The sequence below is a fragment of the Periophthalmus magnuspinnatus genome, chromosome 5 (genome assembly GCF_009829125.3).
Source record: "Periophthalmus magnuspinnatus isolate fPerMag1 chromosome 5, fPerMag1.2.pri, whole genome shotgun sequence".
Lineage (NCBI taxonomy): Eukaryota > Metazoa > Chordata > Actinopteri > Gobiiformes > Gobiidae > Periophthalmus > Periophthalmus magnuspinnatus.
In genome coordinates this window covers 7,148,812-7,292,990 of record NC_047130.1, presented here as the reverse complement: position 1 = coordinate 7,292,990, position 144,179 = coordinate 7,148,812, and the positions used below count along the sequence as shown (strand labels likewise).

The following is a 144,179-nucleotide window of genomic DNA, read 5'->3' as shown; positions in this document are numbered from 1 at the left end:
TTAGCTATCATCACTCTGTAGTGTGATGCTCTGAATATGGAACAGACCATGAATGTATAATCAGACACACAGATATATGCAGTATGCAGTAGGTATAAACGACTAAAGAAAACATGTAAGCTGTTTGGCGTTGGTGCTGTACGTAAAGGAAGTAAAATTGGATTGTATATCAGTGAGAGATGTTTGTTTCTTCTTTAAACAGCTTATATTACACAAAACTGTCTCTTTTGAGGTTTAAGCTGTGTTATAATGCTGTTACCTCTTCAAAAACGTACCTGGAGTTGTGTTTTGTTTCATTCACACATGTTTATTATTAGTCTGTCTAGCTTAAAACGCTGCGTTCCACCTTGTGATGTCATGAAGTGGTAGTTTTCAAATTAACAGCTACCTTTAACCTTAATTCAATAGATATAGGCAATTCCTGGGCTGAAACTATTCAGTTGATTCTAGTGAACGTGTGTGGAGTTTTAAAACACAGTGATGCACTTCCTGTATTACCGCATGACATCACAAGGTGGAACAGAGTGTTTTCTGTTTGAGAGAATAACTCAGTCTAAATATGCAGGGTTTGTGTGTTAAACATGTGTGAACAGAAAAAAAACAAAACTCCAGGTCTGTTTTTGATGAGGAAACAACATTATAACATAGATCAGAAATGAATGTAATATGGGCCCTTTAAAAGTAGTATTTGTAGGATTGTGTAGGACTCGACTCATAGCAAGAAAGTCCCAGGTTTGATTCCCAAGCAGAGTGTGGTGTTTGCATGTTCTTCTTGTGTCTGGGTTAGTTTATTCGGGTTAGAACAGTTTTTCCCTGTCAATCCAAATGACCATACTGGGAATACCGCTGGGAATATCAGGTGACACAGTGGGACAGTACTGACTTTAGAGCATACTGTTGTTGTGTCCTTTGACAAGACAGTTCACACTCCTTTTTTAAGAATCTGGTGAATGAGTGATGGTGTGATGAGTGAGGGCCCAATGACGCAAATTGGCAGTCACTTCTCTACCCCAGGGCAGCTGTGACTATAATGTGTAGTGAATAAACAATGCAAGTATTCAAATCAAATGCTTTATTTTTGTGATGTAAAAGTTGTGTAATATATGTTTTCCTCATGCTCAATTCAGTCAGACTTTGGGTTGCCGGATCCTATGACTAAAACTATTTTGCGATAAATCCAGTTTATTTCTCTGCTATAATTTGTCCTGTTGTGATTCTAAACCAGAAGGAGCCCATGTTACAGCTGTTTCCTTAAAAACATGCAGAAATGTGATCCTCTTACTTTCTAAATTCCACTATTCTTTCTTGTCTGTGACTTTATATCACATTTGTCATTTTGCAGAATGAAGCTCTGTTAATTTGTGTTCTTTAAAAAATCCTCCCTCTTCATTCATATTATAATCCCCAGTGTATCTCTCTACAGTAGCCGCACTCTTTATGTACTTGTTGGGGTTAATTATGAAGTATTAACCCCGGCCTGGCTGTCTTGTTCACTTGGCTGGGTGCCTGTGTTTTGGGATGGTTCTTGGAGAGAGGCCTTAAGCGTTCCTGGCAGGTGCTCTCCCCCCATGTCTGTGTGAATGAAATATGAGCTGCAGTGTCAACTCAGCTTGTCACACACTAGCATGGATGAATTAATGATAACAGTGTAGAGATGCGTTTCAGTGGGTTTGCTCCTCCTCTCTGGTGGAGGCTGGGATGCATGTTTTAGACCATATTGTTTGCCATGTGTTACTGATAAACAGGAGAAATGGAATAGTAGTTGGCATGGAAATAGTAGAATTAGGGCTAGGCAAAAAAAAAAAAAAAAAAAAGGATTAAATTGATTACTGGAATTTGAAGTTCAATCAGTATATTTGGAAGAAAATATGATTGATTTGTTTTTATTTTCCCCACTTTCTTTCATTGGAAATTGCATTGAAAATGCCAGAAAGGCTGGTCACTGCAGTCACAGGGATCTATGTTTTAGACGTGATGACCTCTCTCTCTCACAGAGAAGAGAGAAACAAAGGAGTTTAGCACCAGGCCAGAGCTGACTGCTCTGAAATCAGTGACGTCAAATGAAATGTTGTGAAAGTGCAAATCACGTCTTCTCCCCCACATCAGCTCCATGTTTAATTCAGCTACAAACACTGTTAGGATTAGTTTGTTTGATCTCATTGATAAAATGGAGATGAGTTAAATATCACATCTCAGCATAATGTACAAGTATCACCAGACGCTTTAAAGGTGCTACTATTTACTCACACTACGACTTCAGTTTAAACAATTATATGTATTTGTTTTGACAATATTAAAATGAAATAAAGAAATAGAATTTTTGGAGAAAAAATAAATCAACTATTTTATTTTAAGCAAAATGAGCCAGTCCTAATAAGAATGATCATATCAAGTTGTGTGTTTCTGAAAGATGAAACAGAATGGAAGAAGTGGAGGAAAAAGTGAAATACAACATAAAACTGTGTCAATGAGTAACTGACATCAAATCTACATGCTAAGGATTTTAGACATGTTAAAGCCATAGTATGTAACTTATTTAGCAAAAAAAAAAGCATTTTTTTGTTGTTTTTTTTTCATTTTTTATTTCTCTGAAAAACATAGAAAACCATGTGCCCTTAGTGAGCTTGAATCTCCACAAACCTGACTCTTGTTTGGCTTGCTTGTTTCTATGGCGATGTTGTTGCTATAGTCTTCCAGACTTTGGCATAAAACTTACCTGTTCTGTTCTGAAGTATGTTTTTTTTTTTTTTACATCCATGGAATCAGACGTGTCTCCTCCAAAAAGTTGCATACTGCATTTTAAAGAAAAAATAAAAACAAAAAATAAATGAACACATTCATACATATATAAATTAATAATAAAAAAAAATACTTTAAAGTTAAGTGGTTAAAAACATTGCAAAAAATCTAGCTTCTAGCAAAATTGTAAGAACAAAGTAGCTTCAAAAATCAAATGCAAAATTAGTACTCATTAACCCAATTTTCTATGGTTTAAAATTCCTCTATATAAACATGCTTTTCTGTGCATCCTATAGTAATAAAGTATATAAACAATAAACACACCTAAAATACATTATATAACCAGGCTGTGGTCTATAGTGATGAGTGGTTAGATTTGCCAACAGCATCTACATTGTTTTTTACATTTTGTGAAGTTTGGAGGCTGATTTTAATTGCACTGAAACTCACTCACGTTTACCTCCAGCTGCCTCCGTTTCAGAATTTAGAAATTTATAATATTTTCTGTTTACAAATGTTTTAAGGCTTTTTTTTTTTTTTTCTACAAACTGTTGTAATTAACGTGTTTGGCTTTTCCAATATGGACTTTAAATTCGTCTGCACAGATTTCTTCCTCTAGGCCTAAACACGTTTGTTGAGATGAAGAAAAGCTATTTCTCTACCCAAAGACCTTATTTGAAGTTTTTTTTTTTCTTTTTTTAGGGATTAGCGTGTCTGCACAGAAATGATGGAAACGTCTCCCTTTACTACCACAGTGGGCCGATGGGGCGCACTTGTGTTCGGCATGGCTGATTCAAACCTATGATGTCCACTGATCATTGTTAAGCTCAAATCACTATGTATTTGATGTCCGCGGTAGATCTGTAGAACGGAGACAACGCTCTTATTTTTTCTTTAGAGGGAAAAAGTGATTATTTATTTTGAAATTGTCCCTTGCAGGCTAATGTAGCATTCTCGCCGCTCCCACTCCCATAAATGAACCATCACAGCTATAAATCAGAACACAAACAGCGACTTTGTTCCAGAGATTTATGTAACACATTCATGTTTTCCACTTCTTCATTTTAGTACTCCACTGGTAAAGCCTAGCTAATAAAAGGTCCTATTAATATTTCCTGTTGCCTAGCGACGGCAGGCAGCAAGTAATAGCATTCAGTGGAAAAATAGATGACCGATAAGGAAAAATTCAATTCTTTTCTCATCTCCTGGGAGAAAGGGCCTTATTTCGCGGGCAATGTGATATGAAACAGTAGTTGTGTATTAAGAAATATCTTTAAATAAATGTGGTTTATTTTCACATTTTAGCCTTAAGAATATTTTTGATTGCAGATTAGCAGAGCAGTGCATCGTTCCTCCGCTGTGATAAAGTCAATTAGTCTATTAGTCTGGCTAATGAGCGGATAAGGTGCTAGCTACATCAGCGTCTTATGAATCACATTATGGTAAAGAGGTGGTGATGCTAGCTAAGCTTTGATGAGACAGAGTACATGTATTAGCTTGATCATGTAGGTAAAAAAATTATAACAAACATAAATCCTTGCATTATTGTGTCCACTGTAAACCTCAATATTGATCTAAAACAACTTGACAATTGAACAAGCTCCATTGACTTTGTGCTAACGCTACTTACGTCAAGCAGCAGATTTAAAGCAACACTGCGTAAATTTAAAGGTGGCACGACATCTGCATGATTCCATGGAAATAGAAGGTTAAAGCCACACTTTGAAATATTGATTGACAAGTTTTATGCCATACTGTGGGATATTATAGCCAAAGGAACAACATTTCCATGGAGACAAATGAGTGGAGATCCTACCCCAGGCCAGGTAAGAGTCAGGTTTGTGGAGATTCAAGCCTGCAAGACTATGTTTTAGTCGTATTTTAGTCAATCTTTCATTAATTCAATTCATTTCACCCGAGAGTAGTTCAATGTAGAGACTGTTTTTGCGATCAAGATGTTTCAGTTTCCATCCAGAAGCCATTTTCAATTTGATGGTAGTGACTTGAAGCCAGGGAATTTATTCTACTTTGAGTCCGTCCCCAAAGGGAGGAGTTTTTTGCCTTTTATTTTAGTTTGTTCTTTGGCTAAAATATTACACGGTGGGGCTTTAAATTTATTTATATATTTTTTGTGACATTTTAACCTTTGTTTGTGACAGAGAGTCCCATTTTTTCTAAGAATCACAAGTATACAGAGAGGATGTAGGACAGGTCAGAGCAAACTTTTTGACACACGGGCCGCAGTGTGTTCTAAAAAAAAGGGCCGTGTGTGGCCCCTGGGCCGTAGTTTGCCCATGTGTGATGTAGGATGAAGGATTGTAAGGTTACTCAAACATGCATGAATCAATGAAAATACAACTCTAACCAAGCTAACGATGAAGCTAAACCAAGATAACATGGTCAAAACCTCACAGAAGTCCATTTTACTGAAGACGTCTCGCTAACCTGTTATGTACACAGAATAAGCACAGTTTTAATAACGTCTTATCAGGCTTATCACAGGTAACACAAGAGCTTCCCTACAAAGGCACACTACAATTTAGATAATTCATCACCTTTCTTTTCATAAACAGGCCTCATGTTGTTGTCATGGACCCGAGCTGCCGATTCGATCAGCTGCGAGGAGCTAAAGCTAACGAAACAAAGGGAGATGGCAGTGCAGCGATAGCCCGTGTTATGAAGGCGATACATAGATAAGGGATTTCATATTACACTTAGCCGCGGGCCCCTGCTGCGACTTATCAAGCCATGAAATCGTGTCCGTATTGCACTGTAGCCTATCTGCGAGCTCATCGGCTTATACGCGCTTTGCCACAGGGAGGAGGAGGGTGTGTGGTGGTTGGGGGTGGTAGTGGTGGTGGTGGTGGGGGGAGGCGGGTGGGCTGGTTGAGGGGTGTGAGGGGGCAAGCAAGGGACCGGACCCCCCGCCGGGATGTGGTTTAACAAAAGTCCAATCTGCTCGCGTGCACAAGAAGAGCCAGCACCTTTGAACTGACAAACTGCCGAGCTAATTCAGGAGACTGGGGCAGAAATAGGAAACTCCAGGCGGTATGGTGTGGATCTGATTTTATGTTTATGGATTTTTTTCTGGTTAAAGGATATAAAGTTAAAGAAGTTAACTTGTTAAACTGGATAAAGAAGTCTGTGTAGTTTATGTCAAGGATAAAAAAGTGTAAGTAGAAGACAAAAGATAATTCAGGATATTTGATCTGTCAGAATGCCACTTTCTTTTTTTTTTTAGCAAACATGTGAGCAGATAGAAATAATTACATTGTGCAAAAATATACTTTGAGGTGAAGTTCCAGTGTGCCAAAAAGTGGAGAGAGGGGAGAATGTAGGGGTAAAGTATAGGAAATGAATGGGAAGCACTTTAATTTTACTTAAATGTACCAACTCGATGTAGATACAAAAACGCACAGATACTCACAAACATAAAAATAAGGCTGTCCAAGTTAACTCAAGTTATTAACCAAATCAAATTAAAACATCAATCATGAATTAATAAATAAAATAAAAAGTGTGATTTATATGTTACATTTATAATTACTTTAAAGTCACTGTGCAATGTTTTGATTCACGATTACAGATTTCAAAAGTGCTTAATCTGATTATTTGTTCTGAATTAATTTACAGCACTAATAAAATATGTGGAAGATATGCTAATTATCCAGCTACTCATAAACATAGAGTCAGCTCAGATCTGGAGAACGATTCACAGCTATAAAAGATAGGTCAAAATACATACAAACTTTTTCCTATAGGGAGAATAAACCTTATCTTTAGCGTATTAGCTTAGCGTAGTTGTCACAATATTAAAATTTCAAACTGGATTTTTACTAAGAAATTCACTCAATACTCGATACCGATTACAATACAACAACAAAGATAATTACTTAAGTTTTTTATTAATTGAATGTAATTTTCATACACAGATAAAAGTACTTTCTTTACCTTAGCATGACGTCTTATGTTAATTCAGATATAGCTCAAATGTACACTAAAACTGTTCAGGAAAACGCAAATTCTGTCCTGTTAATGTTATGTTTTGCAGTATCGATAGTTTTGATATTAGTTTTAGCATCGATTAGTATCTGATTTTCTTTTGACAACTATACTTTTTATTTTTAGGTGTTTTATAGAACCATTTATGGATCATAATGTCCAAGTTATCTGTTAAAAAGTAATTTTCTAAAACATTAACGTCCAAGTGTTTGATCTACATAATGTCTAGTTATAATGTGACAGTCCGGAGCAGGGGCTGCGCCAGGGGGAATGGCCAATGCACCCCCATAGCTCCCCCCAGATTTTTGCCACGTTTCCATTGCATATTTGAACTAAAAATGTTCAAATGTGCTCTAAATGAGACTGGAATAAAAAAAATTCCATACTATGTTTTATAAATCACTACAGGGGACCCCCATTGAAGAATTTACCACCCCAATAGCCCCTCCAAGCAAAAAAGACTGGTCCTAAGCCTGGATAAATCAAAGCGTACATCTAGAAGGGCTTGCAACATAGTATATACTATAATTCGAAAGTTATGAAATAAAATTAGAACAAAAATGTTATTCACTTTTTGTAATAAAATCAACAATCCAATCCAACTTTATTTCTAATGCACTTTAAAAACAACAGAGTTGACCAGAGTGCAGTACACAACAGACATTTTAAAAACACAGATAAATGACAAACATACAAATAAATAACTACAAACTATACACTATAAAAGTCAACATATCACTGAAAAGCTAAAGAAAAAAGTGCGTTTTAAGAGCTGATTTAAAAGTAGAGAGTGACTCAGCCTGTCTAATGTGCAGGGGCAACGCGTTCCACAGTTTGGGACCAGCCACAGAGAAGCCACGGTCTCCTCGAAGTTTCCTCCTCATTTTGAGGAGCACCAACAGTGAAAGATCTGCAGACCTGAGTGAGCGAGCAGGAGCATAGGGATGAAGCAGGTCGGACAGATATTGTGGAGTGAGGCATTTAAAGACAAACAGAAGGATTTTAAAATCAATTCGATGAGAGACAGGGAGCCAATGTAGGGACACCAAAACAGGAGTAATGTGTTCCCGTTTTTTTGTACCGCTGCGTTTTGAACAAATGTACAGTACATCTCAAACAAACTGACTCTGTTTTCACACCCACAGGAAACACATTCACTTCTTTGCAATAATCACAACAGGTGCGATGTACACATTGTGCTAATGAATCTAAATTTGAGGTGTTACATAATCAGCAGGGGTAGAATTGATTCTAGTTCAAACTTGATTCTGGTAATGCTATTTGCACCTGTCATCTTTGCACCACCATATGACCCCCACCCTCGATCCCATACACGCATTCTTCAGATCTCTCCATTAGCAGTGCTGGATGAAGTACTCAGTTTTGTTACTTAAGTAAAAGTACAGATACAGAGGTAAAAAGTTACTAAATTGTAAGTATCTCATGAAAAAATCTACTTAAGTAAAAGTACCTGTTTAAAAATGTACTTAAAGAGTAAAAAGTAAAAGTATTTCACACAAGTGTTGTTAATTTTTTAAAGTGTTACATGTAGTGATGTAGATAATAAGAAATGATACAGATTTTGGTCAGCAGTAACTATATAAATCAATTTCTTAATTTTTCTTATGAATTTTGTATTTATTATTATTGTTTGTTCAAAGCCAAAGCTTGAACTCCAAAATTTTTGTCAGGACATTTTCACGAATATGGTAGAGAAGTATAGAGTACAGATATCTGCTCTCAAATGTAGTGAAGTAAAAGTAAAAAATATCCACTGTAAAATGTACTTACAGATACCTGAAATTTCTACTGAAGTGCAGTACTTTTACTTCATTACTTAGTGCTGTCACGATACAAAAATTTCAAACTTGAAGTAATAGACTCAATGCTCAAGACCAATTCCTCTTTATTTTGACAATACGTTTTTCAACATTAAATGGTAGTACTTTTCTATTCTTATATCTTCTATTCTATTCTTATATCTGTGTATCATTCATCCAGGTAGGTTCCATAGTTGTACAAAATCATCCTAAAGCTATTCAGAAAAGATTCATTTCTGTCCTGTGGATGTGACTTTTTTTAGTATCAATACCTGCTCAAATGAGTATCTAGTTTCGATGCTAGTTTTGGTATTGATTGGTACCTGATTTTCAATACTTTGACAACCCTAATGTACACACATCACCTCCATATGACCCCCACCCTAGCAACCATACATACAGCCGTCAGATATCTCAATGTTGTTTTCATTCTTTCCAGTTCATTTTTGTCAATGCGTAAAAAGCTAACACACACACACGCACACACACCCCTACACACACACATACACACACACACACGTACACACACACAGATGTCAGCAAGCTCATTAGCTGGAGCATAGAAGCCTTGGCTCGCTGTCAAGAGTCCCGACCGTCTCTACATGTCATGTCAAAGCAAGACTCTCTGATGCCGCTTTGTGAGGTGAGAGAGGGGAGAGACAGAAAATGAATAAAAAGATAGAAGAACAAGGGAGGGATAGATGGAGGGAAAGAAGCGGAGAGAAAACAAAAGCTAAGGAGGTTCTGACATTATGGGTAATGAGCAGCGAGGAGACAGTTGCCTGAGGGGGACATCATGACATCACTATCTGCAAATCAAAAGATGTGGTTGTTGTCAGAGAAGAGTTTAGTGTCGAGGCTTGGTACTGTACTTTGAAAAAACACAGACAGTTACAATGAAGTATAAGTACTATGAGGGAGTATTTGATGGGTATTGATGATGATAATGACATTGTTTTAAAACTTGAAGCTGTACTTTTAGAGAGAAATTGAATGGTGAAAAAACATTCCCTGGAGCAAACCCTATAGTCCGTTATTATAGTTTGTGTTTAAAATTTTAGATGAGTTCAAGTTGTTGAATATTAATAATAACCATTAAAAACACATTCATATTTTGTCAGATTAATTTGATTCCAGGAAAGAGCTGTAAACACAATTTTCATCTTTAAAAAAATTGTTGTAATGTCATATAGACCCAGACTATTGGTTGAAGAATTAAAGAAACTAGCTATGTCCAAATGTCCACCCTAGTCCCTCACTACATTGGGGTGCTGTGAAAAAAAGTCTAAAGGCTAATAACTTGATTTCTATAATAAAATATGATAATAAATCCATTTTATTTTTTTAAATAAAAATGATCAGATTTGACTGGCACTCAAGTATTTATGAAGTAACCATACAACCATACAAATTTTTGTCAAGCTGGATCTCACGTAAATAAATTATTCTTTTTTTAATCTGAGATGTGGAAATTATCACTCTTTTAACAACTCCAGTGGAAAGTGGCTAAGGAAAGTGGCTAACGCTAACAACTTTACACTTTAATGGTTTATTTAAGTGTGTGAGTGTTTTGTTCATAGTTAAGAATCAAAAGTGTGATAAACCAGCGCTTTTGTCTGCTTTCATTCAGTCGTATTGTGTCCAGTTAAAGACCTGTAGCCGCGCTGTTGTTTTTTCTGACTCTTGCAATGCATTATGGTCTATATTGACCAGTCTAGTGACCACTGGTGCCCACTACTTTTCAAGGGGCATTGTTGGAAATTTTGAGTGCACTACTTTTTCATCAACTGGACATTGGATCACCACAAAAAATGAGTGTATTTTGGGTGTCAGAACTTGTAAAAAATTGTCTATAACTTCACCATTTTATAATTAATGAATAAATAATAAAAGAAAATAGAGTTTATCTTATAAAAAAAGTGGCAGTTGTAGGTGAACACAAAAGATAGCCATGTTTTATAAAAAAAACAAAACAAAACAACAACAAAAAACAATATAAAATGGCCAGAAAAGTTGGCACAGACATTTTTGGCTTTGAGAAGAGTACAGTAGCTATTTCAGGTGTTGGAATAAAGTCTTTTTCACTTCAAACTTTTTTTTCCTAATTGCGTTCTTAAGTTGCTAGTTTCCGCGCTGTTGCTGTGTTTCTGCCAAAATCGTCACTTGATCACAGTTCAGCGCTGGAGCAGATACACAACTTTATGTCTTTTTCTGACGAGCTTGTAATTGCGGTGATGCGCGGTGACCTTGCGGTGTCTTGTTTTGGCAACTCCACGCCAATTACAGAGCTAATAAAGCAGTTTTATGGAGCGCTGGGTACAGTTGGTGAGTGGGAACAAATGCTGATTATTTACAAAGACTTAGGCAAAGTGTAAGTGAGCTTTTAGCTGGTTTTGCAGGTGTGATATTACGGGAAAGAGAAATAATTGGTTTGTATTTAAAGAAATTGAAATTGTGCGGGTCATTCATTAAGTTCTGTATGATTTCCATTGACCATGTTGGTGTATATAATCAAAACACAAAGATGCTATTGTGTTTGTGTTTCCCTCGTTTAGACTTCTACAAACTTAACTGACCCATGAAGGAAATTAGTTGGACACAGAAGTAATACTAAAGTAGTATTTTTAATGCAAAATTTTCCGGTGTGCTGAGAACATTCCCTGTTCTCTGTGACATAAAAGTATTGCTCATTAATGTGGCAGCACCGTACATTGTTGTATGTCCTGTTAATGCATTATTGACTTATCATTCAGTAGATGAAGGCTGGAACAGTACATTTTGGGGCTCAATATTTATTGTGAGTACTTTTTCTTTGCAAAAGTGGGGAGATTTGGGATGTTTTTGTTGTAATACAATAGGATTTGAGCTGTGGAGAGGTGAATAAGTCCCTTTTATAGCTAATTATTGGTACATTCTGCTGTTTATTTGTCGCAGCTTATGTCTTTTAATGAAACAGTCTATTTAAAAATGGTTCACTGGGATTATCTTGCATTATTTAAATCTTAATTAGCCGCATTTTATCACAAACCTATAAGAGAGCTGTGTAGTCATGTTTGGTGTAGCTGTCTCTTTGTATTTAAATGTTGATATAAAGCTTTGTGTGTATTTTCTAGGCAGTAGATTGACCAAAAACTAAATATCGGTATGGGTAAGATTGAAGACCGATAGCCCATGTGCTAAAAAGACCTAATATCGGCTCTTTTAACTATTATTGTTTATTGCAATATTTCTCTGCAGCTATATATCATGCATCATAATTTGATATCGTAGTTGCTGTTAGATAAGAAATGTCGCCAGTAAAGCTGATGCGCTGTTAGCATCCTAGTCATTGTTCACATTACCATGACTGTGAGCGAAGAGCCTAGAAAAGCTTTTACAAACTCATCGCAGTGAATAATTAGAATTGCGTTAATAAAGTGAGGAATACCTTTGGACCGCTGCAAATCATTTAAAATGTGTTCAGATCAGTCCGCAATCCCTTTTCATTTCGATAAGAGCTTTGTTAATAAAATCTACCCAGCCTCTTTAAACAGCCTCTCGCCTTCCATCAGATTGAAGTCACAGCAAGACAACCCAGCATTCTGCCTGCATTTTCATTCTTAACCAGCGTTTAATTCATAAATCCACAGCGTTAATAACTGTCTCGCAAATGACCCTCTTGGGCATCTGTACGCCGCACTGATAGACAGAAGAGACAGCTAAAGGGGGATGAAATGAAGGAGGAGAGAACACAGTAGTTAGCGCTGTGCCCGGAGGCTGAATGAGAAGTGGCCCCGCTCCCTCCTCCAGGCGTGTTTACTTCAGACAGATCAGTCGGCAACGCTCGCCTAATTAAAGCTGTCACGACCGGGCGCCCGCGGGGATAATGTTCTATTATTATAGTCATTTGTTTCAATTAAACGCCGGCTGATTTTACAATAGCGGCCGCGGACCTGTGTGAATAAGCCATCACTCCAAACAAGATGGCTACAGTCGGGAATGGAAGTGTGTGGATTTTAGCCTATTCAAACGGCGCAGGCTTACAGGGAACACATGCTGGGCCTATTATAATGGATTAGCAGGTAAAAGCACCAGGCGATGTGACCTTAGAGGAGAGCTGAGTGACATAGAGCAGATATTATAAGGCGGAAATGAGCGTATTGAAATAGTTTTGCGAGCGCTGCAGGGGTTTGTGTTGTGATGTAAGGGGAATGTATGTGTTGTTGTGCCATATTTTATACACTGTGGACTTGGAGGTATTCTGATTCTTCTGATCTTACAACTAGTGTGGCCTGCTAAATTTGTTAAATATAGACGACAGGCGTTATTGACCACCAATAGACCGCTCAATAAAATGGGTTAACATTAAAATAAAGGTGAATTTCATGTCCCTGACCCTTCCTTCAATGCTAGTGCGAATCCCATCTCCAGATTTTGAGCTAGGCTTGGTCAGGACTTCCTTAGCTGCAAGATTTTTTACCAGTTTTGCTTGTTTTGTGTCTGCACAGAAAAGCGCAGGCAGCCTGAGAATCAAATCTGAACCCTTCTTGCTGTGAGGCGAGACAGCTTGCCATTTGTGCCACTTGGAACTAAAAATATAGATAGGTAATTCTAAACAATGTATTACTAGATGGGGACTTTTCGCACATCATCACCAATAAGCTTTTGTTAAATTACCCCCCTGAATTTACATCCCATCAACATGCGTAACAATTTTTACACCGAGTTCCATCTGGAGACTGTATGAAGAAGTTGACGAAGGGAGTGTGACGTCACCAATAGCGTTCGGCTCCAGTCAAATTAAGCTCATTGAAGCTAATTTGTCTCTTATTAATGTTCATACCTTGATTATGGACACAGTAGCAAAATAAAAATACCAGGATTCTGTAGAGCGGGTTAATACAAACACTTTAAGACCAAAATGACGAGCCTGACAGCAGTAGTTACGGAGAGAGGGGTGATAGTTTCCTAATTTAAAGTGAATTGGAGCCACAAGCGCACCCATGATTGCTTTCGCTTTTGATTATGGCGGCTATCAGGTCAGCTACGTCCATTTATATATACAGTCTATGTAACTAAGCAAATAGGTTGTGGTTGCTGCAGTTGGTCAGGTCTAGGTTCAGCAAGAGTCTGTGCTCAAAGAATGAGGTCAGCTGACACCTGAATATACTGAATGACCAGGTTATTCCGTCAATGGATTTTTTCTTCCTTGATGGCACGGGCATATTACAAGACGACAATGCCAGGATTCATCGGGCTCAAATTGTGAAAGAGTGATTCAGGAGCATGAGACATCATTTTCACACATGGATTGTCCACCACAGAGTCCAGACCTTAACCCCATTGAGAATCTTTGGGATGTGCTGGAGAAGGCTTTGTGTCAGACTCGACCATCATCAATGCAAGATCTTGGTGAAAAATTAATGCAACACTGGATGGAAATAAATCTTGTGACATTGCACAGCTTATCGAAACAATGCCACAGTGAATGTGTGCTGTAATCAAAGCTAAAGGCGGAACAACGAAATATTAGAGTGGGTGACCTTTTTTTTTGGTGGTGACTTCTTTTTTTGGCCAGGCAATGCATTTTAAGTTTGCTTTACACTGCCTACTACTGTAAACCCACCTGTAAGTGTACAACTATTAGCGTTGAGAATTTATTTGGAATTTGAGCTAATGCACTGAAATAGAATTCTTGACCAGGGGTAGACTTTTTATTGCAGCACCTTGGATTGCAATCGTAAATGTAATTGTGGGCCAGTCGTGAAGGACTCTGGCTGTGGATCTCCTTGTGGTTAGATAGCACTCTCATCTTTACTGGTGTTCAAATCCCCTTAGCTAAATCAAACGGTGCGGGCGATTGGTCCGTCCTGTGAAGCCATTTTGGAGGTAAGGTCAGGAGGGGGGCCAGCGGAACAATGGCTCTGTGATATTCCATCTGGCTCACAATGTGCTGCCCATAATTGGAAAGCCTTTGTTATTTGACTCCCCATTTGACTATGATGTACAAGATGTGAATGCAGACCGGACAGCCAGAACATTGCAGGGGGAATCACATTCAGATTCCCAGGGAAAAAAAAGGAAAAAAAAGTTTACATTTTTCCTGTGTGCTGTCCAATCTGGTGGGTAAATCTGTGGTCTTGATAGTTTATATTTTGACATTTTCCAACTTCAATTAGAGTTAATGCATAAAATTACCCCAAAAACTACTATTCATATATGGCCAAAAGTCATAACCAGTTCAGTGACTTTAATCGTGCAATTCGACAACTTACACTGGGACTTTATCCACATTTGTTGTTTTTTTGGTTCTTTTTTTCAATTTTTCTAATTTGGAATGTAAAATAAAATATATATTAGTTGTCATGTTACATTTTCTTCTTTTAAATGCTTAAATTATGCTATTACTGTGACCACTAATCACTGGATGTAGGTCTTGTGCATCTTTCACATGGACACGTAAGTAGTTTATAAAGTAGAAATAATGCATTATATATGGCCTGTGACTTTTTTTTTCTTTTCTGTAAGCAGTAAAATCATTAATAATTAACACTTATTTTCAAACCATGAAAGGATGAGGTATTTAAATATATCAAACTCCTTCCTTTGCCACATTAGTATTCACATGCAGGATTTTTGGGGCCCATGCACAGCTTTTCAAATTGGGTCATATAAGGCTCTTTCTTAAAAGTTTGCGATCAACAAAAGATGCAGGCAGGTTTAGATGCAGTTTTTTTTTTTTCTTTTACAGTGCACTATTGTGTAGAAAAATCATAGACTGTATAAAGAAGTGGACTAAGTGAGTGTGACGTCACCCGTAGCGTTCGGCTCCAGTCAAATGAAGCTCATCGAGGCTAACTGTTATAGGGGCGAATTTGGAGAGTATCACGAGTATCATAGCAACCAAACAGCCAATCCGGAGCAAAGCTGTTGAAGGTAACGCCCCTTCCTGTCCACACTGCTGGTTTAGCAGGGAGCAGGTACTTAACAACGCCGTCAATCAAAGCTGTTGCTAACACTAGCGAGAGTGACATCGGGGAAAGAAGGTGCCTGATTTGTCTGTTATTAATGTTCATATGTTGATTTACGGACACAAGAGCAAAATAAAAACACCAGGATCACGTAGAGCGGGTTAATACGAACATTTTAAGTTTAAATGACGAGGCTCACTGCAACAGTTACCGAGAGAGAGGAACAATTTTTCAATGTAAAGTGAATTGGAGCCAGAGTCGATGTAGCCGGAAGCACGTCCACGCTCACTTTCTATTTGGAACGCAACAGCTAGCATGCTAGCTATGTCCATTTATATATACAGTCTATTAGAAAAACAATATTTACTCATTTATAAGAGGTAAGTTTGGTAATTCAGCTTTAGGGGGTTTCACAAAAGCCTCATAAATATGCTGTTTTATGATTAATACATTCTCTTCAAATGCAAGAATACAATCATTGAGAAAATAAATGGCATGCTGGGTCATTTATTTTACCCGCACTTTGTATAATAGTGTTTGGCTTGCTGTCCTCTTTCCTGTATTTGCAAAGGACTCTACTCTCCTGGGGCTGTATAACAAACAAGTAAATTGCCAGAGGTTAAGCACAGCTCTGACAATCCTCCAGGGAACTCTACATCCAACTTTATAAATAATCTAAATAAATACATATAGGCCACGGCTTTGATATGCTCTCAGCAAAACAACACCCAAACTGTCAGAATGAGGATACACAAAGTTTTTAAGTAGTTTATCATAGTGTTTAGTGAAGTGCAATAACTCTTAAATATGAGTAATATTTCTATGCAAAAGCCCACAGGGATAATTTTACAAACAAAACAAGACAAATGGAAATCATTAGTATTGTTTTGTATGATACGCAATGCAGTGAGGTCAGAAAAGTGTGTTACTCCAGACAGGAATGATAAAACATGTAAACAATGCTCGTTATAGGGGAGCAGAGATACACAGTGATGTTTGCATGTTGCTAATCCCAGTTACATATAATCAAATCCAAATAAAGCTAACATATATGGAATTATTGTATTAGTTTATTTCAAATGGACTTTTTTATAGCTCCCAGGACATGGCAGTAAGTTTTTAGTGAACCTGAAACTTCATATTTCTAAATTGGTGTGATTGTAACGGCACTTTTACATCGGCAGTAATATCCCATAACTAGAATAATAGGATCACCCCATAATTAGCTCTAATCCAGCCATCCATTTTTATTCTAAGCAGGGACTTCCAGACTTCTCTCACCCCAGACACTTCCTCCAGCTCCTACAGTGGGACCCCAAGGGAAAAAAAAGTGGATTTGTTAGAACTGTTGGATTTAGAATTGTAAAATAACTCTATAACTATACATAACTACACTTTTTTTTTCTTTCTTTCTTTTTTTTCATTTTTGTCCTTTTTGGCATATAAACATTCATAAAGACTGCAAAAGAAAATTGAATAACATTTTCTTTAGGCACGGAGCCCACCTGGACGACTGAGGGATTACACAGACGTTCAGAAAGGAATCTGATTAATTAGATGGAGCTGTTTACATAGCACTTCTATAATCTGATAACTAGAAATCAGATAATGCGTTTTACACAAGAGACCTTCAGTTGTTATGTCTCTTTGCCTCTGTTAATCAGTCTATTTCTTCAATTTTATTTGCATCCATTAATGAAGAGACACGTTATGTTATTACTTTAGCAATTGCAGTGGTGGAACATCACAAAGTAAAAATAATAAAGTACTGTACATAAGTAAAAATGTTAAATATCTGTACTTTCCTTTAGTACATCTTAAAGTGGATAGTTTTTACTTTTAACTTCACTACATTTGAGAGCAAGTATCTGTACTTGCTTCTCTGCTACATTGTGAACAGGACTGAAATGTAAAAGTATTTTTTTATTTCTGTTTGAGAGCTGCCGAAAAGGTTTATTTTTAATACATTTGTAATTAGATTCTCCATGTCCGGAGATCCGGTCGTCGAGGTCCCCGCCTTCGACTGCCGCCCGGATCTCTTCGAGGCCATGGTTTTCAACCGGAAAAAGGTGGTTTGCTCTCTCCGGGTGGGCGGTGAGTCTCTGCCTCAAGTGGAGGAGTTCAAGTATCTCTGGGTCTTGTTCATGAGTGAGGGAAGGATGGAGTGTGAGATTGACAGGCGGATCGGTGCAGCGTCTGCAGTGATGCGGTCGCTGTATCGGTCCGTTGTGGTAAAGAAGGAGCTGAGTCTAAAGGCAAAGCTCTCGATTTACCGGTCAATCTACGTCCCTACCCTCACCTATGGTCATGAGCTCTGGGTAATGACCGAAAGGACAAGATCGCGGATACAAGAGGCTGAAATGGGCTTCCTCCGCAGAGTGGCCGGGCGCACCCTTAGGGATAGGGTGAGGAGCTCGGTCACACGGGAGGAGCTCGGAGTAGAGCCGCTGCTACATGTCAAGAGGAACCAGTTGAGGTGGCTCGGGCATCTGCTCAGGATGCCTCCTGGACGCCTCCCTAGGGAGGTGTTCTGGGCATGTCCCACCGGGAGAAGGCCCCGGGGAAGACCTGGTACACGCTGGAGGGACTATGTCTCTCAGCTGGCCTGGGAACACCTTGGGGTCCCACCAGAGGAGCTGGAGGACGTGTCCGGGGTGAGGGAAGTCTGGGAGTCCCTGCTTAGACTGCTGCCCACGCGACCCAGCCCCGGATAAACGGAAGAAAATGGATGGATGTAATTAGATTAAATTAGATTACTGCAAAAAAAGGCCAACTGATTCAATTGTTTCCACAGAAATTCAGCACAAATCTTTATCAAAATCACTACATTTGAAACGTCATAAGACCTCAATATCTGCACAAATACTACTTTTAAAAAATTTTAAACGGGTATTATTTACTTTAATACTAAGTTGATTTTTTCTTGTGATATGTTTACTTTTTACTTTTTTTTTTTACTTTTTTTTTTTTTGCTCTGGTATCTGTACTTTTACTTAAGTAAAAAAACAGTACTTCTAACACTACTGACCAATTGCAATGTACTGAGGCTTGTTTTGAACATCGATACCACAAATGCTGATCATGACATACCACAAAAAACCCGATCGCTCTTTCATTTTAACCCTTCGCTCAATTCATTCATTTCATTTTGTCGTATAATTTCATGTTAATCTCTGCGCTCCTCATTGACTTGTTAGTCCTGTGACGGCTGCTTGTGGAGTGCTCAGTGGTGCAGTCTTGCCTCTTGAGGACAGACTTGCAGACATTACAATTAAGAATTAGCATACTGTACCTATGGCAACAGACAACCTTTGTCACAATCTTTCATAATATTTGTACAGGCAGCACAATCGCTTTGTTTAACTCTGATGTGCAGACGATGCCGCTAATGGTTTCTTCTAAATGGCACACTGATTACTATATTATTTTTATTTAACTATCAAGTTGCAGATGCTCTATAACTTTTATGTGTTTCTGTCTATTCGTGTCATAAATTGCGTTGTTAATATTCAGATATGAAGTAGTTTGAGGCTGTACATATATTTTAAACGTGCTGAAGTTAAGTCGATATAGAGTTTAATCCTGGTTTAGACTTTAAAATAGTATAAAATAGTCTGTAGTTCTGTATTGGTACTTTGATACTTTGCAGTGACATCATGTGGGTTATTTACTTATTGATTGTCTGAAAACTCAAGACATCATATGAAATTAACTTAAGCAAAGCATTTTCAGGAGCCTGTGATCAATATAAGAGAAAAAAAGAAGGGACTGTTGGCTAATGCTACCTAGCTTGTGACTGTAATGTTATTTGAGCGGGACTTGTGAAGTGAAAGTAAACACCTAAACTTTGCCCATAACCGATATGCTACTGGTATCGGATATTGGCGCCCATTCTGAAAAACTTCCTGGATTGGATATCGGCTTCCACATATTGGTTTCATCGATATCCCGGTTTGACTTGTACAGTGATGTAATGTTATAAGACTGTTTACTGGTCGTATAGTCAAGGCAAGGCAAGTTTATTTGTATAGCACAATTTGTACACAAATTCAAAGTGCTTTACAGAATAAGAAAGACATTAAAATCACACAAATCAAAACATAAATAATCACAAATAATCATCATAAAATTAACATTAAAAGAGAAGAGTGCAGAATAAAACCTTTCAGGTTCACCATTTTGAGCCTGGATTTAAACATTGCCAAAGTAGAGGCCTGTTTCACATCTTGACTGAAACGCCGATTCCCCATGTTTAGTCCTGACTCCGGGCACCAGCAGGAGGCCGGTCTCTGAAGTCCTCAGAGTGTGAGATGGTTCATGTGGCACTAACATGTGGGAGATGTACTTTAGTGCTCGGCCATGGAGAGACTTGTTCACAAGCAGAGCTGCTTTAAAGTCTATTCTCTGAGCCACAGGAGCCAGTGCAGAGACCTGAGCACAGGACTTATGTGTGAAGTACTTCCTGGTTCGGCCCAAAAACGCTCATATAAGTTGTTCTGGAATTACTTGACGGATATGTAACAGCTACATGACACATTTAGATAAGTTCTTTTTTATTTTTTTGTTTAAGGAAATAAATTCTGTTTTTAATCTCAGCACTGGTATAGGTTGATTTCAGGTACCAGAAGACGCTTAAAGCTCTAACTAAATGAAAAAGCTGGATTGGTGCATCCCTCATTTCAAATAGAACTGCTAAACTGGGGAGTGCCTGTGGATTAAAGAAAAGAGTGAGGGGAGATGAGGGGCAGAGTCTGGAGAAATAAAGAACAGCGTGATTGGTCTAACAGGTATCCACGCCTCAAACTCCGCCCCTGCCGCCAGGTGTTTATAATCAGAAACACCTGACAGTCCTGCATGATGTCACTTAGTACTTAGCCATTGCAATCGCCAATGGAGGCAGCACCTAATCAATTTTTGACCGTCTTTGACCAGAAAGCTGCAAATTTACCTTGTGCACACAGAAATTGCCCAAAAGGAACAGTAGGTAATGTGCTTAAAACACTGTGTAAGTTGATTTAGTGTTTAGTTCCACTTTAAACAGTACAAAATCACCTCATTTGTTTTAGTTTCAGCTAAATCAATTCTCCGATTGTGGTAAAACAAAACTCAGATTAAGCTCAAACTTGAGTAACAGAGCTTCAGACAGAGCAGTTAGCTCTAGTTAGCTTCACCCCCACACAGAGAACATTGAGGACATCAGCTGCAAAGTATCGGATAGTGAATTTGTTGTTGTTTGTTGAACCAGTGGAGAGCCAGAGCACTGTGATATTTCAGTTTTCAAAGTCTGCCTTGAGTAAAACTGTATTTGTCAGCCCTTTGCCAAAGCATGCTTCATCATATTACATTTTTTTCATAACTCATTATATAAGCCTTACATAACTATATTTTTACCCGCCCTAACATCACATAATTGTATTCAAACTGCATGAAACAGAACTGACAGGGACCAATCAAAACACAAGGCCGGTTACATCTGAAAGCTATGACATAATGGGCAAAACCAGTGACTAACGCTTTAAACTCATTTCAGATCAACTTCCATAACAAATGAGTATTATTGTATTCTTTGCCGTCTATGTAATTACAGTATTTCTTTGTTATTATACCAGTATTTCACCGTCATGACTCATATGTCAACAAGAACCACCCCGTGACCTTCCTTATTCTGAAAAATCTCCACAAAATGCTTCCAAAATTGCTCTTCGCCTCAAATGTATTCTTGAATTTGTTGGATTTGCAGTGCGATGACGCCAGCGGGCCCATGAAACATCTTATATTAAACATGGTGTGGAGCAGATTAAAGGGTGACATTATTGCCGAGAGACGGTTGCTATGACGACATGCCTGCTACAGCTATGATAGGCCATTCACGTTTGATTAATTACTTTTTCAATGCATCTTGGTTTGAGGACCCTTAAAGAGCAAGCGCCTATGAAAAATGGAAAATTAATGGATTTCTATTTCTTTCGTTCTCCCTCTTTTCTTTCTTTCTCTCGCTCACTCTCTTTTCATTTCTTTCTTTCTCTCAGTCTGCCTCTCTCTCTGACTGTCTCTCTCTTTCTCTCTGTTTCTTTTTTCTCCCCACTCTCTTTCTGTCTCTCACTCTTCCTCTCTCTCTTCCTCTCTCTTAAATCTTTCTCTATCTCATTTTTTTCTTTCTCTCAATTATCTCTTTCTCTCTCTTCTCTATTTCTCTCTCCCTCTTTTCTCTTTCTCCCACTCTTTCTTTTTTCTTTCTTTCTCTCATTTTTTTTCTCTCTGTCTCTCTCTCCCTTTCTCTTTCTTTTCTCTTTCCTCCCTCTTTCTTTTTATTTCATTCTTTTAAAAAATCTTTCTTTCTCTCTCATTCTCTTTCTCAATTGCTCTCCAAATCTTTCTATTTGAAAATCTTTCCTTCTCTCAATTTTTCTCTCCCTCTCTTTGTCTCTATTTTTCTCTCTTTCTCCCTCCCTCTTTCTGTCTCTTGAAATTTTTTTCTCTCTCATTCTCTTTCTCATTCACTCTCAATTTCTTCCTCTTTAAAAAATCTTTCTTTCCCTCAATTTTTCTCTCTCTCCCTCTTTGTCTCTATCTATTTTCTCTCTCTCTTTCTCCATCCCTCCCTTTTTCTTTCTATTTCTTTCTCTTTAAAAATCTTTCTCTCTTTCTTATTCTCTTTCTCATTCACTCTTCATTTCTTTCTCTTTAGAAATCTTTCCTTCTCTCAATTTTTCTCTTCCTCTTTTTGTTTCTATTTTTCTCTCTTTCTCCCTCCCTCTGTCTTTCTCTCTAAAAAAATCTTTCTCTCATTCTCTCTCTCATTCGCTCTCCATTCCTTTCTCTTTAAAAATCTCACTTTCTCTCAATCTTTCTCTCCCTCTGTCTTTATCAATTTTTTTCTCTCTTTCTCCCTCTCTCTTTCTTTTTATTTCTTTCTCTTTAAAAAAAAATCTCTCTCTCTCATTCGCTCTCCATTTTATTTCTCTTTAAAAGTCTTTCTTTCGCTCATTCTTTTCCTTGCTCTCTCTCATTGTCTCTGTCTATTTTTCTCTTTCTCCTTCGCTCTTTCTTTCTATTTCTTTCTCTTAAAAAATCTTTCTCTCTGCCATTCTTTTTCTCATTTGCTCTCCATTTCTTTCTCTTTAGAAATCTTTCTTCCTCTCAATTTCTCTCCCTCTCCTTGTTTCTATTTTTCTCTCTTTCTCCCTCCCTCTTTCTTTCTCTCTAAAAACATCTTTCTCTCATTCTCTTTCTCATTCACTCTCCATTTCTTTCTCTTTAAAAATCTTACTTTTTCTCAATCTTTCTCTCCCTCTCTCCCTTTGTCTCTATCTCTATAAAAATCTTTCTCTCTCATTCGCTCTCCATTTTGTTTCTCTTTAAAAGTCTTTCTTTCTATCATTCTTTTCCTTGCTCTCTCATTTTCTATCTATTTTTCTCTTTCTCCCTCGCTTTTTCTTTCTATTTCTTTCTCTTAAAAAATCTTTCTCTCTCTCAATCTTTCTCTCGCTCTCTCTTTGTCTCTATTTTTCTCTCCCTTCTTCTTTCTTTCTCTTTAAAAAAAATCTCTCTCCCTCTCTCCCCTTTTCCACTTACTTTGCTGTTTTTCGAGGAATTGTCTTTTAATCTGTTTAGAATCTGCAGATGACGTGTGGAGGATGGATGAGGAGGTAGGAGCTGGGTTATTTGGAATGCAAGAAAAAAGTAAAAAAAACAAAAAATGTAAAAAGGAAAAAAACCCTCTTTGTTCACAAGTGCCTTCTGCCTCCGAACATTGAACCCAGTGTCGTGTGCGTATTAGCACTATTTCAAAGCTAGCGTGCGCTTTTCATTTCTGACAATCTACTGGGACCAATTACGATTAGAGAGGGCGAGACTTCATCTACACAGCCCCAACTTGTTTTTATCAAGAACTCATATGCTAAAACCTGCTTTTAATTTGATCTTTTTAGCACGCCGCTAATGTTTTAATGTATTATTTAACACATAAATGTTGCATGAAGCTTACAAATGCGAGTTCATGGCTTTCTGATCTGTAAATTGCCAAACATTCACATTTGTGTGGGCATTAAAAGCATTCCTTTGGTCCGGGTTTCTCTTCTGTCTTGGCAAATCTCTGGAAAGAGCGTTTGATGTGGTTATTATTAAATATCTGCTAATGGTGCTACTGCTGCAAGATGGTAAAGCTGCTAAAGCTAAACTAAAGAGAGTCTAATGGTTTGGAAGTGAGATCTGGTTTCCAGCTGTGAGGACTGCTGTTGTTATTTCTGTATCAGCACATACCAGGCTGGACTAAGGCCGAACAATATAAAGCAAGAATCTGGATATTGCAGTTTTGTCTGATGCAATAAACGGCATCACAACAAACTACATATATATCACATTCAAAATATATTATAACTTCATCTGATAGAAATGTGCTGTTTTTCATGAAAATGTGTTTTTAAATAAAAAACAAACAAAAAAGAAAACATTGTATATGAATTTATTATCTTACTTAATCTTACTTTTAAAATAAGGCATGGACATTGAAATGAGATCACTGTCTAACAAAGAATGTTGTATTAAAATACTGCAGTGATCTAGATATTGCACTTCTTGACACTCATATTGCATCGTGCATCTTAGGGCTCCAGTATCATACAGCCCTAGACTGGACTATACTCCTTTGTTTTGTCTGGACATATTCCATCTGACTCAACTGGAAGTTAATGAAAGGACAAAACAAATAATGCACAAAATCCAGTGTTTTCAAAGTATGGACTGCAAAAGGTTTGAGGGAAAAAAAGTGATCATATCTGAAGGAGCGATGCAACAAACAAAATCATTCAAACCATTTAATACTGTCAACATGAAGCTTTTGTCACTCGTCCAACTCAAGTTGGAGTAGATGAAGGGTGTCAGAGAAGTACTCTGAGAAGTACAAAGTAAATGTACATGAGTACATGTAACTGAGTACTACCCATCTCTGTTCTCAACTACATTGTCATCTCCATCATTGGCCAGTACACCCATGTGATTTGTGTGCTCTGAGGAGCAGGGCGACACTTTAAAATAACTACACTTTAAGCAGCCTCAATAAGCATGAAGAAAGACGTCATTCATAATGGCCAAATAGTTCATTAAGAATGATTCAGGCATATTATTATCATTATAAATAATCATATCAACCTCAAGTAGTTAAAACGTCCGAATGATTCTTAATAAACGATTTGGTCATTATAAAATATGAATGTCTTTCTTCATTCTTGCTTCAGACTAGTTAAACTGTAGTTATTTTACAGTGGTACTGGAGCAGGTAGTAAAGCTGCTGTTCTTTTCTCACGCAGATGCAGGAGATGGCTCTGCACCAACAGCACCCAGAGGCCACCCATTATGAGCGTAGGCACCCAATGCTAAACCGCTCCGCTCCGATACTGCCCCACCCCATGAGCACCCTGTCCCAGCTAAAGCCTCAAGTGGGCTCCCCCTCTCCTCCTGGGAGCAAATCGGCCACGCCCTCCCCATCCAGCTCCAATCAGGAAGAGGAGACTGATCCTCATGCCAAGGTACGGCTGGGCGCTTGGAGAATGGATGATGGCAGTGAGGAGTTTTCAATTTGGCATGACATTTTGAGATTTAGCTGTTGAGGTGTGTTGTTTAACTTCAATCTTTGCGTTCATAACATAATCGTATTAGTTATACATTTTACTTAAAGTTGTCCTAGGTCCATGTTTTTACTGTACTGTAATGCCACCCTGGTACTTTTTTACCATGTGCTTATTTGTAGTTTATACACATCCTGGTGTAGTCCCATAGTAGTCATGATTTACTCAACTGCCTTATAGTCAGGTCATTGTTGGGAAGAATACTTGGAATGCATTAGAATGTATTTTGTGATGTATTCCAGTCCGATCAGAGTACTGTTTTCCGAATACTTATTGAGTTGCGTTATATTCGTGTAAAAACGGCAGCATGGGTTTACAACAGCTTCATGTTTTTGTTTGCATTTTTATATCTTTAACTAGAGAAGGAAAAGTCCCACAAGTATTTACCACAATGGCAGTGTTTTGTTTTTTTGTTAGTTTTTTCTCTCTCATTTACATTCCACATTTTTAATACTCACATTTTTAGATTTTAGAAAATAACTATTCTCAAAAATCTTAAATGTCTATAACTGTACTGGAATATAGTTATTATTCTGAATATGAATTTTTGGTACTATGTATGCTTATAATTGTGCTATTGGGCAAAAGTGTGATGTGTGAGTGATTACTGTTGGTCAGATGGGGCAGATGACCTTTCTTAAACTGTTTCATCTTGAGTTTTATCAGAACTAGTTTAAGACGACATGGTGTATTGTGTTGAAGTTACAATACTGTCTAAAAAAGAGCTTTAAAAATGATCATTTAGGCACCAAAATCTGTATTATTATTACCTGCGGTTAAGAATTGCTTGAGAACCTTGACAATAGTTGGCACGATTAGACTATAAACCTGTCATTTAGCACAAATAAGAATAAGATTAAACACCTAAGATGCAACGCAATTACTGTCTTACATTTTCTAAACATATGGCGAAATGAAGATGGAAGTCACTCCAGTCATACAGAGCCAAATAAGATAAATACGCTTCATATGTGAGCTACTGAATAGAGTTGATTTGCAGTAATAGTCCCTCCTAGTCCTAGGGTTAAAACCAACAACTCCATCTGTCATTGCTTTCCCATTATAATACTATATATATGACCTCACGCACTCTGCTTTTTACTTATACAAACCATATATTCACATACGCAAAGAACACTTGTTTATATTCGCGCACTAAATGTAAATCTGCAGTGATAAATGGCCCCTGGACCAGTGTCACCGTGGCGACGCTGTGTATTTTATCAGCCCAATGAATGTATAATTGAATCTGTCAGCTCCACAATATTTTTCACTCTGTCCATTAATGTTAGCTCATAATAATAATGCATACTCACAGCATCCTTTAGCAGAGAAAACCCCACCACCTAAACGTACACCGCGGCTCCGGCTCTCAGTGCTAGTGGATAAAAATGATTACCATCTTTCTATCAGTAAGTAATTCCATTTGCGCTCTCCAATTCATTCAGAGGCACATCAAAGCCAGGGCAGATACAGCGGACGATTTTAAAATTTCTCTCACCCGCTGACGGCATGAAAAGTCGCAGTTTATGACTTGCAGAACAACTTAAAAATGGAAGATTTGAAAATGTTTTGTGTTCAGAAAGTTGTTAGGGGAAATTCTTGCAAACATTAAAAAAAAAAAGTAAATCAAAAGTAGCTCGGTAGTGGAGTAGTTCAAGCTGCGGTGTGATGTTGGGTCTCGGAAATTTGTTGAATACGCTCCCCAATCTTCGCCCCATTACATGCTGTCCTGAGAAATAAAGCCTACAAAAAATAACGTAAGAAAATCACAGGGTTTGCTCAATTTAAGAATGGGAAAGATATAGTAACGACGCATTGTTGTAGGTCAGAAAATTTCAGAAAAAAAAAAAGTGCGACAATAGTTCAGTTGGTAGCGTGTTTGTCCACCGATACAAATGTAGCCGTTGTGATTCCAGCTCCTACAAATGAATACTGTCATTGTGTCCTTGGGCAAGACACTTAACCCGCCTCGCCCACAGTGTTTGTGTACACTGGTGTATGATTGTGTGCAAGCGGGTGAGTGCTTCTTTGATGTAAAGTGCTTTGAGTGCCTTGAAGGTGGAAAAGCGCTATATAAAATGTGACCATTTCCCATTATATCTGACCACATATCTGGCCACTACTGCATTCATATCATAGACCATATAGTAGAAGTGGACAAAGGCAGCGTTTGGCTTCAGTTAAAGGAAGTTTATCGAGGCAAGCAGTTATAGGGGCGAATTTCATATTTGGAATTCCGGAACGAAAGTATCATAGCAACCAAAGAGCCAATCCGGAGCAAGATTGTTGAAGGTAACGCCCCTTCCTGCCTGCTTAGCAACGGTATCAATCAAACCTGTTGCTAACGCCAGCAGGAGCGACCTCAGGGAAAGAAGGCGCCTGATTTGTCTGTTATTATCATATCTTGATATAGTGACAAAAAAGCGAAATAAAAACACCATGATCATGTAGAGCGGGTTAATATGAACATTTTAAGACCGAAATGACGAGGCTCACTGCAGCAGTTACAGTAAGAGGGGTGATAATTTTTCAGTGTAAAGTGAATTAGAGCCAGAGTCTATAGATTCGGAAGCGCATCCATGATCGTTTTCTCTTTGGAACCCGGCAACTAGCACATTAGCTATTTCCATTTATATATACAGTCCATGATTCGTATATAAGATTGTAAGTGTCTTGCCCAAGAACACTTTATCCAAGATTAAACTCCTCATACTGCAAGCCACAACAAAAAACAAACAAACAAACCTCACGTTTTTGTTCGATGTAAGTTAATATAAATTGTCCATATTCTCAAAATGTTGCACCACCACTGATTCTAATGTTCAGAATCTATACCCCAAACTTTACCATTGTGTACTTTTACCCAGAAAGTACTTCCACACAGTCCAATACTACCCACACGATTAAAATAAAGTCTGTTTTGCGTTTCAGTTAACGGGTGAGAAGAGGCCGTCATCAGACATGCTAAAGCCCAAGCCCAAACAACAGAAAAAGAAGAAGAAGAAGGACCCAAACGAGCCCACCAAGCCAGTTTCCGCCTACGCCCTGTTCTTCAGAGACACACAGGCGGCCATTAAGGGTCAGAACCCCAACGCCACCTTCGGAGACGTGTCCAAGATCGTGGCCTCCATGTGGGACGGGCTGGGAGAGGAGCAGAAACAGGTAGGTCTATGGGCGTATAGTCAACATTTAGTAGCATTTGAAAAGTACATTAAGGGATATTAAGGATGTAGAATAAATTGTAGTAGCTTGAGAGATGAAGAAAAGAGGGATGACGCTGAAGTTCTGACGCAGGAGATGTTTACTGACCATGTATATGACAGATGGAACAATACTTTTTGGAGGTTAATAGTTTCTTTGTACTACTACTACGAAAATCTGCGTTATAGAAGTTTAAATTATGAACTTCTATGACTCATTATAGATGCAGACTAACTATTTAAGTGTTGCATTGAGCTATTTATCGATGCAGGTCAAATTTTTCAACAATTTTGGGGGATAATTCTCCACGGTTTGGTTTCAGTATTATCGTTTATCGTCTATATTTACTTACCGCACTTCAAAATGTGTTATTGTGATAGGCCTAGCAACTGGAGACACGAGCCATCAAAGCGCTGTGATAGTTTTGTCCAGTCCCGTCTAGTCCAGTGTAGCTATACTTCCATTGTAGGGAGTATTATACCTCTGAACTTGTAGGCCAAGATAACAAGGACTGAGCTGGCAGTGTGGGGCGGGCACAGCGCAGAAAAGTCATGTTATATCCATTGATGAAATACATTTTTAAACTTAAGTCCTTAGAGAACCTTTCGAGGAAGAATCTGAACACAATACTATGCAATTTTATTCACTGTCATGTTCGTTCTTAAAAATCTCATTAATACGGTTTGCAGTTTGTAAGGTCTATAAATTGCTTGGGAACGTTTGACTTATTTTACAAAGAGATTATTCGGATTATCAGATGAGAATACGACATATGGAAATGGCTAAAACGTATGTCAGACACACTGTTGTATTGTTACATAATTCCCAACCATATGACCACAAATGCATTCATATAATCGCACACTCTATTTTCTCCAACCACATTGTGGATTATGGACTTATCCTCCTTGAATGCTGAACTTAGCCTAGAATCTTGATCCTTTTCAGATATCTAGCGGGTCAATAATCCTACAGAATTTCACAAAGATCAATCTGTCTATCACCCTTGGGTGCTGGTTATTAATACCATGTTCAAGCCACATGAAACCCTTTGTAATAGTATGGAGAGCTGTTAGACTCATTTCAGAACCACATATTGAGAGGTTAGTGTGGATGAAAGTGTGATTTGGGGTGAAAGTTACTTATTTTATACAAGAAAACGATAGCTTTATTTATTTTTTATGTATTAAAAAGTTATAAATAGATAAATTGGCATAAGTACATTCATTTGCTAATCTAATATTGTCACTGCATTCAGATACTGTATTATTATTGTGTTGGGGGGTCAAAAATATCAAAAATCTGAATTGAATTGGTACTAAAAATAGTATTAAATGTAGATACTAATTTTAGCAAGTATTGATAGTGGAAAAAAAAAAAACAAAAAAAAAACAAACACATACTTTAGCCTTTCAGAACTAGTTTAAGACCATAAAAATAAACACTATTATTTTGTCTTGTTACAATATTGTCTTTTAAAATCATCATTTGAGTAAAAAAAATCGGTGTGGTCTATTCTTAAGTATCGAAATAAAGTTTAAAATTTTAGTATTGGGACAACACTAATTATATTTACCCAACTTCACCTGTAAAAACTGACATTTCAGAACACGTTTTTTTTTAAGTAGCCATCAGTCAAATAAAACAGCTCATTTGCTTTGCTTTACATAACCAACAAAATACAAAACTTGAAGAATTCACTCCGCCAAACCCCAATTGAATCCACGTCCATATTCACCATTTTGTACCTCATTTCCATCTTTCACTCCACAAAGTTTTTACATTGGCGCTAACAAATTATAGAGCGAAATGGATGGGAAAACGAGACAGTCTGATGGCCATGCACAGACTCATATTTTAGCCTCTCCAGTGCGACGCTCGCCTATTGGGTGTCAAATAAAAGCCCCTGTCTACATGACGAAGTACAGCCCATTCTCCTCTGGCCATCTCATCTGGGTGTGTACGTGCATGTGTATTTTTCTCCCACCAAACCCACTACATTGGCCTGACTTTGGAGCCCTGTGCCGCTTTTTATTTGCAGTTAATTTTTGCCGTCTTCCCCACTAGCTCGTCCCCATGAATCTCCATTTGGTCCCTGACACCTCCCAATGTGGATTCCTCATTTCCTGTCCTTTTATTTATACGTGTTGCCTGCTGATTTGATCATGCCGGGAATACGAGATTAGCAATTGGAGCGTCGTCCTTGGTTTAGCCTCAAGGACATCTGCTCCTGAAATGTTATTGTTTGTGTCATGGTAACCCTTTACTTGCCGATTGTGTGTTTTTTTTTTTTGGGGGGGGGGGGTTTGCTGTTTTTTTAAAGCCGCTCTACCTGTTTTTTACCGTTTTAAAAGCGAGAAAACAGAACTAGTTCATTTGCACCGCTCCAAAGTTACTCTTCACTTACCAAATGCATTCAAACATCCTAATTATTCCCCTCGATGAGTTTGTAAGTGCTTTTCACAACTTTTAGAGGCAAGTTTTGGCGTCACTGTAATGCTCAGAAGAACTAGCATGGCAACAGTGCACTTCCTCATTCGTGGAAATGCTTTAAAATGCTTTAGAATTACTGTATATGCAAACCTGATACCTGATTTAGTTTTAACTAAAGGTAAAATTTGAGGATGAATTGTTTACTTTAATCTCATTCTAAATGAGATATCCAAAGTTACCCTTGTAAATTAGTTTGTATCTAATATGTCAACAAAATTAAGTAATAAAATCAAACTTTAATGTCTTAATGGATTTTTCAGATTTATATATCCCAAACATGTGAAATTTTGGGCTGTTTTTACACAAAATAGCTTATTAACATTTTTCTTTTTTTTTTTTCTTTTTTTTTTCAGGATTTAATTTTTTTTTTTTTCTTTTGTCTATTCCGCCACTGTGTCTCACCTTAAATTATTTACAGTGGTGGAACATAACAAAATAAAAGTAGTGTACTATACTTAAGCAGGTATCTGTACTTTACTTGAGTACATTTTACAGTGGATACTTTTACATTTTATTTCACTATATTCGAGAGCAGGTATCTGTACTTTCTACTCCACTACTTGAACGATGGAGTACTTCTTCCACCCCTGCTGATTTGCAAGCTAACAAAGCAGCACATACACAGATATTCACATGGCATTTGTGTGGCTCATTTTTAGATTTGTTTGTGCAATGGCGTGTTTAATTAGACATGTCACCTCTGAAGCTTCATAATTAACAGAGGTAATGATGTTGTTATGGGTCCATGTATTGCTCAATAGCACGTGATTACTTCATTTATTCTCGATGAGCGGCTCTGTCGACAAAACAATCGAGTGACCCTGATAGTCATACCTTTACAGTAAGTAATCGAAGAAACACATGACAAAGATGCTCTGTTCCACCTTGTGATGTCAGGAAGCAGTAGTTTTCAAATTAACAGCTTCTTTTAGTTTTAGTTCAGTAGAGCTGGGTAATTCCAGGACTGAGCATATCTAAATGATTCTAGTCAAGGTGTATGGAGTTTAAAAACACACTAGAGCGCTTCCTCTAAAAGCACATGACATCACAAGGTGGAACAGAGTGTTTTGCAGTTTGAGGAAGAACTCTTCCTACATTTGCAGGGTTTGTGAATGAAACAAAACGCAACTCCAGGTATATTTGTGATGAGGAAACAACATTATAACATAGATCAGAAAATAGCGTAATACATCCAGATAGAAAAAATGTGCTTTTTCCTTTTGTATGTGGTCTAGTATATCATCTGAGTGAACTAGCAGTACTGTATAGCTTAAACCATTTGAATAACTCACCAAGAACTCATTAAAGGATCTGTACCTGATTTAGATTTATTCTCGTTTAGGAAAATATCTTTTACTCCATTTTGTTAGATGAGAACCATAAGGAAGCAACTACAAGGGACAGACAAGGCAAGGAAAATGTATTTGTATAGTGAAATTGGTACACAAAGTAATTCAAAGTGCTTTACAGAATACGAAAGACATTAAAATCACAATACAAACAAATGAAGACATAAATAATCATCATAACATGAACATTAAAACAGAAGAGTGCACAACCTTTCAGTCATATACATAGTTAAACAGAACCGTTTTAAGCCTGGATTTAAACATTGTAAAAGTAGAGGCCTGTCTCACATCTTCAGGAAACTGTTCTATGTTTTAGCTGCATAAAACTGAAACGCTGATTCCTCATGTTTAGTCCTGACTCCGGGCACCAGCAGGAGGCCGGTCCCTGAAGTCCTCAGAGTGTGAGGTGGTTGATATGGCACTGACATGTGAGAGATCTACTTTAGCGCCCTGCCATGGAGAGACTTGTTTACAAGCAGAGCTGCTTTAAAGTCTATTCTTTGAACCACAGGAGCCAGTGCAGAGACCTGAGCACAGGACTTATGTGCTCGTACTTCCTGGTTCTAGTCAGGACCCGAGCAGCAGTGTTCTGGATGTACTGCAGCTATGTTAACACTCGTTTGGAGAGGCCAGTGAGCAGGCCGTTACATTAGTCTAACCTACTGGAGATAAATGCATGGATAAGTCTCTCCAAGTCTGGTTTAGACAGTATACCTTTGATTTTTGCAATGTTTTTAGATGGTGAAAAGCTGCAGGTGTTATTGATTTGATGTAGCTGTTAAAGTTCAAGTCTGAGTCCTTTATTACCTTTAGATTTCTAACCTGATTTGAAGGTTTTAGAGAGAGACTGGACAAGATATCAAAACAGGGATGTTCTTGGATGAAAACCATGTAGAAACAACCACCTGTTAGCGACTGGGGCTAATTTTATTTTATTTTATTCACTCATGTTTCAAAATCAGGTACTGGCCCTTTAAGAGTTGTTCACATAGTTTGTTTTAGGATTATATTTTAAAGTGAACACAGCAAAAGCAAAATGATGAAACGTGCCTTGTATAGTTATTTATTTGTGATTCATTTTGACTTTTACATTATAATCAATACTTCTGTTCCTGTTGCATATATTGAACGCCTACACAGAGATATATTAATGAGATTGTCAAAAGCCTCGTGTCTTACTGTCCGACGAGTCTGGCTCTGTAGACTTGTATTGTATTGACGCTGCTATGGAAACCCAAATCTATATGTACACATGTCTCGATAGCCTTTATTTTTATTATGTGTTTACTTTCTCCAAGCCGCTTGTCACAGTGGCTCTATAGGGTGATGACAGGTGTTATATAAAGTCAGAGTTGGGTGAGCCATGCAGTTTCAGCTCCATGTAAACATAACTTCTTCTCACTTACATAAGCTAACCCTGTTTACAATCGTGCTACTCAAATATGGAGCGTTATCTATACAGAAGAATACAGTGATTATTATGCCATTATTATGCCATTGCCGTAGCGCATCAGCAGAGGTGTGGGTTGCAAAGTGAACACAAAAAAAATTACTTCCAAAACTTAACATTTTGAGCAACTTGCATTCTGACTTTTTCAATAAATTACTTCCAAAAGGTCCATTTTCACTGATGATTAATGCATTAATTTTCTCAATAATGCAGATTTTTACTATTTTAATAATGTGTAATGTTTGCAATGGTTTAAAGTATTTCCTTATTTTCCTTATGCATTCTAAACATGCTAATTATTCACTGCAATGAGTTTACCAGCATGCTACTGTGCACTTCCTGTTTACTGGGCAATAAAATTCTTTAGATGCATACGGTACAGCAGACATATTTTGATCTCAGAAGCTGTTTTTACAATATATCTGCACTGTGGCAAGATAATTATGCTAAAAAAAATGTCATGATACTGGACAAACTTTTTTTTTTATTTTATTTTATTTTTTAATGTAAAGTACTGCTCCTGCTATCCTACTTTTTTCACAAATACTACAAGCACTGCTATCACCGTCGCTACCACTACTACAATATATCTCTCTGCTAACCCCGTATCTTATTACATCATGCCAATTTTGTTATAGATACCAGAGCAAAAAAATACTCAAGTAAAAGTAAAAGTAACGTAAAGTAAAATATTAAAGTGCCTGTTTAAAAATGTACTTAAAGAGTAAAAATTAAAAGTATGCCACGTTGATTTTGAGATCTAACAAATTTTGATAAAGGTTTGTGCTGATTTTTGTTCAACAGAAACAATCAATTCTAGCTTTTGTTATACTTGTGTTTGCTCAAATTATGAAAGTATTAAAAACAAACCCTCAGCCCTTTCAACAATAATATTATAATACTTTTTAATCCTGTTCATAATGTAGTGGAGTAGAATACAGATACCTGCTCTCAAATGCAGTGAAGTAAAAGTAAAAAGTATCAGTTTAAAATGTACTTAAGTAAAGTTTAGATACCAAAAACACAACTATTAATTTAGTTATTATCACACAACTGAACACAAAAGATAAAACACTTTTTACTCACTACTAAGCTATATTTTTTATCAAGCGAAAATAAAAGTACCATTTAAATATATTGCTTATTTAGGACGTGTTTTATATCCAATTAGTCCAAATAGTGTGTTAGCTTTAGTACTTATGTGTTCCTTTTGCCCACGCTCCAGCTACGCGTGCTTTATTGAGCCTATGCATCTGTATATAGTTGTGTTGTTAAGATGTTTTGTTCTTACACACTGCTTCTCTCTCAAATCCCCACAGACCAGAGCTTTATATGTGAGATCAATGTGTTTTTTTGGGCTGTTATTCCTCAAGGTGACTACATGTTAAATCCGCCCTAGAAACACAAAAAGTACATTTGTCTTGATTTACTTTTTTAAGATTAAAATCTATTTCCAGTTTTGCAGCAGTTTTAAAACAGTGGAGGAGCCCAGACAATAGAGGTGACTACAGGGAGGTTGTTTAGTTCTGTGTCAACATCAGAATACTACTGTTGTACTGAATTTGGAAATAAGACTTGGTGTACTAAACTTTGCCACGCTAGTCTACCTAGTACATTTAAATCATGCTTTAAATCATGCTTCTATATATACAGCACACATTTCGGACTATAAGCCACTTTTTTCCCCACACTTTAAACCCTGCGGCTTATACAACGGTGCGGCTTATTTATACATTTTTACTGGCTAACGGCCACCGGGGGCACTCTCTAGCAGAAATCACAAAAGTCAGACGGATGTGGGGAAGATTACGAGCTGAAGAACACACTAGTTTTGATTTTGAACTGTCATTTTGAGGATCATGCACACATCCTCATCATGGAAAACACACAAACAAATGCAAATGATGCAGCTTTTAAGTTAAAGGCAATGGATCTGGCATCAAGGAAGGAAATAGAGCCACAGTGGGCGTCTGGAGACCCATTTCCAGATCTTGAACTCGTCTTGGTCAGGACTCCATATAGCTGGAGGATGTTACCTGTTGTGCATGCTTTCAGCTGGATGGCGCTCGGAGTAGAGCCGCTTCTCCGGCCTCTCGGATCAGAGGATCAGAGGATCAGAAGAGCTTGGGAATGGGTCTAGTGTGAAGGAAGCCTGAGACACTTGTTAGTTTGTTACATCTACATGACAGAAGGAGTTCAATATTACTTCTCTCTCAACTTCCCTCTCCCCTTTTTCTCTCTCTCTCTGTTCTCTCCCCTATCTCCTCTTCTCTCTGCTCTTCCTCCTCTCTCTTTTGAGTTCTCCTTCTCTTGTCCGTCCTCTCCCTCTTGGCTTCTTCCCTCTCTCCTCTCCCCCCTTCATCTCTCTCCCCCTCTCTCTTCTATCCATCTTCTCCCTCTTGACTTCTTCCCTCTCTCCTCTCCCTCCTCCCTGTCACCGATCTCGCTTCTATCATCTTCTCTCTCCTTCTTTTCTACTCATCCTCTCCAGCTTGACTTCTCCCTCTCTCCTCTCCCTCCTCTCTCTCTGTCACCTCCTCCCTCCCTTCTCCTCCCCTTCTCTCTTCTATCACCCTCTCCCTCTTGGCCTCCCTCCCTCCTCTCCCTTCTCCCTTCTCCCTTCTCTTCCCCCTTCTCACTGTCTCCTCTCTTCCCTCTCTTTCCCTCCTCTCTCTCTTCCCACTTCTTCAGTCTCCTTCCCCCTCTCTTCTTTCACCTCCTCCCTTCTACTTCCCCTCTCTCTTCTATCCATGTTTTCCCTCTTTCCTCTCCCTCACCCTCTCTTTCCCCTCCTCTCTCTCTTCTCCCTTCCTCAGTCTCCTCCTCTCTCTCTCTTTTCTCTCTTATCCCTCTTCTCTCTCTTCCCGCCTCCTCTCTGTCCTCCCTCTTTTCCCTCTTCTCTCTCTTCCCCCCTCCTCTCTCTCCTCTCTCTTATCCCTCTTCTCTCTCTTTCACCTTCCTCTCTCTCCTCCCTCTTATCCCTCTTCTCTCTCTTTCACCTTCCTCTCTCTCCTCCCTCTTATCCCTCTTCTCTCTCTTTCACCTTCCTCTCTGTCCTCTCTCTTATCCCTCTTCTCTCTCTTCCCCCCTCCCCTCTCTCCTCTCTCTTATCCCTCTTCTCTCTCTTCCCCCCTCCCCTCTCTCCTCTCTCTTATCCCTCTTCTCTCTCTTCCCCCCTCCCCTCTCTCTTATCCTCTTCTCTCTCTTCCTCCCTCCTCTCTCTCATCCCTCTTCTCTCTCTTCCCCCCTCCTCTCTCTCCTCTCTCTTATCCCTCTTCTCTCTCTTCCCCCCTCCCCTCTCTCCTCTCTCTTATCCCTCTTCTCTCTCTTCCCCCCTCCCCTCTCTCTTATCCCTCTTCTCTCTCTTCCTCCCTCCTCTCTCTCCTCTCTCTTATCCCTCTTCTCTCTCTTCCCCCCTCCTCTCTGTCCTCTCTCTTATCCCTCTTCTCTCTCTTTCACCTTCCTCTCTCTCCTCTGTCTTATCCCTCTTCTTTCTCTTCCCCCCTCCTCTCTCTCCTCTCTCTTATCCCTCTTCTCTCTCTTCCCCCCTCCCCTCTCTCCTCTCTCTTATCCCTCTTCTCTCTCTTCCCCCCTCCCCTCTCTCTTATCCCTCTTCTCTCTCTTCCTCCCTCCTCTCTCTCCTCTCTCTTATCCCTCTTCTCTCTCTTCCCCCCTCCTCTCTGTCCTCTCTCTTATCCCTCTTCTCTCTCTTTCACCTTCCTCTCTCTCCTCTGTCTTATCCCTCTTCTCTCTCTTCCCCCCTCCTCTCTCCTCTCTCTTATCCCTCTTCTCTCTCTTCCCCCCTCCTCTCTCCTCTCTCTTATCCCTCTTCTCTCTCTTCCCCCCTCCTCTCTCTCCTCTCTCTTATCCCTCTCCTCTCTCTCCTCTTCGTGTCTGTTGGGTTGGAGTGGTTAATCACTCCGCTCAGTGTTAGCAGGGCGCGCGGAGCTATTGTCTCCTGTAATTAAGCAGTTATCAAACAAGAACATTTCATTTATGCTCAATTAAAGGAGCGGTCCAGGCGGGACGGCTACCGGCCACTTGCTCTCCTGGCGTTTTGAATTCACACTGACCTGAGCCTTAATGAACCCACTCACTTTGGAGTAATTAGACATCCTTAGGCACGCTCATTTATTTCAAAGTATCAGTGGTTGCACAAATCATTAGCCGTGTTAAATTCATTTCAAATTAAAAGCTGCTGGGAGTAGTTGAGTTCATTACCGAGGCAGTCAAAGCTCTATCAATATTTTAGCTCGAGAGTGTGTGGGGCTGTCACCGCAGTGTACACACAGCCTGGGAACATTTGCAGGTCGTAGAGGGCCCTTTGTTCAAATGATTTAATGTGATTTTTAAAAGAAAAGGTTAATTTTTATATTATATTATTAAAAATACATTTATTAAAACATATCAAACCTTATATTTTAACACGACAACAAACCTCAGATAGAACCATAGACTGTATAAAGAAGTGGACTGAGCGAGTGTGACATCATCTATAGCGTTTCAGCTCCAGTCAAATGAAGCTCATCGAGGCTAGCGGTTAAAGCAGCAAATTTGAAGCCAAGTTCCATATTAGGATTTTCAATCGTAAGTATCATAGCAACCAAACAGCCAATCCGGCGCGAAGCTGTTAAAGGTAACGTCCCTCCCCTAGTGTAGCACGGAGCTTAGCAACGCAGTCAATCAAACTTGTTGCTAACACTAACGGGAGCGACCTCGGGGAAAGAAGACGCCTGATTTGTCTGTTATTAATGTTCATATCTTGACTTCAGGACACAATAGCGAAAATGATGAGTTAAAAAAAAAAAGCGGAGCACTTCCTGTATTACCACGTGACATCACAAGGTGGAACGGAGTGTTTTCGGTTTGAGAGAAGAACACAGCCTGAATATGCAGAGTTTATGCGTGAATGAAATACAACACAACTCCAGGTCGGTTTGTGACGAGGAAACATTATAACATAGATCAGAAAATAGAATAAAATATAATATGGGCCCTTTAATAAATCTCATATCTGAAAAATCATAGTCTCTATCAGATAATGCTGTACTATTCTTTGGATCTAAAACGTCGCTAAAATGCTCCCAGTCTTGTCCACACGTTTGAGAGGATCCACTCGTTGTGTTTGAGCAGGAGATTGTACCTCTCACTGTGTTTACTGTTTCTGTCTGTGTTTGTTTACCACTGGATGTGTCTATGCTGCCAGACCCTGTGCGTGAATGCTAAATGCTTATACACACCAGACCGGCTCTATTTAAAGAAATGACCAGCGGCGGAAATAGTACTGCAAATGTGTACTCGAGTAAAAGTACTGTTACATGGCTGAGAATGAACTAAATTAGAAGTCTGCTGTCGAGTTTGTACGTAAAAGGGTGTGATGTAACTTTTCTGTCTTGTTGGGGCGCCACCATCGTGTCTCCATGGAAATATTATTGCGTTGACTGGAATGTTCCACAGTATGCCATCGAACTGATCTATCTCCATGGAGACAAGCAACAGACAATTTTAATTAAACAATAGATTTATATAGAGCGTTTTAAGACACCGAAGTAATTTACAGTGCGCGATTCATTCACTCCAAGCTGCTATTGTAGCCACAGCTGTCCTGGGGCAAACAGTCTCGCCCCCTCTCTCTTCTATCCATTTTCTCCCTCTTTATTTCTTCCCTCTCTCCTCTCCCTCCTCGTTCATTTCTATCCATCTTCTCCAGCTTGACTTCTCCCTCTCTCCTCTCCCTCCTCTCTCTCTTTCACCTCCTCCCTCCCTTCTCCTTCCCCTTTCTCTTCCCTCTATCTTTTCTTTATTACGGCAAGTCTTCCTCATAAAAGTGCTCATAAAAGTGCATGGTACATAATACACCTTTGAGTACACGACATATTACTCAAAGTACTTGTCGCTAGTTACATTACAGTGCATATTTTGATTGATTAAACAGTTTAAAGTTGTTTTAAACCACGATAGGGTCATATTCTTTGAGATCTTGGGTGTTTGACTGTAACTAATGTGATTTTAAATGTAGTGGATTACAATTACATGACTAGATTTCTTTAGTTACCCAAAATCTGTGCCACTCAATTATAGTAACATGACTATTTGCAGTTACCTGGCACCCCTGGGCAAAAAAATAAAGAAAGAAAGAAAAAAATAAATATAAATAATAAATAATAAATAAATAATAAAAAAAAAATTAAAATTAAAAATAAAAATAATGCTATGTTGCACTAACATAGGTCAGTATCCAGTGGTATTTCAAGATACTGAGATCTAAGCATCCCAGGTATTTTTATTTATCTGTTTTCCATCTTCAATAGCGGTTAGAAAAGTCTATTGAGTGACACATCGGGGCATTAACTCCAATTCACTGCCCTAATGCCTTATTTTTGGTTCACTCAGAAGGCTTGAAATTGGCTCTAAAAACACACTTTTTTATTTTCGATTTGAGTGGTTTGCGCAGAAAGAGCTCTGATTAAGAGATAAGCAAGTGGACTAATACATGTGCGCAGCGAGGGAACAAAGTAAACAAAGTCATCACTGAGGACAGAATACCCTTTTTGCTCATTAAAATAAGTCTGTTTTGGATTTGTTTTGACCTAATTTGAGGAGACGTATTTTAGTGAAAAGTGGAGAAAATTGCGGACACATAGATTGTATATAAAAGTGGAGCGAGTGAGTGTGACATCACCCATATAGCGCTCAGCTGCAGCCAAACGAAGCTAACCGAGGCTAGCCGTTATAGCAGCTAATCCGCAACCAAGTTCTATATTTGGAATGTTTGGGACCCAGCCGCACCAACAGCATATGAAAAACCTATGCACGGCTGTATTTTGCACTGTATTTATGAAAGTAATGCTCCTCCGGTGACACAGACGCGCCCCCTCCCCTCTCTCTCCCTCAAAAATAGCAGTTCCACAGAGCGCTGATGGCTTTTGATATGAAGATCGCTCACCAAAATTCAGGACTGTCATTAGGATTATTCTAAAATCAATACGTTTTACATGGAAAACAGCTCTGGACAAACCTGCAGACACTATTTTTCATCCGCAGCAGCAAAAAAGACGCCCGGTTCTGTTGGACAACTGCGTACCTGGCAACCCCCTATACTCTCTCTCTCTCCCCCTACCCCCCTATACTCGCTCTCTCTCCCTGCCTGCCACACCCATACTCTCTCTCCCCATCCCTCTCCCCCTGCCTCCATACTCTCTTCCTCCTGCCCCTCATAATCTCTCTCTCTCCCTCTTTCCCTTCCTCTCTACTCCCTACCCTCCCATACTCTCTCTCCCCCTCTTCCCCTCCTGCCTCTCTCTCCCTCCTACCCCATACTCTTTCCCTCTCTCCCTCTGTTCCCCATACTCTCTTTCTCCCTCTTTCCCCCTGTCCCCCATAGTCTCCCTCTTTCCCTCTACCCCTTGTGCCCCCCATACTCTCTCACTTTCTCTCCCTAGCACCACCATACTCCCTCCTTCCCTTCCACACTCTCTCCCTCCCTCGCTCCCCGTCCCCATACTCTTTCTCTCCATCTCTCCCCCCTGCCCCCATACTCTCTCTCCCTACCTCTCTCCCCCCTTGCTTCATACTCTCCCTCTCTCCCCCTAACCCCACCATACTCCCTCCTGCCCTTCCACTCTCTCTCTCCCACCTTCCCCCATACTCTCTCTCCCTCCCTCCCTCCCCCTGCCCCCATGCACTCTCTCTCCCTCTCTCCGTCCCTCACCCCGCTCCCCACACTCTCTCCCTCTCTCCCCTCTGCTCCACATACTCTCTCTCTCTCCCTCCCTCTCTCCCCCCTTCCCTGCATACTCTCTCTCCCTCTCTCCGTCCCTTCCTCTCCCTCTCTCCCCTCTGTTCCCCACACTCTCTCTCTTCATCTCTCCTTCCCTCTCTCCCCTCTGCTCCCCATACACTCTCTCTTCTCGTCTCTCCTTTCCTCTCTCCCCTCTGTTCCCCACACTCTCTCTCTTCATCTCTCCTTCCCTCTCTCCCCTCTGCTCCCCATACACTCTCTCTCTTCATCTCTCCTTCCCTCTCTCCCCTCTGCTCCCCACAGTCTTTCTCTTCATCTCTCCTTCCCTCTCTCCCCTCTGCTCCCCACACTCCCTCTCCTCGTCTCTCCTTCCCTCTCTCCTCCTATCATACCCCTGTATGTATGTTGTCTATAGGTGGACATCAATAAAGTTGTGCTTGGCGTGGTGCAAACACACACGTCTCTGTAAGATGTACGACTTGTTCTACAGTAGTTGCTCGCAGATCAAAAATAGATTATATGTGGTGCGGTTCTTTTACAGTATTGGAATTGTATCTTGATATTTTTATTCCACAATTTCAAATATTCACTTCCAAGGCTTGAAAATATTGTGTCTGCTTTAATAGACTTTTATCTCTTGCTTCTTTCTTTCTAAATATTCTACCACTAATATTCGTGCATGAGAAGCTAGTCTTTTAATAATGTTCCTCTTCAGGGCGATTTCATGTTCCCGTGTGTAATTTTAAAATGACAAAATTCACATCTTCTTTTGTATGTGGCGGTGGAGCAGCGTTTTAAGCATTCGTCTTCAAACCGGATGGCCACCGGTTCAAATCATTTACTGACTGATGATTACAGGGTGATGGGTGAAATAGGGAACAATATTGATTTATAAATGGAAAATTTGGATTGAAAAAAATCGCATTGTTTTTAATGTGATCAGTTTGCATTTATGTGAATTTACTCAAACCAATCTACAATGGTCCCTCGTTTATCGCAGGGGTTACGTTCTAAAAATAACCCACAATATGCAAAATAGCGAAGTAGTCAGCTTTATTTTTTACAATTATTATATATTTTAAGGCTGTAAAACCCCTCACCACACACTTTATACACTTTTCTCACACAGACATTAACATTTTCTCACATTTCTCTCTTGTTTAAACACTCTCAAAGCTCAAACCTCCGTAGGCGCCTTTGTCCGTGCAGAACGTTTCATCGACATTGTTGGTTTTGTCGGGGAGAAAACTTGCAAACATACAGCACTTCAGAGTCACACTGCGATCCAACATTTATGTAACTCTGTACTGTACAGGAGACACAGCACGGAGGAGACTGACAATGGTCTACAGTCCCTTAGCCAATCAGGACGCAGAACACAATGCACATTCACACGCTATAAAAAAAAAAAAGGCATGGAAAATTGTGCAAAAATTGCTGCGAAAGGTGAACCACGTTGTAGCTAGGGACAACTGTAATGCATTAAAAAAAGCTTTATTATGAGAAAGACCATATGACCCTAAATTACGACGTTCATGTGATACATATAAGCACAACACTGTGTATAGTTACCGTAATTACTGCATTGATGTGGAGGGCAGGTATGGTGAAATTCTATCCGTAATTACTACATATGAACAAAAGTGAAATTATTTTTATATAGCGTCATTATTCAATCTCAAAGACATGATCGTTGTCAGCTGAAATGACCTTGAGCCGTAACTTTTTTAACAAATAACAATACGGTTCAACATTTGTGCCATTTCAGTTTGAATATTTATTTCAAATACAGTTATAGACCTCTGCCCTCCAACATCAAATTCAAGAACGTGAACGCAACCTATTGTCTCCAATCATACCCTTTGTTACCTCAGTCCTTTGGGTCACCCTCCCTCTCCCTCTTCCTTCCCTCGTTTTTAAAATCTGTGTATCTGGTCTTGCTTTCTGTGTTTAAACTTGTTGTGTTTTCTCCCCTCGCAGAGCTACAAGAGGAAAACAGAGGCTGCTAAGAAGGAGTACCTGAAAGCCCTGGCCGCCTACAGAGCCAGTCTGGTTTCCAAGGTAACGGTGGGGGTCACGTCTTTGATATACATGGGTCAGCGCTGATATAAGGCATGATAAATGAGACAGAGAATTCCTCCCTCTCCTCCTCTCTCCAGCCAAAGGGGTTGTGGGTAGGCTTGCTATGATAAAGGAGGGGTGTGCTGAGCGGAGAACAGTTGAAATTAGGCATTGGACACACCTGATTTGTAACCCGGGGAGATGTGATGTTTGTCTGTGTGGGTGGGTGGAAAGCTGGTTTAGAAATGTATGAATAAGTAGATTTTTGTCTGGGAAGGATATTGAAGCTTAAAGGACACATAATGCAAGAGTTACCCTAGTTTTTGGAGATTTAACCATGTTATAATGTTGTGCTCTCACCAAAACATACTGGAGTTCTATCTTACTTTGCTCACATTTGTTTCATTAATCTCTGAGTACTCAAAAATGCTCTGTTCGCATTTGGCCCAGATTGTTGCGTCACAGGTAACAATCTGGACATCCTTTATTTACATTAGCAATTAAGTAGTCATAAATGTGACATTCTGCATACTTAATGCTAGTCTTTTTGAGCTGATACACTATTCAGTATTTGTCTGGCTGCAGTGGGCAAACCAATATTTGTGATACCAATGTTTATTTATTATTTTTATTTCATTTATCTTTATTTATACAGGGAGAGCCCAATGAGACCACTCAGACTCTCCTTTTCATGAGTGCCCTGTTCAAATACAGAAAAAAACAAATAAACACAAAGCAAACAAATAAAACAAATGAGTCCAATTAAAACATTTAAAACAAGAGCAGGTGTGAGTATAAATGTGTGTCACCAGATTATTTAAGTGCATTTGTGGCCCCAAAGTATCCAATTTAGCGTGTCCTTGAAATGTATTCAATTTTTGGGAAGAAAAACAGCCAAAAGCCCCGTTTCCCATTTCGGTTCTCATGCGGCAAGTCCTTAGACTGCAGCTAGTCCTTAGACTCAACATAATATAAATCTTAATATTTTAAAGCTTATTGCAAGGTTCACCAGTTTCTCTCAAGTTACAGCGAAGTTAACTTTTCATTTTTGCTGTATTTATCTGTGATATATATTTGGATGATTGTGTAACCAAACAACTAGCATGTTAATAGTCCACCAGCACTACTTCCTGGTCCACTTAGTATAAAAAATTTAAAGCAAAAAACCAAAACAATAAAAAACTGAAATGAGACATGGGTTCAAACAGTGTTATTTTGACTCTCGCTGCTGTACTTTCTTTCATTTTTTTTCATTTCAGTCTTTAAAAAACATGTACATCCCCTTAATATTAGCATCCTGTATCTTAGCTTGTAGAATTAGGCTATTTTGTTCTTTCCTGTTCATCCAATTTGAACATTTTTGAGCGATCAATGTAGTAAATAGACACTTAGAAATCCATCTTTGTGCTTAAGGACTTCATGTTTTATACTGAAATTTTAAGCCATATTTTAAATGAAAATCTACCACAACTCTTTCGATGTATCCAGGTTTATTGTTGACAGAGCGTCGCTAGCTAGTTGCCTTTGACACTATGTTTGTATTGCTTCTGGTTATTGCTCGTGACGTACAGCCTAAACTGGATCAACGCAATCTTTTTTTTTTTTGTTTACAGAATAAACAAAACATCAACATCACATATAGCTACATTGTGCTTTATTAAACCCAACTCGATCATGTATGGCAGCATTGTTTGAAAGTTTATACCCCAAATCCTATTAGAATATATGTAGCTCCTCCCCGTCCCCGCGCCCGCTCCTCCACGCTCCACGCTTCCGCCCCAGCCGCCGCTCACTGCCCGAAAACAAGCACCTTGATTGAGGCATGAATAGTTAATTGATCAGCCTCTTCACACGGGGCACCACTTTGAGCTAAACACTATTCTCATATCTGCGCTGTAATTACACATTCATGTCAGCGCGCCTATACACAGCCCTGATTGATAACTATATATGTTTGGGAGATTGCCAGTCAAAAAAAAAAAACAGCATCTACCCCATAACCATCCCCCCTCATTCACTCCGCAGCCAATCAGAAAGCAGTTCTAACTCTCTTTTTTAATTACCATCTAAGCAGTCTTTTCATTGCGAGGTGGGGTCGGGAGAATTGGATGTAATTGGAGATTCATTTTAGAGGATTCACATCTTCAGCGTGCACCTGTTGCCTTTGTGTGCTAAAAGATAAGAAGTAAGTTGGCGTGGTAGTCGCTAAATAGGCAAAAACGAAATGAGCAAAAACCAGGAAGTGACGGGTTCAGGCGTGCTAATCATATAGAACGCTGTGACAGATGATGCTGCAAAAAGTGTGATATTATTTAGTAACATAGTGTGTATATTTTAGGCTGTTACATATGACTTCACGGCACGGTTTAATCAGCTTAGAAAGAATTAAAAGAAACCGATACTGCTAAAACCACATGGCTGGGATACCAAATACATATTTTACACATCAAGAACCAATATACCATCCATAGACTGTATATATAACATTTAGCTGTTAGCTGCGGTGTTCGAAATGCAAAATGAGCATGTATGCGCTTCCTGCTCCATCGATTCAAGTTTCAAGTACTTGGTGACATCACATAAGACTGCCCTGAATAAAGCCAGGTGTTTCCAATTACAAACACCTGGCTTTAGGGGCGGAGTTTGAAGTGTGGATAACTGTTGGACCAACGACACTGTTACTGATACCCCCAAACTCCGCCTCTCCTTCTCTTTCGCTCTCTTCTTTAGTAGTCCAGGTACTTCCCAGTTCAGCAGCTCTATTTTAACTATGTTTTTGAGCGGAGTTTAGGTGTACCATGTTATAAAAATAAGAACAAATGCGTTACACACTACTGTACATATAATTTATCATCATTTCATGAGTTCACAGTATAAATATGGGCTATTACTAAACTCACTATCACATATCCCTGTATTTTATATGAACAATGAGAAGCACTGGCTATCACTCAAACATCCATCACCTTCTGAAGTAAAGGGAGAAGTGGTGTTCTAAAATGTGTGGGTGTTTGGGAGTTTGTTTGGAATAAATAAGACCAAGAAGAGAGCAGTGATCGCGCTCAGTAAACACAGCTCTGCTCAATAGTGTGTAATTAGAGGCTGGATTTAGCCTGTAAAATGTACTGTTCAGTGACAGTAGGCAATTATATTTTCCAATTGAACAAAATGCTCTCATTAAAAAAAAAAAAGATAATGTACCCTTTTATGCTGCAGTGTTACTGTTGGATTTTTATGTACTTTTAAAATCTATTTGGAGCATTTGCTACATTCCATTGCAGAATTGTGTAATTTAAAATGTAATGTTACTGTTTATTGCATTACACTAGAATAATTACCATGACAAATTGATAATGAAAGTTAAAGTATGAAATGTACATGTTTAGTAGTAACCATGTCCCTTATGTTCTTGTTTGTGTACATACCTGAGGATATACAAAATGCATCTTCAGTCATTGTACAAGCCTATAAATGATGATTTACACTGTTAGAAAAGCGTTTATGGACAGATATCCTTGAATCACAACTGGCATCATAAATCAACAACTTGTAGCTTAGCAGCATATGCTTGTTTTATAGAAAAAAGGTAATTGTTTCATTCAGAGCTGTCATATTGTCTGCACTTGTAGTAGTGTAAGTATGTAGTACTTAGTAAGCAATGAGACAGTGTAATCTCTTATTCATGTAGGAGTGGTTCAATGTAGAGATGGTTTCAGAGGTGGTCATCTGGACACTGCATTTTCAAAATGATGGTACTGGCTTGAAACACGGGGAGTTTATCCTACTCTGAGTTATGTCTCTACAGAACTTTATAAGTTTTAAAAAGTTTGAAGGTTGTATTCTAAATCCTAACCCTAAATGTTTTCCTTGTGTCACAGTCTTATAACGACCCAGTGGAGCCCAAGAATGCGCAGACGAGCCAGGCGTCTCCTCACATGATGCCAGCCAACCCCCCTCTGTACAGTGTGCCCCCTCAGCCATCGTCCCCGTACCTGGGCCCAGGAGCCTTTCCTCTCACTGACCTGCAGAGCTACACAGGCCACGCCCCCCGCCACGCCCTGTCGCAGACGCTCAGCCAATCACAGATGCTGCCCAGCATTAGTGCCTCTCCCCCCTCCTCCTTCCAGATCAGCCCGCCCCTGCACCCGCACCAGCAGCTCTCCCTGCACCAGAGCTCGCTGCTCAACCAGCCGATCCGCATGCAGCAAGTCCAGTCCCAGCCAATCATCTCCCACCAGATGGGGCTGCAGGCCTCGCTCCACTCCCCGCCTCCTGGTCAGCAGGTTAGCAACATGCTATTAGCTATAGGCCTTATGCACACAGTATGATTATGATAATTCCACCATGTGTGATATGTACACATACACAACAGAATATGGATTGACACATTTGCACAATTTCATAGAGTCTTCCAAATAAAATGACAGATTATAACCATGTGTTCTATGTTCTTGCATTTGACTTGTGTGTATTGTGTTCTCAGGGTTTCTCTCACCTCCAGTCCGAGTATCAGAAGAGTATGGGGGGCTCTCAGTCTCCAGGGGCCCCTGGCTCAGGTCCTGGCCCTGGTGTGGCCCCGAGTCACGACTGGGACAGTGAATACTGTAATCGAGAGTGTGGCAACCACTGCAGGTTAGAACTACTACAATCAATATTATTTTATACACTTGGCTCAACTAAGCTGGCCGCACACATCATTTATAGATGACAAAGTGAGTGAGTTTCAAAAAGGTAGTGATCCGGACGAGGTTTTAAGAGGAAAACATTTCATTATGCATATGTCATTTCCAAAGTGATGATCAGTTAGAGCCGCTTATATAATAGTACTTTATGAGGGGCAAAAGAAACATTACTCTAGGAATTGGAAACAGCCTCTAAAACATCTGTCACAATACAAAAAGTAAATAATTGTCACATTGAAGTTGTTTGATCAGAAATAAGCATATAAAGTGCTCCTGGTGCTTTCACAAAGGAAGTGTGGAAGACTGTCAGCTGGTGCCAAAGAGAGGGAGAGAGGGAGAGAGGGAGAGAGAGGGCCAGGCAGCTGCAGAGGTAATGGTGAGATAATGGAGGTTGTGGTGTGATTGTCAGGCTGAGAGGAAAACAGATGTTCCGAACACAACTTTTATCTGCTCTGTACTAAACGCCGTGGCAGGCTGTCGCTACTGCTGCTGCTCTTGGAGATACGGGATTGTGCAAGGTCTCAAAATAAAGCTCAGACTGCTGAATGGAAGGGAATAACAGGGTGGGTGACATCGTGGCATTCTTAAAGGGGCTGTACCGGATTTTGTTCATGTAAATATGTTAAATTTGTCTTGAACCTGTACAAATACATTGTAAAAGCTCTTAGGGTCAACATGAGGCCGCTGGGTGTTGTCTGCATCTAATTATAAAGTTTGTTTTTTTATATCATCTGTGAACCAGGAGGTAAGGATGGTGTGTTGTTAGCATGCTAGTTGTTGTTAGTAGAACAGAGATGGCAAAACTTCACTTGGCAGTTACACACGCATTCCAGTGAATAATTAGGATGCTAGAAATGCGTTTTTTGCCATAAGAAATAGTTGTTGTTTTTTTTGTTCTTTTGTTTTATTTTTGTTCACTTAAAGATGCAGTATGTAATTTTTCTGAAATCTTCACCAGTATGACATTAACTCATCTATCACGCATGCGTACAGGTCTTTTTATTGCTTAAAACGTAGCTGTAAGTAGGTTCAAATCTCTATGAATTTCTTATGTGTGATGTCGTTTTCGGTGTCACCAAGGCAGGCAACATAAAAAAATAATAATAATAATAAAGACTAAGATAGAAACCAGCTCTGAAGTTGCAGTTGGACCCAGAAATTACATAAAAACTTCAAGTCTATAGATCCAACTTGTAACATGGCCTCTTGTTTCTATGGTGATAACTTTTAATTCCTACTATGGTATATTTCAAGCGAAGTAAATAACCGCTCTATGGAGACATGATTAGTGCACCATTAAGCCCTTTAAATCACAAGATTAACATGACAACTTGCGGACCTAGTAATTAACAAAAATATGAGGTTCAGCGTGTGATTATTTCCTTCAAAAACTGCCTATCTCCGTTAGACTTAGCTACTCCCCTTCCCCTTGAAACTACGCCGTGACTGCTCCTTACGCTATCTTTGGGAATCTAATCTGTGATGCTTTTGTCTTTGCAGTGGCAGCATGATAGGCAGGGACAAGCCTCTCTACCTCACCTGAAACTGAAGATCCGATCGGTCAAACACACACAGAGGATTCTACAGTGGCCCCTCCTGACCCGCTCCCCCTTGACCCCGCCCCCTGCATCGCCCCGCCCCTTTCCACCATCTCCCCCCCTGACCTCAGACACACGCATACATTCACATCCATATGAACCTCCACGCCTCCTTTTTGTCAGTGTAACCATTCTTACTCTCCAAAAATTTGTGAGCAGTTTTTTGACTATAGATGACTACTGTCTGTACCACATATGTATTAGCAGTCTTCTTGCTGTTTAAATTTGCCAAGCACTTATACGACTCCGCTCCCCCTGCTCTTGTTTTTATTTTTTGGGAGTTTTTGTGTCCTCTTCAAAGCGATCCGAAATGGGCTACGGAGCAAACGGGATCTCACCCAGCTTTAAATTGCAATGAATGGGAAAAAAGACTGGCATTTTTTGAGTTTTATTTTATTCTTTCTCTTGTTGATGTTGTTTATTAATATCTGAGTTATGGCCCATTTCCACCGATGGAACAGTATTGGTTACGTTTGTCACAATTTAATGTAGTAAAAGGTGTTTATAATTCATTTCGATAACTTCCATTTAAAGGTGCACTGTGTAACTTTTCTGGTGGAATGTTTTCATTCAGATGTGATTGCTCTGCCTGGAATTTTCCACAACATGGCATTAAATCTATCCATCAATTACGTTTAGTTTTTTATTACTCAAAATATCTTTTAAAAAAAAAAAACATGTTCTTTTACTTTGGCATCGCCTCTCCATAAAACTGACCTGTAACTTAGGTCTGGTGGCGTCATCTGTTTGTCTCCATGACGATAGCATCAAAATACTTAATATTTCTAACATTTCAGGCAACGCAGTCACATCTTTCTTCGACAAGATGGCGGATCCTCCACTAGAAAAGTTACACTGGGTCTTTAACTGTATTTCTGGTGTAAATTAAACGTAGTAGAGAACACACTTTTACTTATTTAGCCACTGCAATCACAACTGAAACTGGGACGCTAATAATCGTGTTTACTTCATATCTGGGGATGGAGACAGTATTCGTACTTATTATATTTGGGTGGAGCTATCTGAAAATAACTGTAACACTTTTGTAGCTATTAATGATATTCTATTTGTATATATATTTTTGTCCCTGTTATTTTACAATTAGATTAAAGAAGACCTATTGTGCTTGTGTCTGCTACATAGTTATAATCTATGACACCCATGGATCATTATGTTATAATTTGGATATTTTAAATCACAATATTCAGCTAAAATAACTCCGAAAGAAATAAATCTGATAACTTCCACATTGAAAAACTGTGGTGCCCAATGGAAGCTGACATCGGCCTAAACATCGTCACAATAAAGAGTCGGCAACTCTTATGGGTAGCTACAGATTATGCTAGCAATCAGCAGATTTTTTTTTTTTCATTTTCACACTGCCGAATCCTACGTGCATCACTGATTAAGAAAATAAAATTGGAGAATGAAGTAGAGAGCAGTGGGTGTAATTCGGTAGAGGTGAAAATGGGGATTGATCGGCAATATGGCGTTTTGAAAATAAATGATTAAAGATTGCTCAAAATGCACAAATCATGCCAAATAAAACATTAGATGAGTAAATGTTGAGGGCAAACAACTATAACATGGTCAAAAATAAATTAAAAAAAGTCAATTTTGCAGAATAGGTCCGCTTTAACCCTTCATATCCACCCCACATCTTACCAAACTGTTCTATGCATTGGTGGAAATGTGTTGTTGTTTTTTTTGCCTTTAGCTCCGCCCTATAGAGAAATCCCTTCTGATTACAAATCTCTCCTTGTTCCAACATTTTCAAACACCCCAAATGTTTATATTACAATTATTACAAAGAGCTTAGGCTGTAAACAGGACAATTTTATACAGGACATGAGAAAGATTCAACTCCGCTGAGCCACACGATTGTAAATACGACTTTTATGGGATCAAATTGGGGACGTTCAGACACATTTTTCTCTTCTTTATTGTAACGTGTGTGTGAGAGAGTGATAGTGAGGCTTAGAGAGTGACCGAGAGTGATAGAGAGTGAAAGAGAGAGAGGGATCCTGTTGAATGTAGCCCTTTTAAAGTGTATGTGAGGCAGTGTCTGGTGAATATTAACATCCTCGTGCAGCTGGCTCTCCGAAGAACATTTCACACTCTCATTTTTGCATAATCTGTAATCACTGGTCTGTTTGTGTCCAATGAAATCTAATCTAAACTCGACATAGGCTACAATAAGTGTAAATTACTAAAGGCGTACTATGTAGCTTTACCGGCTTTTTACATGGAGATGTTATTGCTTCGCCTGGAATGTTCCACAGTATGGCATTAAACGTATCTATCTAACATCGATTTCATTGCGTATGCTTAAAATACCTGTGCGCAGAGTCATCTTTCCACAGATTTGACCTGTAACTTGGCCTGTTGGTCATCTCCGTGGAAGTTGGACTGTGGAGCGTTCCAGGCAAAGTGAAAACCTCATTTGACTCAGCTAGAAAAGTTACATATTGCAGCTTTAAATGGAAAGAGATAGTCACTGTTCAAACATAAACGATCCAACACAGACAAGATGAACCTTTCTTCTTTTGTTGTTTATGTTCTTGAAATTGAATGAAAATCTACATTCTTTTCCTTTGTTGGTGTTTTCAAAAAATTTGGTTGGAAAAACTGACTTTTTTTTTATTTTGCTGATAAAAAAATTGTTTTGACCACATTTACTGTAGCAGAATTTTACTTTGAAAATATATAACTTTGTGTAAATCCCTGCCAATTGTAGGTATTTGTAAAGCCAGTAATGATACATATTTGAAATGGTTATCAATCTAATGCTTTTTTTCTCCCTAGTTTCCCATTTTTACATTTTTTTTTCTTATTTATAAAAATGAAATGAAATCAGTTTTGCTTCTTACAATGAAGGTGTATTTTTTATTATTTTATTGTTTTATTTTTTTGCTTATTTGATAAATCGATGACCATGCAATTATTATTATTATTATTTTGTTTTCTACATTTGTGATGCTGCTATTTCTCCTCTTGTCGGCAGCATCTATTCGTGTCACAATGCTTATTTTATTTCAAACCTGCATAATAAAAAATGTTGAAAAGTTTGATTCTGTTTTATCTTTTTTTTTTTCTAAAATGTTCCCAACTTTTATGAGGAAGTGTGAATTGACATTGTAGCACACCAAAGTTCACAGTGTTGGGGGTTAGCTTGGAATCCATGTATTTTACAACTGCAGTAAGATTAGCTAATTAGCCACAGAGGGTTCGCTTGTTTCCATAGAGATGCTTTTACAGTATGGTATTTCACTGATCTAACTTGCATTTACTTATTTTTTATTATTATTTTTTATTATTTATTTATTTTTTTTATAGATGATGTTATTGCTCAAAATTGTGTTCAAAAAAGTTACATAGTGCACCTTTAGTTGTATTTCTGTTAAGTTGGTGGGGTTTACTTTAAGGCTCTGCACCCATTTTTTGTTCCATATATTTGTGCAAAATACTGTACAAGCAGCTCTTGAGGTCAAAGTAAGTCCGCTGCACATTGTTTGCATCTAATTAGAAAATACTTTACTCTCCTATAATCAGAAAGTGAGTGTTAGCATGCTAGTTGTTGGGGCGTTGGTGTTGGTAACTCAGTTGTTAAGCGTGTTGGCCATTCGAAACCCGCTCTCGACGTAAACATCATTGGTTGAGCGGTCAGATCTGCAGACCCACAGGTTAGCGGCACAAATCCAGCTGCCACAGAGTATTGTTGTGTCCTTGAGCAAGACACTTAACCCATCTTGCCCCTGCTTTCTGCATACACTGGCGAAAGAATGAATGTGTGTGTGAATGTGTGAGTGATTCCTTGATGTAAAGCGCTTTGAGTGACTTGAAGGTGGAAAAGTGCGGTATAAGAAGCTTTCCAGTCATAGTAAAAATTGTAAAAAGTGCTTATAAACTCATCGCGGTGAATAATTAGGATGCTCGGAATGTGTAAGGTAAGTGAGGAATAACTTTGGACCACTGGAAACCATTTAAAATTAACTAGTTCTGTTTTTTCACGTGCATAAAAATCCAGTACACGGCTTCAAAACTATACAACCTTTTGATTTTAAGAAATTTTCATAACTTTTGCACGAAAATCACCAAGTAAACATACCTAAGTTAGCCATTCTGGGGGTCAACTCTGTATCCCTATATTTATATTTAGCTGCGGTGGTATTAGCTAATTAGCCGCAGAGAGTGGACCAGATTTCCAGTAAAAATGTCTTGATAAATACAGGAGCAGATGCAGAGGAGACGTGCGCTGCTTCGTGGAACCGGTGCGTCGTAGGCGTTTGTGAGATAAAGGCAACACAAATGTAACATGCACCCAACACTAGGCACACAGCCAAATACAAGTTTACCCCAATTTAGTTTGACTTTTGACACCAAGTAAGAAATAATTGACTATTTGGAAGAAAGAAGTTAAATGGCAAACCGCTGACTTTGGAGAAATGTGAAAATATGTTTATATATATCAGTAATGGTGAGTTGATATTGGCACGAGTGGTGTAGATGTATGTATAAGCCCAAATAATTAATGCTCGTACAAATATATACTACACATTTACCTCGAAATTGAAATCACAAAAATATTACTACTTGCATGGGTAATATTTTAAATAGCATCTCATTTAAAAAAGCATGTCTCTGAAGTAAAACAGTCTAAAATCTAAATGTATTGCATCCTATTGAATTACAGAAAATAAATAGTTCAAGTTCATTTTCTGTACTGGATTATGGAGATATTTTAGATTCACTCATTCACTCAACCCGTCGTTTCAGAACAGATGATGAATTTAAAACGCATCACTGTAAACTCTATGAAAAGGTATTTTGGCTGCCGCTGTCTGTCAGAAGAGAACAACCCTGTATGAAATGTATTTATAAGGGACTACGACGATAGTGTTACTCAATATCTCACTTTCTGGTTGAAATCTGATAGGGGAACATTTAATACAAGATCACATGACACCAGAACACATCTTAAAAAGGGCTTTTGGCAGTTTTACTTCACAGAAATGGAATATCTTTCAAGGACAAGCAAATCTGGATACTTTAATGCCACAAATGCAGTTTAATAATCCGATGACATACATTTATACTCACACCTGCTCCTGTTTTTAATGTTTTAAATGGACTTATGTACTTGTATATATGTATATTTTTCTGTACTTGATCAGGGCACTCATTAAAAGCAGAGTCTGAGTGCTCTCATTGGGCTCTCCCTGTATAAATTAAGATAAATAAAAATAGCTGCATTTGGGTAAACATGCTAAAAGCTTTGAACTGACTGTAAGTAGTGTGTACATCTTGCACAGATTTAAATATTACACCATCACGGAAGCATGCAATTTGTACTATAGTTACAAAGAACCCACGTCGTACAACCTTTATGTGTTTGAAGTACTGTAAATTGCTTTTTCTTGACTATAACTTGGACGTCTCTATCCGCCTCTTATGATGAAACCAAGCTGACTTCTGCAATTCTTCAGCGTTGATTCGTAATGATTTTTGGAGTACTGCGCACTCTCCTCACAGCAGATTCGTAGGTCATGTGTGTGTATATATGTTTACAATAGTATTTCACTGGTGATAATCTGCATAACATCTGACCCTATGATGTCATTAGTAGAGGATGTAATGAATATTTTTGAAAATGCCCAGTGATATTCGTTCATTTATTTCCTCATCTGAATGAAATATAAGAATTAAAGGCACTGGACCAGATTTTTCCTGTCTTAAAAACATGAAAACAGAAGTAGTTCATTTTAAACGAGTATTTCTCATTTACAGTACCAATGCCTTACGAATATTTCAATTATTCACCAGGATGAGTTTATAAGTGCTTTTCACAACTCTCAGAGACCAGTTCGGAGATTTGCCTTGACGGTAAAGCTCACAACAACTAGCATGCTAATGTTCCTGATTATTGGATGATAGAACGCTTTCTAATTAGACGCAGACAGCGGACTTATTTTGACCTCAAGAGCTGCTGAGCTATATCTCAACAAAGAGGCTATATATACTGCGACAGGACACATTTTCCTCAAATACATGAAGGAAAAAATCAGGTACAGGCCATAGACTGTATATATAAATGGACATAGCTAATGAGATAGCCACAGCGTTTCAAATGGAGCTTCGTTATTTTGGTCTTAAAATGTTCGTATTAACGTGCGCTACATGATTCTGGTGTTTTTATTTCTCATTGTGTCCCTAATTCAAGATATGAACACTAATAACAGACAAATCAGGCGCCTTCTTTCCTCTAGCTTTCCCTCGATAGCATTAGCAACAGGTTTGATTGACAGGGTTGCTAAGTGCCCGCTCCCTGCTAAACCAGCGGTGCGAGAGGGAAGGGGCGTTACCTTCAATAGCCTCGCTTCAGATTGGCTCTTTGGTTGCTATGATACTCGCAGTCGGGATTCCAAATATGAAACTCGGCTCCAAATTTGCCCCGTAACCCCTAGCTTCGATGAGCTTCATTTGTCTGGAGCTGAAAGCTGTGGGTGATGGCACACTCACTTAGTCCATTTCTTTATACAGTCTAAGGTACAGGCCCTTTAACCAAATCTGTCCACGCTACATAACCAACACTATATAACAATGCAGTGGAAAAATTGTTGTGCCCTTGTGTAAAACTATCAGAGCCACATCAGACAAAAGCTCTTCTGCCTCATGGATCCCAGTTATGAAGAGATATAGTAGATCTAACACTTCATACACACAACCTGAACCATCCCACAGCACTGTTCAGCTGCAGCTCTGTGATGTTGAGTTTGTGGTAGAGCAACAGCAGCCGGAAATGTGGGCGGTTTTAACACGAAATGCCTTTTGCTTTGTCTTCACCATCAGTTAAGAGGTTTCTTTTTATAGAACGTAGCATGAGCTGTAGCTACGTGAGTGTGTGAAATGGTGAATTATATTAAAATGTATTTAAAATGGAACACTGCGGTCGCACACTATGAAACGTTTGTGACATAATGAGCTGTCAGGCCTGACCGCTCGTTTCAGGTGTCCTGTTTTAAGAAGTGCTAAATGTATTTCAACTTCCCCTTCACTCATAGAGAAAGATCAGGTGGTCATGAATGTCTCCTAAACATAACCCATAGTACAATGACTCTCACAGTCACTAATCCAGTTCATTTAATGTTATGCACGATGGGTTTCGGTTTCATAACTAAATACTTTAAGCTGCACAGTAAAAAAAAAAAAATTCCAATACACAAAATATTTAAAAATATATGGAAAAAAATCACAAAAAAATGTTGAATTTAGAACCTAAACCAGATCGAAATTTCCCATCCATCCAGCACAAACCAAAAAATCCGGAACGCTTTGTGAACCACTGGCCTGTTGCTTATTGTCAAAGCAGACCTGATGCAATATGTAACATTTCTGCTAGTTTCTATGAAGATGTTATCACTTTGCCTAGAATGTTCCCCCATACGACATTAAACTGGCATTAGATTCTTTATAGAAACCAGCAAATGATGCCACCAGATCAAGTTACAGTTCACATCTGTAGTAATTTAAATATGTGTGATAGGCTCTGTGCACAGTAGCACCTACCTGGCTCACTGTGTCTCAAGACTACACGATCAGTTTGCGGTGTTGTTTTAGTGTTTATTATGCCTAACTACAGACGTGCCCTCCGGTGAAGTATTAATTTTATTTGTGTAGTGTTTAACCTGTTGTGAGTGACCTGAAGCTCTGTCCTCTGCCTGATCTTTAGTTATTTATTCAGAGACACAACTGGACAGGAAGTAGTAACGCTAACAGTGAGGTTTACGAGTGCCGTTGTGCATAGAGCCAATTGAATAAATGCAAGATAAAAAACTCTGTTGTCACATGTAACATTTCAGACAAGGCAATAACATCTCCATAGAGACGAGCAATATTTTGCTCGTACCCTTTTCTTGTTTTAATTTACAGATGTCTAATACACCATGATTAATTCTTAGCACTGTGGGAGCGAGCAAATTATACTGTACAAATATGCCAATAGATCAGCTCTTCTGAGGAAAAAAAAAAGCTTACGCTGCAGTTTCGATCTTTAAAACAAGAGTGAGGGAAAGCTGTGAGGAAGAGGTCTATGGGGCACCAACCCACATCCAGTCTGCTGAGAAACCGCCGCTCACTGACAGACAGAAGTACCACAAATACTGAATCCTCTGTACTCAAATGCATGAGTCACTGAGATTGTGCCATTAAATCAACCACTTTCTCATCACAATTACACCACTGGTTCTCAAAATGTGGTCCACGGGTTTCTGTTTCTGGTAGTCAGGTGTCTCGTTATGTCTCATGTTACCCATATTGGGCTTGATAAAGTTTTTATTTTCATATTGGTGTAGGAGTTTTTGTACACAAAGTCCATAGAACAAAAGCTTAGCAGTATTTTCCAGTAAACGACAAAAAATGCATCTAATCCATTATTGAAGAGGCTTTATGACTGAGACAGGGCGATATCTGGCACTTTTTAAACAGAAGGACGACCCCATTAATGTAAATTTTAACAAAGACCAGAAGTAAACATAAACACAAAACTTCAAAATGGAAACTGAAGTCATTTTCAAACAGGAACTCAACATAAAAGACTTGGGCTGTTGTGAACCCAACTGTCGCATTCTGGACCACGATACACGGCTGGTCTATAAGTGCTTGAAAAAAGAAGCACCTGTGGATCATTATGTTATATTTTGGACATTTAATTTGCAATATTGATCTAAAACGACGTAATAAAAGAAACAAGTCCCCTGATTTCCGCATTAGATGCAGTGCCCAATAGGAGCTGGCATCGCCGTAAACGTCATCACAATAAAGAGCTGTGAAGTTGTCCGAATTTCCGATGGATAGCTGCAGATCACACTTGCGAGTTGTTGCTGAACCCTACACATATCAATCATTAAGAGAAGAAAAAGTAAGAAGAGAGAAGTGGACATATGCAGGGATTGATCTGCGAAATGGCATCTTGAAAATAAGTGATTAAAGATTGTGCAAATAACTCCAAAAACAATGATGGAGGAAACAACTATAACATAATTAAAAGCTCTAAAAAGGCAACTTTGCATAATAGGTCTGCTTTAAATCGCAATACTGATCTAAAACGACAGAACAAAAGAAACAAATCCGCTGACGTCTGTGTTAGAAAACTGCAGTGACCAATAGGAGCTGACATCGCCGTAAACGTCATCACAACAAAAAGCCATGAAATGATCAGCATTTTCGATGGATAGCTGCAGATCACATTAGCGAGATGCAGATTTTTTAATTCATTTGTGCTAAAATGACTATGTGGCACTCCCGAACCTTACGCACATCATTGATTAAGAAAAGAAAAGGTAAGAAGAGAACAGTGGACATGGCGTATTGAAAATAAGTGATTAAAGATTCCTCGAATAACTCCAAAAAACACCAACTTCAGAGTTTAAATGAGAGGGGGAAACAACTATAACACGATTAAACCTCAGAAAAGTCAATTTTGCATGATAGGTTTGCATTAAATCGCAATATTTATCTAAAATGACTTAATAAAAGAAACAATTTTGCTGACTTCCGTGCCAATGGGAGCAGATGTCACCATATACGTCATCACAACAAAGAGACATGAAGTTGTTGGCTCCTCCTATGGATATCTGCGAGTCACACTAGCGAGTAGAATAGATTTTTTTCATTTGTACCAAAATTCTGCACGTATTACGATTACAAAAATAAAATTGGAACAGTGCAACAAGCTAAACACACCGCTAAATACAATGCTAAATACAACTTCCAAGCGTAAATGCGAAGGGGAAACAACTATAACATGATTAAAAGCTCCCAAAAGTTGATTTCGCAGAATAGGTTTGCTGAAATCATACTGCTTAAATGAGACACAGCCATCAGCAGTCACTTTGGATGTTTGTAAACCAGTGCAGCTGCTCCGTCGCCCACACACGCTCCACCTCAGATCAGACGATAATTGCACATTGGAGAGAGTGTTACAGGGAAAGCCTTGTGTTACTGTAATAAGGGCCCGTTCCAGATGTTTGGGATTAGGGACCCTGTTATGTGAAAATACAATAGAATTACTGGGGACCATCGGTATTCAGTTCAGTCATGCACGTGGTATGTACACTATGTGAAAAGGCTGGGGGAGCAGATTGGGAGAGGATTGGAGAGAGAGGATGGCATGTTCTAAGTATGGTATAAGAAGAAGTAGAAGAAGAAGAAGAAGACATTTGGGAAGAGGAAAGGTCTGTGTCGGAAAAATGAACGCCATAGCAACCAAGCTGTGGAAGATGCAGCTCTGCCGGTCTATAATAACCTTACCAGACATCAGCCACATTAAGAGATTTTGTAAAAAAAACAAAACAAAACAGTGTGTTTTGTCAAAATAGTGTAAAGATTGTATGTTTTGTGTTTTGCTTTAAAGGTATTTGTGACTGCCATACCAAGTAAAGTAAAAATATCTCCATAGAGACAAATAAGTGGCCAGATAAGTTACATTGTTCACTTTTTGTGACAACTTCCAGACGTGGGGATTTGGACTCGAGTCAGACTTGAGGCACTATTTTCAGGACTTGACACTTGACTTCATAAAATGCACTAAGGCTCAGGAATCGACTTGATGTTTCTCCTTAAAAAAAACCAATACAAACAAAACACTTTTTTCTATGAATTTGATATTTTCGGGCTTAAATTTACAGGAACAAACTAGAACATGTCCCTTCCCACTTCTCTGTTTATTACTATGGATGCAACAGTAAGTGAAATACTCTGATACTGTGTCATCAAATGTCTCCTAATAATATTGGAGCTGTCACAATAAATTGGATTACAAGCTCCTTTGCTTAAATGGATAGTTTTGTTGCAGCAACAGCTAAAAAATAGAGAGAAATACACCATTATCCAGAGGGGACCATGATCCTTGCAGATGAAGTATCCCTCTTTTGGATTATGTTTTTTGGATTATGACATCAATGATTCACACTAAGGTCTTATCAAAGCTGTTAAAAAGGTGAAAGTAGGGGTATACAGTTTGTTTGCCTCTCTAAAATATCACAATAAATATTCTACCGTGAGATTTGCATGACTTTTTAACCCTGGAGAACCCCCTTTTCGTCTTTGAAAAATTATGAACAATGCATTAAATTACTGCTATAACTTCACTGAACACTGAAATATCCACTTTTTCAATTTTAACCCTTAATTTAGGATCAGGTCCAAATTTGGCCCTTAAAGAATATAATTTATCCAAAAAGAATATAAAAAATACTTCTAGACATTCTACAACCTATTTCTAAAAAGATTAACAATAAAAACAAAACACAATTTTACCGAGCGCTGGTTTGCTGAGACGACAATTTTGTTTGGGAAGTTTTCCAGCTCAACAAAACAGCATGTGGTCAGCCATTTTGTCACTACCACTCAAGCTCATTTTAGTTCAATATTCATCTACTAGGTGTCTCTACGCAGGGGTCAGAAGTGGCACTCTGGGATTTTGAAGTTAAATTTGACATATTTTTTTGTTTGTTCATTTTGAGTTGCAGCAATTAACTGCGTAGGTTCTCCAGAGTTAAGTAGTAAAAAGCATATAAATCCACAAATGCAAGCTGTGTTCGGTATTTCAGTTCAAGGATCGCAAATGACTTGATGCTCAAAGTAGAGGACTTGGACTTGACTTGGACTTGGCTGTTTTTGACCTAGGACTTGACTCGGACTCAAGGCCAAAGACTTGAGACTTATTTGAGACTTGCAAAACAACAACTTGGTCCCACCTCTGACAACTTCTACTCAGCATTACAAGCAGCTTCAAGTTTTTCCTCCAAACCACTGTCTAAGATATGATATGTAATTCAACTGTTCTTTTAACTTATTTCACTAACATGCCACTCGCAAACTTTATACAGTGTTTATCATTTTACACACATTTTGATTGGTTGAACCTTTAACCCTGACATTAAAGTTAAATGTGACTGAAATGGCAGAGTTGGCTCATAATAGTCAATTCTTAATTATAGTAAAAAAAAGAAAGAAAAAAATATAGAAGTACATGTTTGAAATGAATCTAGTGAACATTTTTTAAATTGAGACAGTTCAGTTATACCCACTGTAAGTTATTGCCCGTCTGGTCTGAGAAGTATTTTAGTTTTATAGACTAGTTTCAGATCGTTCTGTTGCTATATATTGTTCTCTATCTGCCAATAAAAAGCATTGTCCAGATGATTACCTTTAAAACTTTTACTATGGACCACTCCTGGAGGAAAGAGAGACTACACTGTGATATCATATTTTTTTAGTTTTTCATCCCTACAAAACATTAAACAGCTTTTGATGTTATTTTATATTTGTCTTTTCCTCTGCTTGTTTTTAAGCGCACTATCTCTATATTTACTTCTAAAATATCGTTCCCAAGGGACATGTGTTTTTGCAACTGTCTTTACATTTATTACAATCAAATAAAGCGTTTCTTTCTTGTATATTCTTCCAGGTGATGGCAGTCTCCATCACACCGAAGTGTTTTCAGTCAGCGGCCCACTGCATTTGTCTGAAAAAAACATCTGAACAAACTATTGAATTAAGAACGCCAAACCACATTTTGGGAAAGTTGTGATTAAAATGTTTAACTTTATAAGATCGATATGTAGTTTATTGTATTCAGTTTTTAATAGTTCTCACAACTAATCAAATGAATAGGAACATATATAAAATAATTTAAAAAAACAAGCGTCCACTACATTTAGGATCTTTTGTTTTGTTAGTTTCAAGACTTTCAAGACTCATTCATAGCTTTGCCTGACATGTACCACAGTATGGCATTACATTATTCATCTCCATGGAGACAAACGGGTGGAAAAAGCAATCCAGTATGCTTATTTATTTGTTTTTGTTTTTTGTTTTTTTTTTAATTCATGTTTTGTTAAGCAAACATGTCCTTTAAATGAAGTGAATAAATGCAAATAGATAAGTTTAATGCCATACAACAGGACATTCCAGGAAGCAACAATATCATGGAGACACGCAGTTTTTTTCAGATTTTATTTTTTTAAATCAATGTGTCTGTTCTGCTTAAAATAATGTGCATCTTTATAGCTACAAAATTACTACATGATTATAGTATTATTTATTTTGTTGTGACCTAATGTTGTGACCAAACTCATATCATATAGAGCTGATATCCTGCCATAAACAATCATACACTGTATTTATAAATGGACATAGCTAAACTGCTAGCCGCCACGTTTCAAATAGGAAGTGAGCATGAGTGTACTTCCGGCTCCATTGAATCTGGCTCCAATTCACTTTACATTAGAAAACTCACTCCGGATTGGCTCTCTGGTTGCTATGATACACGCAGACGTAATTCCTAATATAGCACTCGACTCAAATTGCTAGCCTCGACGAGCGTCATTTGACTGGAGTCTATGTAAACAACACACATGTACTGACAGTCATGTTAATGTGGTCAATATATTTTCAAATTCTCCACTAAAAGGGTTGTGTCTTGTGAGAGGTTTTCATCTTAAAACCTCTCGACTACAGCTCCACAGCAGCACGCTCTAATCACCCTCATCCAGCACTTGTTTAATCTGGCCCATAAATTCCTATTACAATCAGAGCAAACGCGCCTTTCATTAGAAACTTAAATTGCATTTCTTAAGCTTGTAGCCTGTAATCGTGTTTGCTCTCTAACATCCACTTGTGCCAGATCGCTCCTGGGGCCTGCTCTTTTTGCCTCAAATTTAACTAAAGAAAAAAATGGTAGGAAAAAATGGATGACATTTAGTTTCTTCCTTTTTTCATTTGGAGCTGTGAATACAGCAACTATAAGTGGTGTATACGCTGCATTGTATCTAGTGGGGATGACTTAAAAACATAGACACATAAAATCCTTTACGCAAAAAACAAAAAACAAAAACATGTAATTATCTAATTAAATACAAAGTTAAACTTTGTGTAACAACCTATAATAACATGTAACCTGTAAGTAACTCAATGTGCAACAACTTGTAATCACACAAAACTTGATAACAACTTGTAAGGTCTTGTACCACAACCTGTAATTACATAACCCTAATGTAACATTGTGGCAGCAACTTATAATAACATGTAATCCAAACAAGTGCACTTTGCAACAACCCTTAATAACATGTAACTAAATATATACCAAATTTGTAACACCTTCTAAAAACATGTAATTAAAATGTAACTCTCGGAGAGCAGTTGGTAAAAATATATTATTTATAGCAACCTGTAACAACATGTCACTGAAATGTAACTCTGTGTAACCTGTAATAACATGTAACTCAAACATAACTCCCTTTGTATTAACCTGTAACAAGATGTAACTCAAATGTAACTCCCTGTGTAGAAACCTCTGAAAACATTTAACACAAACACTCCTGCGTAACAACCCATAAACCAAACATGACTGCCTTTGTAAAAACCTATAACACAACAATAACTAACTATGTAAGTTATCTGTAATGACCTGTAATAACATGTAACTGAAACATAACTCAGTGTAACAACCTGTAAGAATATGCAAGGCTCATGTAACTCCCTGTATAACAACGAGTAATAACATGTATGGTATGTTTTTATTTATACAGGGACAGTGTACAATAGATATTGACCAAAAGAAAAGATGCATTGTACGAGGTTATAACAGAAAATGCAGATTTCCATCTGTAGTCCCAGTTTACAGACTCTAAATTTAGATGGATACATTAAGCTTAATATCTCTGTAACTAAACCACATCACCATACATTGTCACACATAAGTTACTAACAATAAAATCTAACCAAAACATAACAACACTTTACAGAACAGCCTAAACCACACCCTCAAGCTTAATACAATGCATTTACGAGTTGTTACAGGTTGTTCCACGATGCATTCATGTTGTTCTTAATTAGGAGGTTCAAAATATCAAGTGTAGTGTACAAGTATGACTAAAACACTATTTCAAATTATTAGTCAGAAGAATCCCTCTCACTTTGAATCATGTGTTTCATTCCTGTCATATGTGTGCCTGTATTTGGCACTCTCCATCTGTTTGCCCAGTACTATTAATAAGCTATTGAGATTGAAAGATGGAGGACATTTTCTAGCAACTGTTTCTCACCTCGTTCCTTGGCTTTTTTTTTTTTCTTTCCTCTTTTCATTTGTCATGGAACTCATCTGAGGTGCCAAAACGCAGACAAAGGAAGAGCGCCCGAACGCATCACCTGAGCCAAAAAGAACAGGCGTGTGGACTAATTACAATAGGGACAATTAAGACGTGTGCATATTTATCGACGGAAGCTTCACTCGGTAACATATGTTCTTGAGTCCACAATGAAGCCAGAGGGAGTCTGTATGGTGTGCTTGTCAGGTAAAGAGATGTTAGTCCCACAGGAGCAGAGGATAATAGATTTATGAATACCTCATCAAATATAATTGTTCTTCTAGGCACAGGTGATTCCATTTCTTTGCAAACTGGCATCTGAATTAGTTACTGTTTTGTACTTTTGCAAATGCATTATGGTCCACACTGACAATTAGTATCAGTAAAGGCATTCAGAACAAAAGGAAATATGGCATTAAACCAATATATTTCAATGGAAACAAACAGGTGACTCCTCCTGATCAAGTTACAGGTGAGATCTGTGGAAAAGTAGGCCTGCTCATACAACGGCATGTTTGTCAAAGTTTTTTAAAGCAGTAAAACACACCCCGTTGAATAAATGTAAGAAGTTTAATACCATGTAGTGGCACATTCAAGCAGGATTGGATTCAAGTATTATATTTAATTAATGTGTCAACTATATATACATCTTCATAAGCAACATTGGACACCTGCATCCTTCTAAGTATCTCAAAGCCTAAGTCGTCGTGAAAAGTGTCAGTACAAAATGCCATTAGGGGGCGCTAGGACAAACAAACAGGGTGTCCATAAAGTCTCAATATGTAATTACAAAGCAATTGATAAGGTATATTAATTAGATTTGTTCTATTGTACTCAGTGAGGAGCTTGGTCACAAGGGAGGAGCTCGGAGAAGAGCTGCTTCTCCTACACTTCGAGAGGAGCCAGCTCAGGATGCCTCCTGGACGTCTACCTAGGGAGGTGTTTCGAGCATGTCCCACCGGGAGGAGGCCCCCGGGGAAGATCCAAGACACGCTGGAGGTACTATGTTTCTCAGCTGGCCTAGGAACGCCTTGGGGTCCCACTGGAGGAGCTGGAGGACGTGTCTGGGGTGGCGGAAGTCTGGGAGTCCCTGCTTAGACTGCTGTCCCTGTGACCCAACCCCGGATAAGAAGAAAATGGATGGATGTACTCAGTGGTTATAAAAGTTTTTGCATTTTGTATTTCAGACATCCTGTTGATTAAAAAAAGCATCTGTTTGAATGAACGCCTAAGAAATGACTACTCTTTGAGACAAAATCTGATACGCAGACTCAACAAATCGTGTATCGAACAAACATATGGGACATTACTGAACTAAACCAAAGGACAGCGATGTGATTGAACCATTGATGAGCGAACTTGGCAAGAAATCCAGCCCCGTCTTGATGTGCTTCGTGTGACTAATGGTGATATATAGAGGTGAATTAATGAGGTCAACGATAGAACAAGTCTGATTAAGATATCTCATCAGTTCCCTTTGCAATATTTGTTGTTTTTTTTATTGTATAGAGACTTTATGGACATTCTGTACATTCAATTGAGCATAATTGGCACTGGCATAATTGGAAAAAGTGATAGAGTATTAAATTGTTGTCAAGCTTCTCTCACTACAAGCAAAAGGATCCAAATTAGTGCAATATCAGTAGCTCCTTTTTACATAGATTCATACAGATTCTTTACAGTGCTGTGTATGTGTGAATTCTTTAGAAAAGCCACATTGTCCAGCTCTATAGAACAGCATCAGTCACATCTGCTCCCCCTTTTTTGACATCCACACTACAACAGAACAAGGAACTCCGGCCTGCAGTGCTTAGTATTCTGATCACATGGCCCTCTGCTTCCGTAATACAAGTCTACTTTAAAATTCATAACTACATTCGGAAAGAATAAAATGGCTTCCCTGATGGAATATTTTCAAAGAGCTTACTTGAGCAAAAACACAATTCGCTTTGGCATTTTTAATAACCCATACCTTCACTGCGCAGGTCTTTATATGTACAGTAATCTTAACAATATATTATCAAAAATTCCTTAAAAAATTCCAAGCTCTACCACTGCATGAAATGAGCACTTATAATTCCTGCCTGAAGGAAAATTGTTCTGAAATTGAAAGATTGTCAAAGTTAGAATCGGAATAGCTTAACTCTCATTTTGCAGATTTCATTTTTGTAGTCGGCCTTTTGCCCGTGGGACTGTTTGAATTGAATCAAACAACCTAGATTGATTAAGCCGCGAATGAAAGACTTTCCAATGACACTGGATTGTGAATTAGCCACGCCCACATCCCTCTGCACATATTTGACATGCCTATGGAGGAGAACGAGAGCAAAGAGATACGCTATAGTTGGTTCTTTCAGTTACAGTATTCAATCTTGCGCAATCTTGTGCTTGTGTTTTTTAGTAGAAGAAGAGTTATATTGTTCACATGCATATCCAAATCTCATTATTATCTGATTTCTGGACTTTTAAGAGTATTTAAATGACATGCAAACCTCAAAATTGTGAGTGTAATCAGAGGGATCATGATCCGAAAGAGATGAGACTAGATTTTGCCGTTAACTTGCCTTTTTAATAATCTTATAACTCCAAAAGCCTGATAATATTCATATTTAGAGTGCGCACATAACCACAGTCAGTCACGAGGTTGTTTTTATTTACTTACAACAATAGACTGTATAAAGAAGTGGACTAAGTGAGTGTGAGTCACCCATAGCGCCTGGCTCCAGTCAAATGAAGCACATCGAGGATAATCGTTTTAGCGGCGAATTTGGAGCCGAGTTCCATGTTTGGAATTCCAACCATGAGTATCATAGCAACCAAAGAGCCAATCCGGAGCGAGCTAGTTGAAGGCAAAGCTGTCAATCAAACCTGTTGCTAACGTGAGCCACTTTAGGGAAAGAAGGCACCTGATTTGTCTGCTATTAATGTTCATATCTTGATTTACGGACACAATAGCGAAATAAAAACAGCAGGATCACATAGAGCGGGTTAATATGAACATTTTAAGACCAAAATAACGACACCGAAAGCAACAGTTTTTCAATGTAAAGTGAATTGGAGCCGGAGTTGATGGAGCCGGAAGTGCGCCCATGATCACTTCCTATTTGGAACACGGTGGATAGCAGATTAGCTATATCCATTTTCCATTTGTATCTAATGTCTATATTTACAACAAGATCATGTAACTCCAAATGAATTTGTAGAATTTTTTATTTTTTTTTCTTATTGTAAACTAATGTATTTATTTAGTTTAATTGCCCGTAATCTCTTTGTATGTTGTTGTGTTCTCTGGTGTCTTTGTATTTGTAATGTTAGATTGATTAGATTTAGAAGTATTTTTTTGGTAATAATTGATTGATTCATATTATTTATTTATGCATTTATGTATTATAATTATTATTATTATTGATAATAATAATAATTTGTTAATTAATTCATTTTATTTATTTATTTAATTTATTTATTTATTTTTGGCATATTTCTCTGGTTGTTCTTGAACTGCACATTGCAACACTGGAATTTCACCATTGCACAAATACAGCTAATCTTATCTTAAAATGAAATACTTTTGCACATTTGAAATACATAAAAAACTGTACATGACAGTGTTAATATGAACCACTTGGATAACACATTCTCTCCAGTGCAAATATAAATTATGGACATTTCTTTTCCCCCATTCTCTTGTTCTTTTGAGAGGGAGACAGATAGTTAGAGAGGGAGAGAGGAGGAGAGAGAGTATTGGATACAGTGGGATGTCCTCTCCTTGAATTAGGTCAGCACCAATCAAAGCCTAAACGCTCCCATTCTGTTCTCCTCTGCTTTGATGGCCTTTGTGTGCTGTGGCATGGAGAAACAGCGACCCCTGCTGGCCATATAACAGTACTGAGCTTCGTCCAGATGAACATTTTATAGCCTATATTGAGACTTTACTGCCATCTGCCTGCTACTCCTGTTGTAAACTTGAATTGCTGGAGCTGCTATGAAAGATTTTATGAGAAGTGTGTTAGATAATTATGTATGTCCCCAGCAATGGTAATAAACTTTGGAAATGACAACAAAATACTATATTTTTACGGTTTGCATCATCTCTATTAAAATGAAAACTTTAAATGAAAAAGGTGGGGGGTGTTTTTCTGCCATCACCAAGGAGACATAGCCAAATAGATGCATAAATAAGCTACTTATGTAACTGCTAATGTGCACAAAGGGCTACTATGGTCACCCCCAGTCACTCACCCATCACATTCAGACCCATATCAGGTGGAGTGTCTTGCCCAAGGGTACGACTAAAGTTTGCACTGATCCGAGGATTAAAACAGAAACTTTTTTTTGTTTTTAATATGACCGCTCTACCACCTCGGTCACTCTGAGTAAATAAAATAATAAAAAATAACTAACTAACTAACTAAACAACTAAATAAATAAACTGGTCAGTGGTCACATTTTTATTTTATTTTTTATTTATTTATTTTTTAAATTTATTTTTATTTTAGTGCTTTTCCACCTTCAAGTCACTCAAAGCGCTTTACATCAAAGAACCACTCACCCATTCACACACACACACACACACACACACACACACACACACACACACACACACACACACACACACACAATCATACACCAGTGTGCACAGACACTGGGGGTGAGGTGGGTTAAGTGTCTTGCCCAAGGACACAACAATAGCATTAATCTGTGGGGGCTGGAGTCACAACACCAACGCCAAACCGCCAACCTTCAGATCAGTGGACTGTTGCAGATACATGAAGTAATGGAGAAAAATAAAATAATAAAATAAAAATAATTAATAATACAATAAAATAAAAATAATTAATAATATACACAACCATGCTTTCGTGCTAAACATTGGAATACTTTTTTTTTTTTTCCATCAATATTTACAACACGGAGTGCATATTTACAAGTGAGAAAGAAACATAAAGTGGATATACAAAAGTGTTGTAAATATGGGATGCAAGACAGAGGTACAACCGTAAAAGTCAGAATGGTGATGGCAATGGAAATAGAAAAGAAAAACAAAAGAAAACTTCATAATGAGCACATACAGTACATATATTTGAAGTACTTTTCTAAATGTGCGAGTGTAGCTGTACTTCACTAAAATAAATGCTAGAATTACTTTAAAAATCTAATTAGACTCGAGATGTGTTTTAAAACAGCAGTAGGTTCAACATTTTGGGGCTTTCTGTTCAGATAAAACTCTTACTAAAACTATTTACGCATCCACAGAATATGATCCAAACCTGCTTTATATTGTATGTATATATTATTATATTGCATCGTTTCCATGAGTCCAAAGGGTCAAAATCTATAGCGTGTCTTTCAGTGCCTGCGTGTTCTTTTAAACGTGATTTAGCTCGGTCTGCACACATGAATGGGATTGCTCTCTCCATACGATCCATTTCAAGATTCCTTCAAACCGCTTCCAAAAACATCATATTCCGTAAAAACAGCCCCTGCCCCAAAGTGCCCCTCCAATTTTGTTAATCAAAATATATTCACACAATCTCGTCTGCCTCTCCAGTGGATCTCAGAGGCTGATTGGCAATTTCAGCGGCGAAACCACCACAGTTCAGAGGAGAGAGGCAGAGGCACAGACGCAGACATGGGCGCAGGGGCTGTTACCATGGAAACGCTTCAACAAGAGGCGCCTGAATGGTTCTGGGGGAGAAAAGATGGAGTCAGATGTGAACACTGGGATTTGATAGTGTGATTTAGTGGACACCTGGGTTTTATATGGAGCCTGTTGTGTTTGTGTTTGTGTTGAGCTGTGATGTTGTTACTGGGTTAAGACCAGAGCAGACACGGATTAATATAAGGCCTGATCAGGATTTATATTAATATAGACGAGTTTAAAATAATTAGAGGGGAGGAGGAGAAGGAGGAGGAGAAAGAGGAGGAGGAGGAGGAGGAGGAGGAGGAGGAGGAGGAGAAAGTGGAGGAGGAGGAGGAGAAAGAGGAGGAGGAAGAGGAGGAGAAAGTGGAGGAGGAGGAGGAAGAAGAGGAGGAGGAGAAAGTGGAGGAGGAGGAGGAAGAAGAAGAGGAGGAGGAGAAAGTGGAGGAGGAGGAGGAGGAGGAGGAAGAGAAGAGGGATGAGGAAGAAGAGGGCAAAGAGGAGGAAGAGGTGAGGAGAAGTAGGAAGAAGAGGAGGAAGAAGATGAAGAAGAGGGCAAACAGGAGGAGAAGTAGGAAGAAGAGGAAGAAAAAGAAGAGGGTGAGGAAGAAGAAGAGGAGGATGAAGAGGATAAAGAGGAAGAAGAGGAGGAAGAAGAGGAAGTATGTGGAAGAGGAGGAAGAAGAGGAAGAAGAGGAAGAAGAGGAGGAAGAAGAGGAAGTAGGTGGAAGAGGAGGAAGAAGAGGAAGAAGAGGAAAAAAGGGAATATGAGCAGGAAGAGGAGGATGAGGAGGAGGATGAGGAAGAAGAGGGCAAAGAGGAGGAAGAGGGGAGGAGAAGTAGGAAGAAGAGGAGGAAGAAGAGGGCAGAGGAGGAAGAAGAGGAGAAGGAGGAAGAAGAGGAGGAAGAAGAAGAGGAGAAGGAGGAAGAAGAGGAAGAAAAAGAAGAGAGGGAGGAGGAAGAATAAGAAGATGAAGAAGAGGAGGAAGAACAGGAAGAGGAGGAAGTAGGCGGAAGAGGAGGAGGAAGAAGAGGAGAATGAAGAGAAGGAGGAGGAGGAGGAAGAAGAGGATGAGGAACAACAGGAAGAAGGGGAGGAAGAAAAGGAAGAAGAGGAGGGAGAAAAAGAGGTAAAAGAGGGAAGGAGGAAGAAGAAGAGAACGAGGAAGAAAAGGAAGAAGAGGGGGAGGAGGATGAAGAGGGAGAAAAATAATAGTCCAAATAAAATAAATGAATAAATAAACGATTTGACTATGAACTTAGTCCAAGAACGTATCCAAAAATGTAGGCAGAGGGAAATAAAAGCTTTAAGAGGAGGTGGCTGGAGGTGAGGCAGAGGCAGGTCTGATCAGGAAAATATATGGAGAAAAAAATCCAAGCAGATGATGTTGAATTATTATTATTATTATTATTATTATTATTATTATTATTATTTTATTTTATTTTATTTTATTTTTCAGTTTAGCAAAAAAAAAAAAAAAGTTATGTCTATGTTAGATTGTTTGGGGTTAAATTTGTGAAAAAAAATAACTACATCAAATTTAATTAAAAATAAGTCATCTATTTTTCCCCAAAACTTGTTGATGGCTTTAATGTTGCTGAATGTACTTCTGGAGCTCCCTGCGTGTACACCATAGTACACTGATAAAGTATATCAGCCTGGTGTATACAGTGAATCTATAGGCATCTGTGCTTGGTGATAAAAGCAGTAAAGAGCATATAGGAGAGATGCATTTGTCGACCACATTTACAATGGAGCAGCAGGCCCAACAGTTTCTATCACACAACCTGCTGACTCCATCATCATCATCTGGTCCTGTGCAGACGAGTATGGACTTAATAAAAGTGCCAAACCACCAACTGCACTGTTAAATAAAGATGTGAGGAGGCTGCTGCTGTCTAGAGCAGGACACGGAGCTTGTTAAAGACTCAAAATGGCTGACCGGACAGTTTGCTTAAGTTATATAAATGTTAAAGTCTGTAGTCATCACCATGGTCAAGAAAAACAATAAAGTTGCACTACGTAACTTTTCAGATGGAGAGTATGCTATTGTTTTGTCTCCGTGGAGATGTTAATGCTTTGCCTGGAATGCTGTGAAGTGTGGCGTTAACTGTACATGTCGTGCATTTAATCAATCAGCATTTTTTATTGCTTACATTAGAAGTTATGCAGATGTAATAGTTTACAGACAAGAAAAAAAAGCTGCAGTATGTAACTTTTCTGTTTAATGATATGCCACCCGTTTGTGGAGCATTACAGGCAAAGCATCTTTATTATAGAGACAGTGTGGTACTAAATATCATCCATCCATTTTTCTTCCGCTTATCCGGGGCCAGGTCACTGGGACAGCAGTCTAAACAGGGACTCCCAGATTTTCTTCACCCCAGACACTTCCTCCAGCTCCTCCGGTGGGACTGCCAGGCGTTCCCCAGCTGAGACACAGAGTCCTGAGCCTTCCCCAGGGCCCCTTCCCTCATGTCCGGGAGACGTCCAGGAGGCATCCAGAACAGATACCCGAACCACCTCAGCTGACTCCTCTCAACGTGTAGGAGCAGCGTCTCTACTCCGAGCTTCTCCCATGTGACCGAACTCCTCACCTTATCTTTAAGAGAGCACCTGCCACCCTACGGAGGAAGATCATTTTGGCTGCGTGCATCTGCATCTTGCCATCTTTCGCCATTACCCAATTTCTGTTTTAATCAATTAGTTTTGTTTTGCTTAAAATACCTTCTTACTGTAAGTGCGGTCTCCTCTCCGCAGATCGGACCAATAACTTGTGCTGGCAACATCACATGCTTGTCTCTAAGGAGATAAATAATACCATATTGTGGAACATCTCAGGCAAAGGTGGGTTAAGTGTCCTGCCCAAAAACACAACATCAGCATTCATCTGTGGGAGCTGGAATCGCACCATCAACCTGTGGATCAGTGGATTTGTGGATCTGAACGCTCAACCAATGATGTTTTCCTCAAAAAGTGGGATTCAAACCGCCAACCTTCAGATGAGTGGATGAACACTCTCCCAGCTGCACCGTCACTGTGCTGTATGAATAAAGCCTTTGGTAAATGTGTAATGAAAAGTTTATTATTTGTTTATATACAAACAACCCAGCAAGGCACACTTTTATTTAAATAAGAATATACAATACATCTTATTCTGGAAACAAAACAACGTTTAGTCTTGAAATATATATTAATACAGTCTTTTAGGGGTTGGCTAAAGAAAAGGCAGCGTTTAGTTTCTGTCAATTTATACAAATATTGATGGCAAAAAAGTGTAACAGCTGATAAAATCTATTAAATAATTCAAAAAAACTATTCAAATAAATTGTACTAAAATATTGGTAAAATTTAAACTAATAATTCTCCAAAAACAAAGCACAGTTTGACCTGTATATAAACATAAACAGGGCTTTCACATACAAGAAAAAAATATATACTGTACCAAATTAAGTGGTTGTTCTAAAGCACAATTTAACAGTCTAGTTTTACAATATGGGTTAGCTGTTTTTAACTGTGTGAAATGGAAATCCTCCAACAAAATGATGAAAAGTCACATTTCAAAAAAAAAAAAAAAAAAATCCTCATGTGAAACTATAATTATTTTTTTCGAAATACAAAAATCTACTAAAATGCTCTTAAAAATATCTGATTCTTTAGTAGCTCGTTTCAAATTCAATGGCATCTGTATCTCAAACAGGATGTGACAAAAACGTGTAAAAGTTATGAAGAATGACATAAATTCCTGCTTCTGATTCATGTTTCATATTAAAATATAGTGTAACAATATCCAAAAAAAAAAAAAAAAGAAAAGTCAAATTAAATCAGATTTATATCGTACAGTTCTTGTATTCCCCACAGGGCCGTACCCATAATTTTGTAAGTACCACAGTTATTTCAGTTATTTTCCAACCCATTTTAGTCCTGGTTGTGTTGCAGTGTAGTCGTGCAATAATCCTGGTTACGACTTAGTTTAGCTTAGTCCTGGATAAAGAAACACTATGCAACTTTTCCAGTGGAGTCTGTCACCTATGCATCTCGATCTCAATCTTGCATTTATGATAATCCGTCCTATAGATGAAATAAACAAACATTCTTACTTTAAATGGAGTCGCCTCTACATAGATTTGACCTGTAACTTTACTTAGTAGGGCCAACCGCTTGTCTCCATGGAGATACATATGTTTAATGTTGTACTGTAGAACATTTTAAGCAATACAATACCATCTCCTATAAGAATACGTCAGACACTAAACCTGAAAAGTTACATTGTGCCCTTTTAAGACCTGGTTTCTTCTGAATTTAATCGTGATTTAAGTCCTGCCTGGTTTGGGAATTACTTGTATTGGCTTAATCCAAGTTAGTTGGCTGTTAAAACCTGGTTTAGTTCTAGTTTAGTCCTGGTTCAAGCATGGCTTTGTCTCATGTTTTCTTAGTTTCTGGTCATGTTTCAGTCCTCTCTGTGGGTTTCAGAAAGATGAACAACTTAAAACAAAATCGTCTATCTTTAAAATGCTGAAAAGTCTTCAAAAATGTTCCGTGAATACATTCTTACAGCCGCGGTACCGAGTGGTGTATTACTTTGTTTCGCACAGTGATAATCTGCACACTTATTTATACAGAGCAGCGAACACAGAGCCTTCAGTCGTGGTGTCATCCTGTCACTCTGCTCGAGCTGCCGTCATTTACAAAGAACACAAGAAAAAAACAAAACAAAAAAATGTTTGTCTAGCATCAGTCAGCGTGAAATACCCTTTTATCAATGCTTACAGCGCGAACAGACAGATTAAACAATGAAAAGACGTGCGACAAAAGGCTTGCTGTGACTCAAAACAAATCAAAAAATGTGCTACAATGCAATAAACGTGTCAACTTTGAAAAAATATTAAGATGCAGGCTGTCAGAATCGAGCGCGTTGGTATAATCTGTCCCCAGTAAACTTACAATCATCAAAAGGTCCATCATTAGTTCCTCCTTGGTGCGTTTAGAAGACCAGGGTGCTGGATAGGCTGCTTTTCCGGTTGTGCATGTTGTTTTATTGGATATTCCTATTGCTGTGTATGCATATATATGTCTTTATCATGCCAGCAGCCCTAGTCGTTTGACCTTTGCAGACAGGAAAGAGTGGATGATGAAGACTAGAGTTTTGGGGCAACAGTGGAGGTCCAGTTGCTGAAAGGGAAATTGAAAACGAGAATAAAAATGTATATTCTGTGTTGAATATAGGCTATGTAACACTTAACTTTAAAAATTCCTAAAGTTAAAAATTTTGCTGGGATACAGGTTACAAACAATAGAATTTGTTGTTTAACTTTAAGATTGGGGCTATTCACATGAAACAAAAACTGTCATCATGTTCTCTATTAGCATAAAATGAACAAAAGTGGTGCAATTATTCAACTCCAAAGATGTATTTTTTTTGTTACTGACAGTACTGTAAGCCCTACTGTAAGATAAATATGACACGTTTTGGAGCAATACCAAACAAATAATGATAAAGTTCAACATTTGTGAATCAAATTTTGGCTATTTCATTCAAAACAGTGAATCTCCCATACAGTTACATAGACCAGTGTTTCCCAATCAGCGGTATAGGGACCGTTTGGCGTGTGCAAATATTTAGCAGGGGTTACTATAAATGGTTTCAGAAAAAAAAAAGGGTGAAATTGAATAGTATTTAAATAACAAATGTTCTTTGAGGTGAGTGTTACATCTCTAAGAATGCACAGAAACACAGAAAACACTAAAACAAGAAAATATAATGCAGTAATTGACCACATATTACTATAGTAAACCAATTAATTTGCCTTTCACCCAAGTTAGGGGGTACTCGGAGTAAGGGACAAAGCTTAGGAGATACTTGAGACAGTTTGATAACCGCTCATAGACCACTGCCCTCTATCTGAAATGATGACATTATTACTAGCCTATTACTAGATAAACAAACATGTTCAATACAACATTCTGATCTACTTCGATGTACTTTTTTCCCTTATGAACGTCCTAAACTACACAAAACAACACGCAAACTCACTATTTCACTCTCAGGGCCTCCAAAGTCGAGGAATATCATGCGGACCCCGTCGTCGGAGGACATCTTGAGGCGCTCAAAAGGTTGCTGCAGCAGGACACTCTTCCTCACTCCCATCTCCTCAGTGTACAGAGTGAAGCCCTCGTCTATGTGCACACCCAGAGTGCACTCCTTACCATTCCAGCTACACGCTAAAACACACACACGCACGAGACTGTTACTGAGGGTTGCCATGTTGTTTTATGCTTGTAACAAAGATGTAAATCAGTGATCATTTCAAAATTGTTTACTCGGGCTGTTGGCCTAGACATTTAGCTGATTAAATGAACACGGGTGCTTTGTATGTGAACCTTTTTAATTATATTTTATGATAAGGATGACAGGATTTGGAAGTGAATCATGAGGTTACCCACATATAAAAAAAAAAAAGGCATGCAGAAAAACTGTTTCTGGATGAACTCCTGTGTGTGTAGTCTTATATACCATAGCCTATTGAAAGAATAATTAAAGCTTTTGCTAGTTTCACACCACTCCCACCCTTAGTCGACGAACAACCCTGTTATTTATATCTGCTAGCTGTCAAAACCTTTAGCACCAATACCTTTAGCCTGTTATTTCTCAGTACAACTTCCCTTGCCTTTTGCGCCTTTTAATATAGGTTGGTGCTATCAAACAAAATCACTGACAAATTAATAAATACATAAATGAATACATAAATAAATAATATCAAGTATAAATATAATAAAATAAGATTGCAAACAACAGATTGAAATTGAAAACCCCTCAGAGTCAAGTTTACTATATATTATGCACTTCTCTTAGTTGCCAGCAGGGGGCTCTATGGCAGCACTTTTAATGCTTCTCCCCAAAAATGCAAATACCATTTCTTCAAATAACTTCAGTTAGCAGCAGCATACAGCATATGGGTAATGTTAAAACAACTCTGCATGTCACAAATATATCAATATATTCTGCTCAATCTCTCAAACTAATGACACATCTTTGTTTCTTCCTGTAAATAAATGAGACGGAAATGCCCACAAATCAGTTAAATGCGGATGGCTTTCCTACCGCACAGCCTCCTAATCAGATTTCCTACACAACAATCAAAACGCAACTTCTGCTGGAGCTTACAGCGAGTGCTCCCTGTGGTGAGCGCTGACTGCTTTGAATAGAAATAACATCTTGTGCCCAGACGCTACATTGGAACTGATATGTTTGAGATGGAAAGAAATGAATAATGAAAAGAATATGCACTATGTGAAAAACAAAGTAAAGAAAAAGTGCTGTTAACGCTAAGTGCATTCAATAGAAGTATACTATGTCTGCAATAAAATACACAGTTGGGTTTAAGGAGTGTTTAGATGGATTCTTTTTTTTTTTTTTTTACGATTTGGAGCTATGGAAAAAACGCATTATTTGTTTTGTCTACAGTTTAAAGGGCCGACAATATGATGCAAAGCTGTTCCATAGTGTTTTACCGAACCATTACATCATTATAATGTCTCTATCAAAACATGTCTTGAATTGTATTTGTTTTATTCATGCATGCTTAAGTAAACCTGCACGTACACCCCCCCCCTGCATAGCTCAAAAGACATTCCCCTCACTGGCTGATGTAAAGTAAAATTTGTTTTTCCTCCAGTACAGATATATTATTATTATGTAACTCTTTGCGGCCCCTACAGCTCCTCTTTTAAAAACACAGAGGAGCTGTCATACAACTCAAACAAACTTGTCATGACCTTGCCAGTGCTCAAATTTTCTCCAGCATGCAATATAACCATAACTTAACTGAAATAAATTTATTTTCATTATATAAATCAGCGTATACAATCCCAGAGACCTCTGTTGACTTAGACATATTTCATGCCACATAAATCAGGGGTGTCCAAACTTTTCTCATTAAGGGCCACAAATAAAAACACAGACAAAGTTAAGGGCTGATTGAGGGCCATAGACTGGTCGCCAATACAGTAAATACTTAAAATCTGTGTTATTATTATAAGTTAGACTGAACCACTAGACCTTTATTCATGTTTACATCCTCAGTGGGACACATTACATATTTGATATGGGCTACGTACAGTAAAAAGTACTGTTTAAGGTAATATGGGCCAATTCACCTGGAAGCTTCTGGGCCAAGAAAAATTGGTCTGAGGGCCGCATTTCGCCCCCGGGCCACAGTTTGGGCATGCCTGACATAAGGCTTTAAGATATTTCCAAGGCAAGAATATAGCAGAAGAAATACCATCACTTAAGTGTCTAAACTAAAAATGTGTGAAAAAATTTATTTTGTAGGACCTTTAAAGAAAACCTTACTTCCTGGTTTGCAAACGATAAACACAGACACAGACAGCAATCAAATTTTTACCCCAAGAGTTGCATAATAACAATTTATCTGTACTGGAGGAAACAAATTTAACTTTATTCTGTTGAAAACATCAGGCACAATCTCTTTACATAAAAACTAATAAGCATTCTAGCGCTAAAGGTTTATAAATGTATTTTGAGTATTTGAGTGTTGACTACCTGTAGAAACCTCCTTGACGAGCTCCGCGGCGCAGTGGCAGCCCTCTACCAGCAGGTGGGTCCACAGAGACAGCTCTTTGGCCGAGTCCACTCTGAACAAATGAGTCTCCACACCCTGCTTTGTCCCCGAGCGCACCCCAAAAGACAACTCTGAGTCCAGAAGAGGAGACGATTTACCGGGGCCCGAATGCACCAGTCTGCACAAGCAACATACAGTTACAGGGAAATATATATGAAGACTGTTTTTGGGTAGATTTTGCTTTTTTATGAGGAAACTGCATGAAGGTATGACTCATTCCATTGGGTGGTTGTATAAATATGTTCCATGCTGCTGACATTTCCCATATCCCACTTGTGGAAAAAGTGACTACGTGGTGTGTGCTGGTTTAAAGGAAATACAAAATACAAAGATTCTAGATTACAGATTCTCAAAAACAGGAAATTATTTACAGAATTTAAATGGAATGAAGGACTCCTAAGATACATATTGGGCATGGATGTTTTTTTTCTGACACTGAACTGTTGTACCGTCGAAATAATTTGCATTTGTTGTAGTAATTACTCTTACAACAATACAACCCTTCACAAGCCAGGTCATTGTGCCTTTGTTCCTTAGAGCAGGACACTTCACACTTGAGAGGGGTGTGAGTGAGTGGTTGGTTGTAGTTGGTAGTTGGTAGTTGAGTGAATGAATAAACAGCTAGATGCTTGTCAAATTTCTAAAGGTCTGTAGTTCATTTGTGTGGAAAAACACAATAACTACTAGTGTTGTCAAAAATAAAATGCTAAAACTAGTATTGAAAATGCATTCTAATTGCTACAAGTATGTAAAAAATAAATAAATAGGACAACAATGGTCCTTGTTTGAATAGTTTGGTCCTAGTCTACATCATATAAAAGTGAAAAAATAATAATACTAAATGCTCAATTGTCTAAAAGATTATATTTTTAATTGTTGCATTGAAATCATCATTGAGTATGAAGCATAGCCTGTATATATAAATGGACATAGCTAACCTGCCAGCCACTACAATATAGGAAAACATCATGGTTGCACTTCTGGCCCCAATTTATATTACATTGGAAAACTGTCACCCCTCTGTAACTGCTGCTGTCAGGCTAAATACAAAATGTTCGTATTAACCCGCTCTACATGATCCTTCTCATTAATAAGAGACAAATCAGGTGTCTTCTTTCCCTGAGGTCACTCTCGCTAGTGTTAGCAACAGGTTTGATTGACAGGGTTGCTAAGTGCCCAATTCATGCTAAATCAGCGATGCCTGCAGGAAGGAACGTTACCTTTAACAGCCTCACTCCAGATTGGCCTTTTGGTTGCTATGACACTTGCGGTCTGAATTTCTAATAAGGATCTTGGCTCTAAATTTGCTCCTATAACTGCTAGTTTCAACCAGCTTCATTTGCTTAACTTGCACTGTTGTTCTGATGCAGCCGTTGTATATATTTTCTACCTCTAACTATTTTATTTTATCTTTAAGCATATATTTTTTAACTTTGTGCATGCCCTTATTTGTACTTATTCAGTGTGTTTTTATGTTGCACTTTACCACCGAAGTAAGTTCCTGGTCTGTGAGCTGTGTTCACTGACGATTGTAATAAAAGTCTCCCGATTCTGATTCTGATTTGAATGGAGCCGAACGCTATGGGTGACGTCACACTCCCTTGGTGCACTTCTTTATACAGTCTATGGTTTGAAGCCTCCATCCATCCATTTTCTTCTGCTTATTCATCCCCAATTTGAAGCCTATTTCTTACTAACAAGTTTGCCATTTTAGTATTGCAACATTACTAAGAACATCAGAAGATCTTAGCTCTTACCTGGTTGTGATGAGGGGGTAGCTCTTGGAGGGGTTGTTGAGGCTCTCCTTGTTTTCGGGCAGTGAGGAGTAAAGCAGCAGGTCTTTGTCCGTCAGAACGGCCAGCACCGGCTTCTCTGGGCCCTGGGTCATCTGAGCACAGTAGGGACATGACAACAATCAACTACAACCACTAAACATCACAGAACTAGAATAATCAGATACTATAATCATCATAAATAACACAAGACAAATGTGATCATCAGAAGTACCTGGGGACATGTGTCAGCTGTTCATTGGATTTTAAAATGAGGAAGACAAAGTAGAATACATTTAAATAACTCTTTCAATCCGTACTATTTTCTCTTTTGTTTTTGCCACATTAGTTTGCCCTTTTTAAATAATTATCCTTGTAAAAAACCTGCACAGACGGTGTGAAAAGAAAGAAATCAGATTACTCACATCAGATGTAACTGTTTAGATGACATTTCAACAATCTGATCATGAATCACAAATACAATCTCATTTTGAAATTGGTGGCAGTATGCATTTGATATAAGACAGTTGTTGTTTGTCTCATTTCATTTTTTACAACTTTGTGAAATGTATGATTTCCTAATTCATGCAGTGATTTTCAATTTTTCTTTAGATGCGTTTATGCCAAACTAAAAATGTGTTTCCATATTTGTTAAACAGTTTTAAAGGTCCTATATTACAAAAAAATTATTATTCTGAGCTTTAAGCCATGTTATTAAATGGTTGCCTCATACTAAACATATCTGAAGTTGTGTCTCGTTTCATTCACACATGTTTGAGTAACCCTGCATTATTAGTCTGTCTGTATCTCCAAAGCTTAAAATGCTTTGTTCCCCCTTGTGATGTTATGTAGTGGTAGTTTTCAAGTTAACAGCTCCTTTTACCTCGAGTTCAGTACAGATTGGAAATTCCAGGGTTGAAATGATCTAAATGATTGCCATGAAGATGTACAGAGTTTAAAAACATCACAGTTCACTTCCTGCATTATCACATGACATCACATGGTGGAACAGAGTGTTTTCCGTTTGAGAGAAGAACTCAGGTGAAATATTTTAACATAGATCAGGAAATAGCGTAATATAGATCCTTTAAATGTCTAACTTTAATTCTATTTATACATAGGGCTGTGATTATTGTGATTCACTATGTCTCCCTTTGATGCTGTTGTCTTCAAATAAAGACATTTTATGGTTAGTCTCTATAAGGCTCTGAGTGAGTGACAGCTGGATCTAACCAATAGCATTGAAGTGTCACCTTTAAGAAGAAGCCGAGGACTTTATTTACAACTAAAGGCAATAGAAAATGATAAAGTGTACATAGTGATACAGTTGAACTCATGATCTGATTTCAACAAAACTGTGATATCAAAGTGCATGACAGGTTAGAGTACTTTTTCACTAAAACATAGTTAACAAAATTCAGGTGAAGTTTATGGTTTGACTTCCTGGTTGAACACAGACAGAAGATATGACATACATGGAGGTATTTCTCGTTCTTAATTATTATTGGCGCATAGAGTGTTGTGATGCCATCTGAAACCCAGCAGTTGTATGCACTGCAGTTCTTCTTGTATTTCAGGTGTAGTTTTATACCTGCTCAGCTATCCAGCCCAGATGTTTGACCTCCATATGGGGCTGCATGCTCCTCATCTCCTCCTTGACTCGTGGTAACAGGCTGGCAGCTCCTGCCTGGATGGCATTGTACCAAGACTGAGCCATAGCTGGGTCTTTTGCCCGCAGGAACAGAGAGTTCTTTCTGTTGGATGAAACCACTTCGAAATACCTGGCACACAAATGAGAGAGAGAGAGAGGGTGAGTGAGGAGAGTGCCGCTGCAGGGAGACCCATGCACATTAGAACAAAGAATAGGTGATTACACTGTTCACCATGAGCTATGTGAGGCTCCAGGCGGCTCTACAGACTTCTGCTACTGTCAGGGGAGGCAAGTAGACACTTTACACTTTTACAATTCATCCAGGAGAGAAAATGATCAATGTATTAGAGCACTGGAGTGATTTAAGACTGTTGGCTTGGCTCTTTCGCTTTCTGCAATTCCATAAATTTATCCCGACTTGGGACTGGCACAGCGCACATACTTATAACTTAGGGGTGTTAAAATGATAAAATAAAAGCAGAAATAGTAGCAGTGTTCTTGGCCTTTAAACCTGCTCTTTTGTACCTTTGTTTTGACATCTCATGTTTTAGAACTTTTAGAACGCAATTACCATATACTGAATCAGAGTTATTTTCCATTTTGGCGCTCCCCATACTGAAATATGGTGTGGGGCTCCAACTACTGGGAGCAGAGGGAATTACCACGGGGTAAAAAAACTATTAGCTAATTAAGGAACATGTGCAGACATGTTAATATACACATACACTTGTAATAAACATTAGTTTTACATAATATGTGTTCTTTTAAGAAGGTATTAATCAAAATACAATATTCTGAGTTAAGTTATAGTTTGTTTTTGTAATTTAGTCATCCTGTTCTGTGCTGAAAACACTCTTCTTACCTCCCACCTATGTTCCTGATCAACTCCTACTCCAAGAAGTACTGATCAAACAGGTTGTCTTCTTACATGCTTTTGCTCTGATTCATTTATGAAAGAAAAGTACTTTGGAATTAAGTAGCACACTTAGTGAAATTACAGTTTAAAAGGTAGTAGTTTAGGTACACAATATATACAGTGTGCTCATATAAAGTCACAATAGTATACTGTATATCTGAAGCCACTAATATAACAAAAAAAATCAACAGAGAAAATAAAGAACGCTACAAAACTGTAATACCTGTGTTCTGTATCCGGGGGGCACTGTTTCCGCGACACTTGACACATCTTGAGTGGGATATTACGGGGTTCTCTCAGCTCAGCGGGGGTGGGCTCAGGGGCGCCCCTCTGTGGTGTGGAGGGGGGAGAGTCCCACGGGAGCGCAGAGCCGGGGGAGCCAGATGTCTTAAAGAAGGCCGACATCTCCTTGATGTACTTGACTGTGCAGAGGAGAGGGAGAACAGCGGTTAGATAATGACGGCAACTCCAAAGGGACAAAAAGAGCAAATGAGAGTGACTATGGAGCCTGCAGGTTAGAAATGAGACAAGCGAAACTTTAGCTTCAAAGCAGAGGGACTTGTACTGTACATTCACTGCAGTAGTTTTCAGCATCATATTCATTAGTTTGGGGATATTTGAACATGACAAAGATATAATATTTAGTTTTTAATTGTTTAATCGCAACTATGCATATTGTTCCATCACTCAGAAACCCACAAATATGAGTTCAACTTGCACTGCAGTATTTGACCCATATTTTGCTGTCTGAAAGTATTATGTATTTTATTACAAAGTTAATCCAATTGTGTTATGCAACAGTTTTGTTTTTTTTTCCTTGTGTAACTACATGAGGCTCAAATATTATGAGATGTTATGGGAAAACACAAGTAAACAGTCTTATTACATCAATTTAGACCCTATTTAGATCCCTGGCTGAACCAATATCGTTAAATATATATCTGATCCAAACTATTTTGATATTAATTTTTGATATAGTTAACGTCACTACTGAAAGCAAATTCATAACAACATATAACAGTTAAGTCTTCGTACGTAGCAACCAACGTTTTTCTCTTCAAATCGTATTCTATTGAACACTAGCCAGACAAAGGGAAATTCAAGAGCGTACCTTCAGAATTCTTACATAACTTAAGTAATCCCAGTTTAGATCATAGCACACAAAGCATAAACACAGGACAATATGCGTTGAATGATTGCATACGATCTTGAATACGTCATGCCGTAACATGTTCTAAAATATAACTACTTCTGTAAACACTTATACAAGCTAAATAGTTGTGGGTGTATACAACTTCCTTTGCACTCTCACTTTTAAACTATTCCTTCAAGGTCCTATATTACACAGAATTGACTCTTGTGAGCATTTAGTCATATAATAATGTAGTTACCTCATAAAAAAAACATACAGGAGTTGTGTATTTGTGTATTAAAATATGTGTGAATGAAACAAAACAACTCCAGGTATGGTTGTAACGAGGAATCATTCTAACAGATGAGAAAATAACGCTATATGGCCGTTTAAGAATCATTACACTCATTTCCGCTGTACTGCATAGAGCATTGGCTTAGCTGATTGACTTTTAATTCTGCTGTTGCATCATTGCTCTGCTCCCACCTCCACCCACGCAAGCATGCAGTGTGCCCTCTGCCCCAGTGCGGTGGGCTGTGGTAGGACTTTGGCAAATTGACAGAGCTTTACCACTGCTGGTTAAAAATAGCCTTAAGGACATGGCCAGGCAGGAGGTTCAGACCCAAGACTGGATCTGGTTTCATTGGAGGAGGTGTGAAGAGCTGCTCCAGACTGGGGCACGAGGAGAGGCGACAGAGGGCGAGGAGGGGAGTCTGCTCCGGGAGAGGGGAGCTAAAGGAGGCCTAGAACTGGACACTGATATAGTAAACCTTAGCATCATTCATGTTTAAAAAGGCTGTCAGATATTAGCTAGAAGGAAATTTTAGAGCAATATTAGCCTTTTTTTATCTTAGTCGTTTCAAAAGAAGAAAGTGTGCTCATTTTTAAGTTACTCATGAAAAATCCAGTGTGGTAAAGTTTGCATTAAGATCACAAACCTTAACACAGCACCTTAAATTATTACATTATTAGTTTGTGTGAAATGAAGGATCCGGACAGAGCAGTGGAGCGACAGTGGCTGGAGAGGAGGAGGAGGACAGAACTGTTACACGTGTGGAGGAGCATGTGGCTGTTCTGGATCCGCTCCACTTCAGGGAAATACAAGATGTTTCTTCAGGAAAGACGTGGCTTTGATTTGCATCTGTAAGAGGTGAGTGTGGTCGCTGTTCTGAAGCAGGGCTGTGCTTAAGGGGACGTTTGTGACACATGAGGCTGTATTATGAGAGCACCTGTCTGTCCAGTGCACTGTCATCATTGATATCTTTTCATGAATGTACATTTTGTGTAGCAAGTGCATTACACATCTGTAGAGCTGTCATATGTCTCACATTGTTTCTAGATGCAAAATTATAATTCCATAGATAATACTACTGAAGACTCAACTGCATAACTGAGAAGTAGGAGTAGGACAAGTCTGTGAAGAAACAAAAAGCTCACTGACTCGCCCTGTTTGTACAGACAGGGTGTCAACTTCAAATACAGTCCAAAATATGAAAAAAACTATACATCTAGGCTTCTATAATTTGTCTCCGAATGGCTCATTATGCATTTAATACGCAAGTAAAAATAAACATACAAATTTGCAATGTAGTTTGTGTAAAATGTGGCATTATTAAATTGTTATAGACTAAATATTGATGTCCAACCCAACTCTGCTTGTCTATCCATAAAAATCACCACACTACTGTAATATATATAAAATGATTAGTCGACGAATGCAACTTCTGGTCGACTAAAGCACCATTGACTGATTAATGGACTAAACGACTATAAGCCTCTCTACAGTTAAGTGCAATACTGAGCACTGTGTCTGTCTCTCAAACTCTATGGCCACAAAACTAACACATGACACGTGCAAACTGGTCCACAGGAAGTTACGCCCCATGTGCCAAAGGCTGCATGTGGACAATGTCTCGGCCTTGGCACAAAAAGAACAGGAGCCATCATGTTTCACAGTGTCCAGACTCTCACCTTAAAAGTATCGTAGCACTAAAAGTCTACTGCCAAAAACTATGTAACCAAAATCGGACATGGTTTCCAGCCACGGGGGGACCCGCGGCAGAGGTTAGGTTGAAAGGGAGATGACCTAAATGCCTGAACTATGAGCAAACCGTCTTCTCTGAGTCAGCAGCAGAGCCAGTCTTTCTGTCTGCATGCCCCTCTAGGAACTGGATCTTGTGTCACACTGTAACATCACATTCTTTACAAACTCATGGAATACAACAGGGCTCAGACAATGTTAAAAAATTACTGGTGATGTAATGATAACCGAAATGTTGTGATATTATTTGCATTGCTAAAAGTCTCAATAATATCACGAGCCGTCACCATATATTGAATTGCAAGCCTCTTTGCTTAAATGTTGGGTTTTTTTTTTTGTTTTTTTTATTGCAGCAACAGTTAAAAAAAACAAACAAAACCCCCCCCCCCCCAAAAACAGAGTGAACAACACAGACCATGATCCTTTGCTCCCTTTCAGAGCAGCCAAGATGAAGGAATAACCATTAGGCACTTTCATATCACTTTCATATAATTATAATAATTTGGAAAATAACAGTAATGGTTAACATCAATTTTGTCAAGGCATTTTAAAAGGAAAAGCAGCATTTCTACAGTTCTGTTAGCCTTTCCAAAATACTGCAGTAAATATGTTATCATGAAATACATATTGTGATAATATACAGTGAGATTTCGATATCGATACCTAAAAATCACCAAGAAAGTGTGCAGATAACATTAACAATTGCACTTTCTCTTAAATATTGCAGTGATCACGGAGCCACATCACCTTGTCAATGCCCGATCTCGTCCAATCTCAAAAGCAAAGCGAGGCCAGACCTTGTTAGTACTTGGATGGGAGACACAGTGGGGCAACAGGGACTGAATACTGTCATCATGCCCTTAAGCAAGACACTTCAGCCACCTTGCATATGAATGTGGTGTGTGCCTGGGTGTTTGGTATTGGTGAGAAGGTCAGAGGGCACAGATTGACAGTCTCGCAAGTCAGTCTACCCCGGGGCAGCTGTGCCTACAGTAGCTGCACGCACCCCTAAGTATGGAGAGAATGAATAATGCAATGTGAAGCACTTTGGGAGTCTTGAAAAGTGCTAAATAAATCCAATGCAATATTAAGACGTAATTTTATATTTAAAGTGCCATGAGGTAATAGTAACTGAAAAAGGTTGAAACTTGAGTTGAAACTTGAGAAAAATATCTAATTGCGAATAATAATAATAGGATTCTGCGCAAAGTTCACAATTCAAACGCATCCAGAAGAATTGATAAAAAGGACAAGACAAACTGGTAAACTATTTCAGAACATGTACAAATGGTTAGCAGTTTATCTTATGCATATATGTGACAGGATACGATGCTGTTTGTGGAGGATGATACTTCAAAAAAAGTAACGCCTTTGCGATTTACTACTTGCGTCCATTCAAATTGCAATTGTGATTAATCTTGCAGTCCAATTTGCATGCGTGTTTGTTTGCTTTTTTTTACAATGACAGAGAATAAGAGACACACCTAGCCGTAATACTGTGGTTGTTTGTTAACCAGGACAATCGGCAAATGTCCTCTGCTTTAGCATCTCAAGTGTGGAGTTATATCCAGCCGAAGAGAGGGCCCAATCCTTTAAGTCCTCAAAGCTTAAAGTGAGTGTTTATTCAATCCTGAGACATCCCAAGTGACTATATTGTCCTTGAAAAATACTTGAAACTATTGCAGCAAACACAATTGGTAATAATATAGTGAATCTACAAGTATGACACTTCAAAACCTGTGCCTTGTGTAGCAGAAGAAAGATTCAAATTCAGAAAAGTCGTACCTGGACGACTGAGAGACAACACAGACGTCTGGTTATTAGGGCTATAGTCGATTAGAAATTCTTGGTTGACTAAAAAACAGATTAATCATTGAAATGCGTGTGTGCAATGATTAATCGACTAAAAGCGGGCGCGGCACTGGGTTTGGCACCGGCAAAACCTTCCAACAGTATTAGGAAGGAAGGAATTAGCAAAAACAACTATGTATAGAAAGAAGTGGTCCTCCCTTCTGCTGTTTTCCCTGTTATCTCCCCCTCCCTTCTGTGTTGTCCGTCTCTCCTCCCACCTGGGCGTCGGCTTACCTGATCTGACAGCTGGCACATCTGGATCCAATTTCACTCATTACCTGCAGTATAAGACGCCTGGTTTTGATACTTCTCCAGTCCGTAAATGCTTTTGGCTCCACAAAACCAACTAACTTTTTCTGAGTGTTTGTACTACAATTGCTTTGTCCTGTGTCCAGGTGCAAACTGCGTGTCTGTCCCCTACCTGTCTACCTCCCTGCTTGATAGCCAGCTTGATATCTATCCGCCATACCTACCTCTGGACCCTTCCAGCCTGATACTTACCACATTTACCACTGATTATGAGCCTGGGCAAAAAACAGTTGAACTTCTTACTAGTGTGGTACTTTTGAGTCCTAAGTAAAACTGTGAGGGAAGTACTAGAAAAAAGCATCTTCCAGTCACAACAAACACTCACTCAATGGACTGTCCTTTCTGATGCGTATATAACGACTTTTTAATCAGTCATAGTTGCAAAAGATCGAAGTTAGTCTGTTCTTCTGACCACTTTGTAATTATTTTATGATATAATTCAATAGGACTAATAAATATATATATTGTGAGGTCCAGAAGTGGAAAAAATGTTGATCAAGGCTGGAGTGGAGCTTCTATTGTTAATGGAAGTGTTACATTAAAATGCCCGTACCTAACCTTCGTTTCTTTCCTAGTTCAGGGAAGTTCCTATCATATTCCAAGCATCCTAATTTTTCACCGCAATAAGTTTATAAGCCCTTTTCACAACTTTTAACTCCAGAGTTAAAAGTTGTCAAGAGCAGAGTTTTGCCGACACGTCACTAGCACAACTAGCATGCTAACATAGCCCTGGCATTACTTTCTGGTTTGTGGATCAAAAAAGTGCTTTACAGTCAGCACACAGCGGACTCTTTTTGATGCGTGACTGCTTTCAGGACAAAACTAATTTCAATCTGGTAGCCTCAGCCCTTTTAAAGAGTCATACACTGAAAACGCTACAACAACATACATGTACATACAATAAGAAAACGTTTGTACTTTTGTAAACAGATGAGATATTTCGGATGTGCGCACTGGGAACACATTTAAAGAGTAAATGACTAGTATTTATTTATCAGGGGCAGCTTTGAAGTATCAGTCCTCTCACATTCACACTGTTTCATTAAAATGAGCTGCAGTGCATTTGTTCTACTGCCAAGCCATTGATGTTGTACCACTGAGCGCCAACTGCCTCCTTCAAACTGGACCAAGGCCACTCAGAAACCTGCGGTCAATCTCAATGTGGGACAAGAAGACACGGAAACGAGTACTGAAATTACACAGCGGGTAAAAAGAGTTGGGGGCATGTAAAGCGTCTGTGCAACTGTGAAAAATGTAATCTAATTAGAGAGGCTCTGATCCAGCTTTTCTTGTTCAGATACTGGCTTTGAGTCGATGCAATGGAATATTTCTTAACTTACAAATGCGGTAACTAATCACAAATCATAAAGGTTCGTTATGTAACTTTTCTCAGAGGGTACACCATGTTAGGCTTGTTTCCACTGGTTCGCTTTATCGCAAATCTGTACAGTCTTTATCTTAAAGGTCCTAGATTAAACAAAATTGACTCTTGTGGGCTTTTAGTCATGTTATAATACCGTTAGCTCCTCAAAAACAGGCCTGGAGTTGTGTTTTGTTTCATTCACACATGTTTCAGTAACCTTTTATTATTAGTCTGTCTATATCGCCAAAGCTGAAAATGCTGTTCCACTTTGTGAGCGACAGTTTTCACATTAACAGCTACTTTTTTTTTTTACCTTGTTCAGTAAAGATCGGCAATTCCAGGACTGAACTCATTCAAATAATTCTAGTGAAGGTGTGTGGAGTTTAAAAACACAGTGGAGCGCTTATTTCCTGTATTACCACATGACATCACAAAGTGGAACGGGGTGTTTTTAGTTTGAGAGAAGAACACAGTCTAAATATGCAGGGTTTGTGTGTTAGATGTCTTAATGAAACAAAAACAACTTCGGGTATGTTTGTGATGAGGAAACAACATTAACACAGATCCAAAAATAGCGTATATGGGCCCTTAAGTGAACCGTAAAGTCCTGTTTGTGGGGCCCGAGGTGCAAGCTTCAACGGGATGATTGGACAGAATACATACAGTGTTTTTGCAATACAATATTTGTAACTGAATATTATAGTTCTCCGCACTGAATTTAGAGTGGAACATTGCATGCAGAGAAATCTCAGTTGAGACATGCAGGTGCCGGATTCTCCACCAAAACAGTTTTTTTTCTCCCAAATACAATACAATAATAGAAAAGTTAACATCAAATCCTTCTATTTAAATGATACTTGCATACTTCTATTCAGAAATCTAGAACAGACTTTTTCCTGTTTTAACATCACCAGTGTGCTGATATCTTCAAATAATAATACAACAAAATCATAGGCCTAATTTCTATTTTTTAAGTTATATTTTTTATCTTTTATTTAAAAAAAACAACTTTCTGTTTGCTTTTTGTGCATGTGCTGTTTTTTGGCCGAGCGGTAGGCGGGACAAAAGTAGCACAAAAACAGGCTTTATTCTCAAAGGTCATTACTCAGAATTATGTGAGGCACAGTTTACAGATGTTCTCCATCCTCCACAAACTAGAGCAGAGTGAGGCGAAGGAGGCAAGTGGGAAGTGTACTACTGCAAAGAAGCCAGCATTTTACCAGACAATACAATGTGAATACTCATCACTCATATACTGTAGATACAAGTAGGGCTGGATTTCATTCTTTTTTTTCTTCTTCTTTTTACCAATACAATACTTGGGCTACAATGCAATACCTGTTTTTGGTATCGGTAACTGTACTTGTTCAGCACCTATTCATTCCTGTATTATGAACAGCATAATAATGATCACAAATTTTATACATGTATATAATTATTTATATATATTTATTCGGTATCACTGCCCTGTTCCATTTTTTCCCCCCAGTACTAGCTTAACCATTTTATTCTACTGTAATGACACCTTTAAACAGTATCCAGCCTTAGAGATTCTTGTAATGCCACACTGATGAAACACTAATAAGATCTACTAGGAGGTGGCAAGGGCTTAGTGGTAAAAGAGTTTGCCCAACAATCCAAAGGTCAGTGGTTCAGTCCCATCTTGGACAAGAAAGAACATTTTGACAACGAGGTCAAATGTGTTCATCATACCTGGGGACACTAGTTTTACTTTCTATTTTTATTTTACTTTTTACTATGTGTGAGACAGGTCATCGAGACCCAACACAGCTCAGCTCTGCCAGAGATGTTGCCATGAAGACCATTCACAGCACATTCAATACAGAGCTAAAATTAGCTGAGATGGCAATGTTATTACTTGAGCTTATCTGGCACCCACTGAAAGTACATTAATACAGTGTGTGAGTGTGGAGGTAATGTCATGTGTGCGTGAGAGAGCAACGAGAGTGCAAAAGAGAGAATGAGAGAGAAAGCGAGAGAGTGAGAGAGGCACTATGCTTGTTCTGCAGAATCCTCCACCATGGCCCTTCGCTTCTAGAGACTTTAATTCCTGAACACACATTTTCAACCAATTCACTTTAGACACAATTCATTTAGCAATGATTTGTCTTCTCTCTTTCCATTTACACAGACGTTATAACCTGATTTTTTTAGTTTTTTTATTGAGGTTAACTGATACACAGTATATGAACTGACAAATATCACATGGGCCTCTCACAATCATTACTATAGAGAAAATACATGGCCATACATCGACAGCCATAGTCTAAAGGAGTGAAAAGTAGATATAAATCAAAGGGAAAAATGACAAGTACAATTACATTTGACCAACAATAAGATGCTTTCTTCATTCAAAAATGTATGTGATATCAAATGCATTTGGTCAGTATTATGCAAGTAGAGTAGATGCAATACTCCATATATTCTCACCTAAAACATACACACAATACACTAATCCTGCTAAATTCTAAAAGCACGGGCATGACGTAGGCTTGTGTGGGCTGAGCTTTGGACCATAGACTGTATACATAAATGAACATAACTAACCTGCTACCCGCCGGTTCCAAATAGGAAGTGAACGTACTTCCGGCTCCATCGACTCTGGATCCAGTTTAGTTTACATTAGAAAACTGTCGCTACATTAGAAACCTGCTCCCTGCTAAACCAGCGGTGTGGGCAGGAACAGCTTCACTCCAGATTGGCCCTTTGGTTGCTATGATACTCACGGTCGGAATTCTTAATATGGATGATACTCGGGTCGGAATTCTTCTTCATATGGAACTTGGCTCCAAATTGGCCCCTATAACTGCTAGCCTTAGTGAGCTTTATTTGACTGGAGCCGAACGCTGTGGGGGACAGAATCATACTGCTAACTGCAAGGAGGGTTCGGAGAGGGCCCGAGATCACTAGATTACGCATTCACGGATGACATATAAAACCACTTTTGGCATGTTTGTGATGAGGAAGCAACATTATAACATGGTAGAAAGCTCCAAGAAGTTGATTTTGCATAATACCTCCTCTTTAAATTCAGTAGTTTTAAACACACAAAATGTTATATCCACTAAAACTACTAGATTACTTTAAATCTGGATAACTACCACTATATAATGGCACAAAAAGCCTTGAGAAATCATTCCTGGAAGTGAAATTTCCTAAAAAGCTTGAAACAATTACCCCTAATCTTTAAAGCAGTGCGGGTTAAGTGTTTAACCGCCATTCACTTGACAATCCCTAACTTGGCATTCACAAGTAGCTCTGTGAAACACGGAACAATGGTCTCCGGCTGAAGTCTAGGCCCCTCCCCTTTGGCCGCCGTTACCGTGGGAGCAGTTGGAATGTGATTGGCCAGCCCGCGACCTCCGAAGCATGCACTCGTCAGACCAAGAATGTCCCAGTGTTCTACCACCAAAGAGCTCCAGTGCCCTCAGCCAAAACAACATAATAAATAACAGATAGAAGAATACAGGGTCGATGGGGTCAAACTTTGTTAGCGCAAAGAAAAGAGGCATTATTGGGTTTCTAATAGGCATAAAAGTCACTGGACATTTTTTGTAAATGAAGAATGGAGATGTCCTCAGCTGTGTAAAGAATATTTTCAAAACAAACATCTAAATCATTAAGACTTAGAGGTAATGTGGACCTTGATTTAGTTTCAACTGGAGGAAAATTGAGGCAGGTTTGGTGAGTTTTAAGTGGCTACGTGGTCTGCAATTGCACATAACAAAACTGTGATCATGGCGGAAAGAGATGCAGGACTTTAGGCAATAGAATGTGATTTTCAACATTAAACAAAAGTGCTCTTACCATGTGGTCTTATATTTATGTAAGACCTCAGTCGTCCAGGTAGTTTCCATAATGGTCCATGGGCGTATACTAGTCTATGTGGTTTTATACCTGTTCATCATTCTAAAGCTGGAAAGGTTATTTTCTGCCCTGTGAATGTGACTGTTTTAGTACTGACATTTGCTCAAACGACTATCTAGTTTCAATACTAGTTTTAATGTCGATTAGTATCTAATTTTTTATACTTTTGTGATTTGATTTTCAGCCAGGAGTATTGACATTTATGAAATAAAAGTAATCAAAATGGCAGTAATACAATTTATACATTCATTTTCAAATTGTTTCATTTATGCATGCTTGAGTAATCCTGGATTATTAGACCAAAGCTCAAAATGCTCTGTTCCACCTTGTGATGTCATGAAGCAGTAGTTTTCAAATTAACAGCTCCTTTTACCCTGAGTTTAGTACAGACTGGCAATTCCAGAGCTGCAATGATCCAAATGATTCTAGTGAAGTTGTATGGAGTTTAAAAACACAGTGGAGCACTTCCTGTATCACCACATGACATCACAAGGTGTGTTTTCTGTTTGAGAGAATATAAATAAAAACAAAACACAACTTCAGGTGTGTTTTTGATCAGGAAACAACATAAAATAAATCAGAACAGCGTAATATGGGCCCTTTAAACCTTGTCCATCCTAGAGATCCAATGCACAGTTGAAAGTGAAGCTAACCACTCTGCCACTATGCACTTACCCAAATAATGCTTAAATAACACCTCTTGTCCAGTCCACATGTATACGAACTAATTTCTATCACATGTTGAGAATATTACAAATGTTTTTTGTTTTTGTTTTTATATATTAAAATTAGCATTTTGCATTTGCAGCTTACATACATGCTCACATTCTCTGTGTCAAAAGGGTAAACAACTGTTGAAATCAGCTAGAACTGGTCAGAACTGGTTGACACATGGAGAACTGATGCCTGTCAATTTACGGTTGTCCTTGGGCTAGAGATAATATGAGAATTTGGTACAGAAGAACTTTATTAGCGTGAGGGGAGAGAAGAAGACAGCACAGACTCCAAAGACCAAATACAGTGCTCTTTTACTCTGGATTACAACTTTATAAACCACTCTGATTCCTCAACTTCAATAAATAGCCAAAAGATTATTTTTATTGTCCTTATTTAAGGTTTTCACCTCAGTTACCAAAAGAATTGAGAAGAGAGGAGACGGGAGGTACACCAAATTGTGGGAGAGACCCTTTGGGTCTGGTAGGTCGGTAAAGACTTTGCTGGGAATCATTAAATAAGTCTCCTCTGGATCAGTGACATTAAAAGGTACAGTATAGAGCAGGGGTCCCCACGCGGCGCCCTCAAGGACTACGAGTCGCCCCGCAGGACAGTTCTAAAAATAGCACAACTAATGAGCTGAATCTAAAATTTTATTTTATTCTGTTGCTATTTTTTATCACCCTTGCATTTATATAGATTTAAAAATGACAATATCTTAAAAATATGTTCATTATATGTGAAGTTTAGAAGTTGTGCGCGTGACAAAACCAGTTGCGAGTGCTGCGAGGATGCACGCTGAATGTAGTTTCTTAAAAACATGGTAGAAAAAAAAGGACCACTTTCACAATTAATTTTAAGACTGTAAAAGAAACCTACTTGTCTCATCTGCGGGGCGACTGGCGACTGCAAAGCGGCATAATGTGGAGAGACACTTCACTACGTATCACCAAAGTTACCATGCTACTACCCACCGGGACACGCACTACGGGCAGAACAAGCCCTGAGCTAAAGGCAACTTTGGATAAGCAACAGTGACCAGTGAAAAAGTCTTAAAAAGCAACCGATATTTATTTAAAGATATGTACGTTGACTTTTCTTTAACATTACATAATTGATAACTTTTTGAAACATGGTGCAACATAGTTTATGTTTTGTTAGTGGCTGGTGAAAATGGGACATTTTTCCTATGAGATGTAGTGATGTAAGTGAACATCTGAAAATTTTGCAATTACCAAGATTAATAAAGTTAAAGTGCTGAATATTGATATTGTTTCCCGCTTCGCTGTCATTGTTGATAATTGTGAGAAATCATTCACTTGATAACATTATTAATAATGTATAACGAAAGGCAAACTGAGCAAATTTGAGTCATACGAAGGGCTACCAGTTTGATACACTCTTCTGAAATAACAATGCCCATGAAGTAGCTCTCGGTTTCCAAAAGGTTGGTGACCCCTGGTATAGAGAGTCACAGAGACAGATTTTTTAATACTACGAGTTCTCCACACTTCACATTGAGTTAATAAGAGTTAGCCTCGGTCCTGGTTTGGTTCATCTGTCCTATAGTCACTCCATTAAAAGCGCACAGAAATGCCAACCTCCAAATGACTTGAAGTGACTCTGCGCCTGCCAGAGCACAGTCTGTCAGGGGACTTCATTATCCTAATTCAACAAAGTGGAAGTGAAGGGAGTTTGAACAAGATCCATCAGAGGACAAGAACGCTGTGCCAAGGAGCGCCGCATATTTTATACTTAACAGTCCACACATAATGTTCTGTTATGCATCTAGAGATTTGTTTCTGCAAGTCTGAGGAGACATGAAACCATATTTTTATGTATGGATTCAGATTTTTGCTCATTTAAATTCAATAATGGAGAATGGTTAGAAAACAATAGAATTAAAGTCACTATGCAACAATATCAGTGGAGGAAGAAGTGCTCAGTTGTGTTACTTAAGTGAAAGTACAGAGACCGGAGAAAAAATATTTATGTGAAAGTAAAAGTATCACATGTAAAATTCCACTGAATTAAAATATTAAAGTACCTGTTTAGAAATGTACTTAAAGAGTAAAAAGTAAAAGTGTTGTGTGACATGTCTGGGGTGAGGGAAGTCTGGGAGTTCCTGCCCTGGATAAGCAGAAGAAAATGGATGGATGGAAAAAATAAATCCCATGTCTTTTCAGCAGGTCTCAAACAATCATAAAAAAAAAACCAAATGCTTTTACTTTTCAGTCCTGTTCAAAATGTAGTGGAGTAGAAAGTACAGATACCTGCTCGCAAATATGACAATAACAAGTATCCACTATAAAATATACTTAAGTAAATTTTAGATATCTATACTTTACTACTTACACTTTGTTACATTCCACTACTGAAAAACACTACTGAAACCTGTGTATCATAGGCCGACGAGAGGTTAAGTGTTACCCACAGTCGTGAATGGGAGTGTTACTATAAATAAATCAAAAAATATAATAGTATTTTGTAGATTATTTGAAAAAATACAGTCAATACACTATAATATTTAGTAATTGATTAGAGCAATAATAGTGATCATGTTTTAAACTGGATTATAGCATAGATCTTGTGAGGGTTGTCAAAAAAAAATCAACACTCAATGGCAAGGTAAGTCAAGTTCATTAGTATAGCAAACAACGAAGTTAAATCTGTCAACTTGACAAATCTTGTAGGAGTGAAGACGTTTCGCCGCACATCCAAGCAGCTTCTTCAGTTCATGTGAAGAAGCGGCTTGGATGAGCAGCGACAAGATTTGTCCAGTTGACAGATTTAACTTTGTTGTTTGCTATGGATCAGACCTGGACGACTGAGGGTCTACACAGACTTAATTAGTTTAGCACAATTCGTACACAAAGGTTTACAGAATAAGAAAGACATTCAAATCACAATACAACAAATCAACACACATAATCATAAAAAAAAAATCACATTAAAAGAGAAGAGTGCAGTGTAAAAACCTTTCAGTCATATGCACAGCTAAACAGAACTGTTTTTAGAGGCTGGATTTAAACATTGTCAAAGTAGAGGCCGGTCTCACATCTTCAGGAAACTGTTCCAGGTTTTAGCTGCAGAAAACTGAAATGCTGATTCCCCATGTTTAGTCCTGACTCTGGGCACCAGCAGGAGGCCGGTCTAAAATGCTAAAATACTCAAATTTGAACTCATTTGATCAGGACATTAGGACAAAATTGGATCTTTCCTGAAAAGTTTTAGTATGGTGTTGATTAAAAAATATGAAATAGAAAAATTAATTCACCTTGAGTTTTTTTTTTTTTTTTTGTTACCACCGAGGAATTGAAATTGGTACTGAGCAAAAAGCCTTTCCCTTAGAATCAAAATTGACTTTGAAATATTGAGATTAGATTGGATATGTGATTACTTCCTGACCCATAGTTGTAGCAAAGAACACAGTAAATATTATATCAGCTGCCAGGGACAGGAAGACAAAAGATTAGATTACATTGTCCCAGATTTCAGGAGTTTCAGAATATAAAAGAAGCCAGACATGGTCAAACCTGCAGACGCCTGTGGTCCAAATCACACAATGCACCCAAACACCCAAACACCCTTTATGAAAGACATGCACCATATGTTTTATTATATCTCCCTGCAGCCTACACCTGCACCCACACAGACCTAAGGAAACGTGTCTCATATTGTAAATGTTCTTTTCTGTTCAGACTGAGGAGGTTCGGACATTGGCTCAGAAATAAAAATGTGCTAAAAAGATGGTGAGTTTGGAGCGGCTCCAGGCGGAGGAACAAGATTGGCTGTGGTGACTTTTGAAAGGGACAGGAAATGATGTTCAAGAACCCTCCAAGTATCTGAGAAATCTGATTTACTTTGACAAAGGAGTTCCCTGCTTTTCTATGAAACCATTCCTTTCATTTCAGTTACACATTTCCTAGAACTGTATTTGTCCAAGTACAGATTCAGAGGCAGATTTGGTCTAAAGATTCATGAGCAAATTCTGGGCTTTCTTTGGCTACATAACATATTATTTAAAGGGCCCATATTATGCCATTTTCTGATCTGTGTTGTAATGTTTCCTCACCACAAACATACCTGGAGTTGTGTTTTGTTTAATTCACACAGGTTTGAATGAGTGTATGAGGGTATGTTTTTGATGAGGTAACATTATAACATGACGTAAAGTTCACAAGAGTCACTTTTGTGTAATACAGGATCATGCAAGTATTTGGCTACGTAAAATTAGTTAAAAGGATCTGTAGGCAATATATTTCTTGTAGTAAAAAATAATGTGTATCTAATGTGTAATAAGTAGCACTTAGGATCAAAATACAGTCACTATGCACTGTCTGCAGCTAATTATAGAGGATTGGGGTGTTAGAAATAAGACTACTACTGCTACTGCTACTAGAACCATGTATTGAAAATGTAATTGTATTTATTTAAAATGTGATTTCAAAAATTAAATAATTTCAAAAACGTTGTCCAGATGACCACTCTTGGACAAATGAGGGATTGCTTTGTGTAAGAACTGGGATTGTTTTGTAAAAGGGAAAAAAACAATAATAATACATTAAATTTAAAAATTTAATTTAAAAAATTTAATTAAATTAAATTAAAAAAAGGCATTGTTTTGTATAAAAACTGCATATTTTCTATGGTACATATATAAAAAAAAAACCCCAGAACATATAGATTTTGAACTATTCATACTGTTTTTTGTTTGTCAGCATACTTTTTATCCATATAACCAAACGCTCACAACCATTTCTGTTGACACTATAAATATAATCTTACAAACGTGTATCCTCTCGTCTGTCCCTGTGCCAGTCTCTTGCATGTGTACATAATGTGTGCGTACTCAGCATAATGCACACGTTGGTTGAGTGGATTCTGAGCTGGCATAAAGTAAGGGAGGGGCCCCTGTTTAAACTACCACCCCGCAGACGGACGGAGCTCTGGACCCCATTACACTGCCAATAGAATACATGTTATGATGGCAGTAAATCCATGTCCAGGATGAGTCCAGATAATGTCCTTATGGGCCAGTAGCTTTGAGGGAGAAGCACCAAAACGCTCTGTTCCCTGGGTCCATAACAGGATAAAAACTGCATGAGAAGTAGTGTAAGAATGTGAAGTAGAGCTGAAAGAAATTGGGGAAAGAAACTGAATAAGTTTGCACCAACTAACATCACACAACACAGTCATCACATGATTTTGGGAAGACACAGTTAAACGCTCAAATGCTTCTAATTTGGACAGTTAATACTCATTTCATTTTTAATGTGCATTTGCAATTGGAACCAGTATGGCGGCAGGTAACATTTGTCACGCGATTGCAATGATTCTGACAAGCTTGCAATTACATTTGTGTTAGTTGGGCTTTTAAAATGCACATTTTAAACAACTCCTGCATCAGTAACATGTGAAAAAAGACTGAAATATGAACTGCTAAACTAATACAAGAACTGCATGGTAAACGGTCACATTCACATACTCATTCATACACTAATGTACACAGACACTGGGGGAGCGGGGTTAAAGTGTCTTTCCCAAGGACACAATGACAGGATTCATCTGTGGGAGCTGGAATCGCACTGCCAACCTGTGGGTCACTGAACAAACACTGTAGCAACTGAGCTACTGCCTAAATACATGCATTTCAGAACGTTTGTAAAGATCTAAACACGGTTAGCAGATGTGATATATAAGACAGGATATTTTCTTATTGCCAGCGAAAATTATATAGTTAAATAATTACAGTATTTACAATAATTGTGACTGTTCTCAAATTGGAATTTAGATTTGAGCATGATAAATCCTGCAGCCCTAATGTAAGGCTGTAAGCACATCTCATTGATCTGGTTGATAACACTGCATGTCGTATTGTGGTGAGTGGTATTTTTGAGTAACACTATAATAACCACCTTGGAATTTCTCTTCCATAAAAAGAAGTTCCTAGATTTAAACAGTGATTACAATGGTGCAGTCGAGTTTTCAGACTTTCAGAGATATTCTTCTGCACAAACTTATTTCAAAATCTATAGGCATATAAAGTATATACTGTGTAATGACACCAACTGGGAGCGCTTGCTTTACAACATAGGTACATTTCCAACTATATACATTTACATATATAAATTGAAATCCTTATTTGAAATTTTGGCTCGCAATTTATGGACAGAAGCAAATTATTCTCAACAAATCTGCAGAGAGACAAAAATAGAAAGAGCAAACTAAAGTAAATGCAAAAACACATGTTAAATGTATCATACCAGATAGGCTTTATAAGATCACAATTAGACTGTCAAAGAGGTTAGACTTAAAAGTATAATTAAGTCGAGCGCCCTGTACTTCATACCATGTACAAAAAAAAAAAAAAGGTATGATAATTAAAGACCAATTACACATTCTACAAAAAGTAGTGCCAATGGACGTTAGCGTATACAGTTACAACACAACACCAAATTATTATACGCAAAAAGATCAAATATGGTCACGTAATTTCACCAGGTTGTTTCATCAAAATATTAATAGTTGGGTTTTTTTTTCATATATTTTCTCAACATGGTTCACTTCCATTGTTGCCAACAGTTCAAGCTTTCTCTGCGCATCATAGGTCTTGTATTCAATTGTATCATTTCGAATACATAATCACTATTCAAATGAAATGCAACAGTGTTCAAAAACTGTTCTAACTGTGGCGTATGGGTGATAAATTCTTCACATGCACACCATTTGTGTTGATAACTCTTGTGCTAACCAGCTTGTATTACTTTCATTATGGACCACTGGCATGTTGAGTCACAGATACATTTCGAAAGGTAATTAAATTTGACACTCAGGTCACATTAAACAGCCCCATAACATCTGTATACAGCCAGTCCTTCTGATACTATGCAATACTTTTATCTGACACAAATAAGTAAAAATGTCAGACTGATGGGCTGGGTGATAATACGGTTAAGAAAAGAAAGCTATGGCTAACGGTGAAAGACAATTTATGAGCCAGCATATTACAGTAGAGGAGAGATGTAAGCATTATGGTGCTTGTATAATTACATGTCATTTGAACAAGTAACTATTATAGTGTTATGAATTGGTTGAAATGCATGCAAGTAAAGTTGTGTACATAAATCTATTGTATACGAACAGTATTTAAAAGGTATCATCAGTAATTAGACTGGCTGACTGGCCTGTTGTATTCTCACATATCAACACTATCTACATTACTGCTGTCTGATAGTGTGCCAGCTTTGGCCTGACAGAAGATGATCAGAGAGCACAGGTGAGTTTGAACAAAGGCCTGGTGAGAGGAGGGGTGTTTCACACAGGTTGCAAATCTGACATTGACAGGTAAAACTTAATAATAATAATAATAATAATAATAATAATAATAATAATAATAATAATAATAATAATCTATTAAACTTGCAGATGGCAGCTTTAAAGGGGACATATTATGCAAAATGCATCGTAAATTTCAGACAATAGAAAGCACCTGAACACGGGAGGAACATACCTGTATGTTTTGAAAATAAAACAGCACCAACACAGGCCATCTGCTTTTATTTCATCTCAAAGCTTTTATCGTCTTTTTACATTGCTTCCCGGTGCCACCTCCAACATCGTACCATCGATTCATTAATGCCAACCTTATGTGCAGTGGCTCTATTTCCTTCTTTGATGCCAGATCCATTGCCTGTAACTTAAAAGCTGCATCATTTGCATTTCTCCGTGTGTTTTTCATGATGAGGGTGTGTGCATGATCCACAAAATGACAGTTCAACATCAAAACTAATGTATTCTTCAGCACATAATATTTCTCCACGTCTGTCTCACTTTTGCATTTACTGGTAGAGTGCCCCCTGGTGGCCGGTAGCCAGTAAAATCTTCAAATTAGCCGCACCATTGTATAGGTCGCAGGGTACAAAGTGTGCAAAAAAGTCGCAGCTTATAGTTTATGGTAATATTACGGAAATATTATGAGCTTTTAGCCATGTTATGTCGATCCCTCATCATCAGCTTATTAGTTATATTTTAATTGGTTGATCCATGTATGTTTGAGTAATTCTGTATTGTCTGGCATTTGAAGCTTGTTTCCTCTAAAAATCTGCGCTGCATTTACTTGCCATTTTAAAAAATCAGACGCCGTGTCAAATACATTTTCAACCTGCCATACAGCCATTTCCTCAACAATAAAAACTTTCAAAAGAAAATCTGCTGCAAATGTCTTTTCAATTGAAGTGTCCCGTTTACATTGTCATATTCAAATCACTTGCAATTCCCCGGGAGGTCTCCGAAGCTTCAGACTTGATATTTGCTTTCTATATGACAGACAGTATTCATGTTTCACTTAGTACTTTTATATATGAGAAATAGCACTCTTTTTTTTCCAAGGATATGCAAAAAAATCAATTTACACATCTCCAACTGAGTACAGAAGGTGTAAAAGTCATTTAAAGTTCCATAAGCTGTGAATTATACAATCCTCCCTGTCTCCACGTTTAACCTCCCTTAGGATCTGCATAGGTAAATATAGCTGTAGTATCTGTTCATATATTTGCAAAACCACGCTATAAGAAAAAAACTGACAAAACAAGTCATATCCAAGTCACAAAACTAACATTAATCAGTCACCAAAAGTACAGTGGATAAGCACGACATGATTTACAACACAGCCTGCCATCATCAGGCTCAAATCTATAATTAATAGATCATAATTATTTAAAAATGCAAGTGAAGTTTTTACAATGGCGCAGGTTTGACTCAAGCAAAACAAAACACAAACTTTGGGAGTTAACAAAAACAGAAAAAGTTGCTTCGGGGACAACGGTGTAAGCGTAAATCAACTTTTGTTTCGACATACTGGCTAATGATAGTATTTATTTAAACAAAGGTGGGTCCAGCAGTTAGACAGTGCTGACGGAGCATCCTTCAGGAAATACACACATCCACAAATGATCTTAGTCTCATAGCGTCTTACGTATCATTAGAACTAACACCAGTTTCATTTCAGTTATTCAGAAATAAAAGTGCACACTATGTAACTTTTCTGGTCTGCCATGTGCTTGTCTCCATGATAATGTTATCCCGTTGAATATGCTCCACAGTACGGCATTAAACTTATATGAAATCACATAAGAGAAGACAGATGAGTGTTTGCTTTGCCAGTTTAGCATGTTATTAGACAAACTTTATTCATTTTCGGTGTTTCTTTGGGGTTGGGTTACAATTAGGTATTTAGGTTTAATAGAGGGAGTTCAAACTTCGCATGTGAAAGAAAACAAACGTAAACTGCTAGACTAATTTCAGAACGTTTATTTTAATAGATTAGTTTTCCAGACCAAGGTTTAGTTTGTTTTCATACCTGACAGTTTGGCCTGCTCACTAGCGCTCTTTCTCAGAGTGATCACGTGATGTCGCTGTGATGTGTCCGTTCAGCTGATTTAAACACAACGACAGCGCCATCTGCAGTCCAACTTCTTCAGGACAATATCGCAGGCGTGTGAGAGTAAAAATGCCCCCTCATCCCCGTTTAAAGTCACATGGGCACAGTTTTGCATTTCTATTGCCTCCTAAATCCAGCGACTATGTTTACTGTTCTTTGTCCCGATGTTTGTCCCAGTTTATAATGTGGTTCTCGCTTTTAAAATGGTCAGAAATGGCTGATATGAGTTGCTCCTGTTCCACTTCCTGTCTTAAGTTCCTTTTTCCTTACACTGAAACTAGTGAGCAGTCAAAATTATCAGGTATGAAAACAAAGTAAACCTTGGTCTGAAGAAAGAATCTGTTAAAATAAATTATCAGAAGATCAAATGAACCTCTTTGGACTAATTTCAGAACATGCTTGTAGCGGCTCTGAACAACATACTGGATATTTTAAAGTTCGCAGAGGCTTTATCTAGAATATTCCATTGATTGGTATTACATTTTTCCATCTTGCATTTATTCAACAGATCATTTTATTGCTAAAACATGCATTATGACTGTGAATAGGGTCACCTCCTCAAAGATCTGACCTGTAACTTGGCCTCACCTGTGTTTCCATGGAGACAGATAACATTATTGATGGGCGAGTGTTTGATCCGAAGGTTGGCGCTCTCAACATAGAAACCATGTGACCATTTGCCGTCCGTTAATACCGTATGAAGGAAGATTTCAGGAAAAGCAACATCTCCACGGAGACAAGCAGGTGGCAGTCCCTCTTTGGGAAAACAGACATAGTGCACCTCTAATTGAGTCTATTCAATTGCATAATCTACTTACACTTTTTATCCAGCTCATGAGCGGTGACATGGCTAACAAAACACGCCAAACATCACGCTGATCCTAACTACAAGACACTGAGGACGAGGGAGTGCCAGAGGAGCCTCAGAATCTAAGCCCACTTAATCCTGGAGTGTGCAGTGAGCCATAGAAAAAAGGACAGAGCCAAAAGTGCCCCGAAATGCTATGGTCCAAAAAGTACTCTTCTGTCTGCCATATGCACTCCAGTCCAATTGTCTTCTTACATCAAAAGAAAGAGTGTTTAAATGTAGGCCGACATCCTTGTAGTGATCATTAGTCTATAATAACCAAGCTGTATTTGCAGTGAAAATTGTTTTATAATGAAACAGACAAAGGAAAACGAGTGCAAACAACAAAGACACGAGGCTCGTGCAGCAGAATTCTATAGGAAAGATTAACAGATGCAGATATTTATATTCATGTAATTAATTAGTGATTCATTTAAACTATACTTTGTGTTTTTACAGTTTGTTCTAATAAAAAAATACATACACTGATATGCTCTCTACTATATGGTGTTTTGTTGCTCAATATACAATATGATCAAAAATATATACGTGTTATTTAGACCTAGATGGTTCTATAAAGATGCACTGTGTAACTTTTTTTCTACTGTGGAGACGTGCTGGATGCAAAACTGAAATCATATGACAAGTAGTTCACATTTTACCACAATAGTCAGACAGTATTCTTAGTTTTGACCAGAATGCTGATGAACCTACTTTGGGGATTACACAGACATCCATCCAGGTACAAGTTTTGTTTTTTTTTTGTTTTTTTTTAAGAGTGAATCCGTTTCACGTTTAAGGAAGTGACATAGGAGAACTGAAGAAGCTACTTGGATGAAATTATTGCCCAGTAGACAGAATTAAATTGTTTCGATATATGTTTTTAATGAGAGAACAGCATTACAACATTAAAACCAAATAGTATCAAAATCAAGTTTAAAATTTTAGTATCATAACAACACTAAGGAATAGACTTGATACTCGATCTTAGGGACTAACAGAATTGTTACTTGCTAATCATATTATGTTCGCTAAAGAGTGTTTTAATTTATCATTGTGGTATAGAATGTTTTACAACGTTAAATAATAGTACTATCTTTTATTCCCGTGTGGCCTTATATCTGTGTAATCAGTCATCCAGGTAGGTTCCATAGTGGTCCATGGGTGTATACTAGTCTACGTACTCTTTCTGATACAGTTCATTCTAGGAAAGGTTCATTTCTGTCCTGTGAATGTGACTTTTTTAGTACTGATACTTGTTCAAATTGTATCTAGTTTTGACACTAGTTTTAGCATCAATTAGTATCTTATTTTTGCTACTTTTGACAAACCTACTTTCCTGTACTGCTCTGCGCTCTGAGACAAAACCCTCTCTCGGGCCCGGGTTACTGAAGGAACAACTTTACCACTCAGCCATCCCTGCCCCTCTGGCCCCTCCCACACCCGCTCACATACACAGACACTACCATGGTTTCCTTTGTACCCAACCTTTTGGTCTATTTGAGTAATGTGTCTTTAAGAAGTAGCAAAGTATCACCAATTAGTCTAGCTAAACAGATAAGTAATAACATATACACTTTAAGCCAAGCAGGTGGCGGAAAAGTTAAATAGTGAGCTTTTAACACCAATTTCAGTAGTATAGTACATTGATATATTTGCTAGGGCTGAATGCAGTACTGTCTATGATGATCTAATAAATGCATACTCACTTTGCACCTTGCACAAAACAAATGTTAATCAACTCTTTCTACTCCCCACTTGTATCAAACTAGTGATGAAATAATGGTTTTTGAGAGTGGGATAAAAATAAATAAATACTTCAAACCCAGCTCGCTCCTATACCTCTTTGACATTTAAGGCCTGCTTTTGCGTATGGGTCCATGAACTCCTATGCGTTTGTTTGTATAGTGTACGGAAATGGGACAGGGGGCAGTGTGTTGCTATGGTGATTGGAATAGACTGTTATAATAAATGCAAATGGGGTCTCCTTTACAACCGGGTTTATAAATAACTTGTAGGTCTAGCCCACAGGTCAAGCCCATATACCGCTAAAGACAGAAGATTTTTAACAGCACTGACACCCCATATATGAAAAGTATTAAATAAGAACCACTCACCAGTTCACACACATTCATACACGGTGTACACAGACACGTAATTCAAAGAGCTTTACAGAATAAGAAAGACATTCAAATCATAATACAGTCAAATCGAAACATAAATAATCATCATAAAATTAACATTAAAAGATTGTCAAAGTAGAGGTGTATCTCACATCTTCAGGGAGCGGGATTTGAACCGCCAACCTTCAGATCAGTGGACAGTCTAGGAACCAAATACTACGTTACTATTGTTTAGCTATTAAATGCTATAAAACCAGTTGTTAGAGCTGTTTAGTTATTATCCATACTTCAATAGGAGTATCCAGATAATTATATTCAAATTTCCGTTTAGTTGTCATTGCATTAAAGGTGCACTTTGAGATGTTTCTGGCGGAGGGTCTGCTACCTGCTTGCCTTGGAGATGTTATTGCTTTGCCAAGAATGCTCAACAGTATGGCATCAAGCTTATCCTCTATCTCCACACCAGGTCAAGTTACAGGTCAGACCTGTGGAGAAGCAACCCTGCTCTCTGTAAGAATCCACGTTTTTTAATGCACTTTTGGGTAAATATTTTTAAAAACATGTTGGTGTATGCATCCCAAATAGATAGTTTTAATGCCATCCTGTGAAACATTCCAGGCAGGGCAATAACATCACCATGGAGACAAGCAAGCAAGCAAGCGGCGGGCCCAAACTAGAGTATTGGCGAGCCTAAGGAGCACACAGCTAGTCTATGTATTATAATGCATTTCCTACTACGATTTTGTTATTTAAAAAAAATAAAAATAAATCTCTGATCGGCCCGGCTTTTTCACATTTAACGATCTCCTTTTTATTTTCAGAGACACCCTCAATGATACCAACAAATGGACTGCAGAATATGTAAGACAAGGAGTTCAGAACATGCCTATTTTAGTTCTGGCTTTGCACCAAAACGATCCAAAACAGCGGAGCACACGGCTTGTTGGCACAGCTCAGGGGTCAGAGTTCACGGCAACTGCAGATACAAACAGCTGCCACTGCACCGCTCCAGGCACTGTAGCATCTCTGAGAGGTTCATCAAAGACAGATCAAGAGAAGAAGCACAACAATATTCACATAACAAGGAAACTGACACAGGAGTGCACCATCCAGTCAGTGAGAGATCTGTGAATACACTACAGGACGTGGCTGGGGTTCAGAGGGGGACAGATCTTGCTTTGAAAATGCTGAGATAAAACGTTATGAGGGGAGCAGAGGCGTGCATTGAAGACTTACTGGGGGTGAGAATCTTTAAGTGTCTGGTGATTTGATTCGATTTTTGGGGATCTCAAACTGTTCCAAAAACGATTTTCAATTCAAAACAGTATGTAAGTTCCTAGAGATGGCACCACACCTGGACACCTGCATGATATTTACTACAACCTGACCCATAACCCTTTTTTTAAAAACAGAAACCTATAAGAGAGCTGTGTATCACATTTAGCGCAGTTATTAAAATGTTAGAATAAAGATTTGTCTATCTCTACTTTGTTTTTCTGGCTTAAAAGTAACTTAATGTGGCTTTAATACACTTTTCTGGTGAGTGGCAACATGAAAGGACAATGTAAACACGCATTCATTAAATACTTTGTCTTTGCATTAATATATGAACCACTGTGTAATCAAGAGTTGGAACATCAAAAAAAATAAAAAAAATACAAATAAAAAAAAAAAAAAAATACAATTAAATAAAAATGTATTTAAATTTAATTTAATTAATAAATAATCTTTAAGATGTAGAGTTGCAATCCATTTAAGAAAAAAAAAAAGGATTTGTAAAAAGTAAAAAGTATTTGTGTATTTATAAGACTTCACTCAACCCCAGTATAGTCAACTAAGACACCAATTAAACTACTAAAGACGGTCGCAGCTGTTGTTCTATAGACCAGATCTATCCGCCATGATGCGCCAACTGTGTGGAGTTTCCTGAAGAGAACTGAGAGCATTACAACGTTCGCCTTGATCTTTGTTGACGCTGCATTTTGTGAGCCTGGAAACATTTCTAAAGCTTGACATGCTCCTCAAAGTCCTACAGTAAACACCATTGTTCATTCACTAACTGCACTTGTTGGAGGAATGCTAGTGTTGTAGTCCTAGCTGCCTTGGGGCTGATTGATCAAAGCATGACTGCCAACCTGCTCCATCAGTCAACACATGCCAGAGGGGAGAAGTGTTTTGCCATTGGACACAAAGACATATGCACTTGCTTTTTTGTTAATTAGTCATGGCTTGAAATCTTTGATTAGGTTATTTTTATTTTATTTGAATTAGCTTTTTGCAGTGTTGTTAAAAAAAACTGGGCAGTGCCTGGACTAAAGAAGGGAGTGAGAGAGGATTAGGGGCGGGGTCTGGAGGTATAAGGAACACTGATTGGTCTAACAGGTATCCACACTTCTTACTCCGCCCCTTTAGCCAGGCGTTTGTTAGAGTTTGTCAGTCAGAGTTGGAAACATCTGACTTTTTTTTTTTTTTTTTACTTATATTTTATTATTTTCAAAAAAGACATAACATTAGAACATCCCCAATCAAACAATCCCATTTCAATTTTTCCCTACGTTCTTCATATTTTTCTTTTTGTTACCTTAGAATATATGCAAGTCTCTCCATAACACGAATTTCTTCCACAATGTCCTTCCAGTTGCAAAGCGTAGGGGGGTCTTCCTTATGCCATTTGCGTGTAAATTTTTATTTTTGCTGCCAATAATAGCTTGATTAAATAATAGTCCTTTTTTGGGATGTGCGTCAGTGAATAGCCCAAAATACATCGTTATGCATGTTCTTGGTAGTGTGTAGCCAAATATTTTCCCCATTTCTTTGCACAAAGTATGCCAAAATTGCGACATTTTATTGCACTGCCAAAACACATGTGCATTAGTTGAGTTTATCTGATTTTGACAAATTTTATACCAGTTATCATCACTTATTTCTTCTTTAATTTCTTTCGCCCATTTATCCCCAATGTATAATGATGTATTTTTCCAGTTGACCCCTAAACCTTTACACCATTTAGATATAATTTTTGCACTCTTGTTCTTAAACGCATCCCAAAGTATCACAGTGACTGTATTTAATTCACTCGGGAGGTCCGGTCTGATCACTTGGCTAATAGTCTCTCTCTTGAAGGTACATATAGAATTCCTGATGTTCTAAATCAAATCTGTGCTTTATATTTTGGAAGCTTACCAACTCCCCTTCTTTAATAAATGTTCCTATAATGTTCAATCCTTTATTTGTTCACTCTTTAAAGTCAGGTGTTTCTATGAATACCAAATTTAACCGGGGCAGTCTTGTGTTATGTCACCAACTACTTGAAATTGCAGAGGCCAGTGAAGGCAGCACACATTTATATTTAGGTATTTTTGACCGGAAAGCTGCAAATTTACCTAAAAATGTGCGCTAAAAGTGTCAAACATGACTAGAACAGTAGATAATGCTAAATTAAAACAAGATGGACACAGTTTAGTAGCAGAAAAAGTGGATGTAGTGTTTAGTTCCACTTGAATCACAATATGCCGCATAGAAACTGGCTTTGTATCACTGCATCCATCTCCCAAAATATAACCCGATCTTAAAACTGCATGCGGAGAGGCTTTAATGTTGTGATCTCAACTTTGATCATTCTCTCCTCTCTATCCCCCAAATACTCCAAAGATCCCTGCGTTTGATATCAGTCCTACAGTCACACCATCTGTACCGCTCTCAAGACAGACCCACATACAAAAGAAACCAAAACTTAAAGTGGGTTCTAAAGCATAATATCTCCACTACTGTGTCATTTAGATGAGTGTTGGCCCTTGTTAACATTATGATTGCTGGGTTATATTTGCCTCTACATCCAACCAGGAAGTAAAATTATAAACTTCAAAATAGACACGGCTACAAAAAACAGGCAAGACTTTTAGTCAAGTCAAGTCAAATCGCATTTTAAAACGCCCACAGTACTGTACAAAGGCAATAAAAGTGCAATATTAAAAAACAAAACATGCAAAAACACAATAAATCAAAACAATACAAGAGTCACACTCAGCTCGTGTTAAATGTCAGTGTAAACAAATGAGTTTTCAACAAAGATTTAAAAATATTTAAAGATCGGGCTGTTCTAATACCCAGAGGAAGATTGTTCCAGAGTCTGGGATCTAATTTTTAGCCGGGACTTTGGGATCAACAGACCAGATGATTTTGGATGTTCTAAAGTTCTACCGGGAACATGGACAGAAAAAAGCTCTCAGATGTTTAGTAAAATCTTAAATATAATCATGTTTAGTGAAATGAGCGGGCTGTCCCATCACACACCCTCCACACTCTCCTTGTTAGCTATAGCCTTCGACCACCCCTCTGCCCCTCTGCGCCGTTCTCTATCAAGTCCTTAGGGGACAAGGGAAAGCCATGAAATGATTCCTGACACGAAGGATCAGAGTGGAGGCGTCTCAAATCAACAGTTTTTGGCCAGGCCGGGGCCGGTTGTGTGGTTCGGTGGGACTTCTGATGATTTCCCCAGGCTGTGGTTGGGTCTGGTTGACTGACTGAAGTTACTGAAGCCTCCTAGGAAGAAAGGCTGTCAAATGGAAAGATTTTGAGCTCATTTTGCGATATGCTTTGTTGCACTTGGAGAGAGATGCTTATGTTGAGAAGTACAAATAAAGCTAGATCCTTGCGCTATAGTTCTAAAACTGAAAATCATGTAACTGTTGTAGTGGGAATTGTTTAAGTTTCAGTTTCATTTTTGATGCCTGGAGTTCCCCCTCCCTTTGATCTCTGCACTAAGACACCCCCCCTTCAGAGCACTATCACAACACAACAGTGGTGCATTCTGCTAATTAAAATACTGCACAAGTTGTAGTGTGCAGTTTTGTATCATGCTTTTGTACATTTATGGAAAATTGCTTTGCAGGAGCATGGGTGACATAGGATTGTGGGTTGAGCTTTGGACAGAATCGTATTGCTAATCGTGAAGAAGATTTGAATAGAGTCCAGGGGAGATCGCTATATTACTTCATGCATTTTCTTAATGAGGGAACAATGTTATAATATGATAGAAAGCAGTGGTGAAAGAAGTAGTCAATTTTGTTACTTAAGTAAAAGTACAGATACTGGAGCAAAAAAAAAAATTCTCAAGTAAAAGTAATATACTGTGTGTTACTTTTAAAGTATTTTGCACATATTTTGAGGTGTTATAAGGCTTCAAATGCAGTGATTTTGATAAAGATCTGTGCTGTATTTTGTCCAACAGAAAAAAAAAGAATCCATCTTTTTTTTTCAAGCTGAGCATTCAAAAATATAAAAAAAAATAAAAACATGCTATAAACCCCTCAACCATTTCAGCAGGTCTCAAACAATACTGAAAAATACTTTTACTTTTTAGTCCTGTTGAAAAATGTGGATTAGAACGTACAGATACTTTCTCCAACATGTAGTGAAAAAATAGTAAAAAGTATCCACTTTAAAACTTTACTTGAGTATAATATTTTACAACTTTTTCTTTGTTACATTCCACCACTGGTAGAAAGCTCCAAAGTGTCGACTTTGCATACTACTGGTACACTCTTTAAAGTTAAATCTAAATGCAAATAAACAAATTAACACAAGCTATTCTACAAGGTTAGCGAAAAAAATGGTTTCTTGACAACCGTAAAATACATAAAGTTACAAGTTACACTCCAATAATCCAACAAGTTTGCATGAATCTAAATCCATAAATTACCTCCAATGACCTTCCATTCAAACAGCATGAGAAATAAAGCTATCCTGCTTTCAACATGTCCGGCATACAAATCCAAGCCTATCATTTGGTAACCAGTGCCTCTCAACTTTTCCATGGACAGTCCCACATCAGGGATTTAGCTCACCAAGTACAACAACCGTGACTGACACAAGGTTCCATTCAACTACAAGAGCCATGTTTTATACTATTCACACAGGCAGTTTTGTCCCTTGGCTTATTCCATTTCATGCATGTGTTTTTCTGATCTTCCATCTAAACTCGTACATTTGTGATTGGCATTTCATCAGATAATACTGGCTATCCACTACACTTGTTCTGTGTTGCGTTGTGCAGTTGGGATGCACTGGCCTACATACAGTTTTATTTCACTTTTTAGCTATTCCAATTAACTGCAATAGCCAAGTCTACAATTGAGACATGCATAGACTTCAACCACTCTCTAGAAACACTGACATTGTACCATGCCATTCTCTGACTCCATGTAATGCCATTGATTTGTGGTCATCTTGGTGGAACATACAACAATGATGCAACCACTTTGCAAGACACAAGGAGAGTTGCAGTCCATAGCTTCTGCCCTCTAAACTTGTATCCGGCCAGAATTTAGGATATACATTTTTCATTTCACTATATTTTAACCAAACTTTATCCACAAATGATTTATATAAAAGGCTTATGCTCTCAGCCTCAAAGTATTACACAGAACGTTTACAATAAAAAAAAAAAAAAAAAAGCTTTTCAGCAGCCCACCAATCTGAAGGTTGGCAGCTAAATTCTATTCACTATGTAACTTTTCCACCCCCAGCTCGTCTCCATGGAGATGTTGTTGCGTTACCTGTTTCGCAATGTGGAAATAAAATGTATTTACTTTGTATTTATTCAGAAAGTGCTTTTAATTGACAAGAGAATCCCCTGATAAACATTCATTCATACTGAGAAAGGGGTCTCTCCACAGATCTGACCTGTTGGTGTCACCTGCTAGTCTTCATGAAGATAATAAGTTCACAGTGTGGAACTTTCCTGTAATAGCAATAACATGGTGGGAGATAAGTAGGTATCCGACTCTCACCAGAAGAGTTACACACTGCACCTTTAAAAAAAGCCTCTATGGACAGTTTAGTCTTAGTGTAACCTGTTAGTTCCTTAGCTCTGTCTATGTACATTAAAAACAGGCCAAATACGTATCTTAAGGACTAAAATGAGGACAGAGAATGCACAAACTTCTCCTGTCTGCACCAGGCTGTTTGATGTTAGGTAAGCCTCCTCATTAACACCCTCAGACGCTCAGAGCGTTGGGTCCTAACAATATTCTGAATCCCGTTGCACTTTGAGCTGTAGTCATTATCTGGATGTTACAAACGAGGGAGAATACATCAAATCATATTAAGGTGATTCAAATGTGTTTTTATGTCATCTGGAGGGAAGTTGTTCATACAGAGAAGAGTGATTTGTTTTATATTGTCATAATGTTTTTTTGCCTAACCATGTTAGGCATTAGAGTCATTTGAGGTGTTTTCAACCAAAATGTTTTTCATTTTGCATAAACAAAATGGAATTGTAAAGTTTTTGCAAAGCTCTCAAAGTGAAAAACGGGCCCGAGGTAATCGCTTTACAATGTGGTGCAATTTAGTGCTTTACTTTGGTGGCGAGAGAGGCAACAAAATTGTAAACAATCTGTAAAATCATGATATTTATTTATTATTTATTTATTTATTTATTTGAAGGACAGTGTGCAGATACATTAAAAAGATGGCTGCACCAGATTTAGCAAAATGCTAATTTCCATCTGTAGTAGTAGTAGTGTAGTTCATCTGTAATTTCCATTAAAAGCACTGTCGCCATAAGAGCGGCCTGTTATATTCTCACATATCACCACTTCTGTCTGATAGTGAGCAAAGTTTGCAGGACTTCAGAGTGAGATCAATTTGAGCGCACATGCACCTAAAATTTGGGCCCAGAGCAACTAAAGAAAAAAACTAAAAAAAAATCCAATCATGTTACATAATGTAGCTTCCTATTGCGATATATTTATTGTCTTGCGATAACAATTGATTATCACTTCAGCCAAATGTGATACCAGTGTTTTTGTTATATATAGTGCAACCATACCGTAGACATTACTTGACTTTTTTACCATTAGGAAACATTTGGAAACACTGAAACTTGGCAAACCATTTAGAAAAGTTTTAGACCATCCGTACCTTCAAGGATGACTTCTTTGCCCGTTTTCTTCAAGGCCTGGACAGCCTCGTCGTGCGTGGCCTCTCGTAAGTCAAACCCATTGACGGACAAAATGGCGTCGCCCACATAAAGCGCCTCCGTCTGGTCCGCTGCCAGCCCTTTGAAAATCTTTGAGATGAGAATTGGCATCTTGTTCTCCTTTCCACCTGCACAGCAAAACATCAAAGTTAGCCAAAGTATTACAAAAGAAACACATTCATTAAAAGTTGAGCTGGACAATTCATATCATTTTAAAATCAATTGATATCAAGTCATTTCTAATCACCAATGGACTGTTTGGGTCTTTCATCAATAGGTCTACATCCAATGACAGCATGTGTTTTGGAATAAAGTCAACATTTTTTATAACACAACTATAAGATTGAATCAGAAATCATTACTGGTAAATTAGAGTTGTTGTTTTTTTTTTGTTTTTTTCCCCCCTAATAATTCAGTCCTGCGGGTAACTGAGGTAACAAAGTGTCCATTTTTCCTCTATTTTATGCAACGGTCTGAAATTACCCTCACTCACTTCTTACTTGTCATTGGCAAAGTTAGGCCTGGCACGATAATTACTAAGTCTATATTTAAATAAAATGTAATAAGAAAATGAAAGAAAACTGGTACATCCATTAAACCCTCATACAGAACCCAAAGTAATAGAGACGAGTAGTACAGTTGAATGCCTACAGGGACTGGTTTGACTTGATCTCAGCTTGCGTTCTTCCTACAGCTAAGCAGTCAGCAGTAATCTAATTTGGATCTTGCACCACTCCTCCTCTTCATCAGAAATATTACCGTTAATGTCAGCAATCCGGACTGAGGCCTTCGGCACAGAGAGGAATTATTTAACAAGAGGATTACGCCCTATTCATTTTAAATACTGGCCTTGCTCCTCTTTTGCTTATGTGCAATTCAACTCATTTATCCATTTTTGGAAGCCGGTCTGGCTTTGGATTAAAAACATAGATCATTTATTATATATACACTTTTAGCGCATTGTCCAGTTGTGTTAAAGAGAAGGGCAATGGTGCAACTTTAGACATTTGAATAAAAACTACAGCTGAATACCAAGTCTGTCCTTGCTTAATGCTACGAAATACTGGCATTGTATTAATCTCTTTGAAATATATTGTGTTTATGGGTTAAACCTTTTAGGAAAATTTATAAATACCTCAAATTGAAACTAGCTACATTTATCCCGAAGCACAGTACTTCTTTCTCAATGATGGTAAAGATAAATGTTATGGCCACTAATGCCTCCGTATATGTGATCACAAATAATATATACATGGCTTAAAAGGTGCGTCTCTATGGAGATGGTATTGCTTTGCTAAGTATGTCACACAGTATGGTATTAAATGTATCCATCTCTGGAAAAATGGCTGTTATGGAGAGGTGACCCTGCTCACAATAAACGTGCATGTTTTTCAAGGTATTGTTAAGATGGATATATGTTTAAAAGGTATTATATTATTAGACGAAATGGATTCTTGTGAGGTTAAAGCCATGTTATAATGTCGTTACTTCATCAAAAACATACCCGGACTTGTGTTTTGTTTCATTCGTACATGTTTGAAGATGTAGACAGACAAATAATAAAGGATTACTCAAAGCTAACAATGCTCCGTTCCACCTTGTGATGTCATGAAGTGGTAGTTTTCAAGTAAACAACTACCTTTTACCTTTTGTGCAGTAGAGACAGGCAATTCCAGGGCTGAAATGAACCAAATGATTCTCGTGAAGGTGTATGGAGTTTAAAAACACAGTGGGGCACTTCCTGTATTACCACGTGACATCACAAGGTGGAACAAAGTGTTTTCCGTTTGAGAGAAGAACTCAGCCTAAATATTAAGGGTTTGTCGAAACTAAACAACATTCCAGGTATGTTTTTGATGAGGAAACAACATTATAACAGATCAGAAAATAGCGTAATATAGCCCTCTAATGCCATATTCTGGAACATGCTGGCAAAGCAATATCAGGAAGAAAAGCACGCCACACTCCCCACCACAAAACTGACTTACTGGTACATTTAAATATTAAGGTTTCATCCATGCATTCCTTTAGCCCTATACTTAAACGGAGTGAATTAAAATCCCCAGAAAAATCCAAAAGTGTTTTGAGTGAAAGTTTAATATGTTACTTCCAGGAATTGCAGTATTGACAGAACAGTTACGGTGCTGCACTAAATTGGAGGGCACAAAGTCTGATTGACCGAAAACACATAAAAGCCAACAGTTTACAGTTGCCGATAGCCTAGAAGCTTTAATGAACCAAATGGAAAATGAAATGGGGTCTTTGGGATACTGCCTGCACCGCAAGTATGTTGTGATTTGCAAAGTTTCCTTTACTTCTTTAATGACCAAACCAAAACAGCAGTCAACCAGGGCTGTAGGCTGACCAAAGTTTGTATTAGCTAACCAATCATTTTATTTAGATTATACGGATTTAAATGGAACAACTGCTGAAAGGAGAAGTAAGTGAATGAGTCAGCAAGATGCGGAATTTGGTATTTTTTGGTACTAAAAGGCAGATTAAACTCATGAATCCCAAGTTTAATCTGTCTTTATATAAATACATTGTTTCCTGGTACATTTTTACGCATAAATCGTTGTTTTGCATGAACTCCTGTACGGGTGTAGTCTTCTGAGTGCAGTTTTGGTCAGATACACAGAGATGCGCAATAGTTTTGAGAGCTTTTGCCACACCCTCTTCTTTAGTCAACCAAGAATTTTGTAGTAGACTGCAGTCCTACATTGTACTTTTTTGTGTGCTATTTCATCTACTACAATGAGACAACCAAAACTTTACTGATTTTCCACTAAGGTTGCATACGCTTTCTTTAAAAAGGCATCTTGATATTATGTTGATATGCGTGTCTATTCCTTTTTTCCCCTCCTTACTACTGCAAAGTGTTGAAACAATCCAAACAGTGAAATCCTATGTCAGATTATTTCCAAATATGATCCCTTTGTTTTGCTATCAAACGACTATGACATGGATGAAGAATTATGCTGGTTGTATGTTCATAACAACCAACCTTCTAGTTCCAAGGCTATTGCTTAACTCACTGCACCACTCTTGCTCCTTTTAGAGAGAGACAGGCCAGTGCCACAAGAAAATGGTGGAGAAGAGTGGGGAGAGACAGTCGACAAACAAACAAACAATCACCATTCAGTCCTGCAATAATTAAAAAGAAACATACGTTTCATGGCATACTGTGGAAGATTATTACCGAAGGAACAACATTTGCATGGAAACAATAAAAAATAGACAGTTTTTTCAGTGCAGTTTTTTTTTTAAAGGGAAAACCTGGTTTTTGAGTGGATTTTTTCTGGCTATAAAAGTTACATAATGTGTTAATAATGTTTGAGCTAAGATACTGTGATCTACACCCTTGGAAACCTATTGCAGCACACCCAATCTACACGATTTCATTGCTCAAAAATTTTCGACACCCATTTCTGTAAATACTTAAGGGCAGGGCTGTCCAAACTACGGCCCCACGGCCAAATGCGGCCCTCAGATCAATTTTTGTTGGCCCTCATGCCTCCTCCTAAACTGGCTTATTTGATCAGGAAGTATTTTTACTATGAATATTCTATCTATTCTGTCTCTATAACCTGAATAACATCACATTGCATTGACACATAATAAACATAATCTTCCAAGTCTTACTAAAGGTACAATGGCTCTGTCAAACCTGTGTGAAATGCATCAGTTAACTACCGTATGTGTATCGACAATAGTCTGTGGCCCTCCGCTTCAAATATGTTTCAGTATGTGGCCCTCGGTGAAAAAAAGTTAGGACACTCCTGCTTTAGGGTCACCAACTGGCCTCGTTATGCAACCTATCCGTGCCTGTACATTCTTTCAACTTTTATATTGACATAATACTAAATAAACATTGACACATAGCACAGAGTAATCCCTTGCATATTTCTCCCTGCACCCAGCTGCCAGCACTGTCACTCCGTCCACAGCGCAGCGTATGTGGGTGCTATGGCGCCACTGCTGTCCTAAGCCCTGACAGGTAAATGAATGGGACCGCTTCATTAGCTGCTGACATGTACCTAATTAGCTAACTACGTGCTAACCGTGTGTTTGTTTTGATACGCGGTCGGCACTTTCAAAGAATTCAGCCTGATCAGCGTTTAACTTTACCAGACTTGATCAGCTTGTTTGCATGTAGTGCTAATGAACGCTAACAGGAAAAGTGTCAAAACAAAAGTTGTGACAGGAAATTAAAAAAAAAAAACGTTTTGGTGGGCGAGCTATTAATAGAAAACAAAAGTGCAAGGTGTGCAAAGTAAGTGAAGTTTTTGTTGCTCTGTTGACACGAGTTCACTGACAAAAATGCTTAAGCCGGCAATAAGAAGCAATCATGACAGGTTCACATTGATGAGTTCATAAATAATAAATCCATTCTTCACTCAAACAAAACATAGGCTACTTAATAATTGACCAATATAGAATAAGCATTATCTTTATCGGTAGTCTAGCCAGCGAAGAGTACGTTTTCTGTAAGAGTCTGGATTCTTCTGATTGGTGAGATGGACAGGCCAATCAGAATAATGCATGGCCCGTTTTATATCTATGGCAACATTTATGTACTGCTGCGTTCGTGTGTCCAGAGCATAGACTGTATATATAAATGGACATAGCTAACCTGCCAGCCACCACATTCCAGATAATCAGTGATCATGGGCTGCGCTTCCGGCTCTATCAACTCTGGCTCTCTCTGTAACTGCTGCAGTGAGCCTGGTCATTTTGGTCTTAAAATATTTGTATTAAGCCACTACATGATCCCGGTGTTTTTATTTCACTATTGTGTACGTAACTCAAAATATGAACATTATTAAGACAAATCAGCTGTGTTCTTTACCCTGAGGTTGCTCCTGCTAGCATTAGTAACAGGATTGATTGACAGCATTGCTAAAAGCCCACCCCCTGCCAAACCCATGGTGCTCCAACAGCTTAACTCCAGATTGACTCTTTGGTTGCTATGATACACTAGATTCACCCCTATAACTGCTTGCCTCGATGAGCTTTATTTGACTGGAGGTGAACACCATGGGTGACGTCACACTCCCGTAGTCCACTTCTTTATACAGTCTATGGTCCAGTGTTACTCGGAAATGTGTTGCAAGATTACTCTCACAGTAGAAAACGTATCCTGTTAGCAAAGTATCCTGTGAATATGTTTCTGATACTTGTTATTAAAGGAAACGTGAAAAACAGAACCAGTTCATTTCCCAAACGTGTTCTTCACTTTCCTAGCACATTCCTAGCATTCTAATTATTCATCACCGGTTTCATTTGACCTCAAGAGCTTTTGAAATAAATCTATACTGGGGCAGATTTTACTTTATTACATGAATAAAAATCTGGCACAGTCTTTTTAAGCAAAAAGTTTGTATCTGTCGCTGTTGAAATTCAATCTCTAACTTCCTGTCTTCCCCAGTCAGAGCTCCATGGTTACACCCAGTGGCATCTATTCTGCCCAGGCTCTCGTTGTCTGTGGCTGCTGTGGAGTCTTGAGACCTGGCCTCACCTCTTAAATTTAGACCCTCAGACACACTGCTCCTGCTCTTTCAAGTGGCTCCTCCTCCAGTGGCAACTCCTCCAGTGGCAACTCCTCCAGTGGCAACTCCTCCAGTGGCAACTCCTCCAGTGGCAACTCCTCCAGTGGCAACTCCTCCAGTGGCAACTCCTCCAGTGGCACCTCCTCCAGTGGCACCTCCTCCACTGGCACCTCCTCCAGTGGCTCTTCCTCCAGTGACACCTCCTCCAGTGACACCTCCTCCAGTGACACCTCCTCCAGTGGCTCTTCCTCCAGTGGCTCTTCCTCCAGTGGCTCTTCCTCCAGTGACACCTCCTCCAGTAGCTCCCCCTGTCAGTGGCTCCTTCCTCCAGTGGCTCCTCAAGTGGCTCCTCAAGTGTGCGTGGGCAGATCCCTAAAATTAACACGAGCAAAGAACTGTGGTCCCAGCCACATAACTTTCATCCGGGGCCAATGACAACTGTGTGCTCTGCTCAGCTGTTCACTCTGTGGCGTAGGCTCTAGCCCACAACTTTCCTCTTACTGCCCTGTCAATGTTCACGCGTTGCTTTCTGACGCCTCTCGAAGCAGCTACAGACACTACTCATTGACAAGAATTTTTTGGAAATACTCATTGCTTCATATAATGTATCTACGTTTGGGTTTATACCTAAAGAGTTTTTATGGTGGCAATCGAGGTAACTTAGTGAAAAAAAGGCCATCCTAAAACATTTTAACAGTCTAGAAAGGTAAATTTTGTTTTAATGAGTTAAATAACTCATAAGCCCTTTGAGAAGATGTGCCACACTAAAAGTAACATTTAGAGAAGTTAGAATTTCTGAGCTGATATGAGCCTCGAGTTTATAAAATATTCATTTAAAAAGTATACATTATGTGGCACTTACATTACAAAGTATATTATTCCATTTGGCAGATTTTACATGACAAGGCAAAGCATAAAAGCACAAAAACATTAAATTCAACAAATGTCAGCATACTTTGAGCTGAGATTGGCTGATACAGGTTTTTCCAGGGCCAATGCCAATTTAGAATCCAGAGAAACTGATGGTTGAATCTTTTCAAATTTTATAATTTGAATGTACTACAAACACATCCACAACCCTTTTGACCACAGACTGGATAAGAGAGCAGTGTAGTCATAAAGTGTTCACATAAGGCTTTATGCATAATCTTAAAAACAGCCAAAAAGTGATAGTATCCTCCCGATATGTTGGCCAAGTGATGTATTGGTCTATATCTAGTTTTTTGGTCTGAAATCCTTAGCTACTTGCACTACATACAAACTTTCAGGTGGAAGGTCTTAGTCCTGTCACATTAAATACTATATCAACTTTAAATATATGATAGGTGGAACAATATTTTTTTGCTGTAAATATTTATTGTGAGTACATTTTCTTTATACTAGTGGGAAATTTTGGTTATTTCTTTGCAGTATGATAAGAATTGAGCTGTGGAAGGTTGAATTATTATACAAACTAATTAATTATAATTATTAAGTGTTGCATTCTGGTATTGATTAATTTCAGCTCATGTTTTTAGGGGATAATTGTACTTGATGGTTTGGTTTCATTATTATAATTTATCATGCATTTACTTCAGCAATATATCGCACTTCAAAATGTGTCATCGTGACAGGCCTAGGTCTACAACCTGCCTCCATGGGATTTTCATTGCTTTGCCTGCAATTTCCCTTAGAATGGCATTAAACTTACAGCCTGGACGTGTCAAATCTGTGAAAAAGCAAGCCCATTTTTAGCAATAAAACAACAAGATACGTTTATTGCCATACTGCTGAGCTGAAACGTTACATAGTTCATCTTTAAATTGCACCACTTTCCCTCACTTCCTATCATTGTTTCATCCTCATTCTTTGGTTACAACAGCAGCTTAAGAAGACTAGCATTCACCTTCCTCTCTCCCTCTTGCTCCCTCTCTGTCCAGTGGAGACAGCTGGACCCACCTCCCTTCACACTGCCTCTGAACCAACCCCATCAAAACAATGTCAAAACCACGCTGGTGCCACTCTATGATTATGTTTTAATAATATGCTGTCTGGTAGCTCAAAGCCCTCCATTTGCACACAGATGGACATTGCATTTATGTGGCTATGGGCTGCCTGTATTGTCATTGTTGTAGATGCTTCAAATTACCAAGTCACTGTCTGCAGAAGTACACTGGTGATGACACATGCTCGGGACATGACAATGGGACCCACCTGTCAATCAAGCTCAGGCAAAATGGTGGAGATAACTTGTTAATAAATGTAAATTGTTGCCAAGTCTGTGCTGGAAGATTTTATTGAAGCGGTATAGGAGATGTTATTTCTTTGCTGAGAATGTTCTACAGACTGGCATTAAACTTATCTCCATGGAGACAAACAGAAATCATCTCCAGGTCAAGTTACCGGTCTGATCTGTCCAGAGGTATTTTTGAGCAACAAAACATGCTAGATGGACAGGTTAAAAGCTATACTGTGGAGCATTCAAGGCAAAGCAATAACATATCCATGAAGACACCTGAAAAGTTACATAGTGCATCTTTAAACAACAAAGCACATATTTTTAAGAGAAAGTGCTTGGTAAATGGTAAATGGTCACATTTTTATATAGCATTTTTTCCACCTTCAAGGCACTCAAAGCACTTTACATCAAGGATCCAATCAACCATTCACACACAAATTCATGAAACCAGTGTACGCAGACACTGGAGGCAAGGTGGATTAAGTGTCTTGCCCAAGGACACAACGACAGCATTCATCTGTGCGACCTGGAATCACACCACCAACCTGTGGATCAGTGGATCTGACCACTCAAACCAATGATGTTTATGTTGAGAGCGGGATTCAAACCAACAGCCTTCAGATCCGTGGACAACACTCTACGAACTGAGAACCGCTTTAATTATTATTGATACATTATTAACACAATAATGGGGGTACAAGTTTTAGTGTCTGGCCCACACAAAAAGTAAGGTTTTGAACACTTAACTCTTGGTGAATGAAGAGTGAGACAGCTTCCTCTCTTCTGAGCGATTGCCACCCAAAATATAAAACAGAATGGCCAATAGCGGCAGTTTTGGATTAAATTAAAACTTGACTTGAAACTTGAAAGACTTGTTGTTCAAAAGTTAACATTTAAAACAAGACTTTACAATATGCATTTTTATCAGCTATCTGTGTTTTAAAAATGTATAATCTTGCTCGTCTCTGGTTTCAAAATAGAAAAAAAAAAATCTATATCCAACCAAATACACATTAACTATTTAATCTTCCACATTTACATAAGTCAAACTAGTTCAACCTGTACATTCAGACCTTACATCAGCTGTGGTACGGCTGCATGGTTGAACAGTATATTTTAGGTGAAGACTTTCTGTAAAACTCAAGTCCTACCAAGTTATGTTCAAACGTTCAAACTCTCTCCCTGTGTACAAGCTTGTGTCTCTCAAGTATTCCACTATATCCAAGAGGCCAATTAGCACTTCAGCCAACACTTCAGGTTTATTAAGTACTTTCTTTAGGAGGAGTTGTGGCGTTGGAGGATGCTCGGATGCTGGTCACTTTTATTCAAGAGTTAATAGCTCTAATCTGTGGCGTTTAGTGACTTGGCCGTACTGTTACGCTGTGTAGTTTAAATTTAAAAAGGCACATTACGCAACTCTTCAGGCTGAGCGCACGCTGCATGCTCATCTCCATGGACACAAGCAGCCCACACCACCACGTCGAGTTATATGTCAGATCTGTGGAGAAGCAAGCACGCAAGCCTCCTCACAGCCATGTCTTTCAATGTCTTTTTAAAGCGATAAATCAGGCAATATGCATGTTTAATATCCTACTGCGGAACATCCAACACAAATCAAAAACATCTCAATCAAAACAAACTAGTGATGGACCTTGGGCTGTCACGATAACCAACGTATCCTTCGGTATATGAAAGCTGGAGCAATATTTTATTTTCTGGGGCTGAATAAGACTATTTATCTTGTGCACTGGTGGAGACTATAAAAGTTTCATAGAGCACCTTGAAACTGTAGCTACAGTGTCAAATTCTAAGACAATTATCTGGCATAAATGTCTAACATGGATACCAGTTTGGGTAGTTTTCCAGTTTAATCAAATTAATTAAGTACTTACATCAGTATATAAACTAGATTGCTATGTATGTACCCCTGCTTCTGTCTGCTATTAGAGCTTTGTTTCATTCATGGGTCACTCTACCAGCTACTTTCTCATATTCCAGTCAATTCAGGCCATGTCCAAGTTTCATAATCCTACTGTTTATAATGTGCTTAACGATTTGTTGGTGTAACTTCGCTTCAACGCCATACAGGGACGTTTAAATGTTGCTTTTTGTTGACCCCGTGTCTCTGAAAGTGCTCCCTGCTGAGGTGGCGTTCAACCCAGCATGGGATAAGCACAGCTGTCATTTCTACTCTTACATCAACACAGACAGTTTGTATAGCTAACTTCGACCATGGAGGAACTGCAAAAGCTTAATTACACAAGCTAAAAGTTACAAAATACGACGCCCCGGGCAACTTTTACGCAGCTTGGACGCATGGTGCTCGTTGACGCATAGAGAGCGCACTCCCCAAAAAAGTCTGCATAACTTCAGTCAAGTGAAAGTCGCGGTGTTTGCTAAGAATTTCCCAATCCCTTACCTTTAATGCTGATTCCGAGTCCTCCAACATCTTGTTTGGTAACTCGCACCGTGCGCTTTACGTTGGTGATGGTTTCCGGCACCGGGGACGAGCTGAGGTTCGGTGGATCTCCGTTTATGGCACCGACCGGGCTAGGGCTGGGGCTTGGCTTCGCGGGCTCCTCGGGACTTTCCCCCGGGTTAACAGTGAGCGTGTCCTCGGTCAGTGTAGCCAGCACGCGGATCCAACGGTCCACGGTGACGCGAAGTTCCAGCAGTCCCGTCTTCTGCGCCTTCATCGCGGCAGCCATGTTTCATCGCATTCCTGGAATAACTCCGGACTGTGCAGCGGTCCTGTAAAGAGATAGGGGCTGGGGCTGGGACGGGCCAGGGCAAGGGGCGCGCGGAGAGTAGACAGTCCCCCCTCCGACCACTCCTCCCAGCGTCACTCCTGAGCGCTTTACAACCGGCACAGGAGCGTGGAGTTACAGCAAGTTGCCTCCTATTTAAAGAGCTAGACCGGTCCAGTTTTTGTTGAATGGCAAAATTATCAATGCAACAAGAGTTTAGAGAAAGAAAGAACATAATATAATAACCTAGACTCATAACAGGGCACTCATAATAGGCTTATTCAAATTGCAAAGTTTGTAATTGAAAGTGAATGCATTGTCTTCAGTCATCCAACAGTGCATATAACCTATTCACTCTTAAAAACTTTAGTCAAATGACAAAATTCAAATCTTGCAATCATAAATTATGTATTATTTATTCAATTTCCACCCGATAATAGCAGCCTCCACCTTACAATGTCCTGAAACTGATCAATACCCTCCCCGACTACCACCAAACACTCACTTACACCAACTTCTAGCGACGCCAAGTGAGGTGCCTTGCTCTAGACCTCGTAATCCAACCACTAACCTTCCAGTTATTTGACATTCCACCTGCATCACTGTCTATGAACCTCAGTGCCAGTGCATTGCTCAAGCTGACTTATAGCCTCTCCGACTACCACCAAACACCCACACCACCTTCTAGCGACGCCAAGCGAGGTGCCTTGCTCTAGACCGCGTAATCCAACCACTAACCTTCCAGTTATTAGACATTCCACCTGCACCACTGTCTATGAACCTCAGTGCCAGTCCATTTGCGCTCATAATTTGAAAAATGAATGACAAACTCGAGACACATTTTTGCATAAGCTATATTGTATGTGGCCTTCTGAACAATTTTAGTTTCTATGAACTCGCTGGCTGCTTCTCTAGAACAGGAATGTGCTGATCTGCTGCAGAAAAAAATAGACTAACCCAAAGCAGACACAGATTTATAAAATTCCAAATCACAGTGGGTGTCCTCCTAACCTCTTAAATATCTTCCATCTCCTACACCTATTTTTTTCTGCAAAGGATCTATAAGGTCTTGACTGTTTCATTGCACCAAAGTCAAGTTGTATGTCTCATATTGCACTTTAGCATGAAAACTGCAATGATGAATAGTCATTTGTGTGTGCTAGTAGGTCAGGGGTCCACGTTGAGCCACATCAGATGCTTGTCTAAAGTTCAGATATCACAGAGTCAACTTTGTGTTACATTCTTTACAATAGCAACAACCAAAGATCATTCCAAATGCAGTGATCAAAGCATCTCCTAACATGGATAAAATAATCCAATTGTCACAGTGCCGTGTTGGTGAGGGTTGCACGGAAGAGCATCTGACATAAATACTTGACCATGTTACCATATGTTATCACTGGTGAATAATTAGCAGTATTTCTCTCATTTGGAAACAGATGGGTAGTTGTCAGCGCAGTAGACTTTGTTATTGGTTGGCGTGGCTTTAAACGGGCTGCGGCTTCCCATGGGGCCTCGCTTTATCCCTGTTGCAAGAATTCGCCATAAATGACAGAAAATTAAGTGCGATTACTGCGTCTTACTTACTTTTCCTTTAAACAAGGTCGATCCGATTGGAAACGGTGCTGAGCTCATGCCACGGTTCAAAAAGGGCCTTGTTGAGGGCTCTATTAATAGTCTGCGCGAGCCCAAGTTACATAATTAAGTTTTGCCTTATTTATTTATATATTCAGGGGCTTTGAATCGCCCTCTTAGACCAGAGAACTCAATTGGAGTGTGCGTGAGACTTTCGGTTACTTGCACCGGATTTCATTGATTACGTAAAACACATACATTGAAGTAGAAATTGAAGCAGCACTGTATTGTTTACAGTGCTGCTCTAATATACAAAATATTTGTACTATTCAGGGGTAAATACTTTTTTGATTGACTATGAAATACTGCGTAGATTCCATAGACTGCATATATACACTGCCTGGTCAAAAAAAAAGGTCACACACTCTAATATTTCATTGGACGCCTTTAGCTTTGATTGCAGCACACATTCAATTGTTTCAATAAACATCTGCAGTGTCACAAGATTTATTTCCATCCAGTGTTGCATTAATTTTTCACCAAGATGTTGCATTGATGATGGTCGAGTCTGACACAAAGCCTTCTCCAGCACATCCCAAAGATTCTCAATGGGGTTAAGGTCTGGACTCTGTGGTGGACAATCCATGTGTGAAAATGATGTCTCATGCTCCTGAACCACTCTTTCACAATTTGAGCCCGATGAATCCTGGCATTGTCATCTTGGAATCTGCCCGTGCCATCAGGGAAGAAAAAATCCATTGATGGAATAACCTGGTCATTCAGTATATTCAGGTGTCAGCTGACCTCATTCTTTGAGCACAGACTCTTGTTGAACCTAGACCTGACCAACTGCAGCAACCACAACCTATTTGCTTAGTTAAATCCAGATGGTGACTTTTTTTTTGGCCAGGCAGTGTATAAATGGACATAGCTAACCTGCGAGCTGCCACGTTCCAAATGGGAAGTGAGCATGGACTCTGGCTCCAATTCACATTCTACTGAAACACTGTCGCTCCTCTCTCTGTAACTACTGCTGTCAGGCTTGTCATTTTGAGCTTAAAATTTTCATAACCCACTCTACATGATCCTGGTGTTTTTATTTTGTCCGTCAACCATGATATGAACAATTTAATAACATTAATAACAGACAAATCAGGCACCTTCTTTCCCTCCAGTTAATCCTGTTAGCATGAGCAACAAGTTTGATTGCTAGCGTTACTAAACTCCCTGCTAAAGCAACAGTACGGGAAAGGGCGGTAACTTCAATAGCCTCGCTTCGAATTGGTGTTTTGGTTGCTATGATACTCGGGGTCGGAATGCCAAATATGGAACTCGGCTCCAGACTCGCCCTGATAACCCTGTGACTGGAGCCAAACGCTATGGGTGAGTTTATGAGTTTATGATACATACATAGTTTTAAAATATATTGTTTAAGGCTAAGTAAGGATTGTATTTTTACCCAAATCTGTTTTACATTTTTTGTTTTACAAAATTTTACAGAATAATTTATATCATAACAGAATTTTCTGAATACTTTCTGAACCAAGTGTGATCATTCAATCAGATTTTTTTTTTTTTTTCAGCGACTCATGTGAAACGAAGGCGCTCATTGGTCACCCATCATTTACAAACAAATTAAATTTCTCTCATCTCTCATTTATCTCCGTTCAGTGCTTGGCTCATTAATTCTGCAGAAAAGTAGGATTTTTTTCAGTCCCTTGTGGTATTTTTCCCTTTCTTTTTTCCTCATAAGCAGTCGCATTTGTCTTAATATGGACTCACCATGCGTGTCCCTGATTGGCTAATCCACCTGTCAATCACGGCCATCTGCACTCAGGAATGTTCATCAGTGACCAGACTCACATCACTTCTAAAACAGGGATATCAAACATATTTCACCAAGGGCCACATCAGCAAAATGGCTGCCGTCAAATGGTCAGATGTAAAATAAATGTAACTAGTTTTAAAAATTGTTAATTAACTGTTTCTATATTCATTACTTATTCAAGTTACAAATATTACATATGCATTTGCAAAGATGTAAAAAATATGGCTGTGTAACTGCGCATCTCCTGATAAAATAACATTTTAAGACCATTATACCTTTTAATTTACCCTGTCGAGGGCCACATAAAATGATACGGAGGGCCACATTTAGCCCGCGGGCCTTGAGTTTGGCACATGTGTTCTAAAGTATTGGACAAGTTTGTATTCGTAAATGCTGTAGAGTTTTCATACAAACTCTCACTGCTATAACTGCTAAAGAAACTGCTTATTTTTTGTTGCAGTTGGTGGAAATGACCCCAGACCAACCATATAAAAACAGCTTGCATTATGTCGATAAAAACACTGTAATATACTTTAAACCTCTCCTTTAATAAACTGTGGCATGACAAGACAGTAGCTATGTGGGGAAAGTAGAAAGAACAACTTGTGTGAAATATTGATAGAGAAACATATTTGCAATTGGTTACATCATAATAGGATTAAAAATGCATAAAGTCACCCCATGCAATTCTCAAGTCTCTATTGTGTTGGCTTACATAGAACTGAGCACATTATATATAAGATCTCATCTAAATCTTACTGAGTGGTTCTCAAACAGTAATGCAGGTCCTACAAGCAGTACATCTCCAACATGTTAGTGCCATATGAACCATCTCGCACTCTGAGGACTTCAGAGACTAAACATGGGGAATCAGCATTTCAGTTTTATACATTTAAAGGCGGATCGGTGCAGCGTCTGTAGTGATGCGGTCGTTGTATCGGTCCGTTGTGGTGAAGAAGGAGCTGAGCCGGAAGGCGAAGCTCTGGATTTACCGGTCAATCTACGTTCCTACCCTCACCTATGGTCATGAGCTCTGGGTAATGACCGAAAGGACAAGATCGCGGATACAAGCGGCTGAAATGGGCTTCCTCCGCAGGGTGGCTGGGCGCACCCTTAGGGATAGGGTGAGGAGCTCGGTCACACAGGAGGAGCTCGGAGTAGAGCCGCTGCTCCTAGACATCGAGAGGAACCAGTTGAGGTGGCTCGGGCATCTGCTCAGGATGCCTCCTGGACGCCTCCCTAGGGAGGTGTTCTGGGCATGTCCCACCGGGAGGAGGCCCCGGGGAAGACCCAGGACACGCTGGAGGGACTATGTCTCTCGGCTGGCCTGGGAATGCCTTGGGATCCCACCGGAGGAGCTGGAGGACGTGTCTGGGGTGAGAGAAGTTTGGGAGTCCCTGCTTAGACTGCTGCCCACGCGACCCGGCTCCGGATAAGCGGAAGAAAATGGATGGATGGACATTTAAAACCTGGGACAGTTTCCTGAAGGTGTGAGACAGACCTCTACTTTGACAATGTTTATATCCAGACTCCAGACAGTTCTGTTTAGCTGTGCATATGACAGAAAGGTTTTTATTCTGCACTCTTTTGATGTTCACTTTATAATGATTATTTATGTTTTGATTGGTTTGTATTGTGATTTGAATGTCTTTGTTATTCTTTAAAGCTTTTTGAATTACTTTATGCACAAATAAACTTTCCTTGTCTGTATGGGCTGTATCTTGTGGTACTTGTTCCCTTGTTGACAGGGTCTGATGTTTTGCTGGTTACTATGTTCTTCAGTCTTGAGGATAGCTGAAGGGCACAAATAACAAAATTCTTACCTATTCTGTGGTGACTGAGTGTTGTGGTTGGAGGGGCAGATGGGGCAGATTGGGAGTCTCACTTTTATCAGAGATAGAGCAGAGTGTGCAGTGAATGAATAAGGCACTGTAAAGTACTTTGGGTGTCTTGAAAGGCGCTATATAAATCCGATGCATTATTATTATTTATGGCATATAATTTTGTGAACGCATCCAGTCAGCATTATGTATTTGATTAGATTAGAAATTCTCTCAAATGTAGCTGCAAGAATGAATCAGACTAATTGTGACTCATTTAGTGAAGTGAAATACTGAAATTGTTATTTGGATCATATAGAGATGATAAAACATACATTGTGCGAGGTAACAAGGTTTTATTAGTAAGACAGTTCAATCAAAATGAGACAACACAAATATATATTTATTTTGTAACTGTTTTATTCAAGATACACTTTAAAAACACAAAAACACTTGATGTGAACTGCCTATTTATTTGTGGTTAAAAGTTAAGTCTAAAGCTGAGAGGTCACTGATAACAACCACTTCATGACATCACAAGGTGGAACAGAGCATTTTGAGCTTTGGAGATGTAGCCAGACTAATAATAAAGTGTTACTCAAACATGTGTGAATGAAACAAAACACAACTCCAAGTATGTTTTTGATGAGGTAACAGAATTATAACATGACTTAAAGTTCACAAGAGTCAGTTTTGTACTAATACTGATTTTTGCAGTACTTTGATTTGCATGAAAATAAACAAATGAGCTAGCTTCATTATTAGACCCGGATCTCCATCATGTTCCGTAGCTAATGTACTTAAAGGCTATGAACAGTTTGAGTTGTGGAGCTTGGCAGTAGTGTTATGTAATAGTAATTAGCCCTAGCCGTGCATTTGTTTTGTTTTTCAGTCCAGGCGTTGGTCTTGGTGAGTCAGCAGAGGTGTACTTAATGAGCACACACATTAAACTGTAAAACATTATAACAGTAAAAACATGCCCGAGTCACCAAAACCAGCTGAAGAGGCGAATCTCGGCCAACCACATCTGTAAGTGATCTTTCTCTCTATTTCTCTATCTACATCTCTCTCTTACTGAGTGTGAGGGTGTGTAAATGTGTCTGAGCGAGAGAAAGAAAATGAGGAGAGAAGGAGGTAGAGAAGTATGAGAGGGATGGGGGAGAGTGAGGGAAGGAGGGAGAGAGGAGGTAAGGGAGATTGAGGGAAGAGGAGAGAGGAAGGGAGTGAGAAGGGTAAGGGAGAGAGAGAGAGGGAGGGAGGGAAGGAGAGAGGAGTAAGGGAGAGTGAGGGAAGGAGGCAGAGTGGGGGCATGGGAGAGTGAGGGAGGGTAAGAGGGAGGAGGGTAAGGGAGAATGAGGGAGTGAGGAGTAAGGGAGAGTGAAGGAGGGAGAGAGGAGTAAGGGAGAGTAAGGGAGAATGAGGGAGGGATGAGTAAGGGAGAGTGAAGGAGGAAGAGATTAGTAGGGGAGAGTGAGGGAGGGAGGGAGGGAGGGAGGAGGGTAAGGGAGAATGAGGGAGGGAGGAAGAAAGGAGTAAGGGAAAATGAGGGAGGGAAGGAGAGAGGAGTAAGGGAGAGTGAGGGGGAGAGAGGGAGGTAAGGGAGAATGAGGGAGGGAGAGAGGGAGGAGTAAGGGGGAGTAAAAGAGGGAGAGAAAGGAGTAAGAGAGAGTGACGGAGAGAGAGAGGAGGGAGGGAGGGAGAGAGAGAGAGAAAGGATTACAGAGGAGCAAGGGAGGGACAGTGAAAGGGGTAAGGAATAGTGAGGGAGAGAGAGCGACAGGAGTAAGGGAGACTGAGGGGGGGGTAGGTAAGGAAGAGTCAGAGAGAGAGAGACAGTGAGAGAGAGAGAGAGATGAGTAAGGGAGACGGAGTGAGGGAGAGGGGGTAAGGAAGAGTGAGGGGGAGATAGGGATAGAGGGGGGGATAAGGGGTGAGGGAGGAAGAGAGGGAAGGAGAGAACAAAATAGTGCGGTAGGTGAAAGTGAGGGAAGAAGGGAGAGATAGCGAAAAAGGGAGGGGTAAGAGACTGGGAGAGGAAGGTAGAAAGAGAGGGGTAGACTAGACTGAGGGAGGGGGAGTGGAAACGACAGATAGAGGGGTAGGGGGTGAAGGAGGAGGAAGGGAGAGAGAGGGGTAGGCAGAGAGAGGAGGAAGGAGAAAAAGAGTGTGAGAGTGTGTGTGTGTGTGTGGTACATGTTGCATCTGTGTCACAGCAGGTGAAATAGCACAGAAGTGGTAACACCCAATTTTAGAAAACAGTCGTGTGGGTGGGCCAGGGAGGGGCTTTCAAATGACAAATACTTAACACTTATTAACTTGGATGGTGTAATAAATTAGAGAAATGAAGGCCTTGGTTACTAAAGGTGCACTATGTCACTTTTCTGGTGGAGCATCAGCCACTCACTTGGGGTCGCTATGGAGATGTTATTGTATTGCTTGTCTTAAAACACATGCCAAGTTACACTACAGGCCTTAAAAGATCTGAAATTGAATTAAATAAAAACCCTCCACCAGAAAGTTACATAATACATCTTTAAATCTAAGTATGATGAGCAAGTGTGAAGTTATGTGGCATATACACAGTCACTGAGAGGGAGCTCTGGGTCAGTTTGTGCTGTGGCTCCCTCTACTGTTCAAAATATGGTATTACAAAAGACCAGATTTTCATTTTCATTATTGACTTATTGATTCATATGGGACCAAGGCCTTAAAACTGTTTATTTTTATTTTTATTTATTTATTTATTGTATTTTTATTTTTTTTATTTTTTTTTTTGTAATTTTTGAGATAAATACACATGAATTAATACACTTTTAATATACATTATGGAATTTCTTTCTGTATATTTGGGACATAAAATAAATGTAAATATGTCACAAAAAAGAATATCTTGTATTGCATTGTTATTGTGGTGGCTACTTAGTTTATTGTTTTGGAGAATGAGCATCTATCTGAGACCAGCTTTCCAAACAAATAAACAGATTATATCTAAAATGTGGAGGTAAACAAGAATAAAGCCACCATTAGCACATGTATACACTGTAATCATCCAGGCTTAAAACACTGGAGTTATTAAGTCCAACCATATGTTCATTTGACATGGGTTTAGCAGCTTACTTTTCTTCTATAAAGCTGGATTATACATTTGTTTGGTCCATCCCGTCAAATTTCTTCCATATCAACACATTTTCATCATAACAAAGATTATCATACAATATGGGGATTATTCTTTGATTTTATATTTGCCGTATGCTTTATGGCTTTATTTGGAAAACAAAACATAGTGCTTGGTAAAATAGTCACATTTTACATAGCAATTTTCAGTGTACACAGACACAAACACTCTACCAACTGTCGCTCAGTAATAACACATAAAAGATGTTCACTTTCATATATAAAAATCATGAATATGTCTATGGACAGATATGGATATGTCATAAAGGATATTCTGTATGCATTTGATGTTGTTGTTTGACTTGAAAAAACATGCAAACTTCAATACTTTATAATGGGTGACACAGTGTAATGAGAATGTTCTTTCAAGAATAATCATAAAAGTAAGCATACGCAACTCATAACAAAACTGAAACTATTTCTTTAAGTGATTTACATTTGTGTTTATACAGGAAATATATCAGATAAGCTTATTGTCTCTGTAGGGAAATATGTCCTCTGCATTTGACCCATGCTTCAAAGCTGCTGAGGTAACCAGATAAAAAAAAAAAAAAAAAAAAAAAAAAGGATTCTCATTTAAAAAAATATTGAAACTTTTTATTATTTATGAACTTTTTATTTATGTATGTATTTATTTATATTTAATTTTTTCATTTATATTTATATATATTTATATATATTTATTATTTTATTTATTTTTTATAAAAATTTAAAAAAAGCCAAGTGTGAAGCGGCTGGGGTGAGAATCAGCTCCTCCAAATCCGAGGCCATGGTTCTCGACCGGAAAAAGGTGGTTTGCTCTCTCCGGGTGGGTGGTGAGTCTCTGCCCCAAGTGGAGGAGTTCAAGTATCTCGGGGTCTTGTTCACGAGTGAGGGAAGGATGGAGCGGGAGATTGACAGGCAGATTGGTGCAGCATCTGTAGTGATGCGGTCGCTGTATCAGTCCATTGTGGTAAAGAAGGAGCTGAGTCTAAAGGCAAAGCTCTCGATTTACCGGTCAATCTACGTTCCTACCCTCACCTATGGCCATGAGCTCTGGGTAATGACCGAAAGGACAAGGTCGCGGATAGAGCCGCTGCTCCTACACGTTGAGAGGAACCAGTTGAGGTGGCTCGGGCATCTGCTCAGGATGCCTCCTGGACCCCTCCCTAGGGAGGTGTTCTGGGCATGTCTCACTGGGAGGAGGCCATGGGGAAGACCCAGGACACACTGGAGGGACTATGTCTCTCGGCTGGCCTGGGAACGCCTTGGGATCCCACCAAAGGAGCTGGAGGACGTGTCCGGAGTGAGGGAAGTCTGGGAGTCCCTGCTTAGACTGCTGCCCCCGCGACCCGGCCCCGGATAAGCGGAAGAAAATGGATGGATGGATTATTTTTAATACATGGTTTATATTTTAGTTTATCCACACATAAATGCTCGTTTTAGATCACTTCAAGGAGGGATGAAGCAAAGTTAATGTCGCCCACAGCACAAAAAAAGTACTTCCAGTGCATCTTGATACAAAATGCACTGGTATCAGATCAACATTGTGATACTTGCCATATTACTCTCTATCAGACTGAAGCAAAAAACGTTATCACCCATCACTAATTACAGCGAGTATAAACAAATCTTAAAAACTATAATCCACATCCATGTTAATCGCACTACCACTGTTACCATACAGAACACTGCACTTATCTTATACTTCTCCGGCACAGCATCGTGACCTCCCACGTCCAACCATCTGACCTGCCCATACATCTGTCATCCCTCTGTCTATGTGTGTCTATGTGTGTGTGCGTGCATGTGTGAGTGTCTATGTGTGAGCGGCAGGTGGCCAGTCTGTTCCCCCAGCTGTAGCCTCAATACATTTTTAAAACATCAATAAAATGAAACAAGGGGACATACTCAGATCTCTTTCAACTGATGTGCTATGTTCTAATTGTGTTTTCAAACGCAGCTGTCCAACCGGTTGCCGTGGACCAATTGGATGGAAAATATCGTGTAATTCTAGTTGTGAGGATTTACTGTTTGTGATATGGACATAGTGGTGCATTCGGGCAAGTATTCGTGTTATTCTGATGGACAGTTTTTCCTGTAGATTACATAGAGAAATATCTAAAAGGTAAAGCAGCAAATTGTATAAGTGACTAGACAAGTGGTGGAACATAACGAAGTAAAAGTAGTATAGTTGTGTAACACAACAAAAGAACAAAACAAAACCTTCTTGTGTTCCGCTGTGTCACAAAAAAATGGGACAATGGCTAAGCTTTATTCATTAACATTAACAGTACCTCTTCCACCACGGACACCAGCTGATCACCCTCCACCCTCCACCCTCTCAAAGCCCTATATACACTAGCCTAATCACACCACATATATTCATGTCTCCAAGTCCCTAAAGACCACCACACCGTCACAGGACAGTTGGAGTGGTCCGCTGATTAATTTCACCCTCCTTCTACCCCCTTCACCCCACCCTCCACGTGCATATCCTCTACACCGTGCGAGGGCCACTGCTCCTGAGGTCCGCTACCATATGGGCAGCTCCTGTGTATGTGTGTGTGTAGGGGTGTGTGTAGGGGTGTGTGTGTGCGTGTGGGGGTGTGTGTGTGTGTGTGTGTAGTGACTGTTAGCCTGGCCCACCTGTTTCCCTATCACAACAGACCAGACCCCTCCTCAGCTGCAGCAGACTGGTGCAGAGGGAGATGGATGGCCTGGGAGATAATGGAGATAGATCAAGAGATATTGGGTGTTTTTTTTTATTTTATGATATTCACTATGGAGAGGAAAATTACCGTTTTTAGCAGCTTGGCTATATAATATTTAGTTATTTATGTATAAGCTTGTTTTGGCATATGAACCGAAACACATTGGACTGTGTTGTAATTATAAAGGTATCTTTGTGTAACTTTTCTGGTGGAGTATTCACCATCGGCCGTCATTGTCATTCGGGTTGTGTTATTTTGCATGGGGCTGCCGATCTTGACAGCAAATAAGTTCTATAAAACAACCTATTTTATATCATGTTTTAGCTGCAAAACTTTTCACAAATATTCCATTAAAATGACTGGAAGTGCCACCTAAAGGAATTACAGTATTTATGGCAAAAGTAGGCGGGGCTGTATAATGTCAATACTGTCTACAGTACTTGTATCCTTGGAGAGGTTTTTGTTTTTATAGAATGGTCCACAATATGGCACTAAACATAATCTATCTTGCATTCATTCAATTGCAGGTGCTTGAAAAAAAGTGTTTTTTGCACTAGACCAGGGGCGTCAAACTCATTTTCACCGAGGGCCACATCAACAAAATGGCTGCTATGAAGGGCCAGATGTAACTGTACGGCAGTGTAAAAATCACTAAATGTAACCGAATGTCGACGTAGACTGTACCGACCCCGCCTCATAACACAAAAAACACACAGGTTTTTCTCCTCAAAGCACAAACTTGTATTCAACTTCCTTCCATGCCAACAATTTTACTCTTCATAAACATTTTGTGATGATTATTTGCAAATATTTCTCACTTCATTTCTCTCACTTGCTGGGAAAATCTCATTAGTTTATTGTCAGTGCACACATTAAAGCATTATAGACTTATTTTAAAATGACAGTCATGCCTTTTTAATTTATCTTCTCGCGGGCCACATAAAACGACATGGCGGGCCGCATTTGGCCCTCGGGCCTTGAGTTTGACACATGTGCACTAGACCTATATGACACTTGATTTACATTTTTAGTCACCATAGTTTGCTCACAGTTTTACTCAACCCTTCTATGTGTTTGTTGCTTTAGGATTGTTTGAAATATATCATATCTAATTTATTCTTCAGTTGCACCTAGTATGCAGAAAATGCTGGTCAAGTCAATGTAACGGAGTGGCTAATGGCTAACAGTTAACACTTGGACAATGACCTGAAGCATACTGTCAAACTGGTTACAAAATGGCTTAAGGGTAACAAAGTCAATGTTTTGGAGTGGCCATCACAAAGCCCTGATCTCAGTCCTATTGCAAATGTATGGGCAAGATCTGAAAAGGGAGCAAGGTGTGAGCAAGACAGGCTACAAATTTGGCTCAGTTACACTAATTCTGTCGGGAGGAATGGGCCAAAATTCCTGCCAACTATTGTGAGAAGCTTGTGGAAGGATATACAAAAAGATTGCGCCAAGCCATACAATTTAAAGGCAATGGTTCCAAGTACTAATGAAATGTATGTAAACTTGTCTGAAAACTTCTCTTTAAAAATCCTTCTCTTATTATTATGGCATTTAGCAAATAGAAATAATTTTAGTAATCCTAACAGACGTAAATCAGAAAGAGTTTAGCTTGATTTCATGTCAGACAGTGAGGGAAAAAAGCGTATGTGCCTTTTTATACACGTAAACTTCTGGTTTCAACTGTATCTATATGATGAAGTTAGCATTTGGAGTGCCGTTCAAACCGCACAAAGAACAACCATTTGAGACAACGCACACAGCTAACAGATGAACCGCCATTAATCAATTCAAATTCAGATTCATTTATTCCACAAAATTATGAATAACAGGCTGTGCGGCAAACGGGGAGCGTCAGGCAGGCTCTCCGCGCTTCTCCCCAAACGCCCAAGGGACCCCTGTCATAATGAACCAGGAGTTGGGGTGATAATCAGGGGTCAAACACAAGAATACAGCACGGGCTTGTACACCTGTGGCCCACCTTCTGCCATATCTGAAAGCTCTCCTCTGTCCCGTTCATTATAAACTGCTGAATAATGTAAAGATATATATAGAAGGGGATAGGGGACCAGACAGGCCAGAGATGTACTGATCTACACAATAGAGCTATCTCTCACTCCATCTGGTTCATAATTTCCCCTCCTCCAGCAAAATCTGTCCAACTGCAACGGTTATGAGGATAATATATATGCATCTGGGGTTTCACAATGCTGTTCTGAATGGTAAAATATAGGCAAGTTGAAGTTAACAAGTCTATGAATGAATGCATAAAAGTTATATAAACTAAGAGAGCCAAATCAAAGTGGGTCACTAGTTTTAAAGAGAATAAATCTTGGAAGATCAGATCAGTTCTAAAGCAGGACTATAGCCAGGTCTGAACGGGATCTATACAGTAGAAGTAATCAATTTTGTTACTTAAATAAAAGCACTGATACTGCAGCAAAAAAAAAAAAAAAAAAAAATCAACTAAAAGTAAAAGCATCACACGAAATAATCAACTTGAGTAAAAGTATTAAAGGACTTGTTTGAAAATGTACTTAAAGAGTGAAAAGTAAAAGTATTTTGCACATATTTTGAGGTCTTATGAGGTTTTACATGTAATGATTTTGATAAAGATTTGTGCTGAATTTTGTTCAGTAGAAACTATTCAATCAGTTGAGTTTTTTAGCTGTTTTTATGTGTTCTGTATATATATATTTTTTGCTCACATTATGAACGTATTAAAAATAAACCTTTAAAATTTTCATCAGGTCTCAAACAATAATAATAAAAAAAATAGTTTTACTTTTCAGTCCAGTTCAAAATGTAGTGGAGTAGAAAGTACAGATACCTGCTCTCAAATGTAGTGAGGTAAAAGTAAAAAGTACCTGCTTTAAAATTGACTTAAGTAAAGTACACATACCTAAAACTGCTTTTACTTTGTTACCTGTGTAATCTCTCAGTTGTCCAGGATTTATAATAAAAGAAATCTGTCAATTGCGGCTTGGATGAGAGCGAAACATCTTCACTCCAACAACTTTTTTGTCCAATTGACAGATTAGATTTTTTCTTTAATTTATGTTCCACCATTGCTACAGACCAAGACTAAAGTTGTCCAAAAGTCCTAATTGTACCAAACCGGGGCTACAAAAAGAAGCTTAAAGTGGCCAGGTCAGTTTTGTCTCCTGATTTACTGAGATAGTTGGTGTGTTTACCATAAGAGAAGTCCAGATAAACAACCAAACCAAAGTTAAACCATGAAGGACTAAGTCAGGATATAATGAAGTTGAACAGTTATAAAGTGTACTTCTAAAGGTCCTATATTACACAAAACTAACTCTTGTGAACTATAAGCCATGTTATAATGTTTGAGTAATCCTTTATTATTAGTCTGTCTATGTCTCCAAACCTCAAAATGCTCTGTTCCACCTTGTGATGTCATGAACTTGTGTAGTTTTCAAGTTCACAGCTACATTTTACCTTTAGTTCAGTACAGATTGGCAATTCAAGGGCCGAAATCATCCAAATGATTCTAGTGAAGATGTATGGAGTTTAAATATGCAGGGTGTGAGTGTTAAACATGTGTGAATGAAACAAAACACCTCCAGGCCCTTTTATATATAGTCTACAATGTGACAGTAACATTTGTGTTTCTTGCACTGGTCCTTTAGATATAAACATAACAATTTGAAGATGACCTTTATTTGTCCCACAATGGGGAAATTCCACTGTTGTTGCAATGCACAGTTTAAGAACAACAAGAGAATAGGAGTAAGCACTGAGCACTCAAATATCAGATTTGTGTATTATTCAGTGCTTTGTCCTTCTTAGGTTAGGCTATTTCACATTATAAACCTGATGTTACTTCCAGAAAGGTTCTCTTGGGTAATGTCTTGGAGTGCAACGTTGTATCAGTACTTCTACTAGTGGTACCCTTACTCGAGTATGATATTGTCTACTCTACTCACTTTTGGTAGTATGGTCATGGTCACACTTTTATATAGCGCTTTTCCACCTTCAAGGCATTCAAAACACTTTCGAGGAACCACGCAACTATTCACACACATTCATTCCATACCAATGTACGCAGAGACTGAGGGTGATTTGGGTTAAGTGTCTTGCCAAAGGACACAACAACAGTGTTCATCTGTGCAAGCTGGAATCACAATGCCAATCTGTGTGTCAGTGGATCTGACCGCTCAACCAATAATGTTTATGATGAGAGCGGGATTCGAACTGCAAGCCTTCAGATCAGTGGACAAACAATCTACCAACTGACCTACTGTTGCCTCCATCATAGACTATAAGCTATAAAACTAGCAGAATGTATTGATGTAATGTCATAATAAAGCAGTTGTATAAAAGTGAGCATAGACTGAACATGAACGCAACACAAAATAAACCAAAACCTCATGTACCACCTTTTGTGCATGCACCAGTTTGGGAACCTTTACTCAAAATTACCACAAGCCTTTGCAACTTTTCATTTCCACAGAACACTATCCCTAAACAACAGCCACACACACACTCGCTCAATCTATACCCCTGTCCATATGTGTGGATGCATTTCCGTTTGCAGCTTGCAAGAGATCTGGACAGCCTCGGGAGAATTAACCAGGCGTCTGCCATCTGACCCCAGCGCCCGGGAGCGGGGTGGGGCTCAGCTGATACGCGTGCCGCCCTGGGATGAGACAGGAGCGGGGACAAAAAGAAGAAGGAGGAGGAGAAGTGGAGGGAGGTGGGGGGGTAGAAGGACCTATGAATGATTATTATGATGAGTGCACGGGGGGACATCTTGCAGAGTCTCTCCTCTCCCCCTCCCCCTCCCCTCCACCGGCCTTGGCCCTGGCCGAGTACCACATGGAAAAGAGGGGGTGGAGGGGTGGGGGAAGGGTGGTGGTGGAGGGCAGGCGTGGGTCAGGAGGGCCAAGTGTCAGCACCAGGCAGGCGGCGTCTGGCCTCTCAGCTGTTAGGGGCTGACAGCAGTGAGAGAGGAGAGAGGAGAAGAGGTGGGCTGGAGGTGCAAGGGCAAACGAGAGGAAGTGGTTGACGCAGCTTATAGGACACTGGATAGGTGTACATTATAACTTGGAAAACATACGAAATTATATGGAGAGTTCAACCACGTAAACATGTTGCTTGTTTGTGTGAGCATGTTTAAAGCGGCTATAGCTGATTTTGGCATGTCATAAGTCATAAGTCATTTTTTGGCTTTGTTTTGCCTCAGCCCAGATATACTGCAATCTGCATCTAATTTGAAAGCATTTTTGTCATTGGTGAACAAGGAAGTAAGGCTAGTGCGCTGTTAGCATGCTAGTTGTTGGCTTTACTGTGACATCAATAACTCTGCTCTTATCTTTGAAAGTGAAAAGCGCTTATAAATAAAGTCGTTGCAGTGAATCATTAGGATGTGGAGGAAAGTGAGGAGTAAATTTGTACCACTGCAAATTATTTAAAGGTACAGTGTATCTCTGTACCTTTAATGGACTCATCACATGCATAATTACAGGTAAAATTATACGTAAGAACATTTTACATGGACATAGATAAATTAAAAAGTTACATACAGTGGCTTTAAAATCAACTAATTCTATTTTACACATTTTTACAACAGGAAAAATCAGGTACAATAATATGAATCCTATTTTATCGATTTTATTCAAGGTGAGAAACATATTATTATTATTAATTTTGCTTGTAATATGAAAGATATAAAATATAAACATCTCGTTTTGGATCCAGGACAAATACAGAAAAGTTGTATTCAAGGTGCGCTATGTACCTTTTCTGTTGCAGGGTCTGTCATGTGCTTGTCTCCATGAAGATGTTATTGCTTTTCCCGAATGTTTAATGTTGTTTAAAGCTGATCTTTTCTGCAAAATCAACTCTTCAGAGCCTTTAATTATGTTATAGTTGTTTCCCCTTCTCATTTACCCTCTCGAAGTTGTTTCTGGAGTCATTCGTGCATTTTTTTTTTTTTTTAATCAAGATATGTTTATTGTTTTCAAATGATCAAACACAATCAAAAACTAATAGAACAAGAACTAATAATACAAAAAAAACAATACAAATATAAAGAAAAAGAACAAAATGTAAACAAAACCCACAAAAAATAAGAAACCCACCCACCCTGTCACCGCACGGGTAAGATATTTATACCAGGTGCTGTATTTATTCACATGCAACTATGATACAGCCTATTCTTTTTAAAGCGCTGGGTACAACTGTAGGACACGGCCCCATGTCTTCTCAAATACATTGATAATTTGATTGAGTGAAAATCTAAATTTTTCTAGCCTTAGACAGGGCATGACATCCTGTAACCACTGTGAGTGTGAAGGAGGGTTAGTGTCCTTCCACCTGAATAAAACAGCTCGGCGTGCCATAAGTAAAGCAAAAGCCATTAAAACTAAAATGTACATGATCCTCCAAAACACCAAAAAGGGTCAATACAGGGTTTGGTTCCACCCTAATATTGAATATCTGGGGCAGAATTGTATGTAGTCTTATTTTCAAGATCCCATTTTGCTGATCAACCTGTTTTCACGCCCATTGCTTCCAACTTGGTCGATATTACGTGTACGATTTTGTAGCATCTCGATACTACTCGATAGCATTTTCTGCAGTTATCCATTGTAGTGGCCAACAGCTACACGACTCTTTGTTGTGACGAAGTTTAAGGTGACGTCAACTCCCATCGGACTTGTTTCTGATAAATACTGTGATTTAAAATGTGCAAATTTTAACATAATGATCCACGGGTGTCATAGATTATAACTATAGAGCAGACGAAGCACAATAGGCCTTCTAAGTTGTGCTGTGGAACATTCAAGTGCCCATTCCAGGAGACAAGCAGGTGGCAGAGACTCCTCCAGAAAAGTTACACAGTGTACCGTTAAAATTATGCTACACGACTAAACACTCAATAATAAGTTCTTATAGCATTCATAACAGGACTATGTTGTTTAGCAGCTACAGAGAAACTAGCCAAGAGAAACAAAGGAGAAAAGAGCAGGTTTTGTGGAGGTGTGTTCTATGCTGGGCCTTATGCAACCTACAGTGTCTCTGCAGATGGCACGACACAGAGCCAGCTAGTGCCACGGCCTCTCTAAGACCAGGTAAACACATTTGAATTCTCTATAAGAATATATGGAAGAAAATATGAAAGATCGCGTATTGGGAACAGACCATAATAGAACAGGTGACGCAATACATTGATTATAGCATGTTTTCCCCCCTGATTTTGGCACTGCAGGCTCAGCACAGAGGCGATTACTTAACACAGGAGCAGATGGAGAGGAGAGGACAACAGCTCGTCTCAGGGCTAAAGCAGTCTTTCCCAATCACCAGGTCACGATCCAAGATGAAAACGTAATCGGAGCATATTCTGTGTAAAGAAACAGTTAAATGGTCAA

At 38.7% G+C, this 144,179-nt stretch overlaps 2 protein-coding genes across 4 annotated transcripts in view; one reads left to right on the top strand and one right to left on the bottom strand.

Annotated features, from left to right (window-relative positions):
* The window catches only part of tox2 (TOX high mobility group box family member 2), a 183,304-nt gene extending 133,146 nt beyond the window's left edge, over positions 1-50,158 (top strand). For 2 of the 3 annotated variants that reach the window (XM_055221931.1, XM_033967359.2), the window contains exons 5-10: positions 24,820-25,038; positions 28,072-28,302; positions 43,355-43,435; positions 47,314-47,718; positions 47,919-48,067; positions 49,618-50,158. In XM_055221931.1, the coding sequence (XP_055077906.1) occupies positions 24,820-25,038; positions 28,072-28,302; positions 43,355-43,435; positions 47,314-47,718; positions 47,919-48,067; positions 49,618-49,660 (1,128 nt within the window). In that variant the 3' untranslated portion in view covers positions 49,661-50,158. The remainder of the gene's footprint in view (positions 1-24,819; positions 25,039-28,071; positions 28,303-43,354; positions 43,436-47,313; positions 47,719-47,918; positions 48,068-49,617) is intronic. The other variant, XM_055221932.1, reaches the window with a different exon arrangement.
* A 23,409-nt stretch (positions 50,159-73,567) lies between these two features.
* Positions 73,568-125,818, bottom strand: snta1 (syntrophin, alpha 1). Its single transcript, XM_033967128.2, has 8 exons — positions 125,362-125,818; positions 115,118-115,303; positions 83,708-83,906; positions 82,509-82,698; positions 80,903-81,033; positions 79,067-79,263; positions 76,538-76,725; positions 73,568-75,675 (listed from the first exon to the last, which is right to left on the bottom strand). The coding sequence occupies exons 1-8, from the start codon at positions 125,648-125,650 to the stop codon at positions 75,583-75,585; spliced, it is 1,473 nt and encodes a 490-aa protein (XP_033823019.1). The 5' UTR covers positions 125,651-125,818; the 3' UTR covers positions 73,568-75,582.
* Positions 125,819-144,179: the final 18,361 nt, after the last annotated feature.

Excerpts from the sequence above, each read along its gene's own strand:
- snta1 (XM_033967128.2), bottom strand. The coding sequence starts at position 125,650 with ATGGCTGCCGCGATGAAGGCGCAGAAGACGGGACTGCTGGAACTTCGC. Across the intron at positions 79,264-80,902 it reads TACCCCCTCATCACAACCAG|ACTGGTGCATTCGGGCCCCG; the intron begins GTAAGAGCTAAG and ends TTGCTTGTGCAG. Across the intron at positions 76,726-79,066 it reads CGTCAAGGAGGTTTCTACAG|CGTGTAGCTGGAATGGTAAG; the intron begins GTAGTCAACACT and ends TGTGTGTTTTAG.